The sequence below is a fragment of the Camelus ferus genome, chromosome 1 (assembly GCF_009834535.1).
Source record: "Camelus ferus isolate YT-003-E chromosome 1, BCGSAC_Cfer_1.0, whole genome shotgun sequence".
Taxonomy (NCBI): domain Eukaryota; kingdom Metazoa; phylum Chordata; class Mammalia; order Artiodactyla; family Camelidae; genus Camelus; species Camelus ferus.
In genome coordinates, this window is record NC_045696.1 from 47,770,839 (window position 1) to 47,879,501 (window position 108,663).

At 36.6% G+C, this 108,663-nt stretch overlaps 1 protein-coding gene, 1 long non-coding RNA gene and 1 other non-coding gene across 4 annotated transcripts; 1 reads left to right on the top strand and 2 right to left on the bottom strand.

Moving 5' to 3' along the window:
* Positions 1 to 5,972: 5,972 nt before the first annotated feature.
* On the bottom strand, positions 5,973 to 95,209 carry LOC116663300. Its single transcript, XR_004319540.1, has 3 exons — positions 94,954 to 95,209; positions 64,566 to 64,639; positions 5,973 to 6,351 (listed from the first exon to the last, which is right to left on the bottom strand). It is a non-coding gene; the product is annotated as an uncharacterized LOC116663300 (long non-coding RNA).
* On the top strand, positions 42,880 to 42,983 carry LOC116666821. Its single transcript, XR_004323674.1, has one exon. It is a non-coding gene; the product is annotated as a U6 spliceosomal RNA (small nuclear RNA).
* Positions 95,210 to 97,375: 2,166 nt separating the features above from the next.
* On the bottom strand, positions 97,376 to 107,264 carry DPPA2 (developmental pluripotency associated 2). Of its 2 annotated transcripts, none has more exons than XM_032466658.1 (7): positions 107,123 to 107,264; positions 104,159 to 104,309; positions 102,559 to 102,704; positions 102,409 to 102,462; positions 101,577 to 101,835; positions 99,821 to 100,016; positions 97,376 to 97,707 (listed from the first exon to the last, which is right to left on the bottom strand). In XM_032466658.1, the coding sequence occupies exons 1-7, from the start codon at positions 107,144 to 107,146 to the stop codon at positions 97,599 to 97,601; spliced, it is 939 nt and encodes a 312-aa protein (XP_032322549.1). In that variant the 5' UTR covers positions 107,147 to 107,264; the 3' UTR covers positions 97,376 to 97,598. The 2 variants fall into 2 exon arrangements, with proteins under 2 accessions (XP_032322549.1, XP_032322029.1); XM_032466138.1 differs by having other exon boundaries at positions 102,559 to 102,719.
* Between the last annotated feature and the right edge of the window lie 1,399 nt (positions 107,265 to 108,663).

A 108,663-nucleotide genomic window follows, 5' to 3' on the forward strand; every position in this document is an offset into this window, starting at 1 on the left:
CTATTCATAATTGCCACAAACTGGAAACAACCAAGATGCGCCTCAGTGAGTGAATAAATAAACAAACTGTGGTACATCCATACAGTGGAATATTATTCACCAGTAAAAAGATATGACCTATCAAGCCATAAAAAGACATAGAGAAATCTTAAATGGATACTGCTAAGTTAAAGAAGCCAGTGTGAAAAGACCACATACTGTATGATTCCAACTATACAACATTCTGGAAGATGCAAAACTACAGAAAGAATAAACAGATTCACGGTTGCCAAAAGCTTGGGGTGATAAATAAGAAGGGTATATAGCACAGGGGATTTTTAGAGGGCGATACAATTCTGTGTGATATCGTAATGACAGATACATGACACTGTATATTTGTCAAAACTCATAGAACCAGAAAACACAGAATAAACTTGAGTGCTAACTATATACTTTAATTAATAATGAATCAATATGGGTTCATTACTTGTAACAAATGTACCACACAAGTGCAAGATGTTAATAAGAAAAATTGTGTGGTAGGGGTGTGGTATATGGGAACCCTGTGTACTACCTCCTCAATTTTCTATAAATCTAAAACTGTCCTAAAAAATAAAGTCTATTTTGTTTTAATGAATGAGGAAAAAAGCACTGCTCTGACATTTTAAAACTATGTAAGTGCCAACATTCACTCCTGGCCTTCCAAAATATTTTACTTGGAGAAAGGGTGATCACACACCTGGTTTGCCTGGGATATTCCCAGTTTATGTCAGTTATTCAGGTATAATTATTAACTGAGCCTCTCTGTTCTCAAAAGTGTTCCATTTGGGATGATAAATTACATGATCACTGTTCTTAGAAGGGAAAGGGAAGTAACATCTTTCTAACATCTGTCTTTGAATGCAAGGAACTGGACTATGCCCTTTCCTTAATGTCTCATTTAAGCCTCACAATGTTCCCATGAGACCGATTTTGTCCTCCCCAATTTGTAGAGGGAAAAACTTGAAGCTCAGAAGCTCATTTACTTAAGATCATACAATTCATCATTGGCAGATCCTGCAGTTACACCTTCACCTCTGACTCCAAAGCTCATGCTCTTTCTATTGTAGTATTTGAATGGTGAAGAAAAGCTGGATGATAGATACTTGGACATTCTTTCCAGACTTTGTAATTCTTGAAAGAATTCTATGGTAGTTATACCTGAGAAGCTCATGTGCATGGTATGGAGGTAGTAAAAAGTAGAGATTATATGTAAAGAGAGCTGTATTTATAAAGCTCCTGAGAATCTTTTCCAGTAAATTACAATGATGTTATAGTTACCAACTGTTTCATCCCTGGTCATGTGACAATAATGACATTTGTAATTCATTATTTCCCATAAGTACAGTGGTTGGTAGCACCTAGATCTATTGTATAACCACAGAAGAGAAAAGCTATTAATTTGTGCCACCACACTGTGCAGCCAGGAAGAAATCATTAGGGATGCAGAGAGTCCTCTGGGCCATAGCAGCTCACTCTTCTGGCTAACTAGAGACAAATGAAACTTCTACTTTTTTACTATCAATATAGCTGGGCTCGGTTTGAAGACCACAGTTTCCTGGCCATACACACTCTCCCACACACATTCTTCTCCTCCACTTTCAAATCCTCAGAGTAGAACAGCCACCCCAGCCACTTGCCATCATTCCCAAAAAGAAAGGCTTGCCTTGAAATAATACTTTCACTGTGACAGAATAGTAGTAGCATCTACTGGATTAGATGTTGTTTTGTAAAGGATCTCTTCAAAAGATAATTAAACCTTCTTACCCATATGGAAGTTTTGAAAAATGGGTAAGAATTTTGCTCTTTGTGTCATGCTTTAGGAAGCAGGTTGTGTAGTGGATACGAGCATCATCTCTAGATTGAGTCCCAGCTCTGACACTGAATTCTGTCAATAGCACCTCAATATTGTATTTTCTCTGTTCCTCAGTTTCCTCATGTGGGAAATGGAAGCAATACAAGCATCCACTTCATAGGGTTGTTGTGAGCTTAAATAGGCATATAAGAGACTTAGCCTTACAATGTAAGTTCCATGAGTGTGGGAGAGGTTTGACTCCACTCTTAAAATATACAGTCTAGTACAGAAGTTTTTAAACTGTGGTCTGGGGACTTTTAGGGAATCCCCAAGACTCTGGCAGGGGGGTCATGAGGTCAAAACTATTTTAGTAAAAATACTAGGACATTATTTGCCTTCTTCCCTCTCATTCTCACGTGGGTGCAGAATGGAGTTTCCCAGAATCTACGTGATAAGAGATACTGCAACAGATAGAATGTGGAAGCAAATATGAGAAAATCCAGCCACCTTCTATTAAAGAGATTATAAGTTATAAAACAAAATCACTCTTCTAACTTGCTTGCTTTGGAAAACATAGTTCTTCACATAAAAATGCATTTTATGTTAACATGTAATGGGTTTATATTATTATTGTTAAAAGAGTTAATGAACACATATTTTTAAATATCTCAGTTTTACTTTCTAATGTAGTAACTATCATTGGCTATAGCTCGCATAATCAAAGCTTTTTAGAGCCTAAAAAAAAATTTCCAAGAGTGTAAAGGGGTCCTGAGATGAAGAAAACTGAGAACCACTAATTTAGTACAAGCCTAGCACATAGTAACCACTTAGTAACTACTGAATTGCTAGAACAGGGCTTGACTTAGGGGAACTCAATAAATGAGAGTGTTGCTGCTGCTGCTGGTGATGGGTTGATGGTGACAAAAAATCATGATGTGAAGTTTGCTGGGAGCCTTCTATATGACAGGAGTAAGTATAGCAGTAATCTTTTGTGGAAATCTTATCTTGCCTAAGGCATGGCAGATGTTAGAGTTTAATGTAACACAAAATTATTTTCAGTGTTCAGACTCTCTTTTTCTTAGCTTATTCTTTTCCTAATGGGGTTGCTCATTCTCATCCTACCAGAAGAACTTTGGAATTGAGCCAAGGCCTGAAAAATTCAGAGTGTTCTGAATGGTATCAGATTGAATGACATGAAGGTCAGGATCTCTGGGACCCACAAAATAAGGAACCATGGACATGTGCTTAATATATACTGTGAAAATTGGATGGAGAACATGCCTCTAAACCTTCTCAACAAACAGGATGCCCCCAGTCCTCCTCTCAATTTCTCCTTCTTTCTGCATTGTCTCCAGCTATATAACACAGACTTTCATTTTTTCTAGATATGCTGCTACACTGGCTCTCCAGGAAGAAAAACATTTCCGGGTAGTAGTGTTCGCTGATTTCCATAGTGTAAATAGTCCCATTGTGGCCAGTTTCAAGTTTGCTGATACGATGTTGCTAGAGTCCAATTTGGCAGAAGAAACATATAATTGGCTCTCATGGTCCCAGCACACCACTGGTGCTGGCCCTGCACTATGACGTTAAATTCACTTAAGTCCTGGCACTAAGTTCAGCTGCTCACCTGGCTTTCTTAGATCTTTGATCATTAGCCCCACCCTCTCACCCAGTACTTCCAGCTAGTCAGTTTCCTCAGGTCCCAGAATTATCTCCTGCTACTTCTGCTTTTGTGTTTTGTACTTCGCTACCTACATTGTCTGTCACCTTTGTGTCCTAATATCCCTCCTTCATCCTTCTGCTTATTCATTTGCTATGCAACTTTTTATTGACAAACTAAAGGACTTCCTCCTCAGTAAAATCTTCTCCAAATATACAGAGGTATTACTTACCTCACTCCCCTAAAATGATAGGGCATACTGAGGGATAATATTTATCTAAGTAATAGTGATAATATTGGTTATCCAGAATATATCAATATGGTGTTGTGGAAACAGTTCAGAATGGCATCCCTCCCTCTGCTGTTAATATACTGAGTGATCGTGGGCAAATCACTTAAATGTTCTGAGCCTTGATTTTCTCATTTGTAAAATGCAATGGAATACATGATTTCAAAGAATATTTTTCTTTCCTTAAATTCCTCTATTCTACAGTCAAGTTACTTTATATAAACAAAAATCATATGACCTACTACTCCCATTGATAAAATTCAGTATTTCTTTGATTTTGAAACAAGTCAACTTCACTATGTTCTATCTGATAATCACCCATTCCTAATATTTTATATTAAGAATAATTCTGTTCATCATCATCTTTCATCTCAGTTCCTCTGTAAGATCAACTTCACCCCTTTTCAACAGATAAAACAACCAAAAGTGCTTTTGGTAAGTAATTAAAATAACAATTCTAACCAACTTCATAAAAGTGATAGTAAAAGAATTACAAGTAAAAAAGCATTTAGGCATAAAACTCCTTAAAATGAAAGGTTTCGATTCTTAAATATTTTTAACATGCTGCTGAAGAAGTATTTCCTATATGACCTCAGAGTCTAAAAAGAACCATTGGGAAAAAATGATTTGAGAAAATATTTTGTTCACATGCAGCTTCAGGAGAATTATCTGATGATGTGGTGGGATTAAGTTTTATACTGACTGATAAAGCCAAATGATATTCTTTTTTCTTATTTCAACTTTACTGAGGCATAACTGACATACAAAATTGTAGGATGTTTAAAATGCAGGTTGTGGTGATTTGATATATGTATACTCTGTGAAAGACTTCCCCTAATCTAGTAATAAACATATTCACCACTTCATGTATTCATCTCTTTTTTTTTTGGTGTGAATATTTAAGTTCTGCTGTCTTAGCAAATTTCAATTGTGCAACACAGTATTGTCAACTAGAGTCATCACATTACACATTTGATCCTCAGAACTTATTCATCTTATAGGTAAAAGTTTGCACTCATTTACCAACCTCTCCCTATTCCCCACACCCTCCAGCCCCTGACAACCACCTTTCTACTCTGTTTTTATAAGTCTAACTTTTGTTTTAGATTCCACATAGCTAAACCATATCCTTAAACAAAACAAAACTAATCTACGATTAAGTCCCACATTTTTCTTTCATATCTTTCTTTCTGGAGATTGCAAAGTTTCTTTCATCATTAAACTCAAGTCTAGTTCCAATCTTTCTGGAATCTTGTGCTTATTTTCTCCTTGCTCCTGTAAACTCACAGTGTGTGGTGAGGTAACTGCAAGGCAAGGAGCTGTGTTTAATCCTTTTTTGCATGGTTTGACTTGGCGTTCTGGAATGCACAATTTCATGAATAGGGACAAGCAGAACGACTCAAGTTGATATTGAATGCAAATTTTCAGCCTGTTTCTCAGCATGATAGGTAGTAAAATCAAGGAACTACAGTTTGTAAGTGAGTTTAGAGGTCATCCATTTCCTCACAACTTACAGTGTGTTAGGAACCAGCAGCATCAGCATCATCAGTGTGTTCAGAACGTAGAAGCGCAGACCTCATCTCACATCTGCTGAATCAGACCCTATTTTAACAAGATCCCCAGGTGATTTGCTTACCTACAATATACCACCTCTGATTAAGTGACAAACCAGCCTGTACTCGAATGTGTGCAGTCAGAGGAACTCACTCCAATTCCTTCTTCCTCTAAAGCATACTAACCAGTACTTAAGGTTCACTGGAAATATGGTTTTAATGATAGCTTTCTCTTGCTCAAATGAATCACCTAATGTCCACATGTATTGTTCCAGAATTTGTAGCCAAACACAATCTAAGCTTTTCCATTCTTATTTTCCAGTCTTCTTTATATGGTGCCTCTATTCCAAAATTGACTACCTTAAAAGAACCCAGAAAAAAATCTACCTGTGTCACATAACAATGCTAGCAGTCAGTTCTGCTATCATTCTTCCTCTCTGGAACCCTCTTTCCTTATTGCTCTGCTTGTTTAGATTCTATTCACCCATGAAACCCCATCTCAGTGCTGTCCAGAGTACAATCCAACTCACCTGTGTTTCCAAAGACGTTCACTAGAGCAGGGCCAAAGGACCAGTGCCTTATTGATGTGTTCCGTTTAACCTGTATGGGGGCTTTAGAGAACTAGAATTTCAGTGCCTTAAAACAGGACATGCACTGTCTGATTTGATCACAGCCCTCACTATTTCCTTTTGTATCATCCTTGAACAGATTCATACATTTCCAATACCAACTTTCCATTTGGCATCCTTGACCTAGTAATTCCCCCGTAAATAAAGGACTCCTCCAGTGTTCTTAGTCCAATTCCTAAATGATACACAATTTTTCTTTTCACATTTAATGTTTTGACCACACTCTTCCATCTATATTGGCCTGCGTGGGCTACAATAATGAAATACCACAGACTGAGTGCCTTCACATAATTTTCTCACATTTCTGGAAGCTAGAAGCCCAAGACTGAGGTGCTTCCAGGGTTGGTTTCTGGTGAGACTTATCTTCTTGACTTGCAGTCACCTTCTCACTTTGTCAGGTCTCTTCCCTGTGTGGGCACAGAGAGAGAAAGATCTCTAGTGTCTCTTTCTCTTCCTATAAGGACACCAGTTCTATCAAATTAGAATCCCACCTTCATGACCTCATTTACTTTAGTTACCTCCTTAACAGTGCTATCTCCTACTACAGTCACATTGGCAGGGGTTAGGGCTTCAACATATGAATGGGGGCAGTGCATAATTCAGTCCATAACACTATCAAAACACATTTATATCCTGGAGAATCATACATTACTGTACACAATTCCTCTATCTTTACCATCTAAGGGCTTTATCATCTAAGATATTCATGCAGACTTTATAGCTGAACTCAAGGCAAGATTAGGGTAACCTTCTACACCAGTAGCAATTCACAGAAAACAGAATCAAGCTGATTTCAGCCTGGTTGCCATTGACATAGAGGCAACAATACCTGCCCCCAGAGAGTTTGCTATGTGCTAGATAGTGTTGTAAGCATTTTTACATATACTTACATATTTTTGGCCTCATGACACTATATGATAAAAGTACTGCCTATATTGTTCCCTTTTTACTGATGAGAAAACTGAGACATACTAAGTAAATGGACTGTCTAAGGCTACACAGGTAGAACATGCTCAGCTGGGATTCAAGACCAGGCTGTTTGGCTCCTGGGTCGGTGCTCCTGGCCATTGTACCAAACTCTGCTTCTCAACAATGGAGACAAACGGATGAGGTGGACTTTATTGGAAAGGATTATAGCAAAGCCCCAATATAATCATATATTAATTTATAAATATATATTCATCTCACATATATTTAAGTAATCATCAGCATAAAAAGTTAAAAAAAATACACTGATAGGACAATTTATTGTCCAAATGTGGAACTTTGGGTAAAAAATGGGTGCTATTAATAATTATGTTGCAACAACAGGAGTAAACAGTGTCCCAGGCAAAGCAAGATGTACAATCACACTATTTACTGAGCATCCTTCATATGCCAGTACCATGCTAACAACTTTAGGCATATAATCTTTATAAAATCTCACTCAGATAGGCATTGTTATCCCCAATTTACAGGTGAAGAAACTGAGGATCAAAAAGGTCAGGTAACTTGCCCAAAGACACAACAAACAAGTAGTAGAGCTAGGATTTAAACCAGGTCTGTCTGAATCCAAAACAGTGCTCTTAACTAGCACCCAAGATTGCTTTCCTCTTCCTACAGACAGCAAACAAGTTATGGATGCTTAAGACAATTATATGTGATTATAAGTTCAGGGAAATAATTTGGTATTTATTAGGCTTATGAATTTATTTGTTTGAAGTTTTGCAATTTGGGGTTCATAACAATCATAAAAAGTTATCCGCAAAGAGAAAGTTCAGAAATGAAAAGTAAGATCTTTGTCAGTTTTGGATCAAATTTAGTAAGTTACATCTGTTCATTCATTCATTCACCAGTTCTTAGTGAAGATACTGAAAATTATACCCTGAGGAAATTTATATTTCAATTGGAAGAACACAATCATACACAAGAAATTTAAACAACAGATATGTGGTATCATGAAGTAACATGTTTAAATGTCAAATGAGAGTCACAGGCAATAATGTTGGATGTTCACAGGAGGATAAGTTCATTGTAAGTTAATGAAGTGAGGGAAAGTCTCATGGAAGAATTACACCTCAAGGGATGGTCTCTTACGATTTGTCACTCAGTATAGTTTGCTCTCCCTGCTTAAATTGGTTTTGTTATTACTTATGTATGGTAAGACCAAAGGATCAGGAGATGATTGCCACTGAAATGACAATTTGTTACTCATAGTTCCCACGAAGAGGGGACATACCATATCACGGAGGGCCACACAGAGAAGCACCAGAGTCAACAGGAGGCAAAGTGAGTAGGGGAAAACATGGGCCAGTGTCCTTATTCTGGTTTCCATGGGAAGAAAAGAGAGAGACAGGGTAAGAGGCTTAGGATTGGCTAGGTTAAGTAACTTCAGTGGGCTCTGGGGCAAAGAGGCCCATCCCTGGTTGTCTGAAACCTAGCCCTGGGGTGATTAGGCTGCAGGATAGTAGCTCAGGGTGTAAGAACGGGTTTACATTTGAACAGTATCCTCATGGGTGGAAAATAAAAGACGTGGTTAGCACACTTCCTGAGAAGCTTAGAAGTGTTTTTGTATTGGTCTACCGCAGGAACATTTGTCTTTGTACTTTTCATAGGAGGCTAAGAGAGGGAAATTTGAACAAATCAATCATCCTGTAGGAGTACCTCCAGCTTACATTTTAAACATAACAGTGTACAAGGGCATCATGGGCACAAGGGAAGATTAGTAGGAAAGCCAAAGCTACTGATAAGAGAGTCCTTCCTCAGGCGTTTCTCTCTCCCTCTCTATTTTCCTACATTAAAGCTAGAGATATTCTCTAGAGATTATATACAGATTTTAGTTCATCAGCCAAGATGTTCACTGATGACAAAACTGGTAGGCCTCTGTTGGATGGTCACATGGATGCCTCTGAGTTCAGCAGACAGGGCCTCTCCTCTGGGGTTCTGACTGCTTTGCCAAATTCCGGATTTCTCAGGAAGAAAAGCTCACGTGTACCAGCAGTCTGGTGCATTTCCTTTCAAAAAGCTTAACTAGCACTCTCTGGTTTGCAGTGGAGCATGAGTATGTGTGTATGCACAGGTACACAGGTACACAGATGCATACACATGCACACATGCATGCACACTCAAAACAGCAGATGACAAAATAGTCCAGCCTAGATCCCAGTCAATATGTGTCTAAACCAAAAGCAATTTTCTCCCTTTTCAGACTTAAGTCAGGGAATGTGGTGAAGATTTACATAGGTCCTTGTTCAATTTAAGAATCCCAGGCAAAATCTTAAACAAGGGAAAGAGGACAAAGGCAAGGATAATTTAAAACAGCAGATAATCCAGAAAGCACTTTTAAAATGCAAAATTACTATTCAAAACTGGTTTCTGGTTTCTGACGATCCTTGACTCCCCACGTGGTGGTCACAAGAGTAAAATGCTAAGAACCTTATTGAAAGTTCCATGTTTATGAATCAAGTTGGCTTGCTCACTCATTGGTGGTAGAGAAGGACCTTGAACCATTTCATTGACAGATCTTCAGTTGTCACTGTTCAGCTTGTTGTACCAGGTCCTCCAATGTCCTAAATGCGGAGGTAGGTGAGGTTATATACTTAGTTGCTAGGTTCTGGGATGCAAGAGGGAAAGAGGAGCTGAAGAGAGGCACCATTCAATACAGACTAGTTTTTTCTTATTCACCAGTTTTCAGATGTGCTCCTTCCCACTCCAACTTAACTGTGATCATCCTCAACTCTAGAAAGTTAACTTCTTAACTTCCTTGGCAGGGGGAGGGGAAGCTGCCTGACTGCTTACAATGAAGGAGGGGACCCAAGATATTAACTGTTCCTTGAGCAGAATTTCAATCAATCCCATTTCCAATTGTACTTGCACTCCTGCCTCCAAACATACCTGCTGTCTTCTGCTGCTGAGACTGTTGAACTTCTATAGCAAGAATCAGCTTGCCTCTGAGTTTCTCCCACAGCAAGCACTGATGTTTCCATTTCCTCTGGTCCGTGAAGACAATTACCACACTGATCCATTGCTGTCCCAACTGTAAGATTCTCTTGTCCTCCCTTGAGTGCTCTCATCTCCTCTCGTCTTCTAGGTTCATGATATTCGAGATAGCGAGGGGGAGGAACATCTCCTCAGTTCATGACAAATCAACATTATTTTCCAATACAAGGGTCTTCTCTTGTATGCTTTTATATGTATATTCTCTTCCTTCCTTTTCCTACTCCCATCTCTTTCCTTCTTCAAAGGCAGTGATACCTTGTAAGTTTAATGTACATGTTTTTCTTCACTTGAATTCTTAGAAATATGTATTTTTGTTTCATGTATATGAATTTAAACTTATACATATGGTATTGTGTTATAGTTTTTATTTAATTCTTGCTTTTTCATTCGGCACTATGTTTTTAAGACCCAACAACATTATTATGTTTATATCTAATGATTTATGTTTCATTCCTTTATTGGTAATTCCTTTAATCATGGTTCGATTAACTGGAGTTCCATATTATTTTTATTTCATAAAACATACCTATATTTCACTCTACAATGTCCAGTTCTAGGTTTGTTTTTTTTAATGGAGCAAGAACTTGAATATGTTCTTCAAAAAATTTGAGTGCAAAATTATCCCAGATTTTCCCATCTGTCCACAACTAATCCAACAGTAATTATTTTTGAGATTCTTTTTTATATTCCTTTCCTGAATATTCTTAGTTTTTACTGAGAAAATAATTTTCATTCAAAATTGTATTTTAATAAGTATTGGCAAAATGTGATCAAATTAGACCACTGCAATAACAAATACACTAGCCTAATCCAGCTTCCCTGTAAACACGACAAAATCTTGGTATATATACAACGCAAATGTAGGGAGATACCAGCATAGTAGAGAATGGTGAGTATGTAGCAGGCTGTGGGCATCAGTTGGGATATTTTACACAATAAACACAAGCATCAGTTAATAGAGAATCCTCTAAGAAAACATCTACCATAGTTTCTTGTTTTTGAAAACACTCTCAACTTGATTCCTTTTTGTTTGATTTATTTAGTTTCTATCATGCTTAAATAAGAGTAGCTCCATAACAGGACAAAATGGAGAAGACTTGAAAGTAGGCTTCTGGAAAGCTGAAAGGAAGATCCAGATACTGTTGTGAGATGTATTTATTCCAAATACGTGGCATCAAAGTTCTGTCAAATCAAATCTCCTTTCATCTAGCATTTAAAATGGGATCATGGTTGAAGAACATCTAAAGAGATGTTTGAGCTGAAAAGCAAGTAATAGAAGGCTTTGAGTTGTTTCTGATCATCAGCTATCCAGGCAGGTTCATTTTCCCAGTCTGTGTTCTCAATGGCAGTTCCAGTCCTACCTCAGGTGAATCCTCATGTTCTTCAAGAAAAACTGTCCTTAAAATGCTACGAAGGACCTCTCTTCCAAGAAACATATAACAGAATCTCATTCTATCTCCAAATGTCTTCCAAAAGGAATAGATAAATGATAAATTGATGCTGGGTTTTACAAGAAAAGAAACTGAGATTCAGAGAGGAAATTGGCTAATTAGAGACCACACCACAAAGGTGACAGGAGTTGACTGACAACAGCCCGGTGCTACTTTTTATGGAAACTCCTCTTCTCACTCCACAAATAAAAAGCAAAGGGAAAATAAACACATGGATAAAGTTAATCACATTTGTAACACTGGTGTCACAATTCTTATTGTTTTAATCTAACAAGACTAAGAGGTGTTTATTGAATTAATGTTGAAGCCTTTTTTTCTCCTAAGCCAAAAGAAGACTTTACTTTGTTGTTATTTTTAATAGACACTTGGAAAATGGAAATGAAATGATAAAGCTCAAGTGAATAAATAAATCAGTAGCACATGACAAGGTTTTTAATTTTCATGTGTTTTAGCCCCCTAGGATATTTCTTTGCATATGGAACCTTTATCTACCAATGATTAGCTAGCAAACAACCAGCCAGAAAGGGCACAGAAATTAAAATTTCAAAGGCAGAGAAAATATAAATGAAAAGTAATCATCCACCCATTTCCAAGAAGTTTTTACTAAATTTTACATTTAGGTCAAGCCTTGAAGGAAATTTGCAGCAAAGAGGAAGCAAATATTTATACTCGTAGTCTATTCAAAACCAAATTGAGATAAAATTAAACAGAAATCAAATCTATTTTCATGTGTAGCAGGAGCCTTAGTCTGAATCTAAGCTGTGTCTGTCCTCAGAGTCACCCCTCTCTTGGTAGAACTGAAGAACCTGTGGTCTAAGACTCCTGAGAGCCTGTCCACAAACAAGCCTGAGGACCCCTATTCTGGGAGGAGGGGCTTCCTCGCCCTAAGAGGAGACCCAGGCAACGTGCTCCCTTTGGGCTGAAGAATAGTGGGACAGGATGTGAGAGGATGGCATCTCTCTCCAATGCCAAGCCAGGCACAACCGCCAGAGGCAGCACAAGGTCACGATGGCTGAAAACAGAGCCATCATCTGCTGTGCCAGTGACAAATCACCAGATGAAACTCACTTCTCTATGCTTTTAGATCCTATCACGAGGAAAAATGCAAGATTTTAATAAGATTGCAGAACAAATGGAACTGATTTATGGTTTACAATTACAGAGTTCATCTTGTATATCGCTGTATTTCCCACTTCTGATTGTTGCATTTTGTTTTCCCCCTAGGACAAGAGTACACAAACTCTTTCTGTAAAGGGATAGGCAGTAAATATTTCAGGCTTTGTGTGTCACATGAGTCTGCATAGCATATTCTCCTTTGTTTTTTGTGTTTATAACATTTTAAAAGTGTTAAAATCATTCTTAACTCACTGATCAAACACAAGGGTCAGGCCACAGGCTTACCCTTGCACTAGGACACTGGGCACTGGTGGAACATGATGTGATGGCCTGGGGCTTATGTGTGCCTCCCTGCCACCTTACCTCCTCCTTCTTCCATAATTACGATGCTTGGTCATATCATCCAGGTGCCTTTCACCAATCCTGGAGAATCATATCTGAGACATTGAGCTGTGATTAAGACTAAATAAATGGATAATTCTGCTTTACTGGAGACGTAGGCAGCAATGTCCCATCCTCCAAAGTCCAGAACAGGGTGCTAGAGTTGAGGAGGCACAGGAGATTCTCCCATATCTCCATTTAAGATAAATATGGAAACATGGATACCACACAGTGGCTCTTAACAATGAGCTGACCAGCATACAAGAACCTCTCAGATGAAATAAAGAGATACCTGAGGCTCTGCAGTTGTGCCAAGCCTGCAGATGTGCACCTGGGAAGCTATTGGTATGGACCTCACGCTAGAAATTAAAATAGAAAAGGAATACAATGCAGGTGCCACATGGGAATGGGATTTGGCAGAACTGTGTTTGCAATCACATGTGAGATATCACCTGGAGCCATTCAGAAAAAAAGGCAGCAGGAACTTTATAGGAGGGTGGAGTTTGAGTCAAAGAAACATTCTTCCTATTGTTAGTGTTAACCAATTTTGTATTTTGATTGGCCTGGAGAAATGCAAGTTTGTCACATTGGTCTGGTGGTGTTTCCTCTCACAGAAATGGAAGTAATTGTTCTCAAATAAGAGAACAGTGTTGTGTAGTCATAAAACCAATGTGCTGGCCTAGTCACGCTACTCAATAGCTGCATAACTTTGGGAAAGTCCTTTTATTTCTCTTGGCCTTGGGTTTGCTCCTCTATATAGTAAAGGGTTAAAACAAAAATGTCTAAGGAATCTTCAAATGTATTATATAATAGCTTAAAGTTAAAAGGTCATTTATTAATCAGCAGTTGTTTATTAAATCATATACCATGTCTCAAACATGGTGCTATGTAATAAGACTTCTGAGAGTTTCTTTCCTTAAGAATCTCTCTAAAAAGTAAGCTAATAATTACAACACAGGTTATTAACAGTTAGGATAAAGGTATGCTCTGGTTGCCATAGGATTTTGGAGGGCAGACCGTTCCATAGAAATCAGAACCTAGGCCAAAGCTCCTGTGTTAGCATTTTATTGAGGAGCAAGAAGGTGAGGAGAAAAAACAAAGGCTTTAATAAACACAGCTGAAATCTTGGTCACACTAGACTTCTCCAGAGAGTTGTATGGAAATCTCTGTCCTTTAGAACATTCTGAATGGGGTTAGGACACAGGGAGGAGAAGCTAAGGATATGCCTGTCTCTCACTGGTTAAAGTTCATATTGTAAAAGGAATCCCCTTCCTTACATTTCTGGATTATATGACATGGCCCCTAAACCAGACCCAGACCCCACTGCAAGATGCTTCATCTGACTCAGAAATGGTCAGGGTAGGTGAAACTCAGGGAGCACAGTGTGTCAGGCTCAGGAACCAGGGTCTCTGCAGTGCCATCTCGGTGGGTATGATGGAGCCACACCAGAGCCAGTCTTTACCTGGGAAAGGCTGACAAAGATGGTGCCTTGGGAGTTGTGGGAATGGTACAGGAGGGGCTCTCCTCTAAGCAAGTGACCAAGGTTGACAAAGTAGATGAGTCCCAGTGTATCTGGAAAGGTGCAAAAATAGGGGCCAAAACAGATTAAGGCAAAGTTGTTTCAAGACTTTTGGCTTCCCAGTGGAGGTAGGTGATGCTTGAAATGTCTCTGGAAAGATAAAAGGAATTTCCAGGGTGGACAAGCTAGAGGTGAGAGTCATAGGGATGACAATACAGGGTTGGCGACAAGCAATTTTCAGACTGAGAGAATCGTATTTGTAAAGGCACAGGGCGTAAAAGAAGATCATCAATCTAACACACTGCAAGCATAGCCTGGTTGGGAAATACTGGTGCTTGAACAGCCAAAAGCCATTCTACCATCACCAATTACCAATCAGAAATTGAACCTATATGGAGTGGGTGAAATGAAAAAGATTTTGTTACATACACAGGTCTTGTTGGAGAAATGACTCATCATCACCATTTATTTATTCAGTCAATTCATTGAACAAGTATTAGTTTTATACCTACCGAGTAGAAAACATTTTACTGTAATCAAGATTGAGACCACAGAAGGGAAGTCTTCCTCATTCTACGTAAGCTGCTTTCTTTACATATTCTGATGCAAGGATATTTCCACTGACTGCTCTTTAATCTTTTATATTTCCTCTGTCTACAATTTCATAATCACATGATTATATATATATATATTTTTATATATTATATATTATTTTATATTTTATATATGTTATATTATATATATATGTGTGTGTGTGTGTGTGTGTGTGTGTATCTCCCATGTTTTCCTGACAGTGATTCATTAATTCTTCATTCTGTAGCTAATTCTCTCATATTGTGCTATCTGTAAAATGAGCATGGCAATTTGTTAATTAAATATTGACTCAGAATATTTTTAAGTACTGACACATTTAGTCATGAACAGACTACTACTCTTTTCTTGCCTCTAAGCAACGATAACTCAATTCAATTGTCATTCCCTACAAGAAAAAAATGTGTTAAGAGATTTTTATTCACAACTTGGAATATCATCAGTTGAGTTCACATGAAGAATATTTCAGTGAGCCTTGAGGTTTTGTTTTTGTTTTTGTTTTTGTTTTTGTTTTGCCTTGAGTTTTTACTAGGTCATTTGTGCTGCTGGATTTAGATGTCCAGGGATGCAGCAGAGTTGTTATGTCTACCATTATTCACTGCCCTTCCCTCCCCTCAGGTCCTTTCTTCTTTACTGGGCTTAGAGGTCATGGTTCATCACTATAACACTTTTTTGTGTACACCCACAACTCTTTACATGTTTTCCCAGTCTATTCATCTCAAAAAAAAATCTCCAATTCTGAATAATCCAACTTAGCTTACTCCACACCTGTACCTGTGTTGTGGTTGGGAAAAACACACACACAAACTGTGCAGACACGTCTCACTTTAAATTCATGACCAGTAATCTCTCACATGGGCTCCTGACACTACCTAGAAGGTCAACTACATTTCCCTAATTCTTTCCTCCTCTCACTCTTCTAGATAGGCATTTAATAGCCTCCCTTTTGACAAATCTCCAGCATCTCTTCCATCCTCACTCTTGGCCAAGGGCTTTGGTTTCCATTTCTGGAAGACAACAGAATCAGTAAGAAAACTACACAAACAACCTCATCTACCAGCCTACTAGAACCTGTGCCTCTATACACTCACATTCCTCCTGTTACACAACATATAAACTGTCTGGACTCCTATCTAAAGACAATCTTCCACTTGTCACTGGCCCCATCCTCTTCATTTGCATTCAAGTTTATCATTATAACCATTCTCTTTTCTCTCTCCTTCATCATCAATTTTCACTGTCTCCATGGTTCTTCCCCATTAGCCTATAAACATGCCTTATTTATCCCATTTCAAAAGAAAAGAAAAAAACCTTTCTTGGTTCCATATTTTCCTTCCTCTCCCTCTCCAATTTCTCTGTTCCCATTAATGCCCATTCCCCTCCTCCCACTTACCTCTCACCCACTCACCAAAACCCTTGTGGGGTTTTGCTCCCCAATACCATCAAAAGAAATCTTGTCATAACCACTAATTTGTAAGTATGATGATAAATTCTCAATTTTTATTTTATTTGGCCTATTAGCAGCATTTGGTGGAACTGATTACTTCTGCTTCAGAAGGCATGTTCCTTATCTGATATTTCAGACATCTAGTTCTCTCCCTACCTCACCAACTCCTCTTTTTCAGTCTTTTTGGCTGATTTTTCACATCTCTCTGATCTCTAAATGTTGGAGTGTCCCTGGATAAGTATTTCTCTTCTGTATTTACAGTCTCCTTCTAGGGGACTTCATCCTGTCTTGTGGCTTTAAATACCTTCTACATTCTGACAATGCCTAATATCTACCTCCAAACTGAAACTTTCCCCGGAATTTCAGATTCATATATCCAACAATATAGTAAACATTTACATGTGGATGTCTAATGGGCATCTCAAACTTATATATCTAAACTTCTGTTTTCTTCCTCCGCTCCAAAAAAGCCCTGCTCCCTTGACCACATCTTTCTTACATTAGTATTTGCCAATAGATTCTTCTAGTTGTTCAAGACAAAAACAATTCAGTAACCATTATTTTTTATTTGAGATATAATTCACATGCCATAAAATTCACTCTTTTTAGGTATACGATTCAACGGTTGTTAGTATGTTCATGAAGTTATGCAATCATCATCACTATCCAATTCCATTTCAATGATTCTTTTTTGTTTTTGTTAGGATTTTTTGAGAAATGCAAATTAAAATCATGAGATACTACTACACATTATTAGGATGGCTAATATAAAAAATAGTGACAACACCAAATGCTGACAAAGATGTGGAGAAACTGGATCACTCATAAATTGCTGATGCACATGCAAAATGATATAGTCACTTTAGAAAACAGTTTGGTAGTTTGTTTTTTTTTTTCCCTGTTTCAGTCATTCTTGACTCCAGTTTTTTACAGATTACACATCCAATCTCATCAGCAAATTCTGTTAAATCAAAATATACCCAGAATCTAAACATCTCTCATCACTTACATAAAAGTTTTTCACTGTTGAGTATGATACCAGCTGTGATCTTTTCATAATGGCCTTTATTATGTTGATGTATTTTCCTTCTATTCCTAGTTTACTGAGAATTTTCCACATCTATTGAAACAACTGTGTGATTTTTATCCTTCATTCTGTTAATATGGTGTATTATATTAATTGATTTGCATATGTTGAACCATCCTTGCATCCCAGTGATAAATCCTAGTTGGTCATGGTGTGTGATCCTTTTAATGTGACCTAGAATTTTTTAATGAAATGTTAGATTGGATTGATTTGATAGTATTTTGTTGAAGGTTTTTTCATCTATATTCACCAGGGATATTGGCCTGTAGTTTTCTTTTCTTGTGTTATATTTATCTGGGTTTGGTATCAAGGTAATGCTGACCTCATAAAATAAGTTTGGGTGTTCCCTCCTCTTCAATTTTTGGAAGACTTTGAGAAGGCCTGGCACTAATTCTAATTTAAATATTTGGCAGAATTCACCAGTAAAGTCAACTGGACCTGGGCTTTCTTTGTTGGGAGATTTTTGATAACTGACTTAATCTCCTTACTCATTATTGATCTGTTCAGATTTTCTGTTTCATCATAATTCAGTCTTACTATGTTGTATGTTTCTAGGAACTTACTCACTACAAAAATCAATCTTGAGAAAGAATAAAGCTGGAGATAACATACTCTCTGATTTCAAAAATATTACAAAGTTATAGTAATTAAAACTGTATGGTTCTGGCATAAAGAAAGACATGCAGACCAATGGAATAGGTTAGAAAACTCAAAATCAATCCATGCATATATGGTCAATTGATCTTCAACAAGGCTTCCAAGAATACATTACGGAGAAAGGATAGTATCTTCAACAACTGGTGCTAGTAAAATTAGATATCTGCATGCAAAAGAATGGAATTGGACTCTTAACTTACATCATACAAAAAGTCAACACAAAATAAAGACTTAAATGCAGAACTTTAAGTTATAAAACTCAAAAAGAAAACACAGGGGAAAATCTTCATGACATTCGGTCTTGGCAATGATTTTATGTATATAACACCAAACAACAAAAGTAAAAATAGACACATGGGACTTTATCAAACTACAAAGCTTTGCACAGCATAGGTAATAAGCAATGAAGTGAAAGGCAATCTACAAAATGGGAGAAAGTATTTGCAAACCATATACCAGATACGCGTTAGTTCCTAAAATGTATAAGGAATTCCTAAAACACAATAGCAAAAAAATTAATAACACAATTTTAAAATGGGCTAAAGACTTTAATAGACATTTCTCTGATATATGAAATGATGCTCAACATCACTAGTTGTCAGGGAAATTCAAATCAAAACCATAATGAGATATCATCTCATACCTGTTAGATGGCTATTATAAAAACAAACAAACAAACAAACAAACATTGGTGAGAATGTGGAGAAACTGGAACCCTCACACACTGTTGGTGGGGATGTAAAATAGTGCAACCACTATGGGAAACAGTATGGAGATTCCTTAAGAAAAGTAAAAATAGAACTACTATATAATTCAGCAATCCCTCTGTGGGTATTTATCCAAAAGAATTGAAATCAGGATCTTGAAGAGATATTAGCATTCAAGTGTTCACTGCAGCACTATTCAACATAGTCAAGATATGGTAACAACCTAAATGTCCATCAATGGAGGAACAGATAAGAAAATGTAGTATACATTAAAAAACATATTATTCATACTTTAAAAAGAAGGAAATCCTGCATTATGTGACAACACAGATGAATCTGGAGGACATCCTAAATGAAATAAGTCAGTCATAGGAGGACAAATACTGCATGATTTCACATATATGAGGTATCTAAAATAGTCAAACTCATAGAATCAGAAAGTAGAATGGTGTTTTCCAGGAGCTGGGGGGAAGGGCAAAATGGAGAGTTGCTGATCAGTGGGCATAAAATTTCAGTTATGGAAGATGAATAAATTCTAGAGATCTTCTGTATAACATTGTCCCTATCATAACAATACTGTATTGTATACTTAAAAACTACAGAGGATAGATCTCATGTTAGGTCTCCTTACCACAGTTTTTTTTTTTTTTTAAGTGAATGTAGGCTTGTAGTAGTGAGATCCCATACACAGAGGATAAAGTGATTAAGATTTCTTCAGACTGAAAGCAGACCAACAAGTAGCAAAGCTCCAAAAATTTTTCTTGTGAAGTTTCAGCATAATATAAAACCTGATATTTTTTAGAAAAATCTAAAAAAAAAATGGGTCTCTTGAAGATATACTACATATAAAAAGACTATATTTTATAATTTACCTTTAATTTCATCTCAGCACACTGTTAGCCCTGTTCAACAAATATATCTTGATCCCTTGATCATTACGTAATGCCCTTCTTTGTTTCTTATAACAGTCTTTATTTTAAACTCTATTTTGTGTGATATAAGTATTGCTACTCCAGCTTTCTTTTGGTTTCCATTTGCATGGAATACCTTTTCCATCCCCTCACTTTCAGTCTGTATGTCTCTAGATCTGAAGTGAGTCTCTTGTAGGCAGCAAATATATGAGTCTTATTTTTGTATCCATTCAGCTACTCTATGTCTTTTGATTTGATCAAGGGATCAATCCAAGAAGAAGATGTAACAGTGGTAAATATATATGCACCCAGCATAGGAGGACCTAAATATATAAGGCAAATATTAATGAACATAAAAGGAGAAATTGGCAGTAACACAGTAATAGTAAGGGACTTTAGCACCCCACTTATACCAAATGAGCAGATCACCTAGATGGAAAATCCTAAGGAGTCTGTTTGTAGATGACCTGACATTATAAACAGAAAATCCTAAAGAGATCACCAGAAATCTACTAGATCTCATCAATAAATTTGGTAAAGTTGCAGGATACAAAAGTAATATACAGAAATTGATTGCATTTTTACACACTAACAACAAAATATCAGAAAGAGAAATTAAGGAAACAATCTCATTTACCATAGCATCAAAGAGAATAAAATACCTAGGAATAAACCTATCTAAGGAGGTAAAAGACCTGTACTTGGAAAACTATTGAAAGAAATTGAAGACAACACAAACAAATGGAAAAATACACAATGTTTCTGGGTTAGAAGAATTAATATTGTGAAAATAACCATACTACCCAAGGCAATCTACAGATTCAATCCCTATCAAAATACCAATGGTATTTTTCACGGAACTAGAAGAAATCATTTTAAAATTTACATGGAAACACAAAAGACCCTGAATCGCCAAAACAATCTTGAGAAAGAACAGAGCTAGATGAATCACACTCCCAGCCTTCACACTATACTACAAAGTTATAGTAATCAAAACAGTATGGTTCTGGCACAAAAACAGACATGTGGATCAAGGGAACAGAACAGAGAGCTCAGAAATAAACTCACACACTTATGGTCAATTAATCTATGACACAGGAGGCAAGAATATAAAATGGAGAAAAGGCAGTCTCTTCAATAAGTGGTGCTAGGGAAACTGGGCAGCTGCATGTAAAATAATGAAATTAGAACATGCTCTAACATCATATATAAAAACAGACTCAAAACAGATTTAAAGACCTAAATGTAAGAATGGATACTCTATAACTCCTAGAGGAAAACATAGGCAGAACATTCTTTGACATAAATTGTAGCAAAACTTTTTTGGATCTGTCTTTTAAAGCAAAGGAAATATAAAAAAATAAACAAATAGGGCCTAATTAAATTTAAAAGCATTTGTACAGCAAAGGAAACCATTGACAAAACAAAAAGGCAACGTACTGAATGGGAGAAAATATTTGCAAATGATAGGACTGATAAGGGGTTAATATCTAACATACATAAGCAGCTCATACAACTCAACATAAAAAAAAAACACACAATTAAAAAATGGGCAGAAGAACTGAGTAGACATTTTTTCCAAAGGAAAAATGCAGATGGCCAACAGGCACATGAAAAGATACTCAACATCACTAATTATCAGAGAAATGCAAATCAAAACCACAATGAGATATCACCTCACACCTGTCAGAATGGCTATCATCAAAAAGAACACAAATAACAAACGTTGGTGAGAATGCGGAGAAAAGGAAACTCTTGTACACTGTGGGTGGTAATATAAATTGGTGCAGCCACTATGGAAAACAGTATGGAGGTTTCTGAAAAAGCTGAAACTAGAACTATCATACCACTCAGGAATTCTACTCCTGGGTATATATCTAAAAGAAATAAAAACATTAATTTGAAAAGATACATAAACCCCCATGTTCACAGTAGCATTATCTACAATTGCTAAGATAAGGAAGCAACCTAAGTGCTCACCAACAGAAGAATGGATAAAAAAGATGGGGCATATATATACATATATACGGTGGAATACTACTCATCTACAAAACACAATGAAATTTTGTCATTTGCAGCAACACAGATGGACTTGGAGGGCATTAGGCTAAGTGAAATAAGTCAGACAGAGAAAGACAAATACTGTATATCACTTATATAAAAAAGAAAACAAACTTTTGATCACAGCAAAAAAAGAAGCAGACTCACAGATATAGAGAACAAACTAGTGGTTGCCAATGGGGAAAGGAAAGAGAGAAGAGGCATTATTGGGGTAAAATTAAGAGATACAAACTATTAGCTATAAAATAAGATGCAAGGATATATTGGATACCACACAGAATATAACCAATATTTTATAATAACTACAACTGGAGTATAATCTTTAAAAATTGTGAATCACTATATTGTACATCTGTAACTTATATAATACTGTACATCAAGTATACATCAATTAAAAAATAGAATGTGGGTTCCTGAAGGGGTTAAACATTAAGTTACCATATGCCTTAGCAATTCCATTACTAGGTATATACCCTCCAAAATGAAAATACATGTCCCCACAAAAACTTGTACATAAATGTTTACAGCAGAGTTTTTCATAATAGCCAAAAAGTGAAAATAACCCAATTGTTCTCCAGCTGATACAGGAAGCAGCCATGCAGGTGTGAGGACTCTATAAAGAGAAGAGAGAGCTTAAAGAGCAGAAGATGCTGGGGATGAGACACAGAGGGACCAGACCACGCAGAGCCTTATATGCCAGGTTAAGACATTTATTTTTTAATACTAAATAAAAGAGGAAGCAAAAGAATTGAAAGCAAGGACTCAGACAGATAGTTGTATGTAAATGTTCACTGCAGCATTATTCACAATAGTCAATACGTGGAAACAAGTGTTCATCAACGGATGAATGAGTCAACAATTTGTGATATATCCCTACAATGGAATATCATTCAGTCATAAAAAGGAATGAAATTCTGATACATACCACATCCTGGATAAACCTTGGAAATATTATGGAAAAAGCCAGACAAAAAAGTACAAATACTGTACAAGTCTATTCATATGAAACATGTAGAATAGGTAAATTCATAGAGAAAGAAAGTAAATTAGATGTTACCAGTCACTGAGGGTAGGGGAAATGAGAAGTTATTGCTTAATGATTATAGAGTTTCTGTTTGGGATGATGAAAAAGTTTTAGAAGTAGATAGTGGTGATGGCTGCACAGTGCATATGTACTTAATTTCACGGAATTATACATTTAAATTGGTCAAAACAGCAAATTTTATGTTTTATATATATATTTAATTACCATAATAACAAATTTCAGGGAAAAAAAGAGGAAGGGAAGCCATTAAAAGTTTTAAAACAGTCTGTGTTGGGGTGTGGAGCATGGTATGATCAAATTTAGGTTTTGCAAAGATCACTTTGGTTGTAATATAGAAAAAGGAAGGATTGGATGAGTTCCAGGATGTATGTGAGGAGACCAGTTAGATTTGCAGTGAAGGTGGGCCAAAGTGGACTTATTTGAAATATAAAAATTTATTTTTCATTTGTATAAATTTTGGATTGGTGATTGGGTGAAAGTAGGGAGGTAATAAACATGTCAGTCCAGGGAATGCTAGAATAAGTCCAACTTTGGGTATGATAGGTTGTGTAATGTTCATGGAGTGATATCAAGTAGACAGTCTGCCATATGAGGTCTAGCTCAATGGAAATGTATAGACTGAGTATATACTCAAATCTCTCTTCTAAAAACTGTGATATTGTTGAGACCACAAGACTAGATAATACAGACAAATTAGGAGAAAATACAAAATTATAGTTGATCAAATACCAAAATGTTTGGTATCTAATAATAATTTTTCAAAACTATGGAGATACAGAAAAGGGAGAGATAAGTGAGTCCAGAAATACCAGAATATATTACTTGAGGGATGGAATTAGTGGTGCCTGGGAAGATAGACAAGATTTGGTTTATCGGAGAGAAGAAGACAAGGCACAAATTTCAACAGGGCCAGTAGCGGAAAATCTGTACTAATTAGAGACTTAAAAGGCTCAGCAAAGATAGAACTAAAGAAACAACTGGGGCTGTGACAGATGGCGTAACAATAGGATACATCACCACCCACTGGGTTCTTCAGCTCATGGACATAAGTCCAGAGAAGGCCAGGTGTGCTGGCCTCTCACCGCAGGGCCTCTGAAGCAGCCTGGCCTCCTAGCAGGACTCCAGCTTTCCTGCTGAACCTCTCCTCTGAGAGCCAGCCATCATGCTTGACTTGGCACTAAGAGCCTCACCACTCTGCAGAGCACCCTTGCTGTTCCCTGTAGGAGGGGCCACCTGGCCTTGGGAAGGTGCCATTAAAGAAGGACCCAGGGCTATCAATGACTGCCACAGAGCCAGCTAATGGAGGTGAGCCAATAAGAAAGCAGTATTCAAAGAGGAGCATCACCCTGTGGCTCTGAGCACAGCAGACCCCTTTCAGTCACAGTGATTCATAATACATCCCCACCTGAGTCAGAAGTTAAAATCCTAGATCCATTGAATGGAACTTGGCATAATGAAGGTCTGGTGCAGTGTAATAGGTTTAGCGTCTCTATCCAGACCTATCTATTATTAAGACTTATGGTTTTGAGATGGGAAAATGCATCAGATCAGCTGAAATTTCAAAAAGGAAGAAAATATCTATTGTTGAAGAAACTATGAAACCAACACTCTTGATATATATATATATTTTAAAGCAGTTTGGCAGTATAATAAATTTTCCTTAAAATTGGCACAGTCATTCTATCTCAAGGAAATAATCCTTAAGAAATAATCTAAAGTACAAAAATAAGTTTCATGCACAAAGATGTTCATTATAGAATTGTTTAAAATAGTAAAAAATTGAAAAAATCTTAATGTCCAGAGATTAGGGAGTGGTTAAGTAAATTAAGATATTACCATGCATTATAATACTAGTCATAAAAAATATTTTTATAAAGATTTATTATTTTTATTCGTTAAATTTAAAAATTTTTATATTTAACATTAAGCCACAAAACCAAAGCAAAAAAAATTGCATATAGAATGGGAGCTCAAATATGCTAAGAAAAAAACAATAGTTAAACAACAAAATAAATAGTAATCTCTGTGGTTCATGGGATTATAGGTGATTTTTTAAATCTCCAGCTCTACTTTATAGATTTTCTGCAATGAGTAGATGCTATTTTGTCATTGTAAATAAATAAACATCTAATCAGAAAGAACAGAAAACAAAAAAGGGAAGGTAAATTGGTAATTATGATTGAATTATGTTACTAATACGGGATTCAAAATTATGTTACAATTTGTCCTGTCTATTGACCACAAACACTGGCTTTCTTCTACCCAAAGTCATCCCTGTTAGTCCCATATTAAGTCAGTGGAATACCACTGTCAGAGGAAGTTCCAGGACAGGCATCTTTGTATGTTTGCCATCAGGAAGCTGGCCGACCTGAGTTTGGAAGGAAGTTTTCCCGCCTCATGAGTGTCAAATACTGATTTCAGCATGGCCCCTGCATTATCACACCTAGTGTGGCAGGGTGCAAGGCCAGCAGGGGCAGCCTAGACTGTCAGCTGGTGCACTGGGCTTTGCCAGCCTTGCTGAGTGGCTAGCCAGCTTGAAAAGGCAACAGGAAGCAGATGGCCAGCAGTCCCTTCTTTGGCTGGCCTGTGAGAGCCATCTGGAGAAGAGGAAATTGGTCCGCCGCCTGGAGAGGAAGTTGCCTGTAATAAATAACTCTGATCCTCACATTTTACAATCTACAGTGTCCAGGGAGGAACCCAGGAATATCTGCTTCAGGAGCTGAGGGGAACAATCCAAAGCATCACAGTTCATAGGATATATATATATATGGCAACCTTACTGGAGGAGGGAGCTTTCTGGGGGCCAGGAGCCCACAAGTCTCCACAACCCCACTAATACAGTCAGTAGCTCACGGTGGCATTGGGAATGCCAGTGAAGCAGACGCAGAGAACGCAGGCCTGCAGGCTGGACACTAGCACACTGTGCGGGATCCTCCATCCTCCTGTATTTGCCTCTCAGTCTCCAGGTTCTCCAGCTGCCCTCCATGCTGCTGAGTTAAAACGGGTTCAGCAAGGAACCATTTGCAGCCTCAGTCCAGTTACTCCATGTGTCTTCAGATGCTTTCCCTTTGATTTAAATTTCTGGCTCCCCAAATGGAGGTTATAATCCCCAGTTGTTTAGTGGTGGGAGTACCTGTTCCAGAAGCTGAAATTTAAATAAATGGGTGTTCAAGTGAGGGCCAGATGAAAAGAGAGAAAGAGGTGAAATGAGATACTCAGTCTCCTGCTCCTGAGGGTCAATGTGCCATCCCTTCCTTGTGCTCTCCTGCAGCTCTGTAACACACAAATGGCCAGATGGACATTACTCTCTGATTAAGGGCCTCCAGACCCTCTCAGATGCCACCATGGGCAGCCCGGTGTAAACTCATATAGTGACTCTGAGCAAATAGAAAAAGTACCCCTTCCAGGCTGATGAAGCCCCTCTCCTGGGCACGTGATGGGGGTCGGGAGGAGCAAGGCCTGGATTTCAGACCTCAGTCATCCCTTTGGTTGTGCTAATGCAGTGACCAACCAGAGACCCCGCCTGTGGGGTTTAGCCAGCCTAACTTTATCACCAACACAAAAATAGGGCCCAAATTTTACCATTGGCATAAACTGCCATTCACTCAAGGACCTCAGTAACCATGGTTTAATTATGCATGCATGCACCAATTCAACAAACAACTATCAAGGACTAACTCTGTGCTAGAGGCAAAGATAAAACATTGAGTGAGGCATGATCTCTACCTATAAAGGCTTCCTTATGGTAAGGGAAATAGAAGTTAAATATATATATATAAAATTTAATTAAAATATATATACACATATATGTGTATGTGTATATATCATATAAATACATCTCTCACGTATTTGAGATATATAACAAATGTTTGAAAGCATGAGAGGAAAAATCTCTTCTGCAAGTGTAAGTTAGGGTAAAAATAAAGGCATTTTAGTTGGTTTTTAAAGCTGTGGGTTAGACTTTGCTTTTCAGAAATCTTACATTTATGGGGGTTGTAAACAAACTCAATTCAAAATGTAAATTTTGCAGCTTCTCAAGCTATATTGCACAGCCATGTGACAAAGTTCTATACAATGACATGTAAGTATATGATGTGAGACTTCCAAGAAGTTTCCTTAAAGGGAAAGAAATGAATATTTCTCTTCTTCTTCTTGTCAGCCTGGAACTCAAATGCGATGGTTAGAGCTCTAGAAGCCACCGTGGGTTATGAGTGCATTTAAGAAGTATGGAAGTGTGTGCTGACAATGGTAAGACAGGAAGATAGGAGTCTGGGGCTGAGATAACCGTGGGGTTGCCACACCATCCTTGGACTGCCTATCTCTTGACTTATTTTATGTGAGAGAAATTTAAATAAGTGGTATGAACCACTTATAACACTTGTTTCCCTGTCCCATAAATTCAAATTTAATCCTAATGACTTAGAAACTTAAAGGGGTAGGTTGTGTTTTAAAAAAATGACATAATGGTTGGCGAGAGTGGATAAAGGGTATGGTGAAAAATAAAGATAGGTATTCTGGAAGCAGATTGATTAGGTTTTGCCATTAGAAGGGATTTGGGTGTCTTTCCATACAAAAGGGACATGATCATCATTGTTTCTTTGTAAACTGTATAAAGTGGATTAGAGAGGGGAGAAATTTGTGGCAAGAAAGTCATTTAGAAAACTTGCTAAGACTATAGGTGAAAGATGAAAAAGGGTAGGGGAAGGTAGAAGCAATAAGGATGGAAAATATGTGACCAGTTCACAAGACATTTCTGAGGTAGAATTAAAAACTTGCCCTCCCAATGCATAAGGAGGATGGAATTCATGATTCCATCTTGGTGGATGGTCATAGCATTAGCTAGAGCAGGGATGCAGGAGGAGAAACAGATCAGGAGGCAGGTTCTAATCAAGTTCCCCTGGTAACTATGTCTCCTGATGTTATGAAAAATCACTTAACCTCCAGAAATTAAAGTCAAAGAGGTAACAAAATAGGCAGTGTGCTGAGGTAAAGATGGGAGGTGAAGCCTGAGGGGTTTCCCTTGGCCTGATAAAGCGACTAATAAAGTGTATTTTCTGATGGTTTACTAGGTTATAAAAGAAAAAGGATGAGGTATTATGGAAAGCTGCACAAACATCAGGGAGCTAAATTTTCTTATGTGTTAAAGAAACATCCATTTTCTACCAGATCTTTTTATTTCCACTCTAATTGAGCTATGAGAATAGAACAAAAGAGAACTGACTTCAGGGACTACTAGGAATCCAGCCCTGTTGAGTGGTCTTCCTAAGAAAGATGTAATATTTTTTTATTTTTATTTAGAATAAACTCAATACCCTTGTACACAGATGAATTATGACCTCTAACAGTCACTCACAGTGTGTGGTCCTACAAGAGATCTACCCCCTCTGATGTTTCCCCAATTGGCTTCTGCCTCCTTTTTTCTTTCTTTTTTTTTTTTTAATAAGCCCATTCCATCATCCCATTCAGCCTTATTCCTACTGCCAGCCAAATTCTGCAATCAATTCTCAACCTACAATGAAATTTTCATCAGATGAGCCATTGCAGTTGATGGAGATATTCGTGTCTCCAGGAAGTGGACAAGATGCCCTAATCGGACTTTTTCATTTCTACCTCCAGTGATACCATGAATACAACACAGCCAGCAGCATGCTCAGCATTGTGAAAGAGCTGAACTTTTATATCTTTAGAATAATCAGTGCTCATTAGAAGCAGAATAGTGTAAATTAGTGATCCTATCACTGGAAGTTAGAACATGGGTGTTTTATTCCGAGCTTTATTACTGATTTACCACGAGACCTTAATTGACATGCTGCATTTTCCTTAGCCTTATTTTCTGTAGCCAGAGAATCTGAGCCTGCTTTCATTCTGATTATTGGAGCTATTAGACATGAATAGGAGCATAGATAATAAAAGTCATTTTCATTTGGCTTGAGAATTATTAATTTACATTTGTGAAGCTAATTTTTCAGGAAGTCACAGTTTTTGAAACCAGAAAATAAAGCCACACTGTAAAAACTGATTTAGGAAAAATTGGAAAATTTATATATATGTGTGTATGTGTGTGTGTCTATATCTTTTGTATCTCATTACCCTTTCTTCCTTCCTTCCTCCCTTCCTCCCTCCCTTCCTTCCTTCATTCTTTCACTACCCAAAGTAAATTTGTCCTTCCTCTTTCTTTCCAAACAAGTGTTGTAGATCTCACCTTGCCTAGAGTCTAGAATATAAGTGAGTTAGTTTTTAAGAAGGGAAGTTGAAACTCCTGGACTTTAAACATTCATATTGTATATTATAGGGAACTATATTTGATATCTTGTGAAAAAGAATATGAAAACAAATATATGTATATTCATGTATGACTGAAGCATTGTGCTGTACACAGAAACTGACAGAATATTCAATTAAAAAGGAAAAAAAAATACCCACTTATATTTATAATATCTGTTGCCAAGTAAGATAGCCAGGAAAAAAAAAACTGGATCAGATTACAAGTATCAAGGTCCAAGGTAAGAAAAATCCATGCACACTGATTTCAATGTCTTCCTTCTTTGAATCTCCTCCAGGTAAGTAGCCAGAATGGGTTTCCATGACTGCCTGGTCACAGGCTTTCAACCAGTAATCCCTGAAAAGTTAGAGAAGACACATGGCCATATTGCCACATGCTGTGTGCCCTGCGGCCTTCCTTGCCTTTAACCTCTCTTGATGAGGTAATCTGTCAAATTGTTAGTAGCTTAGCAATTAGGGAATACTCTTCACAGTGTCCTCTGGTCATCACTAACCTCAAAGTATTTAATTTGACTATCGTTATTTTTCTGAGGAACAGTGCACTTTATGCTGTGTCTTTACTTGCCCATCATAATTCATAAAGGTTTGTCAGCATTAATACTTATCAGGGAACATCAAAAGCCTTGCCCTTCCTAACTTTAAGAAGTCTTTGCTCTGGCTTTTCCAGAATCCTGCCAAAAATGATTTTGTCATTTAAATAGATAAATGCCTCTAGGTAATTTATGTTTCCCCAGTTACCTTCTCCATTAAACACTGAAAACTGGCAGAGGCCCTGGAAACATTTTTGGGCACCCTTTCAAATTGAAACTTCACCCTCATTTCACACACAGGGCAGATGAAGTAGATTTTTGTCTTGGTCCTATTTAGCCATGGGTATTTGATCATTCTTACTCTTCAAGTCCAATGTCTCCCTGGTACACCGTAGAAAGTGGTTCAAACTCCAGGGACAGGATACGAGTTTATTTCAGTGCACTATTACTCAGAATGCCATAGTCCATGGAATTATACTTCGTCAGGTTTCTTTCATACCACCATCCTGACTCATGCCTAAGGCTCTGGGATTTGGATATAATGGTACTGATAGACAACTCTTTAGTATACTCATGTATGTTTAATTTCATACCTTACAATCTACCTAGAATGCTTCTGGAAAGTGTGTGGATCATTTTTATTCTATTCTTTGTTGTCTCTCTGAATGTAACATATTTCCTATTCACAGAAGAAGAAAAAATGCTGATGTCTTAAAAAGTTTTCCTCCTGGCTTGTCATTCCCTTCATTGGGTACTGAGATATCCTCAAAATCCAAACATTTTAACTTTAATTTGGGAGATACTACAGATGCAAATCTAGTTAGAAAAGTAAGGTTTTTATGGCATATATCTGTTTGGCCAATATGCCCATTCTTTCTTTTTTTAGGCAGCAGCAAATAAACATGAATAGAAAAGCACATTTAAAATGAAGGTCTGCCTGTGCTGACACTGCTGGACTCACCCTTACAGAAAATTGGAATTCATTTTTATAAGCAATGACACACTCCACAGGCCTCCCAGATAGGTGCATATAACGCTGGATTATCCACCTTCTAAAGGATCCCAGAGACATTGAGAGAAATTCTAGTCTAACATTAAAAACAAACAAACAAAAGAATAATTCCTTGAACTTAATACATGCAGGCTCAAAACCATCTACCTCTCCATTGTGGGATGGTAATACTATCTCCCCTTAGGGTGAGAGCCAGGTTTTTAGGGACTTCAGCCTTATAAAATTTAAGATCTCTTTTTAAGAGAAAAAAACACAAAGTTACATATGCAAGATTTCAGACAAGAATGTTGGCCAAGGAACACAAAGATGAATATTTTAAGGTATTTTCTCCTTATTCTTAAGCATCAAATAGGAAGTCTCTCATATTCTCTCAAGAATTTTGCTCCTTCAGTTATCCCTTCTCTCTTCTGCAATCAACCAACCTTTCCTCCCCGCTGGATCATTCTTCTTATGCAAAGATGTGTTATGATTATTCATCCTTAAAAGTGTCACTGGAAAAACCCATTAACCATTCCCAGGAAATTAAAAATAGAATCTGGGTAATAAAATAAAGTCTAACCTTTTTTTCCCCCCTTTTGTCTTAGTCTTATGAGTTTCACCTGCTCATGGGGCATCATTTCAGGCCAGAGTTCCTAGTGCTAAATGGCTGCAACCAACACTTCTGTATATGGGCCGTGTGCAGAGATGCTGCATGTGGCACTTCAATCCGGAGCACAATGAGCAGCATGGCTGCACCCACCCACCAGAACTCTGGCTCCTTCCTCTCCCTGCCAACAAGAACCCTATAAAGCAGCCCTACCCTTGGCCTTTCGGGAAGACCATGTAACTCTAGAGTGTGAACTCACACCACTCCATTCTTTGATCAAAGGATGAAGCTTTCCTTTGCTTCTAAACTGAACTCCATTTTGTTTCATTGACTCAAATGAGACCAGGCAGAAGAACCCTTGTTGGGTACCTACTTGGGAGGGCCAGTAACAAAATTTTGGCGACCATGAAGGTACAGACTATGGACTTTTTACCTACACCTATCCACCAGGCTCTAGGCTTGCAGACCTCCAGGGGTCAACAATAACCTGCTCTATAGTCACTTTTGGTTTGGTAAAGGAAAGTGGCCAGCCCTGTGTGCCAAGAGGCGAGACCAGGAAAAGGCCCATTTAATAAGGAGCACCTGGCAAAATGGAATGATGCTGCTCAATATGAGTTTAAAGAAAGGCAATGTGATGCCTAAGTGTAGAAGTGTCCCAAGGTAGGTACATGACCTCTTCTGGTCAGTGCTAGTGTCTCTGAGGTGGGATGGAGAGTTCTGTGAGCTGCTCAAAAGACCAGAAACCTCATTATTGGGAAGTCCTATGAGCTGCTGGCAAGAACAGGAAACACTCACTGTCTGACCTCTCCTCCCCTCTCTGCTTGTGAGGTGAATCTTGGGTGACTGTTTATCGACCGAGGTTCCATGAGCTCGCCTCCCTGTATCAGCACAGATACCAGCTGTCCCGGTGTTCTGGTGAGTACCCTGTGGGAATCCCATGTGTTTTCAGCTCTCAACTGGCAGGAAGTCTAAAAACTCCTCCTTTTCTCCAGAAAGAGTGAAAGAGAAGACCACCGCCACAGACAGCTGTGCCACTCCCTAATGGACCAAGTTAGCCAGGAAATAACATGGTTAAACTGCTCTGGATGGGAGGTAGTCCCATCTAAACTCCTGTGGGATATTCTTACTGAGGAAGGACTAACTACAGACTTAAGGGGGGCCCTGGTACATCCAAGTCCATACCATTTGGATGCCTTCCATTTTGGTCTTTGGTCTATCAGTTTGGTGCTGGTTCCAAATTTCCTGAGCCAGAAATCTTATTTGGGTCAAATCTTCTAGTATTTACATGACTAATTACCAGCCAGGGTGCAACAACCCACCAGGAAAAGTACTCCCTTTGAAGCAGGTCCCCAGTAGAGAAGGGTGCATCCAGATGCACATCCTATTTACCACTTTTGACCTGTATAACTTGAAGGCTCATAGTAAGGGATTGAGGGAAGATCCAGAGGGGTACCTGAATCTGATTAGGGGAATCTTTTAGACTCAGGAACCCACCTGGGCTGACCTCCAGAGCCTCCTCAAAGTACTCCTAACAGGGGAAGAAAAGGCCACAATTTTCAAAATCCCAAGAAAAAGCAAACAAAGAGAACAGAAACAATGCAGGTTATGCTATTTTCAGACTGGGGAGTCAAGCAGTCCTAGATAATGAACCCACCTGGGACCAATGAGACAATGGAGAAGAGGGTGAAAGACAGAGGCTGACCCATTATAAAAGTATGATCCTAAAGAGAATCCAGACAGCAGGACAGAAACCTGTCAACTGGAATAAGATACAGGAAATCAATCAGAAGCCAACAGAAAATCCTTAGCATTAGAGCACCTCAGGGAATGCCTCCATATCTACCACCACTGACCCTGAGTCATTGGAAGGGAATGCAATCTGGAGGTAGCATTTCATTTCCCAAAGTGCCCCCCAATATTAGGTGTAAACATCAGAAAATGGAAATAGAACCAGATGCCCCTACCCCTCACCTGGTCAAGGTTGCCTACCGGGCATTTAATAAGTGAAATATATAAGAGGAAAAGTCAGAGTATAAAAAGGCCTAAAGGCAAACCCACCTCCTGGCTGTTGCCCTCCAGTATTGACCATTCAGCACAGGAATCTGGCCTAATTGCCCACAGAGAGTCTCCACTCTGGTGAGTGATCCCTGAACCCCAACAAGGGATAGCAAACCAAGGAAACTAGGACCCAATCATTGTGCCATATGTAAATAAGAGGGATACTGAAAGGGAGAATGCCTTGAAAATGGAAGATTCTGGTCACTACCCTCAAAGGCAGATGATCCAAATAGATGAAGAATGATGGGGCCAGGGAGCTCCTAAGCTGGCACTCCAATTGACCCCTGAGGATCCCCAGCTGACATTGGACATAGGGGAAAAGACTGTCAAATTCTTAATTGACACCAGTGTCACTTACTTGGTTCTAAACACCAGACGAGTCACAAAAAGTGTAAAATTATGGGGCTATCAGGGAAGGGCCAAGAACAGGCATTCATAGAGCAATCAGAATGTAAACTGAGTGAACATGCGCTCTCTCATTCCTTCCTTATGTCCCCAAATGCCCTATATCTCTGCTAGAAAGAGATATCTTGCATAAATTGGGGGCTACTATCCACCTAATGGGAAACAAATTGAAGACTGGCATCCCCTTAGACAAAGGGGCCTAGATGATAATGTTAATGGCTGAGGAAAAACCTCCCTGGACAGAGCAGGTTGTTCTCCCTGGAATAAATCTTGAGTAAATCAGGGACAAGGGGGACAAGTTGTAGGGGCCAGTCCTGGGATGGTCCATCTAAAACCTGGACATAATGGCCCAATAGAAAACAATATCCTCTCCCTCGGGAGGCCTTGTTGGGTATTGCCCCTGTTATACAGGCCTAACTAGCCAGGGCCTTATTAGACCATATCAGCCAGCCGGTAATCACCTCTTTCTCCCTGTAAAGAAACCCAATAGGGAATACTAAATAGAATAGGACCTTAGGGCAGTCAGTGAAGCCACCTGGGATATATATCGAGTAGTCCCTAATCCTTATATCCTGCTGGCCACTCTACCAGCAGGTAACTACCCTCACTTACCACATAAAATCCAGGAGCAAGTATTGGTATATGGCTCCCAAAATACCTCAACACATGCTCTGTTCTCCACCACTGCCACCGTCATCTACTCACCTGGACTAATGTGAGGAACCTCCTCCTGGTAATCTGTATTAGATTTAAAAGATGCCTTCTTCTATATTCCATTAGCCCCAGAGTCACAAGAATTTTTTCTTTTGAGTGGCAGGATACAAACATGAAACACAAAAAAGCAACACTGCTGGACAGTCCTGTCCCAAGGGTTCAAAAATTCCCCCACCATCTTTGGGGAAACTTAAGCTAAAGACCCAAAAGATATACCTCTGGAGGAGGGAACCCTCCTCCCATATATAAACAACATTCTATTTGCCAGCCCTACCAATGAGGCCTCTAACAAAAATACTGTAACCACCTTAAACTAGCCCATAAAGGATATAAGGTGTCCAAGAAAGAAGCTTGAATATCATAAACTAGGGTGACCTGCCTAGGCTTCATTCTCATAAAAAGTCAAAGAAGTCTACTCCAGGAAAGGAAAGAAGTCATTTGCGGCTTCACATCTCCTAAAACTAGAAGACAGCTTAGGAGTTTCCTGGGGGTGGCTGGGTTTAGTCCCATCTGGATCCCTAACTATGGTCTAATAGCTAGACCTCTACATGAAAAATTGAAAAGAAAGGATGATGATCCTTTTGAATGGGATTCAGAATGTGAAGGGGTCTTTCAAGAATTGAAAAAGCAATTACTTCAGGCCCTGGCCCTCCCAGATTTAGCTAAACACTTTGACTTCAACATTCACAAAAGGGAACTTCCCTTAGGGTATTAGCTCAAAAACAAGGATTCCTTACTCCAGTGGTTGCTTATTTCTGTAAACAATTCGGTGAAACTGCTAAGGGATGGCCTCCTTGCCTACGGGTAGTAGCAGCTACTACAACCCTGCTACAGGAGGCTGAAAATTTAATGTTTGATCAGTCAGTCACTATAGGTACTCCACACCAGGTTCAGGCTTTAGTAAGTTATAAGGGAACAGAACGGCTAACCCCCAGAAGATTGATTCAAGTTCAGTCTATGCTTTTTGACAACCCAGTGGCTACCATAAAAACCTGTCATATGCTAGATCCTGCCATCCTGCTACCCACAGGGCCCCTGGAGCATAACTACAGAAACCATAGACATGATCTATTCCAGTTGCCCCAACCTAGGAAGTGAGCCTCTCCCAAATGCCAAAGAAGAATGGTTGACAAATGGAATCAGTCTTACGAGAGAGAGAAAAAGGCTGGCAGGATACGCAGTGACCTCCCAGATCCCAAGTCACAGGAGCACAAAACCTACCCCCAGGGACTTCTGCCCAAAAGGCAGAACTGATAGCCCTCACCTGAGCCTTAGAGCAGGGGACAAGGAAGATCTGAAATGTTTACATGGATTCCTGGTATGCGTATGCCATCTTACATACACACAGGCTATTATTTATAAGGAAAAAGGTATGCTTACTGCAGAGAATAAACAGGTGAAACATGGTTTAAGCATATTGAAGCTCTTAGACGCAATACAGCTTCCAAAAAAAGGTGGCATTAATTACTGCAGATGTCACTAAAAGGGGAATGCTGAGGTAATAAAGAGAAACAACAAGGCGGGGACACAACTGCCAAAATGGCGCCCCTAGAAGCAGTAATTTGGCAACTACCCCACATACCTTGAAGGCCAGATTCATCCAGTTACTCCCCAATCTACACAAAGGAAGAATTAGACCTGCGACCATGAGCACAAGCAGCACAGCTGTGTCTGCCCTGTGAGAGCTCCGCCCCTTCCCCACTGCCAAGATCCCTATTAAGCAGCCCGCCCATGGGCTTTGCAGAGAGCATGTGCTATAGAGTGCAAGCTCACACCTCTCCAGTCTCTGATAAAAGAATAAAGCTTTTCTTTGCTTCTAAACCAAACTCGGTCTCATTCTATTGGCACAAATGACCTTGGGCAGAAGGACCCTTGCTGGAGACCGACTTGGGAGGGTAGGTAACAAAAGCAAAGCCAAATAGAATATCCCCTGACCTTATAATCCCCTCCAGTTATTGTACAAATTGTCTTTTCTCCCTTAGGGTAAAACATTACAAAAACTTTCTACACACATTGTTTCTACTTCTTCACCTTCTATTAGCTTCTCACTCTGTGTCAGTCTCAACAATAACCTGAAAATCCTACATGCTAAGGTTACCAATAACATCCACTTCTCTGACATCATCTTACTTGACCATGCAGAAGCACTGACACCACTGTATACTGTCTCATTGCTGAATTACTCTCCTCTTAGCTTCCCTGACATCATTTTCTAGTCTGGCCACTCTATTTTAGTCTCCTTTGCCTGCTCCTCATCTGAATGCTAGAAATCCACCAGGATCTCTTTTCTCCCTACACATTTTCTTTGGGTGATCTCATCTATTTATGTATATTTTAAGACCATCTATGCTGACAACTCACAAATTTATGTATCTTTTTCACCCTCTGAGCCCCCATGATTGTATATCCAGCTACCCACTTGATATCTCTTAGCAATTTTACATGTTATCTTAATTTACCAAAATAACTCTTGATTTTTTTCCCCAGGGCATGGTAATTGAATGAGAAGACTAAGCTTGCAAATAGAACCCCAACAAAACAGGGGAAACCCCTGCCCCCAGATTTTTAAGAAATAAATTTAATATTTAATATTTTAAAATAAAACTATATAGGTAGTCATCAGGGTTGGAATTTGATTAGACATCTTCTCATTTATGTTATAACAGCATTGTTTTTATTTTGTATTATGTTTAGAGAAAAGAGGCAATCCAGTATTTTTACTGCATGAGACCTCTTAATCCTCCTAATCTGCCCTCACCCATGCCCGGTTTTCCACATTTCAGCAAACGCATCAGCACTGTCATCCATTTGGTTTCAAAGTTAGAAACCTGAATTTCATCCTCGGTAACTTCCCTCACTTACCACATAAAATCCAGGAGCAAGTATTGGTATATGGCTCCCAAAATACCTCAACACATGCTCTGTTCTCCACCACTGCCACCGCCATCTACTCACCTGGACTAATGCGAGGAACCTCCTTACTGCATGTTCCACTCCATGCTTGCTCCCACCTAATACATTCTCCACTCAACAGGCAGAATGTCCTTTTAAAAATACAAAATATTACTCCCTCGATGATTTCTCATTGTTCTTCAATTGTAATTTCAACTCCATGCCATGGCTTTTAGGGCCCTGCTTGCTCTGGTCACTATACTTTTTACAACCACACCCGGACACCAGATCACATTTCAGCCCTAGCTTGATCCTTCCCACCGTTTGGTCTCAACATTCTTCACTGACATCCTCTCAGAGAAATCATATAATTAGAATCTGCTCTCTAGTTTTCTACCACTTCACCCTGTTTGTTACCACAATTTATAATTTTTTATTTGTTTGTTTGCTTCCTCTTTAACTACCTCAATTAGACTATAAACTGACTAAGAGCAGCTGACTTGTCTGTTTTCTTTTCTCTGGATTTTCCTATGTCTGACACATAGCAAAGAATCAAAAAATTAATGATGAATTATGGATTCTACCCATAAGTTAACTGAAGGCTCAGCCAATCCTGTGACAACAGAAACAACTGAGCCATGACTTGTTTACTTTTGATCATGGGACCCAGTAAAGTCAAGCCTGTGGACTGCTCTTAGTAAATGACAATGGAATGGATGAACAAATGAATGAGCAAGTGACTCTGGTCGTCTGTTTCCTAATCAATAAAATGAGGACAATCATATACAAGTTCACTCAAGCTATAAATTTCAAGACCCCTGAAAGTCTTAACAGACAAATTTTTAAATGACAGATGAGCTTTAGCCACAAGGCTGGATGCTGCTTTTAGAAGCTTCCTAACAAGTGTTGTCCTTAAAGTGCTGTAGATGGATTACCAGGAATTCAGTACAGCAAAGTCATCTTCCTGTCTTCATCCTGTTTGGAAAACTGAGTGATATTTCATTATCTACTTTATATGAAAATGAGGGTAAAAAAAGAAAGTGGGGATGTTTGATCTCAATATGAAATTCACCAGTACTTTATAAAAACTGATGAGATCAAGGTGTTTACAGTTTGTACTACGATCCAAAAGAACACTTAATAAAGCATCTATTGCAAAGTAAGTATTCAATAAATGGTAGTATATATAAATTTTCTATATATATTGATATATACACCAAATTCACATGGTCTAAGACACAGGAGATATTTCAAACATAAAAATACGAAAATGTGGTGTTTTAAATCTTCTAGCCCAGTTCTGTCTGAAGAAGAAACATCACAGACAGTTTTAAAAAATAATTTAAAAGCACAGATTTGGCCTTCCTAAGTGTTCACACTTTCTGTTTTGCTATTCTGATGAAGATGGCATATTAAGGAGGGTGGGTAAGTTGACAAAATTCAATAAGACATTTAACAGCTTCTGATGTATTCTGACCCAGGGTTTCTCAGAATTAATATTCTAGCATCCATGGAATCTCGTATTAGGCTTTAGTAAATCTATTTGATATGATAAAATTCAATCACACACTAAATGCAGCATGGCATTTAGACTGTTAATTTCAGTACCTCTGTAAATGGTGGATATTTGCTCCAAATAACCTATCATATTGAATAAAAATTGTTTTCTAAGGCATTTTTCTCACTAGTGTCTACTGAATTAGTGGTCAAATATTAAACCATTAAAATCATCTATTAGAAGCTAGGAAGCATACAACCCAAGATGGAATAAACTTGGTAATCATTTTGACAAGGGCGAAATTGAAGTAAGAGAGCTTGCTTAATCCACGGAACAAAATGTGAGGAAGTGTGATAAAGACACGGCCCTTCAGCACTGTGCTCCACCAAATACTTGCGTCTTGGACTGACGAAATGGATCCACCATAAGCAACCTCACTCCATGTGGGGATCTGTAGTCAGCTAAGCTTTGAACAAGCTGGCACTCAGTCTCTACTTAGGCACAGGCACACAGTCTAAAATCTGCTCTTAGGCACAGATGCATTGGCATAAAATCTGTCTGTAAGCCCAGAAAGTGGGAATTTTGGCTATAGTTACATAATATATCATTCCAACAAAGTGATTGAAACTGCATGAGGTGGGCAAATTTGATAAAATACAGCAGGCAGAGCAGGAAGAATTCAGACGTTGTTGGCAACAGATACAGAGTTTTAAGGAGAAAAAAAAATTCTTTGTGTGGAAATTTTCTGGAAGAATGTATACCAAACTATTAACATTAGTTATCTCTTAGAGAAATGATTATTGGAAATTTTTAAAGTATGTATTTCTATCATTTTTATTTTTAAAAAAACATTATATGATAAGGGAAAATGCAAATAATTGGAAAGCAATAAAAAATGCCACCCCCCATAATCTATGCACCAGCAATCAATTCTCAGATCTTTACTTTCAGATCACTGGATGGGAAATCTGAATTTCTTCCTTTTGACTTCCACTTACAAGAAATATTATATTATTTCCCTCACTAATGTTAAAAGATCCCTTTACAGAGCAAACTTCCCACAAAGTAGATGTGCCTAATATTCAACGTTAGGCTGAATCGTGCATACAAAATAAAGACTTGTAGTTCATCTTCCATGAAACAGAATATGCCTTAAACCAAAAGTCCTAGGAGGACAAATGATTTTATTAACTAAATTGTTTAGCTAATACCGGATGGTGCTTTTCACCTGCCACAGCAATTAAAACTGTCTCTAATAAAATACGATTGAGATAAATTATAGTCCTTTTTTCAGAGCTCATCAGAGAAGATCTAGTTTATAGCATTGACTATAACATGTTAAAAAAGTCTCTATTTGAAAGCTAATTCCATGATAAATTTTAATCATACGGATAGAACTAGCTTCAAAGCTATATTAATTATACATTAAAGCTCTATATACAAACTCGTACATTACAGCACAGCCAGAACATGTAAGATATAGTCCTGAACCAAATTAAAATATGCCGATTTCCTCAGCAGTTATTTGCTTTTGATATACTGTAGTTATTTCAGTCCATTCTTTATAAACGTTCATTTACTGCTGTGCTTTCTCAGCCATTTTGCTTCCCTAGAGAGAACTACAGGCTTTGGTTGACTTCATGGCATGATTTTCTACTTTTTCAGATTACAAAGTAGATATTCATCCAAGATAAATATCTTTACAATAGGGGTGAAAGTTGCTTGCAGGTTTCACCTCCTTATCCAAAGTCTGTCCACCCCACCCACTGCAGTTCCTAGTCTCATCCTCTTATTATTCTCTAGTTTTCATCCCTGTCATCAACACAGGTCAAGTCACTAGAGTCCCTGTAAGTACTGGCATACATTCCCTGTTTCAAAAACAGCCCAGAGCAGGAGTCTGTCAGCAAACTTACCAATCTTTGACAAGATAAGAAGCTTGTTTCATATTTAAATAAACATTCCATTCACCATCTAGAAAGTCTTGGTACCAAGAAAAGGTCAAGTGAATTGAATAGTGTGCTTAGTGTTGTCACTGAGTATTACATACATGTAATACCTTATGCAGTAAAAAATTCAAATGAAAATTTGTATACTGAAAATTTAGCCTATTTCATTTCTTCTTTCCTTTGGTTTCCTAGTTTCATTCCCTGGAGGTAACTTGATCATTTTACAGGTATTCAATGCATATAAAAGCATACATGTGTAAAACAAATAACAACAAAAAAACAAGTACTGTACACCATATTTGTTATTTTACTTATCATATATTGGAAATTGTCCAAAATCAATACACATAGAACAGATTCATTCTTTAAAAGGCTGCATAGAATCCCATGTCATACCTGTACATAATTTATTTAACCAGTGTCCTAATATAGATATTTATGCTGCTTCCAATCTTTTTGCTATTTCAAACAGTGCTATGACGTATATCCTTGTATGTTGGTCATTTAAGACATGGAATGTGTATCTGTGGATAAATTCCCAGAGTAGTATTGCAGGATCAAAGAATATGTGCATTTGTAATTATGATGAGATATTGCTAATTAGCCTTTACAGAGTTACACCAAATTATATACCTAATAGCAGTGTATTGGATACTTACTTTCTCACACCCCTTTCTACACAGTTTGCTGTGAAAATTCTTTTATCTTTGCCAAACTAACAAGGGGAAATAGCACTTCACTTTAGTTTTAATTTTAAGATTAATTTTTTCCTATTATGTATTAAGTGAATACCTTTTCATATGTTAAGACCCATTTATATTTCCTTTGTTACCAACTGTTTTTTATCTTCTGTCCATTTCTTGTACAATTATTGGTCTTTTTCTCACATATTTGTTTATATATGCTGAGAAATACATCCTTTGGTCTATATCATGAGTTGCAGACAAAATATTTTTCCATGGCTTTTCATTTGTGTTTTTTCCTTTGTTTATAATATTTAAGTGACAAGATAATTTTATTTCAATTTTATGTGGTCAAATTAGTCTATCTTTTCATTTAAGACTTCTGAGTTTTGGAAAAAAAAAAAAAAAGACTTCTGAGTTTTGGATTAAGCCTAGAAATGTCTTCCCAATCTTGAAATTTTACACACACACATACACATACACAGCTGTGTGTATACATATATAATATTTATATAATATATTTGTATTTTTATTTTTCTATTTAAATACTTGAAACATTTGGAATTTGGGGGTAAGAAATGAGGTAAGAGTTCAAAAATAATTTTACTTTCCAGATTACTATCCAGTTGTCCCAATACCATTTATTAAATAATTAATCACTTACCCACTGATTTGCTATGCCATTCTTGCCATACACTAATATCCAAAATGTATTTGGGTTTACTTACAGACTTTCTTGTCTATTCCATTTATCTGCACGTCTATTCATGCATTATTATTAATTAATGCAATTACTATAATTCTATATTTTAAAATATGGAAGGGATTGTAAATTGTTACTTTTCTTTGCTCAGAATTTTCTTGAGTATTTTTTACTATTTTCCATGTATATCAATCTTTCCATTTCAAAATGCAAATGAACAAAGAAATAACAGTCTTAATGTATTTATTATATAGAATTAAGTTTATTACTTACATTAGTAAGAGGTGACATCTTTATAATATTGAATTTTTTTGTTTAAGGAAATGTATTTTTTCCTTGTTTGTATAGAGTTTGCATATTTCTTGTTAAATTTATTTCTATAAAAATTTTTTGATATTGTAAATGTGATCTTTTCTTCCATTATATCTTCCTATTGGTTATTGTCTGTACTTACGAAAGCTGTTTGCTGTTGATTATTGTACTCAACCATTTATAAATTCCTTTACTGATTGTTACAATTTTTAGTTAATTCTTTTGTATATTCATGTAAACAAGTATAAAATTTATAAATAACGAAAATTTTACATCCCTTTTCAAATGTATATGCCTCATTCTCTCCTCTTTAATTGTAGTGGCAAGTACCTTCCGAACCGTATTTTAAAAAAGTAGTAACGAGTGCTCACTTGAGCAACACAAATACTAAAATTTGATTGATACAGAGATTAGCATGGCCCCTGAACAAGGATGACACAGAAATTTGTGATATATTCCATATGTTTTCTCCTCAGGCATGGGAAACAAAAATAAAAATAAACAAAAGGGACTACATCAAACTAAGATTTTGCACAGCAAAGGAAACCAGCAACAAAATGAAAGGGCAGCCTATTGAATGAGAGAAGATATTTAAGTATCAACTATATCCAATAAAGGGTTGATATCTAAACTATAGTAAGAATTCATACAACTTAATATCAAAAAAACAAGCAACCTGATTAAGAAAATGTCTGAGTTGGGGGGTGGGTATAGCTCAGTGGTAGAGTGTGTGCTTAGCACACATGAGGTCCCGGGTTCAACCCCCAGTACCTTCATTTAAAAAAAAAAAAAGTCTGAATACACATTTTTCTACAGATGGCCAATAGACATGTGAAAAGATGCTCAATATCACTAATCATCAGGGAAATGCAAATCAAAACCATAGTGAGCTACCACATCACACCTGTCAGAACGGCAATTATCAAAAAGACAAGAAACAGGTGTTGATATGGATGAGGTGAAAAGGAACCCTTGTTTGTGGGATTGTAAACTGGGGCAGTCACTACGGAAAACAGTATGAAGTTTCCTCGAAAAATTAAAAATAGAACTGTCATATGATCCAGCAATTTTACTTCTTGGTCTTTATCCAAAGAAACCAAAAATACTAATTTGAAAAGCTATATGCACCCTAGTGTTCAGCGTAGCATTATTTACAATTGCCAAGATATGGAAGAAGCCATCAATAGATTAATGGATAAAGATTTGTTACATATATACAATGGAATACTACTCAGCCATAAAAAGAATGAAATTTGTCATTTGTGACAACATAATGGATCTAAAAAGTAGTATGCTAAGTGAAATACGTAAGACAGAGAAGGACAAACACTGAATGATTTCACTTGTGTGTGGAGTCTATAAAACAAAACAAACAAAACAAAATGAAAAAAGACTCAGAGAACAAACTGGTGGTTACTGGGAGGTGGGAGGCAAAATAGGTGAAGGGATTATAAAATAAGCCAGGAGGATGTACTATGCAACATAAAGAATATGGTCAATAATATCATAATAACTTTGTATGAGGACAGATGGTTACTAGATTTCTCATGATGATCATTTCATAATGTACACAAATGTCAAATCACTATGTAGTATACCTGGAATTACCGTATTACTCTGTATCAACTATACTTCAATTTAAAAAAAAAAAGAAAAAATAGTAACAGTGCACACTCTGACTTTGTTCTTGACATTATGGGGATTTTCTCACTGTGTTTTCATTAAACATGATGCTGGCTTTTAGATGGTAACTATTAGTTTAAAATGTGGCCATACAGTCCCTAGTTTATTGAGGTTTTTTACAATACTTGATTGGTATGATTATATCATTTCTCTTATTCGTCCTCCTCCAGGTGAATTATGCTAAAAGAGTTGCTGATGTTGAATTATTTTTCCATTTCTGGAATAAGCCAGTACTATTATCCCCACCATGTTCAGTCACTGTCTAGGGGGCAGCCCAGGGGAAGAAAGTATGATTTTGGTATTAACACCATGGTGGCTTTAAAGGGGTTGGCAGCTGGAGTCTGGCATCACCTGTGCTCCTCACAGCAGAATCTCTTAAAGAAGATTTGGAGCAGCACATTTCTACAGCTACCACATAAGTCAATAAAGGACTAGAAGTCAGAAAACTTGAGCTCCAAAACTATCACAGCCAACAAGTTATCAGTGTTATCTTAAGTCAGGTAATGTGCCCTCTGAGACTCACCTTTTCCTTGCTTTATATAGATAGGCATAATAACAAAACACATGCATTTAAAGGGATTGAAAGAGATTCTGGTACACAGTGTGCTATAAATGCTAGCACACTTCAGGGAGGAGCCCCAGAACCTGGAAAGTAATAACAGCTGCCATTTCTTGAGCACTTACTACATGCCAGGCAGTCTGTGTTGGCAAAGAGACAAGATCAAAAGGGAAGAGAGAAGGAAAAAGGAAGGAATTGTGGCATTTAATTGCTGTTACCACCTTGAGCAATTTACATTAAAGAAGGAAACTCTCTAGCATGTAGATTTTGCTAGAACAAAAAGAGAGACTTATAAGGAAGAAGTAAAGTAAGCCAAAAAAAATTCCTTGCTGGTTGTGTTAAGTTTACTGAGAAGGAAAGGAAGCAAGGATTTAGGGTGTCAGTAATGTTCAGAATAGAGTGGGCCCTTAGTTGGAGCTTTCATTTGGCTCTACTGCCTGGGTCCCCTGGTGGCAGGATGGCTGAACGCTATCAACAGATACAGAGCAAGGATTTACCATAGTCCAACATAACCTCTGATCCTGTACCTTCCACTTACTAAATATGAACAAAATCCTTAACTTTCTAGTCTTCGTCTTTGAAAGGAGTTGTTCTGAGAAATAAATCAGATAATTTATGTGAAGCACTTGACAGAGAATAGTTACTTAATAAGTATGGCTATATTATTAAAGCATAACTCACGTTTTACAATAACCTAAGTTTTATGTATAAAACTATTCGCAGAAACAATGTTAATTTTTAATAAGTATTGATAGCCACCAAAAATATTTTTCATGAAATTTAACCTTAGAATTTGGGGGGAAAATCACATAAGCTACAATGGTTTTCAATAACTACATTTATGCTCTAATTGCAGATTTGACCTTCCACTGAAAAAAATTTAAAAGACCATTTTTTAAATGAAGTCATCCCCAATGGAAATGCTAACTGAAAGGATCCTTTTAAAATAAATACTCTCCAAAAGCTACTCATTTTCCAACTCGTAAGTCACATGTAATGGTTGAAAATATGAGAACCTAAGCCACAAATACCCAGTCATTATGTTAAGATGGTCTTTTATGTAAACATGAATCAGCACATACCAACAGACTATAGTAGTCAATTCTGAGGGACGGAAGTTCTTGTTTCAATGGATGAAATACGCATGCTTTTGGAAAATTCAAATGTGAACTTTTCCTTAACCTAAGAAATTTCTTCTGATCTGAAAGGATAGCATAGATCAGGTTAAAAGCTTGCATATCTTTATGCACCAAATCTTTAAAAAGCAAAGACCACGGTTGATATAAGATGGTTTCTAGAGAGAAAGCATTTTTGTACAGCCTTGTAAATGTTTCCATTCACATGGAACAACTCCAGCTGCTTTCAAAAATCAACAAATGATAAGCAGAAGGAAGATGGAAAGAAATAACAGCATTTTTATGATGTCCAACTGATAAACACTGGGTTCCATATATATTATGTTAAGCATTGTTGAGCACAGAATTAACATCATTTGTAATGCAGTGAAATAAGGCAGCTGAGGCAAATGCAGAAAGGTCTCCAATACGTTGCTTTGATGAGCTAAACTGACACTGCCAGGTTATATATTCACAAAAAAATATGAATGAAGGGTCAAATAATTCATTTTTTCCTGGATGTATGTTCATAGACTGTGACTAGAGCTCTCAAACACTTTTCATCCTGTTATCTATCTAGTTTGATAATCTTATCTTTCTACGAACCATACTTTTCACAGTGTATCTAATTACCTAGAATGGATCCAAAAACAGTCATAATCCTGCATTTGAGTACTTAAAGTATCATAAGCAAAAGATAAATCTTTTCCTTGATAAAAATTTGGAGGCACAAATTTACAAAAGAAGTCACAAACTACTGAATGTCTCCAATGTTTTTAAGTACTGGGCAAGCACTCAAAATATGTCATTAACTCAAGTCAACAAACATTTACTGAGCTCATACTCTTTGATAAGCAGGCACTCTACTAAGTGTTGAAGACATAAAGGTTATAAAGATATCACAGTCTAGTAGCAGTGACAGGTATACGCAGATGCAACTGCGATACAACAAGAAATGCAAGTGATAGAAGAGGGTCCTGGTGTATAGTGGGAATAAAGAGGAGGGGAAGTGTCCAGAGACAAGGAATTTTACCTTATCTAGTGGAAGAGTAGCTTCTCAGAGGAGATGATAACCACACTGAGACCTCAGAAATGAATAATGCTTGATTTTCATAATAATCTGTATTAATAGTCCTAAGTAGGGTAACATAATTATTCTCATTTTATATCTGAGGAAATGGATGTACCCTGACTCAGAGATAATAACTGGCAGGGCCAAGTCTACCTGATTCCAGTGTCATACATTTTGTATTGCCTCCGAAAGTCATGAAAAATACTCTGTATGTCTCACCAAGTCACAAAATTTTCACTATTATTTATCTCATTTAGCAATTCCAACACACCAGCCCCTTCTTACAATTCTCACCATAATCAGCTAAAAGAATATATAGTAATTGCTGGCTTATATTTCGTATCTCTCTTAGAAATTCTCATGAAAACCCAAGATACTACAGTTATCGCAGAGCAAAGTAGATATGCAAATATAAACCTGTCACTGAGAAGAAAGGAAACTCTATTAAGACCTTTATAATAAGTGTAATAAGTGTCTGGAAACATTTCCTTTAATTGACCAAATAATCTCAACTGTAATCAGAGGGGGAGGCAGCAGTCTAAATATATGGAGCTTACTTACCTCTCCTCACAACGTGATACAACAGGATTTTCTTGATCTTTTGCCTACTTTTATAAAAGAATTAGGGGACAGCTTTATTTTCAACCTACTATAGCCTCCAACTGAAAAAGACTATGTAAGAGCTGTGGGAATTTAACAGCCATACTGAGTAGGAAAAATTCACTTTCTTATGTGTCTCCCCTTTACTGCTCACACAGAATACTTCACTTCTGATGCTAATGGTCACCAAACATGTGGGGGTTTTTCCCACAATAAGCAATTGTGTGATACCAACTGGGTGTCCCACAATTTAACCCAATTCTGACACTATCTACCTAGAAATATTAGCAGATCCATAGTTTGAGGGCTTAGTCCCACAAGACTGCCTCCCCCACCCCAATTCTAATAGCAAATCCAGGTTCTCAACTGGGTTTCTGACCTATCAGCTATAAATCAGAGGTTCCCAAAACCCTCACCTCAGGTTCAATTAATTTGCTAGAGTGGCTCACAGAACTAAGGAAAACAGTGTACTTGCTGTTTATCGGTTTATTATAAAAGGATATGAAAAAGGATACAGATGAACATTTAAATGAAAGAGATATGTAGGCCAAGGTAGGTGGGAAGGAGCACAGGCAGAGCTTCCATGCCCTCTCCCAGACCACCACCCTACCAGAACCTCCAAGTATTCGCCAACCCAGAAGCTCTCCAAATTCACACTTAGGGATTTTTATGTAAGCATCATTATATAGGCATGATGGATCATTAACTGCATTTCCAGCTCCTCTCCCTCCTCTGGAGAATGGAGAGTAGGGTTGAAAATTCCAAGTTTTTTCAGGGGTAGATATAGCTCAGTGGTAGGGCATGTGCTTAGTATGCACAAGGTCCTGAGTTCAATCCCCAGTACCTCCATTAAAAAAAAAAAAGAAAGAAAGAAAGAAAAGAAAATTCCAAGTTTCTAATCATGGCTTGATCTTATGGTGACCAGCCCCCATCCAGGAACACACAAGAGTTACTTTACTAGAACAAAAGGCAGGTAAATATATATATAGAGAGAGAGAGAGACTCTATTACCTCACACATCCTAATCACCTAGTGCTAGCGGCTCATGGTATTTCAAATTTAGCTATCCATGGAAGCACACTAAGATATGTCATCAAAATCATCACCATCAAGCCATAAAATAAGGGATCTGGGGGGAATCCACAGATGCATTCATTTAACAGATATTTACTGATGATGTCCTATGTGCTAGGCAACGTGCTATCCACTAAAGGAATTAAAGTTTTACACGTCATATTGCCTGGCCTTAGGAATTTGCCATCAATGGAGGGAGACAATTACAATATAAATGTATATGCTCCAGTCCACTCATTTTACACATATGGAAAGGAGGGAAAAAAAATAGTTTGTTAAACTTTGATTATGCATTGTTGATAGGAGTGGAAATTGATGTACCTTTTTTTGGAAGACAGTTTGGGAATGCTTTTTAAATTTGCAAATGTTCTTATTCTTTGACAAAGCAATTCTAAACAGAAATGTATCCTTCAGATGTACTTGCAGAAGTTTCAAAGACATGTGTTTGAGAATATACAATTTTGACTGTAGTAGAGAAACACTGGGAACAATCTAAATGTCTATCAATAAGTGATTGAATAAAGAATACTGTGCAGCAATTTAAAAGATGAAATAGATTCAACATAATGTAAACACAGGAGTTTATTCAAGATCTATTGATATACGAAAAAACAGCAGGGATAATATAGTTCTTTCTTTGTTTAAGAAGGAAAAAAAAATCAGCACAAGTAAATGTTTAGAAAAATAAGTATCACTATGGAAACCAGTGTGGAGATTTCTCAAAAGACTAGGAATAGACTTACCATATGACCCAGGAATCCCACTCCTGGGCTTGTATCCAGAAGGAAATCTACTTCAGGATGACACCTGCACCCCAATGTTCATAGCAGCACTATTTACAATAGCCAAAACATGGAAACAGCCTAAATGTCCATCAACAGGTGACTGGATAAAGAAGATGTGGTATATTTATACAATGGAATACTACTCAGCCATAAAAACCGACAACATAATGCCATTTGCAGCAACATGGATGCTCCTGGAGAATGTCATTCTAAGTGAAGTAAGCCAGAAAGAGAAAGAAAAATACCATATGAGATCGCTCATATGTGGAATCTAAAAAACAAAAACAAAAACAAAAACAAAAACAAAGCGTAAATACAGGACAGAAATAGACTCACAGACAGAGAATACAGACTTGTGGTTACCGGGGGGTGGAGGGTGGGAAGGGATAGCCTGGGATTTCAAAATTGTAGAATAGATAAACAAGATTACACTGTATATAGCACAGGGAAATATACACAAAATGTTATGGTAACTCACAGAGAAAAAAATGTGACAATGAGTGTGTATATGTCCATGAATGACTGAAAAATTGTGCTGAACACTGGAATTTGACACATTGTAAAATGATTATAAATCAATAAAAAATGTTAAAAAGAAAAAGAAATAGAAAAATAAGTATCAGGGAAATGCACACCAAACTAAATAATGGCTACAGATAGTTTCTATCTTTTATGTTAATATTTGCCATGCTAGATTTTTTCCTAAATAAAAATGTGTTCAACTAAGTTGATGTGCTTTGTAAACACTGTATCTATCCAAAAAATTGACATTTCTAGGTTTTTATATTTATGAACATTCTTTGAAAACTGTAATGCCTTAATAAATTGTGGGATTATCTATTTGTATGATTGCCAAATAATATTAGACGTTCTTTTGAGGTACTCTGAAGGAGAATATACTTATGCAGAAAAAACAATTTTAAAACAATTAAAAATAACATTAAGAATTAGGATAATAACATAGTTTCCTAGTTTCCTTCAAGCATTCTTGAACTTTAATCCAGGTCTCTGGAGTCTTGGTCTAGTTCTTTTTCTATGCAGTTATCTCTTGCCTATGGGTAATCTGTTAAAAGCTTTTGCTCAAAGGCAAAACCTCTTCTAAGCAACACTAATTCTCAGGGCAGAAAATGCAAATACTGGAGTGTTTCTATGAATGGAAAAGAAAGCTTCTATTACTGCTAATAAGCACTTGTGATAACACACTGTGGAAACTGTAAACTTTATGCCATAAGCAAGTAAAACTGAAACAACCAGTGAGTTAGCCAGTCAATATGGAGGCCTCACAATTAACCAGAACTCACAGTTACCAATGCCTTTGTGAGCGATTTCTATACAAAGTCATCACAATCTTATACAAATAAAATATTTAATTCTAGCTGAAAGAAAATATAATATGAAGGTCCCCTCTTCCCCAAACAGAATACTTTATCAAACTGAGATCAGAAATTCAATGTGTAAGAATAAGGGGAATGATTGGACAACTAAAGTTCCCATGCGTCTGAGCAAACTGCAGCCAGGCTCTGAGCTCATCTGAAGGCGAAGTCTGCGTGAACAGCAAAATCAAGTGTAAAACTACCTAACAGGGGCTTTGATGTATGCTGAGTGTTCTATTTGCAAATTCATAGAATTCACACACCATAAATTGAAGAAAATAAAATTTAAGGGAATGTAAAATGTATCTTTTTTTTTTTTCAGATTTGGCTACTTCAATGTATAGAAGTGAAAAGTAAAAATATCATTTTATTTAACTCAAGCTTTGAATTGCCCAATGGGGTAGCTGAGTATATAAGAGGATGTTAAGATAAAAATTTCTGCTGAGACTTAAGACAGGAGACATCAGATAACAAAGACAGTTGTGAAACAAGCCAGCCTCTAGAATTTGGAATAAAATCTGTGTGTATATTCCTAAACCTTCTCACTTACATAAAAGGTAAACACTGCTACTCTGGTGGGAGGGCTCCAAGGAGCTACTTGGAGAGCCTATTATCTGTCCCTGTAGTTTGGGGCACCCAACTAGTGCCAGACTCTCATCTGAAAAATCCAAGTGAGGAGAGAGGCACTGACTAGAGGCTAGTGGAACAGCCTAAGGAGAGAATATGTCATCGGATAGCCTAAAATCCCAGAATTTTCAGGGCAAAACATCCAGGGGTGTTTCCAATAGACCTGACATAGGCCATGTGCAACAGAGCCAGTGGGAAAGAACTTAGAATCTGTCTATGAGGGTCTTTGGAGGAACTAACAAACCTCAGCAAAGAGAAGGAGGCATTACCAGCTTCCATGTTGCTGGAGGAAGAGCTAATTCACCAGTGAAGTGGAGATGCATTTTTCCATATCAAGGACTACAAGTGAGAGAACCCTTGTGATGGGGACTCCAAAGTATTCACAGTAGTCACTCTATAACTAGAAATTTAAATACTGACTGACTATTTGATCATATTAAGAAATCAATAATTTTTAGGTACAATAATGATACTGTGATTATATGTTTTTAAAAGGAAGCCTTCACTTTTAGAGAAGTATGCTAAAATATTTATAAATGAAATCATACACATGGGGCTTGCTTCAAAAGAGTACGTGGGATGAGGAGACAGGGAAAACAAGATTGACGATTGATAATGGTTGATGCTGAGTAAAAAAGCAAATTTCAGATCATGAAACAATTTTACTTCTACATAATATCAAATTTTTTCAAAATGAAATTCAAGAAAAAAAGAGTAAGCTTCAAATTTTTGCTAAAAGTGCAAATCAATGTGTATAGTATCATATATTTGGTGTAAGAAAGGTGAGGAAATAAGAATATATATGATTTGCCTAATTTTGACTGGAAAGAGAACAAATACAAGAGAAATAAACAAAAGTTTTAACTGTTTTCTTCCCATAAGAATGGGCAAAACAGCATACTGGAGATAAGACTGGAAGCAAGACCTTACTGAGGATACCCTTTAATATATTTCTGAGTTTTGAATTATGTAAAGATTTTATATATTCCCCAAATAATTACAGTTAAAAAGCAAACTCTACATTAAACACAAAGTAAAATCACAGTGAAAAAAAAATGTGACAATGAATATAAGTATGTTCATGTATAACTGAAAAATTGTGCTCTACACTGGAATTTGACACATTGTAAAATGATTATTACTCAATAAAAAAATGTTAAAACACACACACACACACACACACACACACACAAAAGTAAAATGAATGAACCTAACTGTATATTAAGTTGGTCAAATAACCATGCAGAGAAATAATTATTTCAAGTCATTTTGGAAAGAAAGTAATCTGTCTTTTCATTCCAAGTGGGGTATGGCCTAAAGACAAAGAGCTAAATAAACTTTATACTTCATGCAGCAGGCTTATTAGTAGGAATATTAGTATTGCAAATTTGAAACAATTTTCTATATATTGTAGGATAAAGCAAATGATAAAATTTATTTCATGTAATTAGAAAGATTTACAGTATAAGAGAAAGGAGATACAACAATAAAATCAAAGGAATTAAGAAAAGGCATGTATTATTAAATTTGAATAGGAAATATTACCATTAGTTCATGACTAAAATATATGCCCCTCTGTCTTGGATCATAAGGGTGAGAGAGTTTCTGAAAGATTGAGAAAAAGACATTTGGTAGCACAGGACATGCTTCAAGCCTCTTTGAGGACAAATATATATATATATATATATATAATCATGACATACACTTGGACAGATAAAGGGAAAAGAAAAAGAAAAGAGGTTCCACGGGAAGAGGAGGGTAGATGGTAGAAGATGGGGTGGAGAAAAGCACAGAAGCACAAAAAGAAGGGAGAAAAAGGCAGAAAAACAGGCAGAAAAAGACCTTCTGTGTCAGGCTCCTATGAGAGTAGATGTTTTCCTGAGAAACCTCTCGAAAGCACCTTAGCAGGGCAGTGAAAACACAACCCCTTCTAGGAGCTTTGAATCAACTGATGAGTGCAGTGAAAATTAGGGACCCTACTTTCTGTTCACTTCCTGTGACTGATTTTATTGCTCTCAATTACTCTATGATCATTAATACCCACTGGATCTTAGTATTACGTAACAAAAGATCAAGAACAATGACCATAGAAGAACCTTCTTTTTTCAAATTTAAAGACGCTTTCAAATTAGTGTTGTATCAGAGACCACAACAAACCAGAGACCATTTACTATAAAGCTGCAAGATGCTACTGCAGATGAAAATAAAAGTTCTTAGTCAAAGAAAATAGAACCTGAAGCAGACCATGGATGCATGGCAAACTTGCAAAGAATTCAAAAGCAGATACATAATGGAAGGTCAAGCAGACTAGGGAGGACAAGAGATAATGAAGATACTGATGCCAGAGTTTTCAAAAGTTGCAGTAAGGAAAATAAAGTTAAATCAAATTAAGTTAAAAGGGACAAAGATATGCTTTATCACACAGCATACAAATTTATAATGTAAGTTTATAAGCAGTAATTTAGAGAATAGCAGTAGATTGAATACTGTTAAGAATCTGAAGGAAAATTGCCCAGAAAACTTTCTAACAATCAGAGCTTGAAGAAAAAGAACCAGGCAGGGTAAAGACAACGGGATTTTTCCATTTTACAAATCCTGTAATAGGAGAACCAAGCTCCTGCTCTTAAGACTGGGAATGATAACTGAAAGATTTCAGTCTAGAGTGAGTATCTTTCAAGAAGATGAAAAGAACGAAGTGATACTCTAATCATATATTCAATTTCTTGGAGCACACTATGACAGAATATTTGCAAATATTGGCAGGAATTATTTTGATGGAACCTATTTGATTTATGCAAGAGACTCATCTTCCATGTGATCTCAGTATCCATGACGTGTGGCCAAGACTACTCATACGCTATACAGATAACATAGTGGATGTTCTAACATGAGGCAGTTTAGTACTTCCCAAGGATTGGAGACACCATCACCTAAAGATGAAGGCCAGAATGAGACATTTGACATAGGAAAAGACATGGAGTTTATACAAATGAATCTAGGTTGTTTTGACTCAAGTAATCAAAACAGGCTCCTGTGCAGTGAGGTATAGAACTCCAGGTGAAAGTTTTGACTGAAAATGCTTGTGTTCCAAAGGAAATTTGATAAAACCACTAATTGGTTAGGGAGCTCCAGTAAATCCAAAGCATCTGAGCACTAGGCATCCTCTCAATGTCATCTATCTCTTAGACCCCTACTACAGAAAGATGCATCTTGCTGAACAAGAGACCAATAATCTTGAAGAACAGTACAGCAACTCCAGAGGATGCTGTGGCATATATGGTGTTGAAAGGATAATGGAGATTTCTATTCCTTCTTCCATTATTGACAAAAATATGAATAGTTAACAGAAGATTCTGAAGCAACTAAAAAGACTGACTTTGTCAACTAGAGATATAATGATATTTAAAACTAATTGGATTTTATTGTATGTACTGTACACTTTTTCCAATCTTAAAAAAACCTATAGGTGACATTAAATATTTTTAAACTGTACTTTTAATTAAATATGGAAAAATCAATTTTAGTGTTTCAAAGATTGAGCATGTATTAAGTAATAAGGCTGAAGCTTGGGCTATGAAAAATTATATATTTAAATACATATTACATATACAATATATGTACACACACATACTCATTCACATATGAAAAAGCCAAGAAACAATGATATCTTTGGAAAACTAATACAACTAATGTCCAAATATTAGTTTCCATAAACCATTCTTCATAATCTTGGACTCCTTGAAAACTGACAGGTTTCAATTCTGGAACAGAAAGCATGTAAAGTCAATCTGGGATATCTTACGCCAGAGGTAAAGAGGATTCAAATATCAGTGGGGTCACATCAAAAGTATATAGCTGGCTTACGGTGCAAAAGAATATGACAACAAATATATGCATATTCATGGATGACTGAAGTATTATGCTGTACACCAGAAACTGACAAAACATTGTAAACTGACTATACTTCAAAAAAAAAAAAAAGTAAAATTTTAAAAAAGTATATAGCTTGAGAAATGCTTTTACAGTAAATTTGGGAAATTTTGAACCTATAATTATTGTAAAAAAAAGTAGGTGAAATTAACTGTAGAAAGAAAATGAGAGAGATAAGAGAGAAAAGCTAATTTACCAACACTGGGGATGATTATTAAACCAACTCTTTATTCTGAAAATTAGTTTAAATATCTGCCCTGACATTTTAGAAGCAAGAAAAAGTCTTCTTACAGAAGAATGCCAGCTAATAAATATATAAAAATGATAAAAATAGAAAATCTTTCATCTGTAACATACCATAAAATAATTGATGCAGAAAATAATATTAACAGATGGTAAAATCTTCAGGTAAAATTATTTTGGTTAACAGTACTCTGCAGATTATTTGCTTATTATTTTCTCATTGCAAGTTAAAAAAAATTCACCTTTATAAATGGAGAGGTCTTAACATCACCATTCTAATCAAGTGATGAAACCTAGTATTATCTAACCTCCCCCTCCTCAACCTAAGGATTTGAAATACGGAGTACTCAGCATCAACTATGAACTACTCTTGCCCAGAATATTTATCCAAAATCAAATGGCACCTTTAGAACTAACTTCAAGTTTATAGTAAATTCATGAAACAGAGGGTCACATTGATAAATGACACCAGAAGTAAACAGTCAGTTAAATACAGGATATGAGGCCATTTTACAAGACAACTGCTATAGTTTCCTCAAAAAAGTCATGCAAAAGAGAAAAACAAAAAGAGACGACTATTCTCCGATTAAAAAGGATAAAAGACAAATAATGTATAGAACTTGATTCGGTTCTAATTCAGAATAAAGTCGCTTTGGTAATAATTGCACAATGTGAAGATAGATCAAAATTTACATTGGAACTTAGATATTTTAGATTTATTCATTGTATTGGAGTAATGTAAGAAAACATCTTTACTTTTAGGAGAGGCATGCTGAATTCTTCAAGAGCGAAGTGCAATGATGTTTATATCTTACTTTCAAATGGACAGAAAAGAAAAACATTTGGCAAAATGTCAAGCGTTTTTGAATCTAGGTAGTGATACCACCACCAAAGAAGATGGCAAATGCTCACAAAGATGTGGAAAATTGGACATATACTGCTAGCGGAATTATAAAAAGGTACAGCCACGTTGATAAACAGATTGTCATTCTACAAAATGTTAAACATGGAGTCACCATAAGAATCAGCAATTCTCACAGGTATATGCCCAAGGGAAATGAAACTTAAGTCCATACAAAAACTTGCACACAAATGTATATAGCAGTATCATTCATAATAGCTAAAAAGTGAAAACAATCCTCATGTCCATCAATGGAAGAATATATAAACAAAGGCCGTATGTCCATACAATAAAATATTACTCAGTAATAAAAAGGAATGAAATTGATACATGCTACAACATAGATGAATATGGAAAACATTATACTAAGAGACAGAAACCAGACACAAAAGGACAAATATCGTATAATTCCATTTATATGAAATGTTCCAAATAGGCAAATTCATAAAGATAAAGAGTAGATTAGTGCTTTCCTGGGGCTGTGAGAAAGATGGGTTGTTTTTTTTTAATCTTTTCTTTTTTGTCTTTTCTTGGCTTTAGAGAAATATTCTTTTTTCTTTTTCATTTTATATACATTATATTTTACTTTTCCAGCCTTCTTGAGGCATAATTGACATATAAAATTGTAATATATTTAAAATGTACAACATAATGATTTGATACATGTATACATTGTGAAGTGATTACCACAATCACTGTTAATACATACATCACCTCTCATTGTTACTGTTTCTTTTTTTGTTTGTTTTTATTTTGGATGAGAACACCTAGGGAGCATTATCTTAGCAAATTTCAAGTCTACATTCAGTATTATTAACTATAGTCACATGCTGTACATTACAGGCATACCTCATTTTATTGCACATCACAGATACTGTGTTTTTTACAAATTGAAGGTTTGTGGCACCCCTTCGTCTAGCTAGTCTTTTTGTGCCATTTTTCCAACAGCACTTGCTCACTGCATGTCTCTGTATCACTTTGGCAACTCTCACAATATTTCAAGCGTTTTCATTATTATTATTATATTTGATATAGTAGTGATCCATGATCAGGAATCTTTGATATTACTATTAGAGTTGTTTTCAGGCACCACAAACTGCAACCATATAAAATGGCAAACTTAATCGATAACTGATAAATGTTGTATGGATTCTGACAGCTCTACCAACCGGCCATTCCCCATCTCTCTCCCTTTCTTTGGGCCTCCCTATTCCCTGAGACACAACAATATTGAAATTAGGCCAATTAATAACCCTACAACAGCCTTAAGTATTCAACTGCAAGGAACAGTCACATGTCTTTGACTTTAAATCAAAAGCTAGAAGTAATTAAGGTTGGCGAGAAAGGTTATGTCAAAAGCTGAGATAAACTGAAATTTAGGCCTCTTGCACCAGTTAACCAAGTTGTGAATGCAAAGGAAAAGTTCTTGAAGGATATTAAAAGCGCTACTCCAATGAACACACAAATAATAAGAAAGAGAAACAGTCTCATTGCCGGTGTGAGAAAGTTTTAGTGCTCTGGATAGAAAATCAAACCAGTCACAACATTCTCCTCCTCAATCAACTGAAGCTGAGACAGTTAAAAGGGAGACAGTTAAAAATAATAATGATGGTGATTACAACAGCATGTGTCAAGTGCTCTAGAGAAGGAGGGTGGTACAGTGAAAAGAACATCTGCTGCGGAGCAAGGCAGACTTGGGCTCAAATCTTGGCTCTGACCCAAGAAAGGTAGCCTGGGGCCAGTTCCCAGTCTCTCTGACTCAGATCTGTCTCCTGTAAGCACAACATTCCTCTTTTAGTTCTGCCCTGTATGGTGTCTGTTTGTTATAGGCTGTTTGTCTCAGAAATAGTTTTATATTTTTTGAGAGAAGAATGTATTTATTACACCACTGAGCAGTAAAATTAATATTTATTTTTCTCATGACCCATCATCCAACACACAGAGTAACCAGTATCATATGCTTCCAGCCAATTTATTTGCATACTTTGACATGATCTTTCTTTCTGCTATTTTTTCGTGTTTTGTTGAGCAGTGTGAACTCTTAATGGCTGATGAATGGCAAATAAATAGTGTTGGAGATGCTGCAAGGTGTTATGGCAGAGTTTCACAACAGATGTTAAAATGCACATTTTATCATAAGCAAGCACCTTCAATAAAACTGATGGAAGTAACTAACTACGGTAAAGTTCAGGAGTCAATCAGGGATTGGTGGAAGCCCTAGGACATATGAAGGACAATTTAAACAACAATGGGAAAAATGACCGACAATTGTTTGTATCATAGTCTGCAGAAATTATGCCTGGAGTTATCTCACAACTTCTGACTTGAAAAGAAGCAAATGGCGGACGAGATAGGGAAAGACATTCCTATGGCCCTTTGCTGTACAGATCCCAAATAGTCCAGATTCAGTTATCCTTTCCATGTCAAATGGAATCGTCTTGTGCTAAATGGGATTTGTCTATAATAATTCTCACAGTACAGTGTTGTGTGGATTAAATGAGATTGTCTGCAAAAGTACCCAATAATGTCTATTTTTGAGACAAAATTCTGCTTTCTGTTAATAAAGGACTTTACCAAGAGTTATGGCAAGAAACAGGGATATAAAGGATAGAGGCCTAACTCAATCTAAAGCATCAGATGACACATGAGACAAATCTTGAAGAACAAATAGGAGTTTATCAAGTAAAGAATCTGGGTGGCTATAATCAGTGTAGAGAGAAAATAGCATAAACTATGGATGGAGTGTGAGAGCACTGGATTCACTGGGGCAGCTGCTAGTAGATTTGCACGCCTGGACAAGCAGAGTGATAGAACAGGAGATGAGACAGGGAAAATAGACTAGAGTAGGAACATAAGGAGCACTGGACCTTATCTAGACGGTCCTGATGAATGATGAAAAGATGGTAAATTGTACCATCATGTTGTATACTGGCTACAGCTTAGAGAATGTGTGGAAGAGGAAAACACTGGACATCAGGAAGTCAATAGTCTAGGCAAAATATAAGGAAAGCCCTTATTAAATGTGTTACGAGTAGTTTGGGGGAATTAAAAGGTAAATATAAAGGATATTGGAATACAATCATCATGTTGGTGACTGATTGGGTGTGGCATATGAAGGAGAGGCCAAGAATGAACTTTGGATTCTGCCTCACTCTACTGAGTGGATAGATGCAGCAATGAGAATGCAGGATAAACCAAATACATATGGTTGCAATTCACAGGTACTTTTGAGGCTGGACAAGATCCTCTAGCACACGTCTTATCTGCTCCATGTTGTCTTCTCTGTGATTCCAAATGATGTGTTTGCCTCTCTAATTCCTAAGATACTTAGAGGTCACTCCCAATTTTATAAACTGAATATCTACTTGGATGTAATTTGTGTGTATAGTTGTCTAATTGTTCCAGGCTCTGTGGCAAAAATGTCATTTGCCCATCTGAGAGCTACTGCCTTTGTCCCCTGTGAATGGAACATCTGCTTTGTTAGGGATGATGATGTATCCAGCCACACATGATCAGCTATGACTGATAGAAGCCAATTGTGCTCGTCTCACTGCATGTTGTCACATAGTTTCCCAACTTTCCATGGAGCTATCCATGGCTATGTGACTTTTTTCCAGTAACTAAATGTAAAGCAAAATTTACCAAGAGGTTTCCAGGAAAAATTTTCCTCCTGTAATAGTCAGCTTGGACTGCCATAACAAACTCCACAGACTGGGTGGCTTAAACTACAGAAATTTATTTTCTCACAATTCTGTTGGCCAGTTTGATTTCTGGTATGGATTTCCAGATGGCTGCTTTCCCACTGCTTTCCCCTAACTAGAAACTATCTATCTCCAGATTGCAAGTTATATAAGATAACAAAAGATGATGACTGACTGAGGCACTGTGTGTTCTAATACTTAACAACTGAAAACATTCCTTCCTAAATGATATATGTCTAAATCTTATGTCTCCAACTTTGAAGGCAAGAATCATGAGCTTGGACTCAATCAAACATCAGCTAGCTGATTGACATGATTCCTATTTCCCATTCTCCATGTACATCTCCTTAAATTTATCTTTAGAGGACTGTATGGAAAATTCCATTCTAGAGAGCTCTGAGCATATCCTGAGGCAGAAACTGGCACCTTACCAGAGGAAGCATAGGAGATAGTTTTTGCTTCCCTGCAATCGCTGAGACTTAGAGAAGTCAAGAACATTTCCAACAATAATGACTAAATTCATAAGGCTATATGACACTTTCAGTGTGCCAGTTGATCCAAGTTTTGTCATTATAACAACATAACGACATCAATACTTTTAACTGCACTGTTTTACAATGATAAAACTGAGACACAGAGAGGTTAAGAAACTTGCCTGAGGTCACATAGTTGATAAGTATTAGCAGTGACATTTGAATCTAGGCATTTCAAAACTGGATGCTCAGCTCAGACAGTTACAGAAACACTTCTCATTTACAGGCTCCAGTTTGGGGGAACTAGTTTAATCAATATTTCCTTTCACCCCAAAATACATACTGAATAGTATTTTATAAGGAAATCTACAGCACACATTCAGAAAAGAGAATCAGGGAGCAATTGTACATGACATTTTTGCTAAATACTGTGGTCAGTGTTGTTCAAAACATAATTTGATATTACATTTTACAATGATTTTGATAAGCTTTCATGGTGCTATTGCATCCCTAAGAAGTGCATCACTTATCAGAGAAATATAATGAAACTTGTTCTTATTTTGTCTTTTATGTAAATAAATTTCTGCCTTAGGAGGACTCAAAAGGCTCATAAATATTGTCTAGAAACACTGGAAATATAATTATTAAAGAATAATAGAATCCAAGGGCAAGAATCCACATATGTGAAGGAAAATATGTCTACCAATAATCTGTGACATTTCTCAGGTTTTACAATTATGTTAGAATTTTTCCATAGTCCATTAGTAAAATAATTTTCAATGTTACAAATAAAAGTCTTCATGCTAAGATTCTCAAATTTCCTGAATTTTTCTTAAACATACACCAAGAAGCCAGAGAAACAAGCTTTACCCTGAACTGACAATATCACATTTGGAAAATCAGTTGTTTGCTGATCCATTTTGGAAAGTTAAGATAATGACTCAGCTTCTTGAATAATACCAGAAGCCAGGAAATGTTATTGGTTACATAGTGACCCATACAATAGATTGGAGAAACTTAGTGTGCATAGAACTATGCCCTTTCCTCCAGCTTTGGTTTGTATGCTCTTTTCCTGTTCAGCAGTGTGGGAATTTAGAATAAATCTCCTTAAAAGGAACACAACAACTCTATTCCATTATGCATGATATTGAGAAAAAATAAATTCCAATGAGCCAAAAAGCTTGGTTCTGAGGAAGTGGGGCCAGTGGGTTCAAGAGCCATTCTTAAATGGCCTTCTGAACTGGGATTGTGCAGGAAAATAAATGTTTAACATCTCTTCTGCCTTATTTTATTATTTTTAATGTATATTCTAATGTTAAATATTTCTACATGGATTATTGCAAAAAAGAAGTAATCACTTTACCCCCCCCCCATTATTTTCCAGAGGGCAACCATTTCCAACTATTTTGGCTTTTTCTTTTAGTATTTAACTCCTTATATCTAAATAATATATTTATAAGGCTACTTAATAATTTTTCAGTTTTAGCCATTTTTAATGAATTTCCCATGCAGAACGTGAGAATTTAGCTCCCTTTCATGCATATCCCTCCCCAAAGCACAGATTTTTCCCTTTCTTTACTCTTTCCAATAGAGGTAAAACATAACTTTAATTAAATGAATAAACAGGATTTGCATTATTATGACTGTATAAACACTACCTACACGTGAGCCATTATGCTCTTCTTTTTTGTAACTTTTGATTTTACCTATATTTAATAACTCTCCCTTTTTAATTAACCTGGATTTCTATGTACCTATCAGATTCAATTTCCTTGGCAGAAGTACATTCCATCAGACTCCTCTTGCAGGGGTCTGCCCTCCTAATCCAATCTGGACTGTTCATTTCTGGGCCTGATGCTCAGCCATCATCATAGCTTCTCCCTCACCAATCTTCTGAGGGATTTCCTTTTCCTCTCACTTGTGTTGGATCTCCTGGATCTTACATTTTTCTCTTTCTTGGTTTATTTTCTCCTTCTGGAATAAAACATTCTCCCAAAGCTTCCAAAGGAATGGTACACTATGTCAATTTTATAGTAACACTTATTTCTGGAAATAAATGCTTTATTGGTTCACTAGACAGGTCTGACACTCTCTCAACACAGGTTAATTTTCACCTTCTTCAGAAAAACTTTTCTGACTGCCTCAAGCAAAATTAAGCTTTCTTACCTACACACATCCATAACATTCCATTTATTAATTCATCCATCTGTCTATCCATTCACTTCTTCATTCACTCATCCATCAAATACTGACTGTGTGCTCTCAAGAGCTTGGTACTGGGATAGGCACAAAGATGAAACGAAAAAGCTTGATTTGACTTTGTTTATTCAGGAGAAGCCAGGAAAAAAGACTGAGAAAGAGACTAGTGAGAAAGGAGGTCAGTCAAGGATGACGTTACAAAGAAAGGGAGTTGTTTCACGAAGAAAATAAGAATCAACTTTGTTGGATTACGTTGAGAGGTACAGTAAGATAAGAACCAGAAATATCTCTTGAAGATGACAACAAAGACATCACTGATAACTTTGGCAAAGGCAGTTTCTGTGGAACACTGGGTAGGAAACCTGACTGGAGAGACGTGAAGGGAGAAATCAAGGAAGTAGAGATAGTAAGCATAGGCAGCTCTTTAGGGGGATTTTTTCTGACAAGATAAGCAGAGAAATGGGGAGGTATTAGGAGAGGAGTGTGCAATTTAGAGAGGGCTTTAAATTACAAAAGGAACTGTGGCACGCTGAATGCTGCTGAAACTAATCTGACAGAGCCAGACAGACGGAGACACAGGAACGGGAAAGCCCTCAAAGAATCTTCTAGCTTTTGGTCTAGAACCAAGGGCCTTTGGGGAGCCATCCCCACTCCTCTCAGAGAAGGGTATGCAACCTGGCCAGGACCACGCACTGCCCTGAACCGGCCTGAGACAGACCACGCTAGAGGTGTTGCAGGGGACAGCCACAGGAGATCAAGGCACCTGGCCATGGCCTTGCACTGCTCTGGAGAGTGTCGCTGGGCTTCCTCCCTTTCCGTTCGAACATCCCCTCCTCCTCTCCCTCCCACAAAGACGGGCACCCTGAGACAGTGACAACCACCACCAAACCCCTGTGTGATGTCCCACCCCCTGCCCAGCCGGATTAGGGGTTGTCCCCTAGGTAAAAGGATTTCTGGGCTGGCCTCCCCTGCCCTTGCTGCTTGGGCCCTTATCCCTGCCCAGAACAGCCTTTCTCCAGGAATCACCGCTAGGAGATGTCCCTGTGAGCAGTAGTCCCGAGTCCTGAGGAGGAGGCCAAGAACCTTCTACATTTGAGAGGCCCTGCCACTGGAGGCTGGGTGGACACCCTGGGCCAGCCCTTTTGTTCCGGGAAATGGATCCCAGGGGCTCAGAGAATGCCCCAGCTTCTTGGGGTTCACACACATCCTGAGATACCAAGGAACTGCCTTTGCCCGAGACAAAGTTATTCCATTAAAACGTCTGCTATACTAAAAAACAGTAACAACAATACTCTCTGTTCAACGTTATCTAAATTTCTTTGGTAATTTTTTCTTATTTTGATCATTGTTACAAGTTAATAAGTGGAATATTTAATAGATTTCTCAATATCTAAATTAGGTTCATTTTTACTAATTCAACCTTCAACTATTTTTTGGTTTTTTTTTTTTTTCCCTCATCTCTTTCATGGCTCTTAACTGGGGAAAAAAAAAAAATCCCCAGTCTGCGGAGAAGTTATCTTTAGCATAAATTTCTGACACTACTTAAAAATTATTTGAATTTGAAAAAGTTACATAAGCTGCTTTTGCTACAGTTTCATGAAAATCGGTTTATTAGTAATACCCAATCCAAAAGCTGTTTCAAGGATTAAATGAAACACTAGTAAAGCATATAGGGTAATGCCTGATGCACATTAGAGACTCTGATAAATGTTACCTGTTATTGTAGCTATTGTTGCCTTCATCACCGTGTATCTTCATCATGGTTGTCATCATCATCATCATTTGAGGCTAAGGGAGGAGGAAAAAGGATGGCTTCAACGCAATGTCATTTGGCCTAAAACCTAGCTCCTTAGGTGGAGGTAAGGGTACACTGTCACTTTAGTTTGCCCTACCACACAAACACACATCCATGCACATGCACATACATGCTCTCACATATACTTATAGGTTGCTCGTGTGTACAAATTCATGTCAGAATGTTAGACTTTTTAAATTTATGTTGAGGTTTTTATTTTAAGGTATTAAGCCAAATATAATTTTCTATGAAAAATATGGATTAGCTATTTCTGAAGTCTCTATAAATTTTGTAATATGCAGTAAAAATTAACCTTTTAGTTTATTACTTTCAATTATAGCTAAAGAAAATAACAAAATAGCAAAACCAGGCTGGCCTCACCTGCAGTTGTGGATCCTTTGCTGACTGTGGAAAAGCTACTTGTCACATCTGTGTGCTTTGCCTGTCTGTACAAGTTTTTTTCAGGATGCCCTTGAAGGCTCCCAACACTGTTTATGGTTCACTGTAATTCTATTTCCTGCCAAAGCATTCCACTGTTTTATAATAAACAGAAAATATAAATTAAGAAATGCTAATTAACAAAAAACAATGTTTGAAAATGTGAGAGGACAGTTTGAAGAAAACATGGGATGTGGAATATTACAGACTGATGTTTAAACATGACTTAAAGAAATGCAAAGAATGGAATTTCATAATGTTGCCATAAACCAAAGAAAACTACAACAAAAACATGAGCTAAAGGATGAGCACCTGACTCCCAGTCAAAGCAATGTCCTAATAGATTTGTTTCCCAAATAACCAATGCCTCACATTAGCAGTTCCAGCAAATTAAAATAAATTTAGTTTCTTTATTTGCAAAAGGTGGTTTTAAATAATCTTTACTATCTCTAGACTATTGAGGAGTGTTTAAACATCCTTAAAAGAAGTCAAGTACAAACATAGTTGAGTTCTTCTATGCCAGTGACGAAAATGACAGAGCCAGTGATAGTATTAAAATATCAATGATGAAACATGAAAGGAATCTTAGAAATAATCTCACTTAGAGGAAAACTAAGTGTCAGGAATTGTGAAGGATCTAAGTCGTCCAGCCTTAACATGTTCACAGTTTTATATATGCTGGCAGAAGACATAAGACACCTGGGTCAGAGACAAAGGACTTTACTGTCCAGGGCACAGCAGGCAACATGAGCTTCATGTTCAAATCCATTCCCATTGCTCCCCAAGTCCCATGGGGCTGATAAGGATATGAACCCAGGTGGATGCTGGACATGCAGTGGATCTGTGTCACAGCTGAGAAATTCTGTGTTTAGGAAACCCTCAGTTGTACAAGAAAGATGCTAGCAAACCTTCCTAATGTTTTCCAGGAAGGAAAAATTATCTCTATCACCTTGGTCAGGAAACAGATATGCCATCTGCCCTAGAGGGCGACATTAGCTACACAAATATCTGAGCAAAAAGTTAATGCCTCTTGCTCATAAGATGTGCAGGAATGTAAAAGACATAGAAAATTGTCTCCCAACAATGAGATTTAGTAAGAATAAAGAGATTATTTAGATCACCAACTGAAGTACTGAGTTGTTCATTAATACAGTAAAATATGGTAGAAATATATTATTAAATATTTGATAGTTAGCTGGGCATCTAATGAGTTAACCTCCTCTCCTTGAATGCAGGAAGAACCTGTGACTTGATTTGAACCAAAAGAATTACCAAAGGTGATAGGATGTCACTCCCATGATTAGATTAGTCTATCTATCTATCTATGTATCTACCTACCTACCTACCTATCTCTCTATCTTCTATCTATACCTTAGGAGACCTCTACATATATATAGATTAGACAGACAGATGACTATACCACCTAAGATCATATATACATATGACTCTTAGCAGACCAATTCTAAGACCTGCTGGTCTGGACAAAGCAAACTGACACACTGTAACTGCTTATGGAAAGGTTCATGTAGTTCCTCAGTCCTATAGCCACAAGAATCAGAATTCTGCCAATAACCTAAATGATTTTGAAAGGAGATTTTTCCCTATGTGGGCCTCCAGTTGAGAATGCAGCCTGGTCAACATCCTGACTGCAGCCTTTTGAAATCTTGAGCAGAGGTCCCAGTTTAGCTATGCCCATAGCTTCTCCTGATCCAGAGAACTATGAGCTAATAAGTATGTGCTGGCTTAAGCTGCTACATTGTGGTGATTTGTTATGCAGCAGTATCAAACTAACATAATAGTTTAGCAGAGCCTAGAATTTAATCTGTTGAACACTTCTTCTCTTTTATCTCAAGGAGACAGAAATCATCTTCTTGAAATTTATCTTGTAACTTTGTCAGTCTACTGCTGGAAGGCTTAAACCGATCCTACTTGGATCATTGTAAGTCATTTTTACCCACAAATCTGATTCTAGGATTGTTTGTTTTGCTTTATGGTCATCCCACACAGAATAGAACCAAGATTAATAAGCATCCAGTTGATTCCCCATTTTCTTTGGTAAAACCTTATCAATTATTCCAATCTACAGAAAGTCTACCTTTATTCAACCTATATTTGTGTATTACTACAACAGTTATCATTTAATTGTTCTTAACAATTGTATTGTTTCTTCAGCATGATTGTAGGTCTTCTATTCATCTCACAGGTATTTTTTATATTTTCCCACAGCATCTGCAACAGTGTCAGGCAAAAAAGGAAATGCTCACGAAATATATGTTGATTGATAAACATGATCCAATTTTTCAGAAGTTCCTACTAACAACTGATCTGCCTGCATACTGTTGAATTTACTAAGTATAAAATTGATCCCCCAACCCCTCTCATTCTGGGCTGTTTTGACTCATTCCCAAAGTCTAGGACTGAAATAATCCCTGGGGAAAAAAAACTGAGGTCTTACGTCAAAATCACTTTCTGGGTTAGTTCTATTTTCAGTCACTATGTGGCATAATTTGTCCCCAAGTCAGAGGATATATCAATTTATACTCAGGATCAGTCTTTATACATGAATTAAATTAGAATTTCAACATATTTACTCTGAAAGAAATAATGGAATGGATAATTGGATAAATCATAAAAGTAAGGGGGAAAGAAATTTCAAAGATATTTCTAAAACTACAGAATTTGCTGTAAATAAATGAATAAACATGTCTATAAGTATTGGATGCTGATAAATCTAGATTACAATTTCATTAGCCATAATTTTAGGCCAGTCATTTCTCATCCCTAATACTTTCTATAACGGCAAGCAGCCACCATTCTTGGGATGATGTATCATAAAACTTTTGCATCATAAATCTTTTTCATTTCACCTCAAACTGGAATATATCTGACATGATAAAAATAACAGATAGCCTTATGCCTTAAGATAGAGCTAATCAGGCCATAAAGATTGATAGTAATTATTATCAACTGAAACGAATTGCTATGATTCTTATATGCCTATTCATTTTCTACAGAGACTAGGACGGGACAAAAGCCAAACACAAAAATCCATTTATTAAAAACAAGAACAACAACACAAGTTTCTTAACCTAGAAATAAGGTGCCACAGGGATATTTTTTGACCACCTCCTAGATTATTTCAGAGAAAATCCCAGACATCATGTCATCTCATTCATTGCTATTTCAGTATTTATTTTTAAAAAGTAACTATTCTTTTTAAAAAGAACACCCAAAAATAGTAACAATAATATCTTAGGATCGTCAACTATTCAGTAATTATTTAGATTTCCCTTATTCTATCATGATTTTTTTTTTAATATTTTGCAGTTTGTTTGAAAGAGAATTCAAATACTACCACAGTGTGGAAGTTTTCCCATTTCTCAGTGACCAGATTGTGAATAATTTCTATTATTGTTACCATGGTTCTTTGTTTTGAAATAAAAATTCTGAATGTAAAAGAAAGACAATTCAAATAAGATCCGTACATGGCATTGAATAATATTCTATTAAAAGGACAGTATTTCTGAGGATCCTTAATATTACTTTAAATCATTTAAATTACATTATCAGTTAAATACATACAAATATGAAATTGGATATAAGTTCCTCAAGTGTATGTCCTTCAAACATCTACAAAATAAAAAATACTCTCGAAGCAAACTTGTGGACCCAGTTTGAGAAGCATTGTTCCTGTATCACTGTGTACACAGTTCATTTTAAAATTAGTTGTATCATGCCCTGTGAGAGTACTTCACTGTTGCCTAAAACTGTTGCTTAATTTCATCATTTAATTACCATTCTTCAGTATTATTTTGGTCACCTATTATTTACCAGTCACTTTTCCTATGAGGAGAAACACAAATGTGAAGAAAACTTAGTCAACTGCTCATAGTGAAATTTTCAAGAGGTTATGTATTAGCAAAATAACTAGAATGTAAGCTCTGTGAAGGTGAGAACCAGGTATTAATGAATCTTCATATTCCCCTAGAGGCCTAACAAAGAGTACTCAATCAATGTTCAATAATTGATTAGACTTGAAAGCCTATATTTTAATTGCTCAGTTAAACTTGGCAGGCATACCTGGAAAGAAAATCATGCCCCCATATTTATCTTCTTTTGCTTTGGAATGAAGAAGAGGAGAGTGTGTGTGTTTGTGTATCAGCAATCATGAAAAAGAGGATGCTTTGGCAATAGTGACGGTGAAACAGCCACTGTAGTAATTTGGAGCTAAGCAAGTCATAAAGCTGACCTCGTTGGGTGCAGAGCCTCACTAGTCAGTGTAATAGATGGATAGCTATTATCGGTCAACAGTGATAGATGGAATTTGCTCAGAATAGCACAACACATTCAGCTTTTTGGGAACCACGAACATTTATCACTGATGATTAATCCTTTTGTGAGTCCATTTCGAGGTTAACAGATTCTTCCCTGAATTTTTGCTACTTGTTTATCAGTCCTACAGTCCTGCTCATTCAGGAAATGTTTATTTTCTGGGACTATGCCATGTATATAGCTCCTGAGCGTTTAATCATGGAATTGCATGGCAGATTTTTCCCAGCCCCTAGGACTATCTCACCATCTATTTTCCAGCATATGCACAGTCCTTATAATTCTCCTACACTCACTATGCCAGATAGTCCATGAGATTAGAGGCAGCACTCTCAGTTTATTGAAAATTTCTGCAGTTTAAGTGTGCCTTGTTAAGTGACCGTAACTAATTAAGCAAATGACTTCAAAAGGTTCCTTCAAGGGAAAAGGGAAATAGCTTTAGACCACTCACCAGCAATACTAGAAACAAGACAATGAAAGAATGCCTCCACAATTCTTAAGACAAATTACTTTCATTTTAGAATTCTATATCCAACAAAACTAATAATTAATATAAGGATAGGACACAGACATTTTCAGACATGTAATTTCTTTTAAAAAAAATACTTCCCAAAAAACTATTTCTCCGGAAGCTGTAATATATGCTTCATTAAAATACAGGTGTAGATCAACAAAGAGGAAGACATGGAAAACAGAAGAGAAGGGACCAAAACCTAAAACAAGGGAAGATGAAGATAAAAGGTGTGGATGAAAAATTAATCAGTTGATCTAAGAAAGAAGTGGAAATTTTTACTCAAGGCAAATGGAAGATTATAACCCAGGAACAGCCTCTCAGAAAGCTTCAAGAACTGTTCCAGAGGTCAAAGCACAGTTATATAAGTTTTTGAGACAGAGGGCTATATATTAAATGACACATTATTGACAGTTTACACAATCCATATTTATGTGTATAAAGCAAATAGTGGGTGATGGGTCATTGTGGCCCTTCCAAGATTAAGGAGGAAAGTTAGCTTCCAAGGAGGTCTGGTTAATGCAGATCCACAGTACACACTAAAGAGGAGGAAAGAGGCTCAAATGAGCAAAGAAAAATTTTATGTTTACATTTTTCTTGTCTTGCAATAAAAATGTGAATTTTATTTCACCAAAGGAAATCCTGAATAAGAGTTTTCCGTGTCCATCCCAGGTGGAGTAGGCTAACAGTCCTGTGTGGGGCAGGTTGGAAGAATTAGGGAGACACTTCCACAAAGATGAAACTGACAGACTCACTATTGTGAGTGAGCATATTAAGAGATTCAGACAAACTGACAGAATGTTTGGAGTTGAATTAATGATTAATAATAGGTAACATTTATGGGACACTTTCTATGTGGGCAGATACTCTTCTAAGCATTTTGCATGTGAAACATGCAATGGAGGAATGTAACGCCTCTAATTTACAGATAAGAAAAAGAAGGCAAAGATGATTAAATAGCTGGCTTAAGGTCACGGAGTTTGTAAGAAGGAACACTGGGGCTGAAATCCATGCAAGCTGACTTCAAAGACTTTTCATAACCCTTATTCCATATTGATTTTCCAAGGGCACGGAAATGGCACCAATTAAGAAAAAACAAGGAAAATCAACTTCAGGAAAACCTAGAAAATGCTAAGAAGGAAAAGTAATTATAGTTTTCTATGTGGTTGTGCTGTGAATAGCATTTTCATAGTCATAATAATGTGAATATTAAATATTGATCTAATCAATATTATGATACAATGATATTTAAAATATTGGGAAATTTGAAAGATGCTCATACACAGTGGAGACAGAAAGAAAGAGGAAAGCTAAATCCTTATCTTTTATAGTAGAGTCAATAAAGTCTAAAAGGAAAAATCAAAAAGCAGCAATACAGTGGGGAGGGGATAGCTCAGTGGTAGAGTGCATGCTTAGCATGCAAAAGGTCGTAGGTTTGATCCCCAGTACTGTTAAAATATATACATACATACATACATAACTAATTGTCTCCCCCTTCAAAAAAAAAAGCAGCAAAACTAGCATATTAATTAGCAATATAGAGGCTAAAATTGAGAGTCAATTTAAAGTATTAAAAGTGTATTCCTTTGGGGAAAGGAAAATAAAGTAGAAAAACTAGAGACTTCTGTTGACCTTAGCAAGTCTTTTTGAATAAGCTGATTCTTTATATATATGCATTTAAACTATATGAATGTCTTTAATCTACACAGATGCAGGATTAAAATTAAAAATGTAAAAGAAGAAAAGATGAGGTAACAAATTTTTTAAGAGAAGGGAACAATTACCTAAATTTCTTTCAGTCCTGTCCTTGTCCTTGAAGGAGTTCAGGACATGCCACTCCAAAATACACCACTTTAATATATTGATTATTTTGAGCTGAAAGCATGTGATAAATAGTAGATGCAGGAAGAGCTCTCTGACCTATCCTTTTCTACCTAAAAACATGCCATAAAATTTCCCACGAGGGTATAGGTGCCCTCCCAGAACCAGGAAGAGAAGAGCATTCTTATCTCCAGAAACTGGGAATCAACGCTGAAATGCATCTGTACAAACTGCTAGCTTTGCACAACCCACCCCAGCCCCAATGTGTCTCCAACTTACTTCCTCACAGTTTGCTGCCCCTATCCCGAACTCTTTTCTCTTGTCATTTCCTCACAAATTTATCATTTCCTTGTCGAAAAGATATAAAAGCTTTCTTCTCTGGTCACTTCAGGTCTTCATTCTCTGATGAAGACCCCCACATACATGTAAAAGTTTAATAAAACTTGTATGTTTTTTTCTCATTAATCTTTCCCCTTACATCAGTTAAAATGTTAGGCGAGGCCAGAAATCCTAAGAGGGTGGAAAAGAATTTTTCCTCCTATAAGTCCTCATGGATTTGTGTGCTGGTTCAGCTCTTTAGGAAGCAGGAGCTGAGAGTGAGTTAGGAATGCAAATGGTAATTGGGAGGAAAACCCGTGAAAGAAGAGTGGAGGACACAGGATTACTCAGCGGGAGCTGGTAGACTGCCATGCAGACCTGACAATGCCATGCAGAACAGTCCAGTGGGGAGTTCCGGAGCAAAGATTAGAGGAGTCTGATATTGGGGGGAAGTGGCCTGGCCCTTGTTCTACCACCTCGCTTAGTCATTAACAGGGGGCTTGGAAAAAGAGAATGACCTCAGCTTGAATACTTTAGTTGGAGGCTATCAGCTAACTTCTCTCCCTACAGGAGGGCAGTGAGTTTTTTTTTGGAAGGAAGATTTGAGCTGTGCCTTTTAGTGTTGGCCATAATATAAAAAACAAGAACTCATTTGCAGACATAGTGTATATATGCTGCTTGCTGTTTTTCTGCTTATCTATGTTCTATTTTTATTTTTACATTATTTTAATATTAATGAAGTTATTACATTAAAAGTATTTTATTAATTTGATACAATGTGTATCTTAATTTCAAACCAGAAAAAATGGATTCAGTGAAAACTAAATCTGTCAGCCAGACTCTAGTTGCTCCAGACTCCCTTAAGGAACCACAGTGACCAATTCTTTGAATAGCCTTTCAGAGATAAACTACAGATTATAGATTAAATGAGTTAATATATATGAAGAGCTTAGAACATTGCCTAACTCAAACCAAATGCCATGCAAATACTTGCTATTAGGAACAACAGTATGGAGGTGGAGGCGGTAGTGCTGGCAGTAGTGTGGTGGTAGGGGGTATATCTATTTACCTCAATCTTTTTAGTGGCTGCATGGTATTATGATATAAAAGTGCAATGCAATTTTTTATGCATCCATCTTACACAAGGAACAATTAATAACAAAATAATAATAATAATTAAAAGTTACTATAGTTACCACAATCTCCTAAACTAATAGAATAAATATAGAAATTAGATGCATCAAAAAACAAATTACCTACAAAACTCTGTATGCCCTAAGATCTGAATGAGAGCATTACAGTCAGAACTAGGAAGACTTGTCCTAATTTGTCACTGAGTGCAGAAGAGAAGGGGGAGTCATATAATTCTTCAACCTCACCTATAGTTAAGTGTATGTGCTAGAAACTTAACACCTAGTATGGTCAAATAGCATATACAAATGTGTTTTTTGTGAAATTTCATGGACACGGCCATGAACAAAAGGTATTTTTTAATTAAGTCAGTTCCATTAGAGGGGTAACCACTTCAGGTTTCTGCTCAAAAGATGAGGTGATGCTGGCAGCCTCAATGTTACCTTCATATAATACACACTAATTGCAGAGGTATCTTAACTTCAGTAACTTATCTCATAAAAAAATATGCTTTTTTCCAGAATAGTTTTAGAGAAATAACTCTAGGTCCACAGTGCCTTTGGGTCTGAATTGTGGCTCTACCATCTATAGTTGAGTGACCTAGGGTAAATTACTTAACTTCTCTGAACTTCAATTTCTTATCAGTAAAATGGGGTCGATGTGAAGGACAATATGAGTATTTGCTGCTATTAGCAATCATATTATCTTATTTTCTGATTTAATCTAATTATAGTCACTGAACATTTTTTATGCTCAGTTTTGATTAAAATAATTTTGTTTAAAAGGGAATAATACCCCGATGTTGGATCTTAAGTAATTAATGAAGCCATGAAACTGTACCTAAAACCCAAAGTCATCATTCCATCAACAAGGAAGTTTTAGCTTTGGCACATTTGCCAACAGAGCTGAAGGATATGGCCCTATCCTTGCAGTAGACCTGAAATGAGACACACTCAAAACCAGTACACAGCATCTCCCAGAGGAAATCAGATCCTGGTACTTTTTAAATGATTAATAATGTTAGTGAATATTTAGCACTCTTAGAAGGATAGCTTAATTGACTACATAGTCCTAAGGGACTAAAAATTCAATATAAGAATGGAATCCTGGCTTTACTTGAGTCAACTTTTGAAATCAAGAAAATTAAACAAGGATAGGAATCCATGTGTTTCAAAAACGTTATTTGAATAGCATTCTATTTAAAAGTCGTCAAGAGCCATCGGGGCATGGTGGGATTAGGAGGGGAAAAAAAAAACCACTACAAATTTACACTGGGGCTTCATCATTGCTTTAAACATCCTGTATTTGCTTGTAGTTTTGAAACTTTGCTACAGAGAAATTAGGCTATCCCTAAATTTCAGGTAGCATTTGTCATCTAGCAGCCACTTGCCCAATAGAAGGCACTCCAGAAACAGAATGATTTACAGTGGAATAATCACTTGGAGAAAATAGTACTTTAGGCAGAAAGAGCTGAGGGAACCTCAGACCCATGTGGCTTTTGTATAAAAAGTCCTAATTCCTTAGATGTACTATCAAAATTATCAGTGAAGGAGTAATTGGACCCACAGACTCCTTTTGCAGAATTCTCTAAGAAACATAAATTAAAGATGTTAGCATCTTGGTTGGACACAAAGAAATATAACAATCACCACCTTGAGGAAACACTCTTACCAAAAAGACAAGTGATATTCCTAGTGCAAATTTAAATTACAACAAAAGGCAGTATGTATAATAAGAATTCATAAAACAAGAAAAGTAGCTCTCAACTCTTATGTGGGAGGGCATTGCTGTTTGGTCTTTTTATTAGGGAGGGGGGCATGGAAAGGTGAGTGGAGATGACAGAGAAGGTGGGGGGACAGCTGGAACTAAAGCCTAGAAGTGGATGAGGAAAAGAATACCTCCAGTGCCAGGCAGCAAGAGCAGAAGTTTTGCACTGGGAAATTTGAAAAAATATAAAATAGCAGATTATGAACAGACATGAACTTCCTATTAAAACAATGGCAGAGCGAGATAAAGAGGTTTCAAGCAGGAGAGTTAAATTTTAAAAAAAAAGCTCTACATTATTAATTTGACAGTCAAAACATTTTGGAGAAAGTTGCTACTGGAGGTAACAAAGTGCTATCTCAGTTCCTCCTATAAACCCCTCATAATTTTCCAAGGTTCTTGCCTGAAACTGGTGTAGGCATTCCTTCCTTTTCCATACTTTCTCCTGTCTACTAAGAACACCAATAATAGTACCATTTACAATTAAGGATCTATTTTCTGCAAGGAGTTTTACAGACATTGTCTCACAAAGCAAAACCCAGTCTGGTAAAAAAAAAAAAAAATCACTGTCCTTTTGCTGATGAAGAAGGGTAAGGAGCATGCTACTTTCTCACAGCTGTTAAATGGTGAAACCAGAATTTGACCACTGCTCTGTTCAACTTAAGCATCGATATTCTTTTCACTATGCCTTTAAAATTCAGGAAAGCTGAAGAAAACTAGGGATAACTGTCTTTCTGAAATTTAGCAACCTGTGGAAATTTTGTGAATGACTACATTCTGTGGTTAAACATCTTCAAGATACCTCCTTCTTTTACTGTTAGTCATATCTGGTGGGGAAAAAGTGAAGGTTGAGAAATCTAGTATCACTTGTTTTTTGTTTTGTTTTTTTTTTTTACATATAAGCTATTTCTTCACACATTAAAGACACAGTTATTGAATATCTCCTATCTACTAGGCATGGGAGATCATAATCCAATAGCGAAGATGGAAAAGGTTCTTGAGCTATCGCAATAACACACATTTATTTATATGCAACAAATAGGCAACAGTATGTTTTGTTACCTCTTATACAACTGTCTAACTTGAAGGGCAAGTTCAATTTTTAAAACAAGAATAAACCTTAACCCTATGTAACATTTACTGCTTATATTTAGAATTTCAGAAAGTACCCTTTGCTAATTGGAAAGTGTGGGTTTTTTAGAAAGTCCCCTGTTTTTTAAATCTAAAATCACTTTAAAGTAATGTTAGATAATTTATAATTTCGGTCATATATCCACTATTTGCCTTCATACAGTAAATGATAAATAGCAGAAGGTCAGGTGTATTTGCATTGAGTTCTTAATCTCCTGATGCCACACTCATTTTCAATTACTTGTTAATTCACTTGTAACACTTTTCAAAAGACAGACCACATGGTGCTTTGCCTTCTTTCTCCTGGCTTACTGAGAGCCTAACTGGGAACTAGACTGAGAAGGTTCTAAATCATATTGAAAGGAAATGCACATAAATATTCTCATCAATATGCACAAAACATCTTTAGATGGCCATTTAAGAGACTCCAACATTCTCTCTGGAAAGAGAACCCAGTGGATGGAGGACAGAGACTTTTCACCCTCCGGAATCTTGATTTTGAACTATGTGAATGAATTCTTTATTCACAAAATAAAAATGAAGATTAATAAATTACATGTGTTGTACATATTCTCACTTCCAGACTGAACTGCTAAAATAGTCTGTGACTTTGGACCACAGTAGCCCTAAACTTTCTTTGCCTAGATTCAGTCTCATTTTAATTATACAAAAGAATTGTAGTTCACAAAAATGCAATTTCTCAAAAAAATTTCTTTTCTCAAACTTTAACCAATGGAAGCAAAGAAGTGAGTATTTTCAACTTGGTACTAAGTATTAATGCACATGAGTTCTTTGTGGTAGACGATAATGATAATGACCCTAATTAGTACACATCTCTCTACGTTCCTCCCTTGGAAAGTCCCTTCCCTCTCTGATGCTGTGCTTGGTTGTGTAACTAGCTTTGGTCTGTTGGAAAATGGGAAATGTGACTTAGACAAAGGGTTAACAAGAGCTTGTGCAGTGAGATTTGCATTCTCTTGCTGCAGTGAACCCTTTGGCCACCATGGGAAGGAGCTTGGGCCAGCATGCTAGATGATGAAACTTACGTGGTCAGTGACCAGCTGACATGGAGCCAACTTCCATATTTATGACTGGAAGTCCCACTAGACCAAGTAGTCTATAATCTCCACAGTGTGAATGAGGCATCCTGCCTACCCAGCTAAGCCTAAATACCCCAGATCAAAAGGACCACCCAGGGATTGTTTTCAATTACTACATTTTGGGGGTTGGTTTCTCAAGTGGCAAAAGCTAATTGATAAAGTCTACAATATACACTGATTCAATTAGAAAATACAGTTAAGTAAATCTTGAAGCTATTTTTTTAGATGCATAAAAAACATTTAATAAAATCCCAAACCTACTCATAATAAAAGCCTCCAGTAAATAGGAATAGAGGGGAACTTCCTCAACTTGATAAAGAATATCTATTTAAAAACCACATAGATGATCATGTAATTTGCTCTCTATTCTGTATCACTGGTCTCTGTGTCTGTTTTTATTCCAGTACCATAATATTTTGATTACTATAGCTCTGTAATATAGTGTGAAATCAGGAAGTCTGAAGCCTCCAAATTTGTTCTTCTTTCCTAGGATTGCTTTGGTTATTTGGGGTCTTTCGTGGTTCCATTCACATTTCAGGACAGTTTTTCCTATATACATGAAAAATTATTAGAATTTTGATAGGGACTGCATTGAATCTCTAGATTCTTTTGGGAAGAATGGACAATTTTACAATATTGATTCTTCCAATCCAAGAACATGGAATATCTTTCCATTTATTTGTGTCTCCTTTTTTTCCTTTTCATCACTTGTGTCTTCTTCAGTCTCCTTCATCATTGTCTTATACGTACCAGTGTGCAGGTCTTTCACCTCCTTGATTAAATTTATTTCTAAATATTTTATTGTTTTTTTGGATGCTATTGTAAGTGGGATTGCTTTCTTTTTTCTGTTACAATCTTTTTTTTATTTCTGAAAAGTTCATTTTAATGGCCCTTCTTTTATTCATGACTTTCATAGCTTGAGTCTTTTTTTTGCTGGGGGAGACAGTTAAGTTTATCTATTTATGTTGAGAGGAGGTACTGGGAATTGAACCCAGGACCTTGTGCATGCTAAGCATGCGCTCTACCACTTGAGCTATACTCTCCCTCATAGCTTGAGTCTTTTATTTAAGTTTCTCTTTTACTTAATATGTGTCAGATAGCTCCATGCCAGCATAATTATCTCATTCTTTTTAATAGCTCCATTATATTCCATGGTAACATGATTTAACATTTATTATTTGATGTATAATACTGTATTATATTAAACAACAACAATCCAAATTAAATTCTTTCCAGGATAATAATGGGGCACCAACAAGGATTAGCTCACTGCCAGCTCTCCAGTAGGATCAACTCTCTAAATTTCTGGATCACATTTCGAAGCAACATATTCCCCACATCTCTCAGCAAAGCCTCTACCTCTTAAGTTTATTTATTAAGATTTATTTCCTTTTAGATCTCTACATTATACTTTTTATTATGCATTTTACCCCAGAGTTGCTCTCCATCTTTCCTGAAATAGGCATACATTCACGATTCAACTTCAAGACTCAGGATTCCGTCAAATAGCCAAATTCTAGCTATTGTGCCTTATGATAGTTATAGAACTTAAGACAGGTATTTTCCCATAAGAAATTTACCCACGCCAATGTTATCAGTTTGTTTCCTCATTTGTTAAGCAAGAAAGACAAGATCTGATGATTCATCTGCATGTCACCATTTCTTCAGCTGAGGATGTGCCGTTTTTCAGCTTTGGAGCAGAATTTTTAAGTTGATCACCTCTGCGTTGAAAGGATCAGAAAATTTTATTTTCTAATCCCACTCTTGCTTTATATTACAAAGATATATCAAATTTATTTGTATGAAATTTAAATATTATGTCTTAAAATTAGGTGTTTTAATTCTTAATTTTATATTTCATTAAAATAAAGCCAAATACTTATAAATGCATTTTATTTTATTTAGGTTAGAATTTTTCAAACTAGTAAGTAGCAGAGATTTCTCTTCAAACAGAATCGTACATGAAGTCCATTTAAATAAAATGTAGCTGCTTGTTTTTAAAAGGCCCATTTGGGGCAGAAGACCTGAATAGACATTCTTCCAAAGAAGAAATACAGATGACCAACAAGCAAATGAAAAAATGCTCAATATCACTAATCATCAAAGAAATGCAAATCAAAACCACAATGACATATCACTTCATACCTGTCAAAATGGCCATTATCAAAAAGTCTACAAATAACAAATGTTGTCAAGGGTGTAGAGAAAAGGGAACCCTTGAACACTGTGATGGGAATGTAAATTGGGACACTGTAAAACAGTATAGAGGTTCTTCAAAAACTAAAAATAGAACTACCATATGATCCAGCAATTCCACTGCTGGGTATATATCCAAAGAAAATGAAAACACTATTATGAAAAGGTACATGCACCCCAATGTTCATGATAGCGCTATTCAAAAACAGCCAAGACATCGAAGCAACCTAAGTGTCCATCAATAAATGAATAGATAAATAAGATATGATATATATATGTAATAGAATATTATTCAGCCATAAAAAATAATGAAATTCTGCCATTTGCAACAATGTGGATGGACCTAGAGAATATTATGCTTCGTGAAGTAAGTCAGAGAAAAGACAAATATTCTGTTATCAGTTATATGTAGACTCTAAAAAATAAAACAAATGAATGTATATAACAAAATAGAAGCAAACTCACAGACAATAAGAACAAACTGGTAGTTATCAGTGGGGAGGGGGAGGGGATGGAGCAAGATAGAGGTATGGGATTAAATATGTATAAAATAATTGAGTAACAAAGATGTACTGTACAGTACAAGGAAATATAGCCATCATTTTGTAATAATTTCAAATGGAGTATAATCTATAAAAATATTGAATCGCTATGGTGTATACCTGAAACTAATATTGTAAGTCAACCACATCTCAATTAAAAAACAAGTAAGAATAATAAAAAATAATAAATGATTTTTTAAAAACCCATTTCTTGGCCACTGAGAAATAGCTTAAATATTGCAGCTTCAGATGGTGCCAGAGAATATGTAAATACGGATTTTTTAGATTTTTTTTTCCCTCTTTTAACAAATTACTTCTTGAAATTCAGCTTTGTAGTCATAAGGCCATGTTATCACTTTAGAAGGGACATCTAAGGACATCTATCTTCTAGGGAGAAAAGAAATGAAGCAGCACAGAAGGAAGCTTCTATTTGCTCCCTTGTGACTCTCCCTCGAGAGTGCAAGAAAATTCCGTTTTGAAGGACTGCTGACTTATTTTTACTTCAGGCATGTAAACCCAAGAGTCACATCTTTTTTAACTGGCATGGAAAGGAAGCAAGCATTTTGCACCATTTTCTTTGAAAAAAATTCCTCTATAAACCAGCTGACAAAGGTGCAATCACTTTGAGTGGATCCTGAAGTCCAGTGGATCCTAAACAGATCACTTCTTTTTTCCTCTGGTCTCTTCACAATGGAGACACAATGGAGGAAAGCATTGTGAAGACAAAGATGCAGCCTTTTTAGGAACCAAATTGTGGTCAACAGAGCTGGAGTTTATTTAGTCAAGGGTCCCATGCCAGGAAATGCTCTTGGCTGTTCATAACAATTCCCTCTCTTGTTCATCTGTGCTGATAGTCTATGGGGCAAATAATGTGACTTTGCTAAAGAAGAGTAGTTAGAGACACCATTTTATATAGGCCTCTTTCTTGAAAGTGGCCAGCTGAATAAAGAAAACAATTCTAAGAGCATTGAGCAGTTGCAGCAACACCTGCGAGTGGTTGGTGGTGAAGGAGATGAATGTAATAAAAAAAAAAGAATTTTTCTCTTATTCTTCACTGGGCCCCTCATGTCATAACATGCTAGAGATGATGCCCTTTCCTACATCTTCATCAACTGTTATGGACTGAATATTTCTGTACCCCCTGCCATATTCATATGTTGAAATAATACCCCTGCTATAATGGTATTTGGGGGTGGAGACTTTGGGAAATAATTATGTCATGAGGGTGGAGCCCTTATGAATGATTAATGCCTTTCTAGGAGACCAGAGAGCTTGCTAGCTTTCTTTCCATCACATGAGAATACAGGTAGAAGTCAGTTGTCTACAAACTGGAAGAGTCCTCACCAGAACCTGATCATGCTGGCACCCTGATCTCAGACTTCTAGCATCCAAAACTGTGAGAAATAAAAATTTCTGTTTGCTTCTTAAGCCACCTAGTCTCTGGTACTTTGTTACAGCAGACCAAACTGACTAAGACAAACCTATTCCCAACTGTTCAGAATGACAAGTTCTCATCTTGTCTCTAGCTCACTATTTTCACTCTCCCTTGCTCACCTGCTTCTAAAATACAGGGATCTTTAGGACTTTTTCCTCAAGACAAAATCTTCTCTCTCTGCATTCTAAGCAACCGCATTCTTTACACCATTGTTAGCTACCAGTACTTGCTTGTGTCTCCTGGAAGGCTCTCTAGCAGAAACTTTTCTCCTGAGTTCCAGACCAAATTACCTCAAAAAGATCTGAATTTGAATTCAGTGCTTTTCTCACCAAATCTAATTTTCTGTCTCCATTTCCCACCTCAGGTTGTAACACCAACCACCTGTATCACTTAAGTCAGAAAGCCAAGAATGAGACCATCTCTTTTCTCAACTACACACTCAGTATTTCAAAAGTCCAGTGATTCTTTCTACCTTCCAAAGTTCTCTTGAGTTTGTCACGTATTTGTCCGCTCTACCATTTCTTTAGATTTTGCCCTAAATTATTTCTCACATTTCTGACTAATCCCTCAATAATCAACTTCTCCTAATTTATTTTCTTTTATCCTCTTCTAGTCTTTCTCCAGGATGCAAGTCAGATCAGTTCACTTCCCTGCAATCACCTAACCTTTCAGCACCTGTAACTGACTGGCATAACCAGGGATGCATGGAAGTTATTTAGAAGCTGAAATTTTATACAAGACTGTGTATTTGGATGTTTGTGGCAAGAAGGTTTATATATTTCATCAGATTATCAGGAGCTGAGGTCCTAGAAATAATTTAAAAACTGGCTCATGGGACAAAACTTATGATCTTCTTAGCTCCTCCACTACCACTATGTACCAGGTTTTAGTCTTATTAGAGTTGCTAAAACAAAATCACATTCCTCTCACATTCATGCCTTGTGTGCACTATTCCCTGTATCAAAATATCCTCCACTTCTCTTTCCATTCAAAACACTACTTGACTTGAAACTTCCCTCTGAGAGATTTCCTTTCTTACTCTGGTGCCTAAAGTACAGTCAGGTATGTCTATGAATTCTCATAGCACCTGTGGCTCTCATTATGTATATTATATATGAATATATATGTATTCTGTCCTCTAAGATTGTCAATTGCTTAAAAACGAGGATTTTATCCTAGTGTGAAAGATAGAATAATACTCCCCAAAATGCCCTATTCCCTGGAACCTGTGAACATGTTACCTTAAATGGCAAAAAAGACTTTGCAAAAGTGATTAAGTTGAAGATCCCGAGATGTGAGAGTTATCCTGGATTATCCTAGTGGGCCCAATGAAATCACATAGTCCTTATATGAGAAAAAGAGGTGGCTCAGACTCAGAAAAGGAGATGTGACAATGGAAGCAGAGGTTGGAATAATGAAAGAAAGGGGTGACATGCCAAGGAATGCAGTGTCTAGAAGCTTAAGAAGGCCAGGGAGCAGATACTCCCTTAGAGCCTCAAGAAGGAAGAAATGCAGCCCTGTTGACACCTTGATTTTAGGACTTTTGAACTCTAGAACTGTAAGGTAATTTATTTTAAGCTGCCAAATTTATAGTAATTAATTAGAGTAGCACAAAGAAACTAGTGCACTTGATAATGTATAGCACAGGGAATATAGTCAATAATATTGTAATAATTTTGTATGGTGACAAATGGTAACTAGTCTTGTGATCATTTTGTAATGTATAAAAATACTGAATCACTATGTTGTACACCCAAAATTAACATATTATAAGTTAACTATACTTCAATAAAATAAAAAGAAACTGGTGCAACTAATCTTTGTATTCTACATTCTAGTAGAGTACTGAGTTTAGAATAAGTAAGGAAACTTTTCCTGAAAGAATTTCTCTCCAGAGCGGAGTGTGGCTGAAGTCCTGAACATGTTGGTTACTCACTTTATGCCTAAACTAAGTAGCCACTAAACTGATTTAACAATTTAATTAAATAATCTTTCTTGACTACTTATGCCTAATTAAAAACAATCTATCTTAGCCCTATTGACCCTCTTGTAGGAGGTAGGAGTAACAAGAAGAATGGATTCGTTAAGAAAAGTGGTAGACTGTGGCCATTTCTCTGAGAAAATTATGAGTGATTTAAGATTTGAACTATAAGCAACTTTTAACTAGGTGGAAATTCAGGAAGAGTATTCAGCCGCTGGAGGTGATAAAAAGGTTGGTAAGTATAAAGGAATGAAAAGAAAGTAAGATTAGCTGAATGCTAGAGAACAAGGGAGAAAGAATGTGAGATACAGAAGATAAATAAAGAGGAAGACCCTTGCCTCCCTTGTAAAGGAGTTCCATTGGCTAAGAACTATGGAAAAACATTGAAGGTGGATTTTAGCAAGGGGTGGGGTGGGGATAAGGACTAATAAGACTTTAGGAATCTGGATATTGGATTAGGGTAGATGTGCATTGAAGGGAGGGCATCTGAGGATTTGCTTCTTTGTTTTCCAGACAAATTTCTGTAATTGAATAAGATGATCTCAGCTAAAAATAATAATAATAATAATAATTCTCCCTCACCATACCCATGAATTCCTATCAATGAGTATCTAAAGCCATTTTATTAGCATTCCCTGAAGAGAAACAATATTTACATCGACAACTATATCCAGTCAATTCTAAGGGCAAGGAGAAACGGTGGCTATAGTAGTGTGCCTAAGAAGTGACAAAACTAATGTTGGGATTGGAAAACAAATCATTACACAGTATAATAAACTTGATTTTTACACACATCATCTTTCTTTAAAATTTATATCATTGATTTTCTGACTTATTTTATTATCTTACCCCATATATCCTAATCAATATATTTATCAATTGGTATATTATGTTTATAATTTTCACTAAATAAGTTGTTACAAATTTTCCATGAAAAGACATTTTTATTACAAATATATTAACCACTGTTTATTTTCAAATGGATTTATTCAAAAACATGATAAAATAACTAGTTGTAAAATATAATAAAAATAATTATATATGTGTGCATACTTTCATAAATACATATACATATCTATAAAATACAGAAAAATAAACTTCATTTAAAATGTGAACAAGTTTATGAATAAATTAATAGAATACTCCTGAGAATCATAAATGAAGATTTGAAAAAATGGAAAGGTATAACATATTCTTGGGAGAGTCTAAGACCTAAAAATATCAAGTATCTTTCAATTTATCTATAAATTTGATGCAGTTCCAATAAGAACTCTAAGAGACCTTTTTCTTCTGGGAGCTAAGTAATTTTAAAGTTTATATATAAAAATAAAATAAGTGATAGCTTGGACAAAAATTTTTTTAATTAAGGATAGCAGAATATGCTACCACAAAATATGCTGTTTTAGTATATTGATTATTTTAAGCTTTTTCATTATTGTTGAAAAACAATAAATGAAGGCAGAGGCTTTGTACTCCTAATATCTGCTTAAAGACAAAAGGAGCTCATTTGTCATAAATGCCTTCGCCAGGAATTTCATCAAACAGGGAAGACTGACTCATCACAGGAGAGGAGATTAGAAGTCACAGCACACCCAAACTCTATTATAAACTATCATACCTCCCATCTATTCTTCCAAGGGCCTATTCATCTTTCCTAAAAATCATTTACTCTCCCCTCAGAGGCTTAAATCTCCTCTCCCCTTTCCCTAATAAGATGATATTTAAGCCTAAATTCTAAACCACTTCTTTGAGTTACTCATTTTTCCTTGGGTATCTCCCATGTATACATCAGGTGTATTAATTAATAAATGTGTTTGTTTTTATCTTTTCAATCTATTTTTTTATTATAGGAGTCTAGTCAAAAACTCAGTACATGGAAATTTTTTTCCTCTCCTACAATACTAAAACAAATTACAAATCTACACTTTAAAATGCTAACCTAGGGGAAGGTATAGGTCAGTGGTAGAGTGTATGCTTGGCATGCACGAGATCCTGGATTCAATCCCCAGTACTTCTGTTAATAAACAAACAACAAACAAACAAACAAACAAACAAACCTAATTACCCCCAAAAAAAATTTTTTTAAATGCTAACCTAAGAATATCCACACAAATCAACAGAACAAAATAGAAGGACCAGATATAGACCCAAACACAGAAATGCATTTAGGATATGATAACAGTAGTATTTCAATTCAGAGCAGATTATTTTAAATTGTATTGGTACAACTAGGAAGTCATGTTAGAATTTAAAAAACAATTGAGTCCACAGCTCACACCTTATACTAGACACAGTTCCACGTTGATAAAAGACTTAAATATTTAAAATGAAACTCTGAAAGTAACTAAAATAAGCCACAAATATTTGTATATTTGTGCGTATATATAAAATCTAAGAATGAGGAAAAATTTTCTAAGTATGACACAAAATCCAGAAATTACTAAGAAAATAAAGATTGATAAATTGAACTACATAAAAACAAAAAGGTTTAGGCATGGCAAACAAAACAAAAAGCCCAAATAACCCAATGGGAAAAATGGACAACAAATCTGAATAAATTGTTTAAGAAAGGAAATAAAAAATGACTTTTTAAATTTATGAAAAAATGTTCACTCTTAGCATTAATCAACAAATTAAAACTATACAGACAATCTCTCATGAAGAAAATTCCAAATAATGTATTTTGTTACTCAAGGAGGTGGAGCATAATTCCCCATTCCTTAAGGACAGACTATCACAGTGACTTCTCCCAAAGATTACAGCTTAGAAAGGAGGCAGGGAAAACTGAAGTTATGGTGGAGAGCCCTTAAAAACACTATTTCAGTTGGGTGATCAAGGTCTACCTTAGCAGTAATATCATGTTGATTGTACGTACTTTTGATATGATGTGACGAGAATGGCAATTTACCTCTGTGCTCCTCCTCCCCAAAATTCAAGCCCAGTCTAGTCATGAGAAAAATATCAGACAAATTCGAATAGAGGGACATTCTACAACATACCTAACTAGTGTTCCTCAAAACTATCAAGATCATCAAAAACAAGGAAAGTCTGAAAAACTGTCATAGCCAACAGAGGTCTAAGGAGATATGATAGTTTCTAAATTATAAATGTAAAGTGGTATCTTAAGTGGAATCCAGGAACAGAAAAAGGACTTTAATAAAACTAGGGATATCTGAATAAAGTATGGAATTTAGTTAATAATAATATATCAATACTGCTTCATTAATTGTAATAAATGTGCCATACTAATGTAAGATGTTAAAAATAAGGGAATTCAGGCATGGGTAATGGATACTCTTAACAACTTTTATGTAAATCTAGAACTATAATTTTAAAAGTTTATTTTAAATTAAAAAATTCTATACAGATATGGCATTCTCAGTTATCAGATTGGCAATGCTTAAAATTTGATTTTACACTCAGTCGGTGAGAGTGTAAAGAAACAGGCCTTCTTATACATTGCGAAAGAGTAAAAGTATACATTTCTTCTCCTCTATGGAGAACAATTTGGCAATACATTTTCAATTATTAATATCTCTGCTAAGTAAAAGTAGAGATACTAACAATTGAAATAATAATATTAAGAAAGACTCATGGGATTTTGCCATTTGCAGCAAATGGAGTTGGAGGGTATTATGCTAAGTGGAATAAGTCAGACAGAGAAAGATAAATACTGTATGATATCACTTATATGTGGAATCTAAAAAAAATACAACAAACTAGTGAATATACAAAAAGAAGCAGACTCAAATAAACAGAGAACAAACTGGTGGTTACCAGTGAGGAGAGAAGAGAGCAGAGAGGCAAAACAAGCGTAGAAGAGTAAAAGGTACAAACTTATGCATAAAATAAGCTACAAGGATATACTCTACAACATGGGGAATATAGCCAATACTGTATAATAACTATAAATGGAGTAAAACCCTTAAAATTATGAATCACTATATTATACACCTGTAACATAATATTGTACATCAACTATACTTCAATGAAAAAATAATTGACCAAAAAAAACCAGACAGTAGTACAAAATAACATACACAAAATTGTTTACTGCAGCATTTTTGTAAGAATGAAATACTAGAAAGAAGTTTATCTGAATATTCATTTAATACACACAAAAAAAGCCTTACATTCTGTAGAAAGGAAAGACAGGGGGAGACCAAATACCCTTTCTCAGCAACTGATGAATATTCAGCTACAATAATGTAAAACACACACACACACACACACACACACACTCCTTAAGAGAAGCAGTTGATCAAACTAGTGGTCACCAGTGGGGAGAGGGAAGTGAGCTGGGCAATACAGGGATAGGGAATTAAGAGGTACAAACCATTAGGTATAAAATAAACTACAAGGAAAAAAAAAGCTACAAAGATATATTGTAGAATATGGCAACATGGGGACTTTAGCCAGTATTTTATAATAACTATAAATGGAGTACGACCTTTAAAAACTGTGAATCAGTATATTGCACACTGTAACATATAGTATTGTACATCAACTATACTTCAATAATAATAAAAAGAAATATTTAAAAAAGCAGTTGATTACAAAAATTTCTCATCTTTTATTTTGATTTTCCTTCACTGTTTATCTTTATTTTATGTAATATGTTCTCTCCAAACATAACTATAATGATGTTAATATTTATCCCTAATTCTCTTTCACCAAGGCTCTCATTTATTTATTTTCTTTCTAACCCAAATTGTCTAGTATGTTTGTCAGATTCTAAAGCAAGCTTCCCGCTCCTTCTGTAACATGATTTCTATAATGCCTTTAATGTTCTACTCTTTTCCCTATAGAAGCTCAATACTTCAAATGCATTTACTTGATAACAACTCATTAAGTGCCCACCATGTATTAGATTTAAGATAGTGTGATAAAAATAGGATAATAAAAATACAGCCCCTGCCCTAGAGAAGTTTACTCTCTGGGGAACCTCTGGGTCATTAAATTATAGTTACGATTTTGAAGCCAACTTGATTTAAGTTCTGGATCCTAAACATGTTAGTTCTAGTTCCATAGGCAAATTATTAGCCTCCTTGAGTCTGAATGTATCCTCTTCCTTCTTTTGGTCCAGATGTGACTTATTTAAAACCACATGATAGAAGATCCCTTCAAGTACTGACTCTTGTTGGCCCTGTTCTCTTTCTTCATAAAAGGTTGATCTCCTTTCACATATGATGTAATGTACAAGTCTTCCTTACCATATTCTGAACTATATAAAGGCAGGGACCATCTCTATTTTTTTCAGCAGGGTTCACTTAGCTCCTAACATAGACCCTGGCACATAGAGTTCACAAATAGATATAAACCATTTTTATTCTTTTTACCCTGGTTTCCATGATTAAGCTTGAATAGACCCATTTATTCTGTCCCTTCCTTGCTTGAGTCAGGCACTCATCCTCATTTGTCCCATCTGTAATGTTGTCTTTCATTTGTCTGTATTCTCAACTGCAATGTCAGCATGGGCAGTGTTTCCAATTGGATCACGCCATCAGAAACGAGCAAAGCCTGGTTCCCTGAAAGATTAACACACACTGAATGAACAAACGTGACTGGTTGCAATGACTTTATTTTAGTGGATTTTAAGGCCCTTAAAAAGGTTCTTTTTGGATGGCACTGTGTCACTCTGGCAACCATCTTCACTATGGTGTCCTAATCATTATGGTTCTTTTTTTTAGGTCACAAATATTAATTCAAATGATCTCTTCTATTCCTTCATATTAGGTTACATGGCCTGAGAGTACATCGCTCTTTCTCTAGTACCTAGAGGCAAATCTGAAATTGTAAATACAAATCAAGAGCAGCTTCTAGCTATACACATTGATTTTGAAGTCAAGAAAGATAGACTCTTTACACACAACAATAAGGAAAAAATAGAATGAATAGAACTTTAAATGAAGAAAGAATGACAAACTGAAATGGTAGACAATAAATAACATAGCCAGACTTGATTTTCTTTGGGTTATTGAATTACACTCCTTGGTTATTTCAAAGACTGATGATATCATGTTTTTTAATCCTGTGCTGGTCTCTAGGCCAGAGTCTTTAGGCAAGAAATTCTTACACTAGCAGACAATTCATCTATGACACTTTTAGAAGACAAATCTCATAGAACTTTACCCTAAGTCTATTTTGCCCTGAGAGTCCAACAAAGCACTCTACCGAGAAGGATTCCAAGTGGCATTTGATCTTTCTCTTCTAATCTCCCTACTGTTTTGGGCTCCCTCTAAAATAGACTGACGACTGGACAATTGTGCCATTAGCCATCAATAACCTGAGTTTAGGTTAGTCTCACCTTAGTCCTACAAAATATACTGCAGGTCACAAACACTCATATTCTCAAGCCTGCAAAGTTCTAAGTGAAAGCAATAAAAATATAAAAGATGAGAATAAGTGCTCATTTGGGACCACAGACTCTCCCTTCTCTGCCCTCCTTCTATCCCCACAGAGCAGAGGACAAATTATGGGCAGCTAGGTTCAAAAACACAGGTATGAAATAAAAGCATCTGGAGAGAGTACAATAACTAGAAGCCATTTGTGTGGTTGGAAGATTAGATACAAACACTAAATAGAAAAGAAGAGCAAAATAATTTGGAGACTGGCTGAGACAGAACTAACAGTGACATGCTCGTTTTTCTCCCACTTTGTGGCATCCTGGAGGTGGTGGAAATCCTGCTGGCTTGCTGAGGAGCAGAGTTACTGCCTTTCATGGTAGCATAAATTTACTCTGGGCATTTACATGTCCTGTCAGACATAAGAGAAGAAAGATTCTAGGAACTCCTTGTTCAAAACTCCTTCCATCTGGCAAATGCCTTACTAATCCTGATCTTCCAGATATAAACCCAAGATAAAATTATGAAATAAAAGTAAGAGCTATTAAGGATTAAAGTTAACAATATTTAATCAGAGCCCTAGAAGAGGGAAAAAATACAAAGAAGAAAGTGTTTTGAAAAAATGAGAACTTCCTGTAATTAGAGAAAGCAGTTCTTAATGAGGAAAATTCTAGCTTTAAAAATATTGATCAAAATACAGAAGGACTGAATATAAATGAGCCAATAATTTAACTCAAGGAAAATTACAACCCCAGCTAGAAAAAGAACCACTGAATAAGTTCAAAAAAAACATAGAAGAAGGAAAAAGAAAGATAATAACAGAAATTAAGGAACCAGAAAATAAAACAGCAAGGCAGAAAATGATCAAAACCAGAAATCAGCTGTTGTGGACTTGGACATGAGTTGCCCAGATTCCCCTGCAGTGAAAGAGACTGTAGTCAGGAGATAGCCTCCAGCTATCAGTCTCTGGAACAGCCTCTTAGTTGCAGACAGATGCCTCTGCCCAAGGTCATGATCTTCCCTGAGCAGCCCACAACTAGTGACTCCCTTGGCTAGGGTATAGGGCAGAAACATTTGACCTAAGGTGGGCCAACCCTGACAGTTTAGCTCCAAAACTGCCCCCTAGAGATTGGCCAAGCCTTTGATTCCTGCTTGCATCACCTTCTGATTTCTCCCTCTCCCTCTCCCCAATCCTACTTTCTTCCCTTCTCTTCCATAGCTGTTGGTTCCAAAGATACTCCCCAATATCCTGTACCCTATCCTCTGTCACAGAGTCTGCTTCCTGAAGAACCCTACCTGGGCATTATTCTTTGGAAAGATTAATAACATGAATAAATTTCTAAAAAGACTGAGTATGAAAACAAGAGAAAAATCAAATAAAATATAGAATCTAAAAGAGAAATTAACTACTGACAGTGTAGACAAAAAAATATCATGATAACTTTGAAAACTTGCAAGAAACAAAAGTTCTGCAAAAATATAAGATGGAATAAGTAGCATAAAAATAAACAGAAAACTTGAATAAACCAATACTGATTTAAGAAATTGAAATAATCATCACATATTTCCCTCAATATAAATCCTGCCTAGATGTTTTTACATGTGAATACCACAAACTTTCAAGTACTAAATAATTTCCTTATTATACAACTTGTTCCAAAAAATAGAAAGAGATAACATTTCCAAACTCTGTTAATAATACTGGTATAATCTGTATTATAGAAACAGTAAGTCGGTACATTAAAAAATATGATAAAGCTAATCACTTGTTTAACACAATTTTGAATAAAATATGAGCTAACTGAATCCAAGAGTCTTTTAATGCATTATGATAATATTAATTGATTATAACACATAAACAAAAGTTAAATACAAAAACAATTTTTAATTAAAAAATAAATTATAAAACATTTTAAAACCATGAGGCCATAATGGTACTCAAAAAGGAAAGAGGGTAGGGAAAGTTCTTCTTTATAACAGAATGCCAACTAAAAAAATGAATAAAGATTGATAAGATTTTACAACCATCAGTGTAATAATTGATTCAGAAAATGGATCACCATTGGATGCTACAATTCATTAGGTGAAGATTTGTTGGGAAGGGGAGAGACAGTCACATGGTGTAAAAGTATCACCCTTAAGAGCTGTACAAATTTCCAAGTAAAAACTGCATCTAGACCTTGGAGAAATCTGGTGGTCATCACTTTAACAAAGTGATAACATTTTTAATATAATGATGAGATGATCTGAATTGTACACCTTCTCATGCAATGAAATATAAAGCCCTCATCTCCTCCATGAAGTATTCTTGCCAAAAATGTTTTATCTGAATCTAATCAACCTTCAGTCTTAATTTTGAGTTTACAGGAAATATAGAAAATTAGTCAAAGAACACCATGAGGTAAAAAACAATCCAGAATGTAGTATAATGTACAAGAATACTGACCTTTTCTCTCAAAAGGTCAATATCATTAAAGATTCAAAAAAAAAAAACCAGATCTTTCTTCATTAAAAGGAACTAGAAAGATACTACAATCAAATGGAATGTCTGACTATTAAATCCTGGATTTTTAAAAGAAAACTACAAAACATATTTTGGGGACAATTAAGCGTATTTGAATATGAACTAGACATTAGATGCTATTATGGAATGGCTGTTTATTTCTTAGGTTTTATAATGATATTGTGATTGTTAATGATATTGTGATTATTAAGAATACCCTTATACTTAGAAGGTGCAAGTATTTAGGGGAGAAGAATGTGTCTGCTTACTCTATCTGGCAGGGTAACCAACCAATCAAAAACAAATGGAAAAAGAAGTTTATTAAATATGGCCCAAATGTTAACAAATGGTAAATTATTTTTATTCTTTCAACATTTCTTTGGTGCAAAAATTTTCAAATAAAATATATAAAATATAATAATAAAATGAATCATGATAAGCTAGCAGTATAAAAAATACAAGTGTGTTTCCACATTTGAAATTGATCAATTTTTTTTACCACACTAATGAACTAAGAGGGAAAGGTAATTCTTTCAGCAATGTTTTACAGTTTTTGGTGTACAAGTCTTTTGTACCTTCTTAGTAAAGTTTATTCCTTAGTATTTTATGCTGTTTCTGATGCTATCGTAAATGGAATCATTTTCTTAATTTCCTTTTCAGATCATCACCGCTGATAGAAAAAAATAACAACTGATTTTTTACGTGTTGATTTTTATGTTCTGCAAATTTCCTGTATTTGTTAATTAGCTCTAACAGTTTTTTGATGGATGATTTTGAGCTTTCTATATGTAATATATTACGTGTGTATAGACATAACTTTATTTCTGCCTTTCCAAGTTAGATTATGTTTATTTCTTTTTCTTGCCTAACTTGTCAGATTTTCTGTCTTTCTTGAGTCAGTTTTGGTAGTTTATAGGTTTCTATGAATTTTTCCATTTTATCCAGCTTACACAATTTGTTGGTAAGCTGTTCACATTATTTTCTCAATAATCCTTTTTATTTATGTAAAATTGATACTGTTCCCCTTTCTAATTTTAGCAATTTGGTTTTTTTCATATAGATAAAGATCTGTCAACTTTCATATTTTCAAAGAATTTATAGTTTCACTGATTCTACTGTTTTTATATTATTTATTTCATTTATATCTGCTCTAATACTCATTATTTCCTCTATCTTCTAACTTTAGTTTAGAAAGATTCCTTTACAGATGTGTTAAGGAATACAATTAGGTTATTAATCTGAGATCTTTCTCCTTTTTAAAGGTAGGCATTTACTACAAAATTTTCATAATCAGCACTGTTTTCACTACATCCATAAGTTTTGGTATGTTGCATTTTCAAATCTCTAAGTATTTTCTAATTTCCCTTGTGATTTATTCCTTGATCCATAGGTTATTTTGAAGTGTGCTGTGTAATTTCCACACAGATGTGAGTCTTCTAGTTTTCCTTATGTTATGTCTTCTATTCATTTCCTTCTATTATGGATTCTACTGATTTCTTCATTCCATTTTGGTCAGAGAAAATATTTTGCATGATTCAAATTTTTTAAAACTTATTGAGACATGTTTTGTGGCCTAACATATTGTCTATCCTGGACAATGTTTCAGATGTACTTGAGAATATGCATTCTACAGTAGTTGGGGATTCTATAGATGTTTGTTAGGTCTAGTTGGTTTACAGTATTATTTAAATTTTCTATTACCTTATTGAAATTTTATCTTCTATACATTATTAAAAGTGGGGTATTGAAATTTCCAACTACTGTGGAACTGTCTATTTATCCCTTCAGTTTTGTTTGCATCATGTGATTCTGGACTGTGTTTGGTACATATACCTTTGTTACATCTTCTTGACAAACTGACCCTTCTGTTAACGTATACTTACTTACTGTCTCTTGGAAATTTTAAATACATGGTTTTCACTTTCCACACTTCTTTTTACTATAATGAGCATGTATTCATTTTATAATAGAAATAAAAAGAGTAAGACAAAGGGAGGAATTTCCTCTCATTCTGAAGGTAGGACCTTCTGCTAAACAATTGGCTTAGACTCCTCAAAAAAAACTGTAATGAAAAAAATGGGGAATTGATCCTGAAAAAGTTTTAATAACTAAATATAATGTGTGAACATTGACTGGATTTTGTTTAGAAACATTTTGCACAATTGTGAACATTTGAAAAACTCTGGTTATTAGATATTATGGATATATTATTTTCATAAGAGTGACAGTGGTACTATGTTTATGTAAAGATTTTTTTTCCTTAGGAAATACATGCAGACAGTTTTTGGTGATAATTCATGATCTCTACAACTTTTAAATGATTTAGTAAAAAAAATGTATATATGCTATAATAACATATAGCAAATATAGAAAAATATGAGCACACTAAATTTAGGTGGAGAGGATACAGGTATTCATCATACTGTTTATAGTTCTTCTGTGTTTTAATGTTTTCAAAATGAAGGTTGGAGGCAAAAGGGGAAATTTATGACCTCTCTTCAGGAAATATGCAAACAAGCAAAGAGTGAAGTAATATTTAAAGTATCTAAAGGGGAAAAAAATCTAGAATTTTGTGTTCAGCAAAATTATCCTTCAAAAGTGGAGAAATGCCTTCTCGGACAAAAACTGAGGCAATTGGTCACCAGTAGATCTGTCTCTCAAAAAATGTTAAAAGAAATTTTTCAGAGAAGGGTGCGGGAAGTGGAAGGGCTGGAGAAGTTTCCCGAAGGGCGGCAGCAAGAGGCCGCTGTCACTGGACCTTACCCCTTACTTCTGTCGTCCCCGTCCCCTCGGGACCGTTGCGAAGGCCGCAGGCTCCTGCACGCCGAACACCTCTCCACCAGCGCAGCCCGGCGGGCGTGCGCCCCTAGGTCGCTCCGACCGGAACCAAAGCGGGAGCCGTGCAGGTTCCGGAGAGGTGCTGCGCCCCACTCTGGACGGAAGGGCGAGAGAGTTACTGCTCACTCTCGCCTGAGCTCCGCCCACCGATACGTCGCAGTTGTGAACCCCAATCAGCCAGGGATCTTTTGAGGATGCTCGAAAACAGCAACGATTCACATAGAATGCTGGCTCCGCTTGAATGCTTGGAGCCTTGGGAGAGACTCTGCAAAGGTCCCTAACCCAGAATATATTTACTTATTAAAAATAACAATAAACCCACTACTTGTTGATATTATAAATGTCTTTATAAAGAATAACTATATTTTCCTAAAATGAATTTAGTCAGAAGACTGGCATTGTTTTACAAATCTTTTGCGATAACGTCTGGCTTAATAAAGCTGGATTCTTAAAAAAAAAAAAAAAAAAAAAACTTCAAAAAATACGATATAGGTCAGAAAATCAGCTCTAAAGGAAGGAAGTTTTAGAGAAGAAATAAAGATAAAATAAAATATTTTTTTCTTATTCTTAATTGATCTAACACATAACAGTTTGTTCAAAATAAATAAATAGGTAAGTAAAATGAATGACAGCAATGTTGTAAGGAAGTAAGAATTGGGAATACTGTATTACAAGGCACTTGTAATACTCATGAAGTGATATGTTGTTATTTGAAAGAGAACATGGATTATTCGTAATTATTTATTGCAAACTCAAGGGCAAGCACTAATAAAAAGTAGTGAAAGCATAATTGATATGCAAAGAGGGGGAAAATGGAATCAAAATGTTCAACTGAGGTAAAAAGGGAAAGAGGGGAAGATGAAAAAAATAAGAAACTAGGGCAAAAAAACAAATATAGATCTTAATCCATCTATATCAATCACTTTAAACACCAATTTGCTAAATGACTAATCCAGAGAATAATAGAACACCCACATATCTGGGGAAAATATTTGCAAAACTATATCCAAAATATAAAAAAGAACTCTTAATACTCAATAATAACCATTTTTTTTTTTTAATGAGCAAAAGACCTGAACAGACACCTCACCAAAATATAAAGATGGCAAATAACCCTATGGAAAGATGCTCCACATCATATGTCACTAGGGAATTGCAAATTAAAAGGAGTTACTACTACACACCTTTTAGAATGGTCAAAATCCAAAGCACTGACAACCCCAAATGCTGGTGAGGATGTGGAGCAGAAGGAACCCTCATTCATTGCTGGTGGGAATGTAAAATAGTATAGCCACCTTGGAAAACAGTTTGGCAGTTTCTTACAAAACTAAACACACTCGTATAATTCAGAAATCATGCTCCTTGGTATTTACCCAAATGAGTTGAAAATGTATGTTCACACAAAAACCTGAACACAAATGTTTATAGCAGCTTTTCTCATAATTGCCAAAACTTGGAAGCAACGAAGGTGCCTTCAATATGTGGATGAATAAATTATTGTACATCCAGACAATATAATATTCAGCATTAAAAAGAAGTGAGCTCTCCAAGCATGAAAAAAAACATGGAAGAACCTCAAATACACATTGCTGTGAAAGAAGTCAATCTGAAAAGGCTATTGTATGATTCCAACTGTATGACATTCTGTAAAAATGCAAAGCTATGGAGACAGTAAGAGGATCAGTGGTCAGGGGTAGAGGGGAAGAAGTGTTAAATAGGTGGAGCACAGGGCATTTGTATAGGGCAGTGAAACTATTTTGTATGGTGGGTATATGTCATTATACACTGATCAAAACCCCCAGGATGAATGACACAAAGAATGAGACCTAATGTAAACTATGGGCTTTGGGTGATAATGATGGGTCAATGTAGGTTCAACAACCGTACCACTCGGGTGCAGGATGTTGATAGTAGAGGATATGGGGAAATGGAGGAGGAGGTAGTGTTTGAGAGCTGTTTTCTGAAAGCCTAGAACTGCTTTAAAAATCTATTAATTAAAACAAAACCAAATTATATTCTATATAGCTAATACTTGAAGCAGTAGCAGTCACTCTTTGGTAAACCTCAGCACAGAATCCAGACATTCCCATCTCTACTCAAGGCATCAGGCAACACTGAGGATGGCTAGGACAGAGCACGGCAAACATTGGGATGCAAGTCACTTTAGCTGTGGGATCTCCATATTCCTTTTTTTTTCCTCCCTTGATTACTAATAAGGAGATTGAATCAGTAATCAAAACACTTCCCAACAAACACAAGCCAGATGACTTCACAGGTGAATTCTAACAAACATTTGGGGTTTTTTAAATTTTGTTTTATTTTATTTTATTTGTGGTATTAATAGCAATAGCAGTTTTTGTTGTTGTTTTCAATAGATTTCTACATTTTTTCTAATTGAAGTAGAATTGGCATATAACATTATATTAGTTGCAGATGTACATATAGTAAATTTGATATTCGTATACACTACAAGTATAGACCAAGGTAAGTCTGTCACCATCATTACCATACAGTTACCCCCACTTCACCCATTTTGCCCACCCATCTATCCCTTCCCCTCTGGTAGTCATTTATTTTTTATTAGGACATGGCCCATCTAAGAGAAATGATGTTGATGTGTTCAAACTGCGTTTCTTCTTCTCCCCCAATGCACTTAATCTTTTCATTATTTTTTTATTCCTGTAAAGCAAGTTAGAAAAGAATTTTGAAAAACTGTTAGAATAAGATAGACCATTCCATACCACCCCTTAAAAGTGACCAATAAAATAAGAAATACACAAAATTCTGGGCTTTGAGTAGTTTGCCCCACCATTTAAGGATGGTGGGTAAAAAGATTTTATGTAGTAAACAAAGGAACAAGATTTTCCGTTTAGTATCAGGGCTCATATTCTGTATACTATCATTGGTTCTACTTCCTTTATCCTTATACCCACCCTTTCCTTCCCAAAGCTTCTCTGACATCCCCTCTCTATTCACACACACTCATGGCTTTTCCATTAAAAATTAAAAAGAAGAAAAAGAGAGGAAGGGCAGAAGGAAGGGAGGAAGAAGGGAGGGAGGGAGGAAGGAAAGAAGGAAGGGAGGAGGAAGGGAGGGAGGGAGGAAGGAAAGAAGGAAGGGAGGAAAGAAGGAAGGGAGGAAAGAAGGAAGGGAGGAAAGAAGGAAGGGAGGGAGGGAGGAAGGAAGGGTGGGAGGAAGGGAGGGAGACAAGCTCCCTTGATATTACTGCCTCAACTATCTGCTATCTCCTATGCTCTGCTCAGGTAGTAGAGATCATCAATATGACTGGTTCCCAGTCCTTCACATGCTCTACTCGGACTTATCACTATCACCTGACCCTCTCAACCTACTCACATAAAGCCTACCAATGACATCCCAAATTGACATTCCCAACAGCACTCAATCATAATCTTGCCAGGCCTTCTCACTGCCAACCACTTCCTTCTGAACCACTCTATCCAGTGCTTTCTTTTCTCATCTCCCCACCTCTAAATGCACTTTTTCAGTCTCTGTTGCTTACCTGCCACCAATATGCTGATTCTCTTTAAGGTTTCTTTCCTCTGTCCCTTCTAATTCCTACATATGTTTATGTTTAATTTGTATGTTAATGACTCCCGAAGATGTTTCTCTCTAACCCATACTTCTCTCTGAAAGTTAGACCCACATAAAGCATGTCCCACATGACATATTTTTTGCTGTTGAACTGAACTTCTACCTTTCCTCTAATAAGATGGCATCCTGTCCTCTATACTCCTACAACTCTTAAATTTGGCCCATTCCTCTCTAAATTCTTTGCCAATTTAATCATAAATTATATCTTTCCAGAATTATTAATCTCACCCTCTGTTTCTAGTCTCCATTGCAAGATTTCAATCTACTTCCTAAAAATAGACCCTTAATTTCCCTTCGCATCCATCTCACATCACCTCCACCCAATTCCACCATCAAAAGCTAAATTCTGCACTCATGGATGACAATTAGGAATTCTATGCCTATAGAAATTCCAAAGCACTGCTTATGTGTGTGCCCGATGTGCATTTTCTTGGATGGAGGGGATGTAATTATCATTATTTTCCCAAAACAGTCTATGTCCCAAAGGGGACTGAGAAATTATGACCCACAGGCTAACATATGAGGCCTTAATATAGATATGAACCCTTCAATAGTCTGCTCCTTCTCTTCCCAGGCTTATTTGTCAATAAGATTCAATCATGTCGACTTATTTGCAATCTCTAAGTATGTCATATTCTTCCATTTCCATGTATTGTTATGGGTTGTTTCCACTACCAAAATGCCCTAATTGTTACCTGGTTACGGGTAAGCTCTTCCTCAATGCATGTAATTCCTTCTGAATTGTCCCTGAACTACTCCAATATAGGTACTACCCATATATTTTCATAGCATCTCTTACTCATTTTCATTCCAGCGTACTGCATGGGTTTTGTCTTACGAATTTTTTTATCCCCTCCTAAGTATCTGACACAGAGTAAGAAATCTTAATTTTTTTCTTTCTTAAAACAGATCTCTCTAGAATTGAGGCTGTTAAGGTCGTAACCTATCAAATACTTTAAGATTGTTAAGAAGAAGCCACATTTATCTGAGTTCTAATCCACTACTACTTTGCCTGATCTATATGGCAAAATTAAGAAAACAGTATGTTTGCCCTCTGCCTTCTCCTACTAAATTATTCAGAGATCCACCTAGACATCTACTTTTCTGTGTATCATACTTAGAAAGCACCTAGACATCTACCTTTCTGTGTATCATACTTAGAAAGACACTTAAGGGTTACCTCTTAGCACATTCAGGGCATAACATATTATCTTCCAGGTGTGGGGATGGGAAAGTGCAGGCAGGTAGCAGGAAGAGAGAGATCATCCTCCTGGGAGTGTTTGGAACCCAGGCCTGACCTGCATGGAACTGCAGGCGAACCCAGCCTTCTGTGTCTGCCAGGAGAGGCCTGCCGTGGACCACGCACCACCTGACACCTGGGCCGGGGAAAGAGAAGCAACTATAAACTGCTAAGGTCAGGTACCAGCACCCCAATCCAACCCCTCAGCAAGTCACTCTTGATTTTGCTCTTATATTCTGTTGATGAATCAGCTGAATGAGAAGCATGAAGAATGCAGAACAAAACACACTATAATCTAACGTCACAAATTACACAGCACAAGGAATAATAATAATTAAGTTTTGGGAAAATCTGCTTTGTGTTCAGGATTTTGCTAAGTGGTTTACATGTATTCAAACATATATTCTTAAGAATGTTAGTAATATTTACCTTCTATTTCCTTTAATTTACAAGTGGGGTAAGTGAAGCTTATATTGTTAAAATATCATAATTTTCCCAGAACCAAGACATGGATCTAGGTATTCTGGCTCACAGTCCACTGGCCTAACCACTACCTTGTACTGCCTCAACTATAGGAAACACGCAAAAGGATCTTTGTTTAAAAGTCTAAGGAAAAATCTGACGGGGGAGATGGGATATTTGAGAGACAACAGAGTAAGTCTTATAGTTATCAAGTGTCTGAAATTGAGAGAAAGGAGCAGTCACTGTGGGCTTAACATCTATAAAATCTTCCCAGTCAGGCTGTACAACAAGAGTAGAGATTATGTGCGTTTAGCACAGTTTGCCCCGTGGCCAGGCATACTCCTGGACCCCTGCAGGTACTTAGTAACTGCTGAATGAAGAGCAGCTAAAAGGATGAGTAAACCTGAGGCGCTATTAACAGGCCAGTTTTGGCTCTGTCTTCTTTTTAGCTGGCTTCTCTGTGTAATGAACAGAGTGCTTTACCACACAAGTCAGTCCCAAATAAAAGAGGATCTAAGACACTTCTGGAAATGGAGTGGAGAGAGGAAAAGAATTCAAGGCATGTAAAAGGATGACTTTGTGCTGGCCTGAGGTAGGGTCTGCTGGAGATGAAAACAAAAATATCAAAGAGAAAGGAACAGGAAATGGAAAATGATGAGACTAAGTTATTCTCCGGGTTCCTTAAGAGGACAGGGGGCCCAAACATTTTAAGTATGCTGCCTACTTTAAATATGCCGAGCTGTATCCCATAAGCCTCACGATCGTTCTGTGAAGGAGGGTGGTAGAGATCATTTCATTCGCCGGGGTACCAGCGCTTACGCTAAGTAGCTTACGCTGAGTAAGCTGTCAGTGCCACATACTTAGGAAGTGGCATAAGACAAGGATTTGATCCAAAGCTGTTTAATTCTAACACCATCTTACTATGTCATGAAAGCCCTGAGGAAGGAAATGAAAAAGGGAAGACCTCAGGCTGTGGCTGACCACATTATGCTTTCTTCCCACCTTGGACTTGTGCTTAGCAGCGGGGAAGGGTTCCACTCAGTTACCTGACGCAGAGAACCATTCAGGCAAACCTCGGCTATCTGTCAGTCACAGCATAAGCCCTTGGTGAGCCTAATATCCAATCTGCAGATATTTTAACTAACTCTTTCCCTTTCACTACCGTCAGTATTGGACTAATAGAAGTGCACCTTCTTTCTCCGGCATCATGCTCACTTTATAAGGCTGATCTTACCAGCGGCTTGTGGCAGAAAAGTCTCCACAGAAGAAGGAACCGGACGTGAATTCACAGCCTTAGACTGAACGGCTCTTGCGGCGATTCTTGCCCATGCTGCCAACATAGCTTCCTGAGCTGAAGTTATCACTTCAACCACGTTGGTCCCTTCCTCCCTCTCGCTCCTCTTACTTTTCCCAGTGCTTGCTCTCTTGGTCACCATTTTGTGTTTCCTTGAACATGACTGCAATCTGGCCTCCTGTGATGACTGAGGAACATACTGCAAATGGAATTCACGATGAGCATTCAGGGAAGTTCTATGGCCCTAAAGACGTTTGGGTCGATTTTATCATTCCTTATACACGACCCATGAATGTTAGTGCGGGAAAGGTTCAGGAATGTTAGTTCCCTTAGAGCAGCAGTTCTCAACTAGGAGGAATTTTTGATTGCTAAAACTCTGTGTAGGGAGTGGGGGTTGACACTCAGTGGGTAGAGGCCAGGGATATTTAGGCTGCTAAACATCCTGAAAAACAAAGCAGGGGGAAGGGTATAGTTCAGTGGTAGAATACATGCCTAGCATGCACAAGGTCTTGGGTTCAATCCCCAGTACCTCCATCCAAAAAAATACGTAAGTACATGAAGGTAATTACCTCCTCCCACCCCCCCCTACAAAAAAAAATCAGAGGGAAGCACCCCCACCCCAAAAAAACAAAAAAGAAATTATTTGGCCCAAAATGTTCAACTGTTTTGGTTGAAAAACCTTGTCTTCATGGTACAACATTAATGGAGGTGGCGGTGGGAGAGGAGGAAAAATTCACAATCAGAACTTAACGTCACCACACTCCTCACTCACCTGATTTTTTCCAGGATAAGCATGTTTCTGGAGTCTCAGATAAACCTCTACTTTCTAGGGGAATTAAGAAGGGAAATAAAAATTAAAAGCTAGCAGAGCTTCCTTCCCATGCTTGTTGCAAGCACCAGAGAGTCCCACCCATGCACTCACCTTTCCATCTGTACTTAAATTAAGTTGTTGGCACCAGTTCCGCAAAGTGTCCCGACTCACTTTGTTAACTGGAGGCAAAGTGGTTGGCAAGGGAAAGATGGGTTTACTACAGCTAGATTTGGGGCATGCTTTGAACTGTTCATTCACTTGAGGAAGATGAACTGATAAAAAAAGAGAGAACCAAAGTAGTAATCATTTAATATTTTTAAGATCTTTTATAATTTTACAGAGTTCTTACTTATTTCTCACCACCTAATTTGCACATATGCATATCAAATATTTTTCCTCATCTTACAAATAAGGTAATAGATTCAGGAATTAAAGGTTGCCTGAGATAACAGCACCATTAAAATGGCAGACTTAGGATTCAGATCCATGCTTTAAAATTCTCAATTCCATGTTTTTCACACTACATACAGAAACCTGTTTTCTGTAGCCATCAACAACCAACTGGATAGAACATTATGTTGAATTGCTCCTCCAAAATATCTAGATGTTGGATCACAAAATATTAGCTGTCCCTACATAAATAATTAAAACCACCCCAACCAACATGGTCCTCCATTCTGTCATTCTGCCTCATTTTTCTCTACAGAGAAAATATACCCTGTCTCACATCACTTTGCTGAGCTCTAACTTGTCACTATCTACTTCATCTTCAGGTCCCCATTACTGGGCCCCAAAATAAAATTATTTTGAAAATACATATTCAATGCCTTTATAGAAAGCCGTGAGAATAAGGGTCATGGTATTTGATCAGTAATTATTTACCAAGCAAAAGACTAGATGTTTTTCAAAATTATTTAGTCTCCCAATATTTAGACCAAATTTAGACCAAATACCATATGCTCTTGCTTATATGTGGAATCTAAAAAAAGCCGAACTCAGAAATGGAGAGTTTATTAGTGATTACAAGGAACTTGGGGGTGGCAGAAATGAGGAGATTTGGATCAAAGGGTACAAATTTTCAGTTATAAGATGAATAAGTTCTGGGGATCTGATATATAGCATAGTGACTATAGTTAACAATACTATATTGTATTCTTTATAGTTGATAAGAATAAATCTTAAGTGTTCTTACCACAAGGAGGGAAAAGAGCTAACTGTGTGAGGTGATGGATGTGTTAATTAACTTTCTTTTGGTAATCACTTTGCAGTATATACGTATATCAATCATCACATTGTACACCTTAAAATTACACAATTACACAAGGTTATGTGCCAATTATACCTCAAAAAGCTAGGAGAAACTATTTGGTCTTCATAAGGGGTATGTAAAAAATGTGTTCACTAAAATGGAGAGAAGACTGAGCTTCATGGCTTAAGAATGTGAGCTTATACCTAGCTGCCCCGTAAGATCCTGCTCTGACCGAAGCACTCCACGGACCTATTTTTTATATCTTCTTACAAGCTGGACAGTACATGATGCTTAGCAAATGAGAAGTATGAGTGTCTGAGAAATCTCTTACCACAGATAATCAAGGCGAGATTTAAGCCAGGTGTTGTATAGTCAAAGGATAGAGGAAGAAAAACGTTACTTTTCCTGGGCTTCCCAGAGCTGGCAGAGCAGCAAACTGAGATAACCCTGTTGTCCTCATACCTTGATCGTTTGTACTCAGTGGCTCCAGGTCGGCTTCTGAAGTTGAAGAAATACCTGGTTCCATTTGATACTCTTCAACAATTTCTTCATTAACTGGAACTAATGTAAGAACCACATTTTCTTCTTCATCTAATGCCTCCTCAAAGAAATTCTGGAAAAGAAAGGGTCAATCATTGATTCTCATTTGATGCTGTGCAACTAAAATGTTTACTTTCATGATGCAACTAATGAATAAACTGAGAAGTGGCAGGGGCAGTGGTGGAGGGGGTATAGGTAAGTGGTTTACAGCGTGGCTTAGCTTGCATGAGGTCCTGGGTTCAATCTCCAGTACCTCCATTCTAAAAAAAAGAAGTGAAAAAACTGAGAAGCCAATAGTGAGATAGAGAGACGATTGAGGTTTCTTGAATTTGATTTTGATTAGTGGACCCTCTATTAGATAAGGGAAGCAACGAGGAAGTGGGCAAAAGCAGATTTACATACGGGTGATAAGCGGAAGTTAAAGAGCAGAGCTTGGTTTGGGGAAACCGTTTCCTACATGGCCTTCCTCTCCAACAGCTAAAACTCCAAATACTTTCATTTTAGCTCCTAAATCTGTGTGGAAGGTGTTTCTGCCTTGCCATCTTCTTTCATGTGTTTCAAGCTGTCATCAACTTTCACTGGCAGGTGTAATAATCTCCTGTTATTCCCAAACCCATTCTAACCCCTCTCTGCAGACAACTCTCCTGTTTGTTTAAAATATTTCAGTGGCTTATCATTGCTATTCAAGTTAAAGATAAAACTCCCTCATGTAACCTGCAAATTCTTGAACATTCAGCCCCTGCCTACCTTTCCAGTTTAAGATCCCTGAACTTTCTGAGCTTCAGCCATACCAACCTTATTTCAGCCTCATGACATGAGAGGAGCAAATATATGTTTTACTCTCCATTGCAATCACAGGGCTCACACAGTGCCCAGCAGAATGGACGTTTAACATTCTTTTAATGATTTAATGAATAAGAGACAACGTGGATAGGTAGAAACTGATTTCACTGGTTTTGTACAGTACACATGCACTATGGTAGGAGCTTTCTGTGTTTCTCTCATTTAATCCTATAACATACTTGTAGTAATTTGTTAGCTTTCCTACTTTACAAATTAGTCAGCTGACTGTCAGAAATTAAAAGACCAATGCCGTAGTCACATATGCTTAAGTTTCTTAGCTTTTCCTCTCAAGTCCAAGGGTGAACAAATTCCATTCCAGCCTTGTTGTAATACTCCTCTCAGAATGGCCAAGAGCTGATGGGCCATGTCCTTCCCCCTGCCTAATCTCTTCAATGACTTCCCCTTGCTCTCATGCTTTCAGTGATTTTGCATTTGCATGCCACTTTTTCAAAGCACTCCTGTACATTCTTCCCTGGTCAGCTTAAAAAAAATTGACATTATGGGGGGATTAGAGGTAAGTGGGGACTCAAAGCAGCTAGATGACTTGCCCATAATCATATACTAAATATGGATCAATTTAGTCCTCTAGCCTGGAATAGAGGTCCTTGTAAATACCTATGAAATTTATTCAATTTATTTTCTCCTCTAGTCCAGGACTACCCAACCCTAGTCAGGAACCCATTTGGTACCAAGGCCATTGGAAAGTTAGTTACTTCATACACACAGAGGAAAGAAACCAACTAGTCACTTCACTTTCCGACCTTATCCACATTACCCTACCTCACTTTCTTTTTCCTGTAGCTCTCCATTTCTTTACCGTTTTATCTTGCCCAGCTAAAACACGACTTTTGACAAAATGAATCTCTTACTTTGGAGCAAAAATATTTAGTTTCTCCTTTTCACTTTCACGCAAATATATACAAAGCCACAATCATGTGAAAGAAAGGTAATAATCCTCAGCCATAAAAAGGAATTGAAACAATGCCACTTGTGGCAACATGGATGGAACTAGAGATTATCATATTAAGTTAGAAAAACAAATATCATATAATATCACTTACATGTGGAATCTAAAAAAAGATACAAATTTTATTTACAAACCAGAAATAGACTCAGGACGTAGAAAACAAACTATGGTTACCAAAGGGGAAAGGGGGAGGAGGGCTAAGATAGAAGTTTGGGATTAACAATTACACATTACCATATACAAAACAGATAAACAACAAGGACCTACTGTATAGCACAGGGAACTATATTCAATTTCCTGAAAAGAGCTATAATGGAAAAGAACCTGAAAAAATATACATATATATGTATATGTATAACTGAATCACTTAGCTGTACACCTGAAATTAACATTTGTAAAATCAACTACAGTTCAATTAAAAAATTTTTAACAAAAAAAAATTTATTACATTGGAAAAAAAAAAGAAAAATAATAATCCACTTGCAAAGAGGAGGTTCCCTGTTGGAGATTTCTTACATTCAGAAAGACTCATGACAAGAGGGAAATACGGGGTTTGGGAATAGCTCCGTGGTAGAGCGCATGCTTAGCAGTGCTGGGTTCCATCTCCAGTACCTCCGTTAAAAGAAAGAAAGAAAGAAAGAAAGAAAGAAAAAAGAAAGAAAGAAAGAAAGAAAGAAAGAAAGAAAGAAAGAAAGAAAGAAAGAAAGAAAGAAAGAAAGAAAGAAAGAAAGAAAGAAGGAAAGAAAGAAGGAAAGAAGAAGGAAAGAAGAAAGAAGAAAGAAAGAAAGAAAGAAAGAAAGAAAGAAAGAAAGAAAGAAAGAAAGAAAGAGGGAACTATAAGTGAGCTCTGAAAAGGCTTTAAAAAGTGAACCTGGGGGGAGGGTATAGCTAAAGGGGTAGAGCACATGCTTAGCATACACAAGGTCCTGGGTTCAATCCCCAGTACCTCCTCTAAAAGTAAATAAGTAAAAAAATTATCGAGTAAATAAGTAAACCTAATTATCTACCCCCACCCCCTCAAAAAAAAGAAAAAAAGGTGAATCTGGCAAAATTATTTATATTCAAACTAAACTTACCTTCTCGTAATCTGAGCAGTCCATTTAGAGGAACTCAGAGAAAAGCAAAGCCAGCAACGTTAAGGATATCTGCAGTTCAGTCCTTTTTAACCTGAGGGTTTCTAGCACTCCTTTTATAAGCAAATGTCTCCTTCTACTTCCTGTTTCCCAGAAGAGCTGTTTCCATCTTCCTCTTTTTCTCCTGCCTCTTAATCTGACAGTCTGATAATTTCATCAGTTTTTTATCTAGTCTTGTCTATTAGGTGAGAGTTAAATTATTGGGTAATTAATATCATTCTTAATTTTTAAAAAAATTTTGGTCTTTACTCCTTTAAGGCGAGACAGAAGAAAACTGAAAATGACAAACAGTTGCTGACAAGTTACAAATGAATAAACAATATTTGTAAACAATATTGGTGATGAATGATGTTTTGTAGCAGGAACAGGAGATTTAGAGGTATTTTATAGTTGATTTATACCGATGGGTGTGTCACTCACTGGGAGATTAGATTTAGATTGTAAGGGTTGGATAACATGATCTATCCTGGACCTAGTTCTAAAAACAAAATTTAAGCTTGCAATAATGGTGAGCTGAGTAGAACGGAAGGGTTTGGCTATTCAAAATAAGAACAGCAAGAGTCAAAACACTAAGGCAAGTGATACACTAATGAATGCAGGAGAAGAAACTGCAAGAACTTGGGGACTGCTTGAAGATAATGTTGGAGGCAGGATATAACAAGGCATGAGGCTGGAGAAGTCACAGATGTTTTCATTGGTCACCCTAGGAGCCAGAATTACTAAAGGAAAATATTCACAAACAACATAGCAGCACTGGAATCCACTGGTCTCATAGTGGCCTTTCTCTGCCACTAGGAGAATAACCTCGTCCATCAGTCTCAGGACCCAGAGAGCCTGGGTGAGTTTAATTTAGTACTATATCATATTCAAAGTGCCAGGGAGTTTACTGAAGAGTTGATTGGAAAAATAAACTATGATAGTCCACCGCAGACCTTCAGAATCAGATCCTTGAGGGCAGGACCCAGGAATCTGTGCTTCAACAAGCCCTCAGGGTAGTTCTTCTGCACCTAAAATCTATCAACATTGATTAGATCAGGGTGTGACCAAATGGTTTTGGATTAGGCAGACTATGGCTGGAATCCTGGCTCCTCCCTTCCAGGAAAGAAACTGAATCTGTAGTGGAGATTCAACCCAGAAAGCACTCCTCTCCCAACTTGGGTGTGGCCCCACCTGACAAGTTTTTTTCTGGATGATTTAGAGAGGAGTTGACCTGGTAGCCTGAACTGATTCCAGTGCTTTAGGTTAGGATAGAATTTAAGTGGGAAGACCATTTGTTAGTTTCTTTTTAAAGCATTTATTATAATATAATTATTTTATTTATTTTCTTGGGTTTTTCCTCCTGCTTTTTGAAATTATTACATTACAGGAAAGTTCAAACATAAAAGTAGACAGTAATGTCACCAACCCTCACTGGAGCCATCCATCATCCAGCTTCAATAACTATTGACTCCCTGCCAGTCTGATTTCATCTAAATCACCATCTA

Excerpts from the sequence above, each read along its gene's own strand:
- DPPA2 (XM_032466138.1), bottom strand. The coding sequence starts at position 107,146 with ATGGACTGCTCAGATTACGAGAAG. Across the intron at positions 102,720-104,158 it reads ACTGAGTACAAACGATCAAG|TTCATCTTCCTCAAGTGAAT; the intron begins GTATGAGGACAA and ends TTTTTTTATCAG. Across the intron at positions 97,708-99,820 it reads TGCCCTGAATGTGCTAAGAG|GAATAAAAAAATAATGAAAA; the intron begins GTAACCCTTAAG and ends CTTGCTTTACAG.